The following is a 144,179-nucleotide window of genomic DNA, read 5'->3' as shown; positions in this document are numbered from 1 at the left end:
CACGCATTTTATAGCTCTTTGAAACACACTCCTGATCAATTTAACTCACAATGGCAAAGGTCACTTGTGAATACAGAGGATTAACTGAGTGTTGTTCAATGACATGGCTGAATTTAGCCAGGAAAAGAGAACCTGCTAAGGACCATGTTTGTCTTCAGTTTTCTTAAGTTTTGGATAAAAATAAAAAAAAAAGAATTCTTGTTACAGAACTTAAAGCTGAAGATAGGGACACTATTTATATTAGTTTGATATGAAAGGTAATTGTAAATATCTGCATGCATAGTTTCTTCTTGGCATCCTAGCCCTAACCCCAGCAAAACCACACTGCTGATTTCTTATTCAGAGCAATCCAATGACACATATATTTCCACATTGTTAATCTTCCCTTTGGTCGCTTGCTTATGTGAGAATTATCTGACTAGAAAGACACCAGCATTCCTCAGGATGTAACCCTTTTCTCGTCTATGGTTAATGGAATTCCTACTAAGGCCAGTTACAAAGGATACAGGAGTTATGTGTGGCTGAAAGGTTTTCTGGTTTGATCTTCACATAGAAAATTGTTTACAGACATCGGGGAGGCATGTTCAGACCAGTGCAGGTGATTTTAGGAAGCAAAGTTTCTTCTAGCTTCTTGTCAGGAAGTAGTTTCAGAATGTGGAGCCAGGAGCCCCTTAGAGTCGGAGATGTGGCCCATTATTTCTTTCTGACTTTTTAAGTAAGAGATGCTCCCCAGTTTCTTAAGAAAAAAAAGCCCTAGTTTATGAAATAATCAAGTGGCTTCCAAAAGATCTACGTCTTATAAGGAGAGAAGAACAATTCGCCACTATAAGTTTTCTAAATTCATCATTTAAGAAAACAGAAGGAGGGAACTGTGGTTGAAGGAATTGTGTACAGTGAGGATAGGAAGAACGGAGGGCCAAGAGGAGAAAAATAAACAGAATCGCCCAAACTGTGGTGTAGCTGTGGAAGAGGTCTGCCCTCTGAGTGTTCCATTTATCTCCCCAAACCTTCTTCAATCTGTACACTCACTAAAGGAGAACCACATTTCACGGACATTTACTCAGATTTATCTAGGATGTATATTTTACGTGTTCCCAGAATATATAAATAGATAAAGAAAACAGTAGACAAGTAACTGACTGGGACAGGAAGGGGAGGTGTGGAGAAATTCAGACTGGTGGCTACAGAAAGTGAGTGTATGGATTTCCACAGCGCTACTTCAACAACACATAAAACAAATAAAAAGCATCACTTCTGTTTGTCTAGATATTCTGCCACCACAGCTTACCTAGAAAGTGGGTCTTGAACTTTCTGATACCATAGGTACAATGGTTATTGAGCACTCCTTTTCTGCTGGCCGAGTGGTTTAGAGTTCTGGCAGTCATGGATCGAGGAGACAAAAATCCTTGACCTCTTGTATTTCTGTTCTGCTAAAAGACAGTCAGAGTATGCGGCAATGGCAACTTCCTTGATGAGGTAACTGTGGGTTGATAACTGGAGCTTACAGAATGCTAATGTAGTATCCAGGGAAACTTATCTGTGAGTGCTGTTTGTCACACACAAGTAGATGTCTATGACAGCTGAACAGGGAAATTATGGGAGGACGAGAGAAGACACGAATTCATTACAAACAGTGTAATTCAGGTATGAAATGTGAGTTTTGTGAGAAAGACCCTCAGAATCTTGCTAAGAAACTTGTGTGAATGCAGCCATGGCCGGATGGGGAGGTTGAAGGAAGGAGATGGTATGAATGGTTTGGTAGACACTGTGGAATGATCACTCTGGCAAGGGAATGGCTGAAGGCATCTTGGTGGGGGGGGGGGGGCGCGGGGGGCAGTTCTAGAGACGGATATCTCCTTTTTTTTTTTTTTGGCCAGTCCTGGGCCTTGGACTCAGGGCCTGAGCACTGTCCCTGGCTTCTTCCCGCTCAAGGCTAGCACTTTGTCACTTGAGCCACAGCGCCGCTTCTGGCTGTTTTCTGTATATGTGGTGCTGGGGAATCGAACCTAGAGCCTCGTGTATCCGAGGCAGGCACTCTTGCCACTAGGCTATATCCCCAGCCCCGGATATCTCCTTTTGACAATTTTACAATAAATGAAACAGGAAGGAAAAGACGCTTTGTTACTGAAAGTTCCAGGTATCTGCTCAATGAACAGTTACCACGTGATTCAAATTCAAGACTGCCAAGGGTGACAGTAATACATGTTGAATTTATTCCTCTCCTATGAGTTAAATATCCAGCAACTATCTCTTTTCCTCTACCTTCACTCATTTCCCCCTTCAGCTCTAAGTCCTCCAGCGGGGAAGAGGCAGTAGAGTATGGATTCTGCCGTTTACAGGATGTTTCCTATTGAAAAGTTTCGGGAAGGTACAGTTGTACTAGATTGTGACATGCTCAGTTGGGTTTCTTTCATTTTCTTTTTTTGGTCTGGGACTGAGGCTTGAACTTGACCTGACCTGATGTTTATCCTCACTGGCTAGTGCTCTTCCAACTGAGCCAGGCCTCCTGCCCCACTTTGCTGATTTTGTCCTCACTACTTCTGTCAAACAGTAGGGATGGGGGTGAAGCCAGGAATCATAATTGCGGATGAGTGAGTCTGTCTCTCCTACAGTTCTACGAATGCTGGGTTTATATTTGCCTCACATTGTATATCAAGTGCATAAGCTTCCATGTTCCTTGAGAAAATGGCAACTCCTCCATGAGGAAGTCCCTGGTCATGTACTCTGTTCTCAAATACATTTGCTGTAATACTGTGGAAGCCACTCTAGCCTTCTTTGATGTACAGTGAGTACGCTATATCTTTTTCCATCTTTTTGCTTTTATTAGATTTATGCTTCCAATTTTGAGGTGTATTCCTTACATAGACAATTAGAACCTAAGTCATGCTTTCTTATTTGATCTGATCATCATTGTCTTTAACTGAGGTACTTGTAATTATCTTCACGTCTACTGGTATTTTTGGATTGCTGAAATTAAAATCATTTTTTATGGTTTCCATTTCTTAATTTTTCTTCCTTCTGCATACTTTCTGTTTTCAGGCTAAATTTAACTGACCTTATAACATCTCAACTGCTTACTTATTTTGTCTGCTTCCCACGCATCCATGCATCCATCCATCCACCCACCCACCCACCTATCCATCCATCCATCCATTTGTCTATTAGTAATGTCTCCTGGAACAATTTTGTTGGCGTGACTTGTTTGTTCTGTCTGATGATCTTCTACAAATGGCAAGCAATTGTGGAAAAGTCTGGAAATGCATCCTCGGATATTCCTTTGTTTCCCTCTCACCTTTCCTCCCTCCCAGGGATGCCTGATGCCACAGCTCAGGCTACAACCGTGCTTGCCGCTTTGTTCGCTCGTGTTCTTGGCATCATGCCTGACACAGGGACCTGAAGTCGGGGCACCACGCCTCCAGCCCTGTTTCTCACTGGTTTCTTACAGAATGGTGTCTTGTATTCCATCCTGGCGCATACCACAGTTTAGTCTCTGGCTTTTCTTTGTCACTGTGATCACAGGTGTGAACCATTCCAACCAGCCTCCCTTCCAAGGAGACATACACAGTCTTGTGGGTTTTTCTGCCTGGGTTGTTCTGACACCATGGTTCTACCAATCTCAGCTTCTCCTATGACACTGCACCCAACCTTGGACTGAAAAGGGGCCTTGAACTTTGCTGCCCTTGAGCCTCGGCTGGCCCCCGCCTTCCGCGTAGGATTTCCTGTGTGAAGCACTGTCACCCAACTGTTCACTCTTCCTTTTGGACACTATCACCCTTTCATCTTCAAAAATGTTATTTGGTGCAATTAATAAGCTTTTAATTCTATCTAGTACATTAAGCAAAACTCAAATGCCTCCGGTCTTGTCTCTAATACTTTGACTTGGGCTTCCCATGTCTTTATGTGGTCCTTTAACTGCCTGGCACTGGAGAAAAGTCACCATCGTAATGCCTTTCTTTCTTTCTTTCTTTCTTTCTTTCTTTCTTTCTTTCTTTCTTTCTTTCTTTCTTTCTTTCTTTCTTTCATCTCTCACTTCTATTGTCTTTTGATGGGTGAGTTTGCCTTGCCTTGGCCCATGTTTTCCTACTTCTTTGAACGCACTGTAATTGCTACTAGCTTACAACCACTGCCCATTTTATCTGGTTTGGGTGCTGGGAATAGTTTGATTCGAGTAAATATTCTTGAACTGTGAGCTGGGATTCAGTGAAGTTATTCAATTCAGAAGAGGTATTTTTGAGCCTTTTTGTTGTTATCGTTGTTGTTATAGAGGAGGTTATAGTATTTTTTATTGAGAGCCTTTTTGTTATCATACTGCTTATATAATGCCCTTTCAAGGGCTCTACTCTTGTGTGGTAAAATTTTCTGTTCTTATAGATGAGAATTGCTGTATTTCAGCACAGTTAGACCTATTTCTTTGTGTACTTTGGACACTCTGGTGAAGTTTCTAAAAGATATTCCATAAAGACTTCTTCTGTTCTTGTTCCCTCTCTTCCCTCCCGCTTGACCTGTCCTTGGTAACCCTGACAATCTCTTCTGTCTGTGATACTCTGTCTGTGAACGCCTATCACTTTGGCTGCTCTGTGGCTTGAACTCTTCTATTCAGAGACATGATGAGGCTCCAGCCCCTTTGCTGTCCAGCAAATTCTCCCCACAGTGAATTGGACAATGGCGGTGCTGCTCTCATTGGTCAATCCTTCCAGGTTTGCTGTTCTGCACTGAGTGAGGTGTACCATCTGAAACTGTGGATTGAGACATGTGCCCCATCTTGTTTTAGGTAGTGGGGAACATATACTTTCATGCTTCTCTTTAGTCAGAAGCTGAATTTCCCACGTCAGTGTTGGCACTGGGATTTTATGACTTTTAAGAGCTATCTATGACTTGATCTTGCCTTACTCCCATCTTGTTTCTTTCTGCAATTTGCTGTAACCCTCTATTGGTATACTTTAATGTTCTCATTTGGTGCTATGTGAAAGCTTTAAGTCTGTGGCAACAAAGGAGAAATTCACAATTTTTACTTGAGGGATAGACGGCATCCTGGTAAGTGCAGACAATATGTTTTCTTTTTTTCATGTACAACTTTGAAAAGAAAAAAAATGTGTCCATAGAGCCTGAAATCTGATTTACATCTTACTCAGGAGATATTTCTTTCCAAATCTAGAGAATTAATGTTTTGCATGTTCATCATTTTCTAAACAACAGCTAACAATTTCTAAACTCCTGCCATTTGTCAAGTGTGGTTTATGATATTTACACATGTGGAGTATTGAGGTTATTTATTTCTTACTGCGAATTTACAAGTTGAGTAGTGAACTAGTCAAAGTTCTTCAGAGAAACAAGGCAATGTCATGTGTGTACACATTAACTCAGAAAGACCAAAGACCTCCATTATTATGGAGAATAGGTCCATGCAATGTTAGATGGGAGAGAAGGCAAGGTAGAAGTCTTTATCTAAGCCACAAGTCTTACCAACTCAGAGCTAGTGGTGCAAAGTGTTTATTCCAAAGAAATGCTGGCACATTTGAATCCCTAGAGTTCTCAATATTTCAAAAAGAAAACAAAAGTGCCGTTACCTTTGGAAGGCAGAGAGGTAGAAGATTCTAGACATTTTGTTTTACTGGAGGACAAGTAGGCTTTTCTTTTCTGATTTCCAACAGTTCAGATGAGGCCCACTTACATTGGAGAGGTCATTTCTTTTATTTATGCCCTTGATTTAACCATTAATCTCTTCTTAAAAAATAGCCTCACAAAAACGCTCAGGATAAATTTTGGTGAACTAGTTATCCAATGGTTAGCCTAGTTGGAGATACAAAGCTCCCTATAACAGAATTATACTATTTTTTAAAACATAACTTACAAAATTGAGCTCAAATAAGGTAAACTGAGTGACTGACAGATACACACAACAGTTTTTGATAACCAGGATTTGGTTTCAGTTGATCTATTCTCAGAGTATATACTAACACTGTCTCTGTTCTAGCGTAGCTCTAAAGATGCTTTTCTGGTAGGATGATGAAAGAGACTATAATGTTTGAAATTTCCTGGAGATTAATTTCGATGATACTATTTTAACAACTATCTATGCAGCGTTTTGTGGCTTTTCATAAAAGAAGCATTGATTTTCTTTTTAGGTGGCACAACTTTAGACAAAAATCAAGTTCTTAGCACATACCTGAACATGTAATTCAACATATTTGGTCTAGATTAATCCAGGTTATCGTTCTCATTCATTGACAGTATAGTATGGCAACAGATATTTTAGCAAAGGCTGCATGTTGTAGGGGGGCTTTATTCTTACTATATTGGATCAATAATAGTTTAATGAACATTTTATTCTAATCTGTATTATACTGAGAAAAATTTAGTTCCAATTTACATGATTAATAAAACAAAACCCATGGTTAAATTAGAGCAACAGTGTTCACTGGTAGAAAAATAGCATTTAGCAATGGTAGAGAACAGAGAAAGTAATGGGCAAAACTCCACTTTTCTTCAGTGAGATATACCTGGCAACAGAAGTGCAGATTAAATATAACATTGGGACATCTGGATTCTGTCTTTTGGCACACACAGTGTTGATCTCTTTCATTTTACCTGCAGATAAATGGTGAGAGACAATGTGTCTTCCTTAGGAAATTTAGCTTTTTCTCAGCATTTCTTTTTAATAGGCACTACCCCAGTTTGTCTGTTAAACTACCAATTTAAGAAAAAGTGGGCTTAATAGCTCATTTTATCTCTATTTTGTACAGGATTATTTTTGATACCTATTTTAGTCCAAATACTCTGTTGGTTACTTGCGTTCCACTAATCATTTAGTGATGATACCATTTTCATGTGTGCCAGCAAGGTACCAGATTCAGTATATATGAAATAGGTAACAGAAACAGATCTTCCTGTATCTTTCAGCTAATTCTTGTGCATAGTTGCATTGTCTAGAAAACATTTAGTTCACTTTACACACATTTTTATAAATTACTTTTACTAATACGATCTGGAAATTAGCAATAGTAATCAAATTCAATCTAGATGTTAAGAAATACAGATATTGTGTAGGACGTGACATTAATTACTGATTAATACATAAAATGTGACCAATGCTGTCTAAACACACTTACAGGTAAGTATGGGAACATAAAATTAATAGTTTGACTCTTTTGTAACACTTGGATTGTATTCCAAAATATAACGGTGTTAATCTACTCAATAAATAGCATTTTCTTTTTAGTAACACACCTAAAATCACCACTAATAAAGTGCTCTCTATTTAATATACTCTGGTGTTCTCTAGAAAATACTCTCCTGGCTTTTCCCCGGCCACATTACATATGGAACATTTCAGTACCACACAGTGGTACGCGAGTGTCATTTTCAGTGGGTCCCATGATAATCCATGACTCCTCACTCCTCATGCTCTGCTCCTCCATCATTCCTCCCCTCCCCATTCTGTGACCTTCGATCTCTCCTTCCCTCCTCCATCCCTCCATCCCTTCTGATTCTGTGACACTCCATTCCTCTGTCCCAGCCAAAGCTGTCCTTTTCGTACTATAAATTCATATCAATGGAACTTGGCAGCGAGGATACTTTTGATCTGGATTTTGTTTAGTTCTGCTCAATCCAGAAAAAGTATGTCTGAACTTCCTCCATCTTGTGGCATATATAAAACCACGGTCGCCACATTAAGAAGTCCAACCTATGATTTTTCTTTTTCCTCTCCCGGTCACTGTCCCTCTCTCTGTCATTATTGTTTTATTAGTTATTTCTTTCATTTCTTCATTTCTGAGACAGTTTCTCCCTTGTGTAGCCCAGGCTGGCCTTAAACTAGAAACCCTATTGCCTTAGCTTCTGAAAACTTGGGGTTACAGGTGAATACCCTTATGCCCAGTGTGGATTTTTCCACTTTCTGATTATACAAAAGTGTCCCTGTAGTTTCCTATTTTTCTCACTATTACTAATTTTTCTCTAAATTACATGATCAATTCAACTACAGATTATAAAGTTGGCTCTGTGTCAGGTGATTTTTTTTTTCCCCAGTTGCAGATTAACGTACCTGTGATAAGCATGATTTAAAGATGGCTAGGCTAGGCTATAGTATTCAAGAGACTACCTATATGAAATTTACTTTCTCTTTGAGATAAGTGTAACTTAAGATGGAATTATCTATTATATTCATCTGTTGATGTACATCTGGGTGTTTTTCACTGTTTGGTGGTTATAATACTGCTCTATACAGCGATTTGGAGGTTGTTTCTTGTTTTTGTCGGTCATAGGGCTTGAACTCAGAGCCTGGGCACTTGTACTTGAATTTTTCTGCTCAGGCTACCACTCTGAACCACAGGACTACTTCCGTTTTCTGGGTGGATATTGGAAATACAAGGCTCATGAACTTTCCTGCCCAGGCTCTCTTTGAACCACAATCCTCAGATGTCAGCCTCCTGAGTAGCTTAGGACTACAGGTGTGAGCCACCAGTGCATGGATGAAAAAGGCTTTTTGTAAATATTGCCTTCTCTTGGATGTATCTACAATGTATATGTAACTTCATTAAAGAGGCCCACCTTTCGCTTTGGAGGAAAAGCCACCTACAAGTTAAGAATATGAAATGCGTGGATACTTGTATGCTGAAATTTGCCACTTGGAGAAGTCAGACAAACCAACAAAGCTGAAAGTATGTGTGAACGTTCATGACTAGGAGAAGACTGTGACTGGGCCATGGCGGAGGGGCAGTGCAGGCAGAGCATAGGTTCCGGAGGACAGCCACGCTGTCTGTGAGGTGGGCTATGCATCATGCTAATAAATTCATCAGCGCTAGTGATCTGAGGAGCCTGAGGGGGATGCTAAAGGCCGGTTGTGTCAATGCAGCTGTTATAGTCTCATGAGGACAAAGGAAACAGGTGAAGCTCCACAGCTCCAACAGGCAGGTGACACAGATATTTTAAGGCTAAGGAAATTATTATGGGACCCCGTGCATCTTATTGACATTTCCATCTGGGGGACAGGATGTCCGGCTAAGGATACAAATACTATCCATCCCACATGCAAACGTATAAGTGAGTAATGCCGGATTTGTGAGGGAAGGGCGTGGCTGAGGGTTAAACTTCTTTTTGAGGTCACTAAAGGGGTAGAGCACACTCAGCTCTCTAGTGAAACGGCGCGTGTCAGTACGCACCATTAGCGGAAGAATGTGCTGACAAAGTGCAGTTACATTTTCCATGTTCATCATTATTTTGTCCTTTATACCATTAGAGTGGAAAAGGCATATACGTTGCAGGACCACATGGGCTCACAGAAAGTAACTAATGATCAGTTATTTTTGCTGCAGCACTCATTACCTGAAGTGGAACATGTTAACACAATGTCTTCTTTTACAAGTGGTCCAGCACTGCTGACGGATAATCTCCCCTGTGAACAGGAATCTGGGATAAAAGCACCATTTATCAAATTCATCACATCTTGCATTATCTTCTTTCTTCCATTCGACACTTTATTAGACAAATGCAAACATTCTTCATGGCTCTCCACAATAGCCCAGCATTGTTAAGTGAAGAAGCAAAAGTACTCAAACTACGTCGTGATCTGGTAGCATCAGCTATAGGACAGTCTCGGCAGAGGTTCTCGTCATCTGCATACTAATATCAGCAAAAGTGGAGCGAAAAGAGACAACACAGCCATTCAGATTATCTTCCCTTAATGCCATGAAGTGCTGGGTTAAGACTTATTACACGTAGAGATAAGTGTCCTCCCCTGATGCGCCCACAAAGTATATTCAATGCAAATAAACTCTTGAGAGAGAAATGTGGCCCAACACAATTTTCTTCACTCTTCTGCTTTCATGTTCTTTTCTCTTCCAGATTCTCCTTTCTTGAGCCTTTAAATACATCGCTGTATTTACGAGACAATTTTCCTATAGCTCATATTTTCCTCTTTCAATATTAACAGCTGATTGCTGCTCAATGAGTTACTACCTCCATTTATAATTGGTTACATGCATTTACATTTTTATGAAGATAACTCCTACATTTATACATAATATATACTTATTACTTACATATTTATAATATGTATTTATTTATATTATAACATGCTATATTTGTAATATATTATTTATATGGCTTACTTATTCATATATTTATATTATTTTAAATGTTTATTATTGTATTATATGTTATATATTATTATATATTTTTTGCTAGTCCTGGGCCTTGGACTCAGGGCCTGAACACTATCCCTGGCTTCCTTCTGCTCAAGGCTAGCACTCTGCCACTTGAGCCACAGCACCACTTCTGGCCATTTTCTATATCTATGGTCCTGGGGAAACAAACCCAAGGCTTCATGTATACAAGGCAAGCTCTCTTGCCACTAGGCCATATTCCCAGCTATTATATTTTATATATTGTGTTATACCTATTTATTTATATTGTAGTATCTATGTAGTATATTTATATTGTAGCATGTTATTTATATATTTATTATTTTAATATGTATATTTTAATATGTGATGTACAATGTATATAAACACATAATGTATATATATAATGTATATATATTTATATATCATATATAAATTCCAGGACTTGAACTCAGGGCCTAGGTGATATCCTTGAGCCTGTTTCCTGAGCCACTTTATGCTCAAGGCTAGTACTCTACTATTTGAGTCATAGCACCACTTCTGGAATTTGAATGATTAATTGGAGATAAAAGTCTCATGGCAACTTTTCTGCCAGGCTGGCTTCAAACTGCCATCCTCAGATCTCAGCCTCCTAAGTAGCTAGGCTTACAGGTGTGAGCCACCAGCTCCCGTCTTGCAGCTAACTCTTTTAAGCATTTTATTTCTTCCTGCTTACGATAATAACATGACCATATTTCTTACAAAAGAATACATTTATGGAGCACAAAGTGTAAGAGCGCATATAGTTGATACCTTTCCCATAGTTTTATATAATATTATAAATGATATCTTGTTATAATGACGTAGAGAAACATAACATTAATACTAAAGTTCAAAACAGTATATTTGTAAAGCTATGTGAGGACGTTTTCAAAATATTTTATTACATGTTTAAGTCAAACATATTTTTCTACTCAAAGGGTAATTCAAGAAATTATAAGTATCAGATGACTGAAGTTTTGAGAACATTAGAGAAAATTAGAAGCTAATCAGTAAAAGTGATAGTTAATATTAATGTAAAAGCACTGTGCACAACATAGCAATAAATAATCACATTCATAGTATGCCCAAATCCCCGAAGTATACGTGATAAGAATCCATCTACATATTTTCTTTCTAGACCTCTCATGGGGGCACATTAAACACCTAGCAAGGCAAGACTAATAACAATACTTTGGATTTATTAAAATTCTCATTGAAATTCACTGACTCTTCACAAAAGGATATATGCTAAAGAAAAGGTGGCATTTTTATGTTATTTGTAAAATAATGGAAAAATAAAACAGTTTCTAATTTTGGCACTGATGGCTAAGAAACTCTGGATATTTTAATTTCAGAGAGAAGAAAGAGTGTTATTATTAAAGATATGTGAAACTCTAGTTATGTAAGGTTATTGCTTTACCTTATATAACAATAATACTTTGGCCAACACTGAAAATATTATAATAATAGAAGGTTATAATATCATATTAATATAGGATAGCGATGTGTTGGACACTGAACACAACATAACCCAAGCATGCTGTCAGAAGGAAAAGAATTTTCAGTCTAAGTGAAAATAGCTGCCCTTCAGTTTCCAGTATGCTGTCCTGATGCTTTGAATGTTTCCTTCATTTCATACCTAAGAATCCAAAGCTGAGATAACTGGTCCACCCTGAGTAGTGCATCCAAGTACATGATGACACCGAAGAGGTTCATTCTCATTAGAGGAAACGGCTCCATAGACACTGATAAGAGACAAAAAAGGACCCAACAGTGCTTACTAACGGGATGTTCATTTGGTATTTACGTTTTTTTGTCAATCAAATTAAAACATACAAATGCTCTTTGCGGAGCAAGGAAGTCAAGAACTATATTTTCAAGTATATGACATATAACACATATACACCTATATTGTATCTATGTCATATATACATTATGTATATATATATGTGTACCTTATATACAATAGACACATAGTAGATATATTTTATGACTAAGGAAGGAACTTAAATAGAGACTTAAGGAAAACGAGATATACATAGAGAATCTCAGCAGATAGATGTATGCCACAGTTTTAACAATAACTTTTTGAGCAACCAGAGGCATCTCTTAGATAAGACGAATGGCATGTTGTTCCAAATACACCAGGAAGCTTCACTGAGTTGTTTCTAGCAAAGGCTTCTTGGTCCCCGGAGAGAGGCCCCCTCACGTCTGACTCTGACATCAATAACTGCAGTGACATGGCACTGTAATTCTCTCCCTGTGGCCAGAGGAGACGGCTGGTACGCATGGGACAGTGTGGAGAGACGCAAACAGTGCAGGACCTCTGGTCTCCGCCTCTCACTCACTTGCCCAGACCTGGCCTGGCAGCGGATGTGATGACCCAGCCGTATAAAATGAGAGCCTTGTTTATTTACTTATGCCCTCTCTTCATAGTATTGGAGTTAAAACTCAGGGCTGCATGCGTGGATTGAAACCCTTTTGCCACTGATATTTTTGGAATACTGTCTCATCTTACCCCTGGGCTTACGGTTGGGCCATCTTCCTCCTATTTTGTGCTTTCCCTCCACCCACCTGGATTACAGGTGAGTGCCACCAGGCCTGGCTTCCACTGAGATGGAGGCTGCAGGACTTCCCTGTCTCTGCTGGTCTGGAACTGCGATCTTCCTGACCTCAGCTTTCTATGTTGCTCTGGGATGACACATTGTACTTAGCTATTAGTTGAGTTGGGGCCTCTCAAGAGTTTTATAGAGTCTGGATTCAAAGTAACTCTTCTCCCAGTTTTAGCCTCCAGTACAGGTAGGTTACGAATCACCATGGTTGGCTATTATTATTACTATTAAAAAGAAATGACTGAACAGCTAGTCTCACATTGGCAATCCATGGTCTTTCCCAGGGCAGGGGTTCATCTACCTCCTGTTTCCCAACTTGCTTATTTGCTTCAGGTGCTCACATGGTTGCCATCAATCAGGACGCAACATTCATATTCGTGACAAAGGACAGAAGGCAGTACATCTTTTCTCATCAATGCTACCACCATTTCATTAAGGAGGAAAAAAATTATTCCTGCAAATTTCCTTTTGCTACCGCTTCTTTGGCAGTCTTACAGCCTTCTCCGCAGTGCTATTTATGGAAATGAGTACCTGAGGTAAAGACCCTTGAGGGAACCAGGAGACCTCTTCTGCCACATGAAAACGTGGAGCCTCAGTTTACCAGGTAAGTGAGGACCTCCTTCTTCTGGGAGCCTTGGGATTTGCTCACCAGAACAACGAAGCACAGCAAGGGCACTTTTCCTCATGAGAAACGATGGTGTCTTCTTTCCATGAGATTCCCCGCAGGGTTTCATTTGCTAGACGTGTGCGCGGAGAGCCCATGACAAAATGAGCCTTGCAATTGATGCTGGCGGTCCCAGTGGCCAGCATTTATTGTGGTCGGGTCCCACCGCATTCCGCCAGGTCTCAGACACTGGACTATTTCTCCTCTTTCATTAACCAAATGCTGCGATCCCTCATTTGCCTGGCATCTCACCCAGGTTCACCTGGAATCTTTCTCTCCAAGTTTCACAGAAACTCGTGTACATGTAGCTTTCTTTTTTTTTTTCTTTTTTAACCAAATCCAGGGCAAACGTCAGGGCAGAATATCCTCTGCCAATTTGCAGTGTCCAGTCTTATTCTGTGAGAGCCACACAGCGAACGTCTCCAGGAAAAGTTCCCACCCCCCTCCGCCCCCGTCTCCGGCATGTCCATCTATACTAGTCAGGTCAGGTAGACTGGGGTCATATGCGCTGGAGGTGTTTGTCCCCTTCCAGATGCATCGTTGCACATCAAGGGGGTTTCACTGCTAAGAGCAAATATGTTCTCCGAGCACAGCATTGCCAATGAATGCTCCAGTGCAGGTTAGTTTTTTTTGGGGGGGCGGACTGTATTGGCTATCCTGGCTGTCAGAATAGTTATATTTTCTTTTTAATGGAAAGAGGAGCGGTTCCCGGCTCACTGTGGCTTCCCTCCACCGTCCCTCCCTCCTGAGATGGAAGAGTTCACTGTCACTTCCACAGGCTGAGTTCCTGCAGCCTGGCCCGTGGGAGAGCTCCCCATGGTGACGTTCTGCGCGAGGGAGATCATGCCACGTGGGTCTTTTTTTTTTAAATTAGAAATAGAAAACATTGAGAAAAAGTCATTGCAGGTTTTCCTCTGAAATTCTTTTTTTTTTTTTTTTTTAAAACCCACTTGGTTTTGGTTGATGACTCTCCAATTCATTCCATTTTACTTTGAATAATGGGATTCAAAGATGCTCCTGGTTCTAAAATGAGCCACATCTGAGGCTGTCTGCCACGGGGAAGAAACATGAAAAGGCATCCGAAACTTTTGAAATGGAAAACAGAAAAAAAAAAAAAAAAGAAGGGGAAAAAATCTGGGCAGATCAAAATGCATTTCATGTTCTGAATTTTTCCAAAGACACAGGCCTCCTGAAACTGCTTTTCCTAAGTTCCGTTCAGGTTCCCACTGGTCAGGGTAAGGAATGAGATTCAAATCTGCCTGCGCCGCTTGCAGCGTTCACAAACCCACGTGCAAAGTGATACTGTTTCCCAAATCAAGACTGGCATTGCCAGCCGCTCGGCACTGTCATGCATGCCACGGGCTGGGCTTTGCCTCTCGCCCTGCAGTGGCCGCGAGCTGCCTCTGGTGGCTTGGCTTTCTGAACGCCTCCGAATGACCAAATGACCAGTAAGCCAAAAAGCAAACTGAAAGGAGATGCTGAGACCCTGACACTGTCTTATTGTGATGACTATTTTATGTGTCCGTTATTTTATGTGTCAACATGGCTGAGCCAAGGTACTCAGATGTATAACAAAACAATATGCTGGATGTTCTTTTTTTTTTTTTTTTGGCCAGTCCTGGGCCTTGGACTCAGGGCCTGAGCACTGTCCCTGGCTTCTTCCCGCTCAAGGCTAGCACTCTACCACTTGAGCCACAGCGCCGCTTCTGGCCGTTTTCTGTATATGTGGTGCTGGGGAATCGAACCTAGGGCCTCTTGTATCAGAGGCAGGCACTCTTGCCACTAGGCTATATCCCCAGCCCCTGGATGTTCTTTATACCATTTTTTTTTTAAATTGAGGTTAACTTTTTTTTTTTTTGACTGAGGTGAACATTTACATTGGTACGTTTAGAGTTTGGTAGATTCGTCTGGTATGGTGTGGGTAGGACTCATCCACTTGGGCAAAGGTCTGAGTAGAACAAACACCTAATCTGTCTTGATCAGGAGAGTTGTGTAGTAGACACTTTCATGCTCGAACTCCAATGTAGTTCTACTTTGATGGTGGCCTGAAGGTTCTTGGACCTGGCCTGGAGTTTCGATTTATCACTCTCCATCGTTGCATGTTAGCTAATTCCTTACAATCAACCTTCTTGGTTAAATACACCCTCAGATGATTTGATGTGTGTAAGTAAAACCCGTGACAATGTTGGGAGGCAGTTATCCCCCTCCTTCTCTTAAATCAGAACTCGGCCTCATTCACATCCTCAGAAACTGGAACTAAAACAAGGTAAGTTATGGTTCTATTGAGTGGCTATGCATCATAAATATGCAGATTACAGACCTAAGTTAAGAAAGCTTGCTTGTAGGTCAGGTAACAATATGAACCCAAAAAACGTCTAACCAAAAACGAATTAGTGCCTTAATTTTTGGTTGAAATAAAAGCAGGAATTTTTATGCTTTTCATTCTAATACTATTCATTGAGATGAGGCACAAAAATGTAATTACTGTCTTTATAGTACTGGAAACTATATGAATTGATTAATCATTGCTTTTTTGCTTTGGTACAGTCAATATCTTCCAGCTCACTGACATGACACGTTTTGGAAAACCATGGTGGGATTCGTGAGCAATCATAGGCATACAGACTTGAGAACAGTAGTGTTTTTCAAATTTTAGTAGCTTCTTCTGACTAAGATTTAAGCCAATATTTCTTTGGGGGTAAACATTAGATATACTTCAGAATTTACAGTCACGCAAGTACTCATGAGTTACCAGCCACCTCGGGGAAATCATGAATTGGAAGTATCCTATAATCTGTTCAAGAAAGTGAAACGTCTTCCTATTTGGGATCCGACTTCATTTCCACTGAAAGCGCGTTTGTGTTTTCCCTTGAATGAGCACACGCCACAGGGAGACCCTGAAGATACAGACATGGATGCCGGTGAGTGGGTAAGAACTTTAAACTTAGCATGGTTAAACGTGAAGTGTCTACCTTAGGGTGTTATTGACAGATATTCAGTAATCAATTACCCAAATGAGGAAATTTGTTTTGGATTTTTATTTGGGGATGTGGTTGGAGTGGATGCATGGAAAGGTAACAGCACTGTGAGAGATTGTAACTGGGTGCCCCCCCACTGAAGAGGAGCTGGCACCAACCAGTGAAGTCCTGACAAGACCCAGGGGCAGCTGGGCCTGTAAGCACAGGCCAGGGGCAAAAGGACAGAGCTTGGAGGCCATCAGCCTCTAACCAACACAGGCCCCAACCAGCGTCCCAGCTGGTCACATCCAGTCACATCCAGTCACATCCTCTCCATTTTCAGTTTCCGGTTGCACCATAAAGGTAAACATAAATTGATCCTGTTTGGAAACCCCCCAAAGAAAGCTGAGAGCAAGTGTGTGCTGTGTTCATCGTTCATTTATCCTTAATTACTTATCATTCCATCTATTCATGCTTTCATTGGTCATTTATCAAATTTACTTTTTACTGTGGTAAGAACGCATGCACATCTACCCTGCTCACGGAATTTTTAGTGTCCATTATTATATTATGTGGCATTGTAGTATTATATAAAATTAAAAAAATGTAATATTATATTTTGTATAATACTATATAACCACATAAGACATTATATAATAAAATACTACATTTTGTAATGTATACTATATGTTACATAATATATAATATACTATATATTACACAATACATTCTATGGTACAATACTATATTAATAATATTAAAATATGTAACAACATAATCATGTTATGTAACACGCATAATATTATAGACATAATAACTATGTTATGTAATATATAGCAATATTATGCACATTATATTTTTATATTATGATATTTTACAATATTGTTCTTTCCCCGCAACTAGTTATTTTAGTTCAAATTTTCCTGCAAATTTTTGTTCTAGGTCTATGGTTTTCAAATATTTTCCTTTAAGTCATAGACAATGCTTTTCTTTTAACAGTCTAACTTATAGATCTAAGGCTTTTTCATTTCAATGAAGTCCCATTTATATTTTAATCTCTTTTTGGATCTCATTCATTTCTAGCCATATCTAAAAAAAATACCTTGCCTAATTCAAATTTACAGTATTTTTCTTCTCTGCTTTTCTTTTAGAAATTGTACAGTTCTACTTTCATTTTATAATATAACTTGAGTTAATTTTTGCCTAAAGTATGGCATACATGTTGAAAGTTTTACTTATTTTAAGCTCTATACTTGAGAACAATTTCTTTTTCTAGGGAGTGTAGCTCAGTGGCAAAGCACTTGCCTAGCAAATACAATGTCCTGGGTTCGATCCCCAATACTAAAAAAAAAAAAAAAAAAAAGGACAATTTCTTTTTCTAGGTAGTAACTTGGGAAATCTGCCTGTTTCCCATTGAGTTGATTTAGCCAGCTTGCTAAATCTTTTATATTTATGAGAGTGTGTTTGGAGTCTTTTCTACATTTTTGAGTTGTGTCTTTCTTCTTCACAGGAGTGATCTTAATAACTTCAATTAAGTCTCCATATTGGGTGATGTGAGCCTCAGGTTAATTATTTTAATTAAAAAAAACCCTGTTATTGTAGAGGTGGTATACCGCTCTCTCCCAGTTTTTCCCTCCTGTCCCCACCACACAATATATAAGTTCATTTTCCACACCGTATCTGGTGAGTTCCACCGTTTTATTTGGTTGCCTGTGTTCCACCTTTTCTGTGCCCTCTTTCCTCTCCCAAATACACACAAACTAACCAACGAGGCAGAGGATACGGAAAAAAATAAAAAGAAAAACCAGCAACAACAGCAACTAAAAGCTCTCTCTTGTTTCCTTTTCTTGGAGTTCAAGGTTAATTCTTTTCTTGAAAATTGTTTTGGTTATTATGACACCCTGTCTGCCCATATACAATTTAGTAACAGCATTCAACAGCTACAAAAACTTTCCTGCTGGAAATCTGTGTGTGACCTAATCTATCACCTGAGTGAGGGTCATGCAGTTTCTGTTGAATCTTATAACTCATGAACACAGCCTGTCTGTCTAATTAGATAGCCTTCTTTGATTTATTGTGTCAGGATTTTTTTAAGTTTTCCAACTTACAGGTCCAGGTACCTGTTGTGTTGGAAAGTATCCAATTGTTCTACTAGAGTTGGAGTATTTATAAATTATACTAATTTTAAAAATCAGGATTGTAAGGAAACTGTCCCTTTCCCCTTTTTAGAACACTTACGAATGTACAGAATATCACTGGCTTCATAAAGGGGTTAGGAAACCTGGTGTATTCTGTGGCCTGGAAGTAGTAGTTTACAATGGCTGATACTATGAAATATTTACCAGGATAGTCTCAGAAAGACATGGATTCTAGCAATTTAGTTTGTAAAATAGTTTAAACAATGAGTTCAATCTCAACAACAGCCCTAACCCTATTCAAGTTATATATTGCATATTAGGACTGTATAGGGAGGTTTGTGGTTATCTAAACTATCCACACTTCATGCTTGAAATTAATTATATTTTCATTCAACTTTAAATGTTTCTTAAATCTATAATATAATCCTCTCCTTTGCTAATAATACTTACGTTTTAAGATCTAATTATATTGATGTTTTGAACTCAAGACTCCCATTTCTTATCCTTGCTGGACTTGCTTGCTTGCTGGTCTCCCTACCACTTGAACCATGCCTCCAGCTTGGCTTTTTGCTATTCCTTTTGGAGTTGGAGACCTGAGAACTCCTCTGCTTGGTCTGGACATGAATTGTGATACTGCAGAATTTTGCTAGGATTACAGCTTTGAGCTATGGGTGCCTTTCTGCTCTCTAGTTTTCTGAGAAGAGTTCACACTAAATTTTATTTATTCCTTAAAACATACTTTAAAATGAATTTTCTATTTATTTTACCAATTTTTTTTACTTTCAGTGGAATTTATTTCAGTGTTATTATTTATAGTTGCCTTCCATTTGGTTGGTATGATAGCTCCTCTTATTTTCTTCGGGTGGAAGTTTAAAATGCTGATTTGAAACTTGTCTCATCATCTATTAAAATGTTTCCCTTCATATATTTTTATGTAGCCTCACTTGTGGCCACATCATTTACAACTTTTTTTGTCATGCTAGAGATCAAACTCAGAGCCTCAAACCCATTGGGCAAGTACTCTTTCCAATGAAGTACTACTGTCGATAGAATGGAAGAAAATATGTAAATATGTCCAGCCTTTAAGCTTCCGAGAAATTCATTACCACCCGAGAACTGAGACCTCTAGCATATCATTTATTTTTGGTGTTTCCAATTTGATCTACACCCAGTCATCAAATTATTGCATCAGTACTGCTTTTCCTTCCTCTACCTGGATAGTAGAACCAAAACAAGATCTATGGATACAGAATGAACTTCACAGAATGCAGCATTCTTTTTTTTGGCTCTGTTGACCACATTTCCCACACAAGACACAAGAGTAGATGAAGAATACTGCCTCTTTCATGTCTGTGCAATCTCCCTGCCACACTGTCCAGACAGACATGCATAAACTCATTTGCCCACAAGCATTCCATAGCCAGATCTGAATGGCAGTGGCCACAGAGCTGGAATTAGCTTGAGACTGAACTTGCATCGGTATGTGATAATCCCAGAAAATTCCTCTCATGCTTTACAGGCATCAGAATGGTGAGTGGTTTAAGATGTATCAAACATTTGTACACGTTTTCAAGTTTAGTTCAAAGAATTAAGATCACTAGAGGTATTTCCCCAGATCAATCCTTTCTTTACGTCAGTTTACCAGGCTTTCCCAATTAAGAGTCTTACATTCACTGTGACAAATTTGTAGTGTCAGGATGTGTAATGCTTTTTTATTTCATCTGCTACGACAAACTCCAGGGCTGTACCCTTGGCTGTCCTTGACTGGCCCTTGCAAGAGATGAAAACACCGTGGTAGAATCATCCCTCTTGAGTTCTGCACTACATTTCAGTTCCTGTATTTAACTTTCAGCTTTCCATTTTCCTTTTGGAGAGCAGCAGCGAGTGAGGTTTACTAAGAGGAATCTAATCTATTACTTGGTGTCTATTCCCTTCTCTGTTAAAATTGTAATGAAAATAAGTGCACACCTTCTTACTGAATTGCTCTCATTGTCAGTAACATTGGCCTCTTGTGGCTTCTAGATTGTGCTGGCTGGACCTGTCTCCTTCCTTCCTCCGGTCATCTCTTGGCTGACCATGTGAAAGCAGCTACAACTTCAGTTGGGGTTTTTTAGAACTCAACATGGAGGGAGACTTTGGGGCACAACGTTTTATTAGGAAACAGTCTTTATGGGAAGAAGGAAAGGAACATACTGGAAAAAAAAAAGCAGGATGTGGAAGTTCCCCTGCCATCTCCCATCATTCCCATGATAGCTGGTCCACCATTGCCTCTCACACAGCAGGTTGGCTTTGGTTGGCAACTCTGTACCTAATCCCAGACAGAAAGACACCGAACGCTGTAGCACGGCTTACCCACGAACCACAGTCTCCACGGGTGCAAAGCAAGGCCTTTCTTTCCTCTCTGTGGTGTTCTGTGTTGTGTCTGTCCAGATTGGATAGCAGCAGTTTGTTTCTTTGGAAGAAATCAATATCCTTAGTTATCATGGTTTCCTTTTCGTGTCATTGATTCCTCAATAGTATTTTAATCTATGCTGTATTAATTTAATCTATAAAAAAGTATCATTCTAAGCCACAATTTGTGATTTGTGATGAGCTAACCCCCTTTCTTTTTGTGGTAACTTAAAATATCGTCACACAGGTTTGACATAATGCAACTGTAATAAATACCTCATTTCTTCTTCAAACCAATGTAAAGATCTGCATTACTAATTTTTGCAAAATATTCTCCCAATATGCATGCCTTCCTTTTCAGATGCTTCCCATATATTTAAGTGAAATTAAAGATAACAAATTAATCATGAATATAAATTATAGTTGTAATTATGAATATAATTATAAACAACTATGAAATATAAAAATTTAAAGCATCATTATTGCCTGCTAGTGCTATAGTAAGGCATTTATGTTTACTCTATGATTTATAAAATTTTTATTCTCTCACTCCAATATTTACTCTGGAGTTGTTTGCCTTTGAAGAAAAGTAGCCTTTTCTAAGTCCCTTTGATGTCATAGCATAGCAGTAAACTCCCAGTCTTTCTTCTCCTAGAAGCTCTACATTTCATGTGAGCTATGTAAAGACAATTTCCCTGGCTGAAGAGTCTAGGCTAGTAGTTGTTCATTTCCAAAATTATGATGGTAATCAAATATTGGGTGTTGGCCTTTGCTACCAAAAAGTGTGCTGTGAATCACATTTCAGGAGATATTTTCCTCTGCCTTTTCAAAAGCACTTTTCTATATCGATGGCATTCCATGATTTTGATGTAATTGTCATCAGATTCGGTTTATTCGGAGGCCACAGTGCCTTGCATACTTTTCCACGGCTCTGAATATTTCCCACACATTCTACTCCTCTGGAGACTGTAATGCTGAAGGTGTTTACAATGTGTACAGTGTAGAAATTTGACTTCCTTGTATATTACCACATCTGTCTTGACTGTTGGAAGATGCCATCCATGCTCTAGAAGGTTCTCTAGGACCACCTAGTCTGAGTTTTAATATTTCATTGGGCATTAAAACTTTACCATTTACTTTGTAGATCTGGGAAACCTTATAGATACGATAGGTCAGGAACACATCTCCCTTCAATCAGTTGCCTTGACTCAATAAACTCTATCAACTCCTCTTCCCTTCCCCCCCCTCAAAAAATTCACACTTAAAATCTTTGCCAGTCATTCCCAATCTCATCTCGCTAAACAGTACCTCTGAATCAATTGTTAAGCCCTGTAGTTTTACTCACAAATATTTCTAAGAATCTTCCACTTTCTTATATTAGAGATTGTGGAAATAACTGCACCTACCACACGGTTGGTCGCTATCCACTATACTTGTTTCCCACTCATGCTCCTACGACAGGCACACTCGCACGTGGGACAGTGAAATGTACAATTCATCCCATCTCTCAGACACTTCGAGGGAGAGTTCTTCAAGATTATTTCAGAAGGTTTTTTTTTTGTTGTTGTTGTTGTTTTTGCCAGTCCTGGGGCTTGAACTCAAGGCCTGAGCACTGTCCCTGGCTTCTTTGTGCTCAAGGCTAGCACTCTACCACTTGAGTCACAATGCCGCTTCCGGCTTCTTCTGTTCATGTGGAATTGAACCCGGGACTTCATGCGTGCTAGGCAAGCACTCTGCCGCTAAGCCACAGTCCCAGCCCTGTTTCAGAGTTTTAAGCCCTAACCCCGCATTAACTTATTTTAGATACTCATGGTCATTTCATGGGAGGCTTCTCTTGCTGCATGGTTTTGCATTTTCAATAAACCATCATTTCCTCAGGCTTCCTTTTTTTTTTTTTTTCTATCTTGTCTAGTGCAGCTCAGGTTCCTTCCTTTTGGATTAGCATTGCTTAGCCTTGGCCATACCTTGGGCTGTGGCTAGGATGTTCCTGGGGGACTGGGGGTAGGGGTGGGGGGGAGCGCATTTTGTGAATCACCAGGGATGTTTAACAGTATCTGTGGCCTCTGACCACTAGATGTCAGTAGCTCCTCCCCCTGCCACATCCCCAGTGTGGCCCAGGTCGTCTTTAGAGACAGCCAAGGACTTTCTGTGGAACCATATCCCCTTCCTGTGCCTCTAACCACAGTCTACACCTCAGCACCATTTAGATTTTCTTCATCAGCCATAGTGTTGCTTACACGTGTGCTTGACAATTAAGTCGATGGCTGTCATTTCCATCATGGTGTGTCCTGTGTTCTCATGCTTGTCTTGAGAGGGACTGAGCGGAGTCTCTCACATAAAGGAATAATCTTCTCACACAGTGAACAGAGGGGTTATAGGATCATTCCCTGAACATTAAATCCAAAGATTGACTCAAAATATTAGAAAGCAGATACGTGCAAAATAAAATGAAAGAATCCCAGCATACAAACTATATACAAAATTAAAATGAAAACTGGATCCATCAGATGAGATGTAGAGTTAAGGGCAAAAACTGAAATGAAAATATCTGTCCACAGCAGAAGACAGTCCTGCCTAAAGAGTCAATTTGACACAAACTGACGCTTTCCTTATGCATTTACAGGAATAACCACCTTCCTTATATTTATTAATAGCTTCTAAATTTAGATGATGAAACAATAAAGTATTACTTTGAGGTAATTATACACTGAGTGCTTATTATCTTTGTTGTATCCAGGTAAATACTATGGGACATATATGGAGAGAGAGAGTTGCTTTAGTATAGACAATTTTTGAGAACATAAAGAATACCGATAAAGCACACTGATATAGAATGGATAAACCAAAAAGTCAATTTTTTTTATTACCTATCATTATAAACATTTAAATAAGCTCGTCTATTTTCTCTCCTCATGCCATTTATGCACTCAACTTGATTGTTTTTAATAAAATAACAATGTCTTTAGAATGTTTTCAGGTATCAAAAACCAAGACAGAGACAAGGACTACTTTCTTTGTCCAAGATTACATAGACATAGCTCTTTCCCTTAGTGCTAAATTCTCCGTTGTTATTTTATGCGATGAAGGCATTCATGTTGAATCTATGTGGATAATTTCCTGTACGTGATGCAATCAATAGAAAATGGTTCAGAGTCTAGGATATTTGTATGAAAATTATTAGATTTTTCTGATTACATATAAAACATTATTAGCTGAATAGGTCTACTATATGGATTTTCTCTCACTCTTATTCTCTTAAATAGTTGAGTCAGAAAACCAAAAAAGATGATACAGTTTAAGATTCACGATTGGACCTTGATGAGTTCCATGGACACAAGTCGAAACTACCGATCTTAAATAAAGAGCCTGTTGGTACATTTGCCTCAGATACAATATGAACCATTTGCTGCAACAAAGGCTCTCTCTAGCCAGCTTCCAGTACATATACACAGTAGGTCCAGGTATTTTGACATGCTCTTTCTATTTTCTAAGTGTGTTGTGGCATATGCATCTATAGCAAGGATATTAGTTTAATGAATAAGCTCCATGGTTTTATGAGAAGAGTTTTATGTGGAAAACTGTGTTATGAGTTTGCTCCTGTCTAGTTACGTTTGTGATTTATTGCCACAATTACATGCCACAGCTCACCTTTCCATGGCTGTTTCCATTTCTTTCTCCTCCTCTTTGTGCTCAGGATGACAATGCGCCCCTGGAAGAAGCAGCGTCTGTAAAACATCCCCGCTCCCAGCGCTGGGGGGGCTTTCCGTTTCTGTAAAGATGCCTCGTCTACAAGCTGTTGGAATTTTCTGACTGAAATATTACTGTGAGGATTTTATGTGTTGTTCCGTACTTAGTTCTCAATTAAGATACCTTCGGAAAGCGTTTCTTTCAATCTACTTGGGTTATTAAAAATAAATTCGAAATTTATAGATATATAGCCTATAGTTGTTGGGGAAAAGAGCATTTTATGTAGAATTTATAGCGTGGAGCTATTAAGTTGTAAAAACAGAAAGACCCGGATATAAGGGGCTCTCAGTACCCATCTCTATATTATACTGTTCATTGTCTTACTCTGAAAAAGTAAGTTTAGAAAGCGATACCTGACAGACTTAAGGTATGTTCACTATTTTCCTTCTTGAAACTCTGGGTTTCTTGTTTATCAATGACTGGTGCTCTACCACTTGAACCATGTCTCCAGCTGGTTATTTTGGAGGGGGACTCTTTTGAACTTTTCTCTGCAGGCTAGCCTCAAGTTGCTGTTTTTTTTTTTTTTTTTTTTGCCTGCTGAGTAGCTAGAATTGCAGGACCCCTAGCATCTTATGATTTTCTTCATTATCTTTTTCTTTTTGGCCAGTCCTGGGCCTTGGACTCAGGGCCTGAGCACTGTCCCTGGCTTCTTCCCGCTCAAGGCTAGCACTCTGCCACTTGAGCCACAGCGCCGCTTCTGGCCATTTTCTGTATATGTGGTGCTGGGGAATCGAACCTAGGGCCTCGTGTATCCGAGGCAGGCACTCTTGCCACTAGGCTATATCCCCAGCCCTCTTCATTATCTTTTAACTTCACAATAAAATTTGTTGTTGGGTAATAGCAGTAGGTCTGTGTGAATGTGTCTGACAAAGTAGCCCTGTGTAGTAGTTCTGAATTACTTCTGAAATTGAATGGTTGAATATCATCCAAGAAGACTCCCCCAGAGAGAGAGAGAGAGAGAGAGAGAGTTTATAGATAGAATTTGATCATTGCAGTCATATTAGCTTTCTTCTTTTCCTTTTGCCTCTTTTCCTTCTCCTCTCTCCTTCTTCTTCCTTTTTCTTTCTCTTCTCATTCCTCTTTCTCTTCTCCTTCCTTCCTTCCTTCCTTCCTTCCTTCCTTCCTTCCTTCCTTCCTTCCTTCCTTCCTTCCTTCCTTTCTTCTTTCCCTCCCTCCCTCCTTCCCTCCCTCCCCTTCTTCCTTCCTTCCTTTTCATTTTTTGTGCCATAATTTTATGATGCCATTAGCTATTGTCATAAAAGTATATTTTTCACTACAGAAACCATTTTGGTAATTGGGAAATGTAAAGTTAGCATTCTATTTTACTCTCCCCATCATTTAGTTTATGTACTAATATGCCTGATTATTTCTAGATACCAGTCTATTCTTGATCACACATCTTTTATATTATTGAAGACTAGCCTATATTTAGCTATAGTTACTAGGCTTATGCTGTGCCATAATATGCTATTAAATGGTCGGTTAGCATTTGAGCTGCAACAAAACTTACCTAGCAATAGGAAATATGAAATTACTATTTTGAAAATGAGAATAATAATAACACTTTCCAGCTGTGTTAGCACTTTCCCTATAAACTATTGAGTTTCATTCTACTTTTTTAATATTCTTGAATTAAACATTGTCATGTGAAGAAACAGCCCTTAATCTTTAGCAATAACAGGTTTAGCCAAAACAAAAGGAATGCTTCAAATCATCTTATTAGTTGTGAACTGTTCTATTTAAGAAGGCAAACATTTTCTTATGTTCATAGGTCTTGTTAGGTGTGTGTGTGTGTGTGTGTGTGTGTGTGTGTGTGTACCTGTGCACACACTCATCCTTGGCTTGGGTTCAAGGTTGTGTGCTCACTGGGCTTGTTTGACCAGCTGGTGCTCTACCCTTTGGGCCAGGCCTTTCACCTTAATTTTTAAAATATTTTGTGTGTCACAAACTATTCGTGGGAAATTTTGAAAAAGTACAATCTTGTCCTTGATAGCCTATGATTATTTCTGCTGAGAAAATGATGCCAGTCAGGTTCATTTTCATCAAACTGACCACAGTCTGTCACTAACCAGCCTGACAATATGTAACTTTAAATTATAATGTACTGGAATCCCAAATGCATATAGAACTATGCACAAAATCTTCACAAATAGGTTAGCACTTAATGTGGGAATTATAAAATAGCCAGCAGTTCACTGAATAAGGAAGACTTCTAGAGACAACGGGAGAATGCAAGTCCTCTAGAGGTAATTCAGTTTTGGAAGTATTTTGGCTCTTCAGAAGAGCCCCAATGCAAAGGGACATATTTAGTAAAGAGGAAAATCTAGGCTACTTTATTAATATGCCATTTTTACAGGATATCTGGCTCCTATTCTCCAGCTGTAACTTTTAGATGTCATGATAGCTCTTAGCATACATAATTTTTAAAATAAATTTTCTGTTTGTTCTTGCCCAAAGGTATTGATGAAAAGTACTATTTATATCCAAAGGAAAGCCTGCATCATATGTAATATATTTTCCAGGAACAACTAAAGGTTTGGGAGAAAGTAGTTTAACCACTTAAAAATAGATTGGTTCCAATTTCCATCACTGAGTTAGAAGTGAAATTGATTCTGATGAGTTTATGCGAAAAGAAGGAAATATCTTACTTTCTATACAAGTTTATCTGGGAAAATGAGCTAAGGAAAGTGAGAACCAGTTGTATTTTCCCCTGATCATGGTTCAGTGTAATCCCAAAAGTACTTGTTTAACAGGAACATTTCAATTCTAGCACCAATAGAGTATCTAAATCTTTGTTAAAACCCCAACTCTCTTTTTCTGGGTCACCAAGGAGCTTGTATTTAGATGTAGCACATTATCAAGTTACAGTAAAAATTATTTGCAAGGAAAGCAAAAGAGAATATCTGAAAATACCTATTATAGGTAACTTAGAAAAGAAGTTATTGTAAACTATACATATTTTCAACACATTAATAGTGTGATACAGTTGAATGAATGCTAATAAACATATCTATACATAATATATTTGATGCAGATTTAGATGCTGAAGGAGAAAGCTCATTATCTACTGCAACTACCAGAATGATTTCCATATTTTATTTATTTTCTTGATGCCAATAAGAACATCAACAACAACCAAAACCTTAATGACTCTAGCATCCATAGCTTTGTTTGAACATATGCTACATTTTGAAGAGAGCAAAATTTACTTTTCCTAATTAATTGAAGAAAGGGTTGATTGCATCCATGCTAATGAAAAGGATGCTGGGACCAGAGCCCTGGAAAGCCATAGTAAACACTTGTACATATTGGTAAATTGCTTCTACAATATATGTCTAACGACAATTGATCTGGAACAGCAATAGCAAAGAGGGTGAATTACATAGGGCGCTCAGTGTGCCAGGCTTAGAGAGTTGTTAAAAATCTATACAAGTATATGGCCTGGCATTGGCCAAAGATGATAGACAGATCAATGGAACTGAGCAAGCCGCCCATCGACAACCACACAAGTTTCAGCTCCAGTTATTTGGCAATGGCACAAAGAAACTTCAATAGAAAAACAGTCTTTTGAATAAACTGCTTGGGAACAATTGGGTTTCCACACACAACAAACTACACATAGACACAGATGCCATATTATTCACAAAGCTAAAACAACACAGCGTGGGTCTGTAAAACAAAACTTCCAGAAGGAAATAGGAGAAAGTCTGAACTTGGCACAGGCGCTGTGGTAGGTGCCCCACAAATAACATTTAGCATGAAGGAGAAAAACGATCATTTGGAAGATATTAAAAGAAAAAAAAAAACTCTTTGAAAGGGCCTTGTAGGAGAATGAAAGCTTCCAGTTTCATTCAACACGAAATACAGTCTTAGCATATAATCCTGTAATCATGCTACTGTGTGTTTACCCAACACATTTGAAAAAGCAGGTCCCCATGGAAAGCTGTCTGTCATCTGTGATTATAGTAGCTTCACTTCTCACTGAGGAAACGGGAGGGATTAAGTGGTCCTTCAGTAAGTGGATGGAGCAACAAGTTTTGATGTAACCGTAAAATCTGCAGTTAGTCACCAACAAAGAGAAGTGAGCTGTCAAGCAATGTTGAAGACTTCTTGGAACACTTAAATGTTCCTGGTTAGGTGAAAGCAGACAGCCTAGGAAGGACACAACCCCATCTCATGGCCTCCTAGACAGGGCAACGTGGCTGAAAATTCCCAGTACACAAACAGAAAAGGAACCAGTGTGCCATGAACACATGGTGTGGAGAAAAGATCACGGATGAAATTTAAACACCATTAGACAAGGTGTCCTGTCACATACAGAATATTTATTAGTATCTAGCCTTGACCAAAATCTGTGCATGCATGGGCTGAAGATTTGATTTTGTTTTTCTACGTTGCTAGTAGCAAGTCTGCTCAACAAGATTGGATGGAAAGTTTGGGAGAATTAAAAATTGAAATGGGAATAATTAGAGGTGATGATTTTGTAAAGAGTGTATTGCAGGAAGTGACAACATTTAAAATAAAAATACCAGAGAGACGTTTTGATACCAAGGAGGAGAAATGACACTTTCAAGTGTTTGAAACTGTGAATGTGGTAGACATCAAAAGAAACAGCACAGCAGCACTGAATATTGGGGAGTTACTTCTCCATGGTGTCCTAGAGAGATAAATAGACTTAAAACTCTGCTCCTCAGATGTAGCTTAAAGCTTCAATAGGACTCGGCAAACTTTTTTTTTTTCTTTTTCTGCAAAGAAAAAAGCAGTTGTAGGTTCGTTGTGTCTTTTCCATTTTGTAGGGAGATCCTCACCGTCCGTTTCCCTGAAATCAGATGTCTGCTTACAGGAAGGGTTCATGCAAGAGGTAAGGAGGTGTGAGCTGTGTGCAAAAAGAGAAAGAGGTGTGTGCGGTGTGCTGTAGCTTCTCCAACCCAGTGGCTGAGCGCACGCCCCTGTCCTTCACCGAGCCTCATGCTTCCAAATTTTCTCAAGTGTGCTTGTTGTGTTGTTGGTTGACTTGTTGTTTGGCTTCATATGCTCATTAAATTTGGACTTTCTAGTCATAAAATGCTCTTGAATTTCTAACTACTTTCCCTATTTGTTAACATTTCATCTCAAACTAATCTATTGCTTGATTCTGTCAAGACTGCTTTACCATTGTGTGCTTTCTTTTGCTCACATTTAAATCTTCCGCTACTGAGCTGTTCTTCAGACTTGCTCTTCATCATTTCGCGGGTTATTACATCTAAGAAGATAGTGAGGTAAGGTGGGAATGAACTAAGCAAACCTGCAGTACTGTTTCTGATGCCGAACTTATAACAGCAACTCTAGCTCTTAAAAGAATTCCATGGATGGGTTTTTAAGTGTGCATGCATGTATATGCGTGTGTGTATGTGTGTGTGATTGTGTGTGAATTTCATTTTGTACAGGGGAATTCAACACTGTCGATCCCTCTCTGTGTCTATGTCTGTGTCTGTGTCTGTCTGTCTGTCTGTCTGTTTGTCTCTCTCTATTTCTCTCTCTCTCTTCCTCCTCCCTCTCTCTCTTTGCCAATTCTAGGGTTTGATTTCAGGGGCTAGGTGCTGTCCCTGAGCTGTTTTTGGTTAAGGCTAGTGCTCTACCATTCAGCTACAGCTCTACTTCTGGCTTCTTGGTACTTTTGAGGAGAGTCTCACGGACTTTTCCATCCCAGGCCGGCTTTCAACTGTGCTGCTCAGATCTCAGCCTCCTGAGTTCCTACGATTATAGGCCTGAGCCACTGGCACCCAGATAAGGTCACTCATTTTCAAAATATCCAGATCAATTACAATGCGAATATAAAAGCAATAGAATACAACTACATATTGAAAAGACATACTACCAGCTGCTGGGATGAAAGCTGGCTCCAGCCTTACTCAGCCATGAATGTCAATGTTTGCTGCAATGGCCCTGCTAAGTTGCCTTTAAAAGAGTCAGGAGTCAAGTCCAGCACGGAGAAGCCTTTGAGGGGATTTTCAAGGAAGCTGCCCCAGTTGCCTGGGTGTCATTGATTCCTCATTGTGGTCAGGGCTGTCACTGGTGCCACTGAGCTCAGAATGTGGTGGTGACGGCAAGGTGAGCCATCTCCATGCCCTTAGTTCTTAATGAGATTTGGAGACTTTTTTTCCTTTAGGAAATGATCTCCAGCATTTTCCTTCTCGGTAACCATTTTAAAGACCTTAAGGGTCTTTAGAAATCCATTTTAAGAATTCTGAAAGCTCCCACAGATTGGGAGAAGATCTGTACCAGCCATAAAACAGACAAAGGCCTCATCTCTAGAGTGCACGCAGAACTAAAAAAAATTAAATTCCTCCAAAGAATCCTCAAAGAACCAATGTCCCCCTCAAAAATGGACTATAAGACCTAAAAAAGAGACTTCTCTAAAGTGGAAATGAGAATGGCCAAGAGACATATGAACAAGTGTACTACGTCACTGGCCATAAAAGAAATGGAAATGAAAACAACACTGAGATTCCACCTCACCCCAGTAAGAGTGTCATATATCAAGAAAACTAACAATAACAAATGCTGGAGGGGATGTGGCCAAAAGGGAACCCTATTTCATTGTTGGTGGGAGTGTAAACTGGTTCAACCACTCTGGAAAGCAGTATGGAGATTCCTCAGAAGGCTAAACATAAGCTCCCCTACGACCCAGCAGCCCCACTTTTGGGCATCTACCCAAAAGATTACAAGTAAGACCACACTAAAGCCCAACTATGTTCATTGCAGTATAATTTGTCATTGCTAAAATATGGAACCAACCCAGATGCCCCTCAGTAGACAAGTGGATCAGGAAAATGTGATATATATATAATGGAATTCTATGCCTCTATCAGAATGATACTGCCTCGTTCGCAAGGAAATGGAAGGACTTGGAAAAAATCATATTAAGTGAAGTGAGCCAGACCCAAAAAAACATGGACTCTATGGTTTCTCTCATAGGGAATAATTAATACATGTGTAGAACAGTCTTAGCAGAAGATCACAATAACTCAATAGCTATGCCCATGTGAACACATAAGATGATGCTAAGCCAAATGAACTTCTCGTTATAGAAAAAAGTGGTATATCATTGTAATTGTTTTCAACATGACATGTGAAACAGTACCCTCTTTTCCCCCCTCTTGTATTCCTTTCCCATGGTTTTACCACTACTGTCACTGTAACCGATCGTAGTATCCTGGATATTGTATATATGTGCATAGGAACTAGGGAAGGGAAAGGGAATACTAAAATCAAGAGACAAAGGATAAAGAGATAAACCATTGCAACAGCAATACTTACAAAATCATGTGGTGTAAACCAATTCTGCCATGGGGCAGAGCGGAAAATGGGGGAGGTGGGGGAAAATGAGGGAGAAGGTAACAAGTTGGCTAAGAAATGTACTTGCCTTACATATGAAATGCAACCCTCTCTGTACTTCACTTTGACAATAAAGAAGAAAAAGAAAAAAGAATTCTGAAAGCTGTGTTTTCCCATTTTTTATTTTACTACTTGCTGCTTTTCTTCTTATTCCTATATATACACTGATACTATTTAGCTTAAATGTTACTTGTTTGGCGATTATTCAGTGAAAAACCTCAGGATATGTAAATTTTGAAAGAGACAGTAATTTAAACCATTGCCAAAAACCACTCGGTAAAATATAAAAATGCTATTGCTAACACATTCTTGAAGGGTTTATGCATACAACTGAGATGGAAGAGATCACAGATTTTCTCTTCGTGGGATTTTGAAATGGATTTTACAAAGAAAATCATTAAGAACATGCCATATGTTATGAGTGACTGAAAATTACCCAAGGTTCTGAGACCACACATGGCTAATACAAGGGAAAGAATACCAGGGATAAAATATTAAGATGTCTCTCTGTTTTTGGCCATCATCTCACTTTAGGTCTGTTTGAGCCTCTCTGACATCCTTGCCTCGTATAGTAAATGAATTTGCATGTTTCAAACTCACTTGAGTAATGTAGATTCCAGAACCAGAAATGAGTTAGAATCCCCTGAGTTTGCATTCCATTTACTGTTGCTAAAACCAAAAAAACACAAAGAAAGAAAAAGCATTGTGGGAAAAGCAAATTCCTATTATCTTTGTGGCTGAAGAATGAACTACATTTTTTTTGGAAAGAGTTTGAGCCCATATAAACAGCCCAGGCCATAGCCCTGCCTTTCTGTGAGGTCTAGACAAGAGGACACAGGGAACTGAAGGACAATTTAACACCTTCTCCAAACAGGAATGTAGGTAAGAAAAGATGGAGACTAGTACGCAAGGAAGAATTACTTTTATCAGAGGTAATCCACATCTTTAATCACCTTATAACTTATTTAAGATTTACAAATCCCTCCTCTTAGCTCTGGGTTTATTTTAAATTGAAATAGCAGTTGAACATTCTAAGCCAAAGAATAAGTCTTATATGACAACTGATTTTCAAGGCTTGCAGAATAAGAGAACACAAATATGTTTATTTTTCTGCTTTTAGGAATGGCCACCTTTTCTGGAAAGTCCAGGTATGTTCAAAGTATCAATGAAAGCACTTAAGAAAGACATAGGATAAACTCTAAATGATTAACTTTAGCATGGGTATTTTTTTAGGTTTTAGTACTGTCTAACCAATTTTGATACTTATTTGTGTGCGTGTGTGTGTGTGTGTGTGTGTGTGTGTGTGTGTGTGTGTTACTAGAGCTTGGATTCAGGTTACTGGGTTATTGTAAATTCAGGAAAGGTTCTTTACTCTTTGAGCCATGCCTCCAGTTCCATTCTTGCTTAGTTATTTGTGTTGCTTTACGGCCTGGCCCAACCTGGGTTTTGATTCTGCCCTCCTGGCTTTCCTGTGTCTCTGGGAAGGGCAGTTTTGAACAAGGGCATACAGCCCCTGGTTGTGATGGAGTCTCAAGGGCTTTCATGCTTGGGCTGGCCTGAAATCAAGATCCCCAAAGATGCAAGGCTGACAGGCTGAGCCAATATGTCTAGCTCATTTAATTGTTAAGATATTGCCCTTTCACATTGGGCTCCAGGGTTCATGCCCATAATTTTGAGTCCTTGAGAGGCTGAGAATGAAAGGCGTCAAGGTTTGAGTTCAGCCCAGGGAAGAGAAACTTGTGAAAACCCTCCTTCTACATGGACAGCAGGCATGGCGGCAGGTGTCTGCCGTTCCTCCCTCCTTGGGAGGCTGAGGTGGGAAAATCACTATCCCCAGCCATAGGCACCTGGGCAGAAATGTCTGTGAGAGGCTAAGGAGAGAAGTTGGATGTGGTGTTGTGCAACTGTCATCCTAGCAGTGAGAAGAAGCCTAGCATAGGTAGGTCATGTCTTAGACCCATGTCCCAGAGGGCAGTGACACCCTACCTTAAAATAACCACCAAGAAACAGAACTGGAAATAGGACTCAAGAGTAGAACACAAGCTTAGCTTGACGGCGGCTCTGAGTTCAAACCCAGGACTGCTGGTGGAAAAATAAGTTACCCATAGAAAACAGTGGTGGTTACCTTTCCCTTACAATGGTCTCTGAATATGAATCAAAGTGAAACCAGATAGAAAGTGCGTCTCCTTCACCCTTCTGACGTGATAGTGCTAGGTGACATTTGACATAATAATTTTCAAGTTGCGGTTCTTTCTTTTGACTTCATGATCATCTCTGTGTCCTTCAGCCTGGCTCTCCATTTGCAGCTCCTGCCGCCGCTGATACTGCACACGTCCCAAAGCCCAACTGCTGGGAAAAGCAGGAATTGTGCAGGAACAGCGCAATTCCCAGAGCAGAAATATTATCCCCAGCAGGCAGCGGTGGGAGAGAAAATGGGCACTTTGGAGATTCTTCTTCAACATCTGCAAGTGCTCCGAGTCCCCAGCCTGACCTCATGAAAGGAAGACTTTCTCCACCCACATGAGACCAAAGGCACCAAATGTCACATCTGGGAAATCGACGTGTCTCCAGCCTACTCCCGAGGCAGCAGGAGCCTCTCGACAGCAGCAAGGCTCCAGGTCCACACTGGACTCGATGGCAGTTTATGGGCGCTCACAGAAGCCCTGAACTAGAAGCAATCCCAGTGCCACCAGCCAGGGGATAGAACGAGCATGGCATATTCATGGAGCACGGCAGCACCCAGCCCGGCAGAGGGTTCACTGCTGGGGCACTGTGCACACAGTGGGCACGTGTCACTCTACTAGAATGTTCCATAGTCAAACAAGACAGCAAAGCTGTCAGTGATCTTGTATCTGTACTGTAATGCGTACACTGTGTATCGGTACTAGAAGGTATATGTGTACATATGTGCACATCTTTAGATACACATGCAATGTTGAATGAATGCATACCTGAAAGGTCAATAATTTGGTAGAATTATTTTTGGAAGTCTCATATTTGTTTCCTTAATCACATTGATATATAAGAATTTATTTTATAAAAAAAAAACCTAAGGAAAAGGCCTTAAAGAAAAAAAATATTAAGTGTAAAAACTACATTGAATGATGGTACTGAATTAAAAGACACATGATCTTGAAGATAAGGAAAAAAAAAAAAACCCAAACCACTCAGGAGCCAGGCGCCGTAATTCACACTTGTGATCCCAGCTGCTCTGGAGGCTGCGTTCTGAAGATCAGAGGACTCGAAGCCGGTTCAGGCAGGAAAGTTTATGAGAGTTTTATCTCCAGTTAACCCACAGAAAACTGGAAGTGGCACTGTGGCTCAAAGAGATAGAGAACTAACCTTGAGCAAAAATGCTCAGGCCTGGGTTCAGGCCCCATGACCAACAAAAACATAAATAAACAGTAAGAAAGATAGAAGGAAGGAAAGAAAGAAAGAAAGATAACAGGAAAGAAAAAAAGAAGAGAGAAGGAAGGAAGGGGTGAAAAGAAAGGAAGGGAAGAAAAGAAAGAAAGAAAGAAAGATACAGCATACTCAGTGTGTCAATAAAATGAAACCCCTATTTTCCAGGACTGGGCAAGATGGAATGGAGACTCCAGCCGACTTCCTGCATGGCTCTTGGGTGTGCTTGGGGCAAGGACATGGGAATGGTTTGGTTACATTCGTGATTTATCTTGATATCCAATCTTCAACAGCAAGCATGGATTTCCTTCTCAGCGATATAACCAGCCCTGCCAGCTCTAGGATACAATTACTTTCTGCTTACAGTAATATTCTGCTGGCTCCAGATATAAACTAAAATGAACATTCCATTAGTGTCGTTATTCCTAAAACCGTTCCATAACCACCGCACGCTTGGAAAATGCAGTTAGCTACTACCTCAGACATTTTGCTGGGTAAAATAAAATGATCTCCACAAATCTCTTGTAGGTATAAGAATTGTGAGTTCTATCACACTGTTAGTTCGGGTCCTTCAGGCTGTATACGTGGAGATGGAATTGGATTTGCACAAAATGTCTTGGGGTACAGAGCCAGGAGATGTAATGGGGAGACCTGGAGGAGGCCGGGAGATGGGTTGGGACCACTGTGCTGCTCTGACCCGACTGCATGAGGAGCTAGTGCAGACTTTGGTGGAGGTGGAATAAAGACTGAGCCAGGTCAGTGGGCTGACTTTTGATCACAGTTCACTGATGGAATGCTTTTCTCTTTAAGGAAGGCGTTGGGTGAGCACTCCTGACACGCTCACCTGTGGGTGTGAATCTCCATGTGAAGCAGGGCTGCGGTGTGAAGGGAGCTACAGCTCTGGAGCTGAGAGTGTGGCCGTCAAGCACACCTCCCGTGGTAGGAAACAGGACAGGCCCATTGCCGGTGATTCCACAAGTGCCTTAAGTCATCTGCGGAGAGCTTCCTTTCTGCACTCCAGTTCAATCTCAGTTGACTCCTTAAGAAAGCTGTAAGTAAAATATATCTGTGAGCCCTGGGAGAAGAACTACCATGTAGATATTGACCCACCCTGGCAGCTAAAAGCTGAGGAGCGTGGTTCTAAGCCAGCCTGGGCAGGAAAGTCAGTGAGACTCTCATGTCCAATAAACTCAGAAAAAGCCAAAGTGCTACTGTGGTTCAAATGGTAGAGTACTAGCCTTGGGTAAAAGAAGCTCAGGGACAGTACCCAGGCCGCGAGTTCAAGTCCTAGGACTCGGAAAAAAAAAAAAAAAGCAGATGCTAAGATTCTTACCAAAAACTACTGTGTAAGCTGACACATTTATGAACTAATGAGATTCAGCTAACCTGATGTCACCATCCTGTGCGTGGTAAGACTCTAAAGAATCTACAATATTCTAAGTTAAAAAATCTCATTAGCCTGGAGGAAATGAGAGGAAAGCATATGTAATAATTCAGATAGAAAAGTTTAAATTTTTGACTCACAGTCAGTAAACACTGAGTGGAGAGACAAGACAGTTCATGATACATATTTCAGATATTAAAACATGTGAGCAGGCAGGCATTTCCAGATTTCACTTCAACTGTAGTATTATTATCAAAATATTTCTTAATTTATAGGATTTGGATCAGTTGAATTCTCTTGCCATAATTTGCTACTATATCAGTAAATACAGTATGCTTCTTTGCCCCAAATAAACTATTTGAACGATTTGATCAAACAAGTTTAATGATAAGAATGTGTTTTATCAAGAAAATCATCATAATTGCAATATAATACATTTTATGTCAACTTTGGTAGGTCTTTTAAATGCATTACGTTGGCTTGCTGGTCATTTCACATTGTTTTAGTAGTTACCAGAAATGTTATTTGACTTTGACCAGGCACTAATTAACACTGAGTATATTTGGTGTCTATTTTTAGCTTATTGACTACTTTGGGGCAGTACTGGGATTTGAACTCAAGGGTGGCTGAAATGTCCTCTGCCATGTATGGTATTCCTGTGGCGTTCGCAGCTTGGACCCTAGGAGCACTCGCTCTCCGTCACGAGTGTTTTCCTGTCTGTCATCTTCCACGATGCCCTTTGAACGTAAGCTTCCCACCTGTCTTGCCCTTTGACCAAACTAGGCTTCAGTGTTGTCGGTTTAAGTCCATGACTCAAAATGAAAAAAGATTCAAAAATTTTCTGCAAGACACTCTGGGCTGCAAAATCGGACCTGGGATTGAAGAAAAGAAGAGACAGTAGCTAGGAGTGAGAAGCAAGTCGCCCAGTTCATTGGCATGCGGTCCCCGGCCTCCCACAGAGTCGCATTGCTTTTGCCTTGGGAGCAGAACATGAAAGAAAGGGAATAAAGGCTTGGTCCATTCACAGACCTTTCATCCAAACCGTGTCTCAGCCAAACGTTCCCCCGTGCGGATTCACGTCTTGTTGTGCGGTTCTGAAGGGCACCTTGGGTCACATTCTGAAGCCAAATCTCGCTTGACAGCTTTGACTCCAAGTTTGAGTAGAGGCTCAGGGAGGATTTCAATTGGAGATCAAGCTATAATGGCTGCCTGAATGGGTTCACGAGAGCCCTGATTTCCTCAGATGCTGCCCAGACTCTTGACCTCACGTCTCACTTTCCAGGAGGAATATGGGCACCGTGAACTCCACCTCGGTCTAGTCCCTGCCTTTCCATTCTCAGCTCGCTCCTCTTTCACAGAGACACCCCATCCTAACCTTCCTCAGGGTGACCCTCGTGCTCTCATCATCCTTTAGGTGACAGGTTCTTAGCTTCCCTCGACATTTACTTGTGAAGTTGGCTGCCTTCTGCTGACCCATGTCAATAATGAAGGAGGCACGAGCCATCTTGTCATTGATCTACACAACCTGTGGTTACAATGTCACATACATTTAAATGAAAGAACGAGCCAATGCTCCTCTCACGGAAGAGAAACTGAGGTATGTGAAGCTGTTAAATGTAACTATGGTATACACGTATCTTTCCATCACCATTTAACTCCAAAGTAAGTGGAAAACATTATTGGGGGGGTTTGTCAAATTTTTCACCTATATAAAAGGCAATCATATGAGGATGTAATGAGCCACAGAAGAATTTGAGGGATTTCAGGTACTGATAGAGAGCAGAAAAAGTAATTCCACATTTTGGATCCCTTTTCTAAAAGAATATGTATGTTCAGTTATGTATTTAATTGAAGCTACTGGTTAGTCAGACGAACTAAATAAAAAGATGTCTTTTTTTTTTAGTTTAGATAAATAAAATAGCAAATGTTAGGAGTGATTTTTAATGGAACCATGGTGAAGAGTTGGTTTCTGTCATTGACATTTTTTTCCCAGCGAAATACCAGAATATGAGCTTGCATAATTTGAAACAATTGTACTGAATTGTGTTCCCAGAAGAGCTTTTCTCATCCTAAATAGAAATTGAATTTCAACAAGAAAATAATCTTTGGACAAATCATATTTGGAAACATATTCAAAAGAATAAATTTGGTAATATTTTGCACTTAATACAGCTCACCTTCTCCTGAGTACTACTTTTTATACTTTTCCATATTTATTGCTGTATTTCCTCCCCTCAAATTGACATTGAACTCACTAGAGATAACAGTAGGCTGCAAAAATAAACCTTTATAGAGTGTGCGTCCTTTTGAAAACCCTAAACATTTAGAAAAATTCACAACTACCCTCTGATATTAATACAGTAAAGAAAAATGTATTAACTACGCTTGATTAAAGTTGAGAATATCTATTTAGTCATAGCTCTAGCCCGAATCATAAACTGACTACTGAAGGCTCTCTTGACCTCTTCCATTGGCTTTGTCACAAGTGGAAACACAATCCCCCAAGAACATGAAGGTTTAATACAGTTTATACTATAGGAAATAGTTTCATAATACCGGTGGATTATTAAGCTCTTTAAATGTTTCTCAACAGTATTCCAATTAGTCAATCCACTTGCTTTGGAGCTGCCGTGTTCACCACCGTGTGAAGAGTCCAGCCTCTCAGTACTGCAGCTGTAGTGCAGCATACTCTTTTTTACATTTTTCTATCTTCTAAATTGTATCACCCTCAGAAGCACGTGACTTTAGCCTCACACTGAGCTTTTATTATACATGTCCTGTTAAAAAACGATAAGATAGATACAAGAATTCCAGAAAGATTATTATTATTATTATTTTTCTTTGAGATGAAGCCCAGGACAGAGGAGGGACTTGGCTTTGCCATTCTCCTGAGGTGATTTCGGTGGTGTGCGAGTCCCAGGCCTGGCTTCCACATGCGATATGGAGTGACCACCCTAGTCTACTCTTCAAGGCTGTTTGGAAGCTGCTTTTCCGCAGCATAAGGATGCATACTTTTCTAAACCTATTCATCTGGACGCGCACAAGTCTAGCAATGCATGCCTGCCCGCCTGGAGCTGGCCTTTCCTTCCACAGCACCTGGAGAGCTAGAAGCTAGGGCTGCCTGTCACTGAACTTCCCTCCGGCCTTTGCCAGGGGTCCTCTTTGGTTCTGTGTGTGCGATCCATGTTCTAGCTTCATGTCACTCTGATCGACCCCTGTGTGGGTTGTCGGTTTTGTCTTTAATACAGGATGTTTGGTCCAACTGTTGGCTTCCATGAGGCCCACTGAGGATTTGCTAGTTGTTTGAGTGACCCTACCCGCTGGCCTGCCCGTAGATCCCATGGAGGACTCTGAGTTCCCCCTTAGACGTGCAGTCATCCCTAAACATCCACTCTTGTTCTTGAGCCTTTCTTCACCCCCCCCCCAAGCTTAGCATTTCTTATTCCACTGTGTGGAAGTCCAAGAAGAAAATGATAATCTTGTGGAAATACAATGATACAGCTGCTCTACGAATTCGTCATAAGATGTTCCAATTCAGTGCCTTGTGTTTTGCAGGCAGGTTCTCTAATACGTGAGCCACACACAAGTAATGTATTGTCTTTGTGTATGTAATCTCATTGCTATTACAAAGGTGATGTGTACAGGGGCTATCATTTTGTAAGTCAGGTAATGTGTGTGGTTTGGGTTTTTTTGGACAATGTCACCCCTTCCTTCACTTTTCCTCAGTTTCCCCATCCTGCCCCTGACCACAAGTTGCATAGTTCCTTTTCTACCTAGTGTCTACTGGGCACCGAGCCTGTATTTGTTGATTCTTCCTCCCTCTGTTTCTGCACCCTCTCTGCTCACCTCCCAAACAACAGAAAAAGAACAATCTAAACACACAAACAAAAAAGAACAAAAAGCAAAAACTATACCACCAAATTCATTTTAAACCCCCTCTAATTCCTTCATCCATAATACACATTTTCATTCTTTCTAAACTTATAATTAAGTAATATTGAGGGCAAGGCTCTTCTGCTGTCACACATTTTCTCACTGACTTCCTCATATTAGTCGGGAGATGTAGGCCTCAGAGAGAAAATACAAATATAGTAACCAAGACTGTTGAACTATCCAAGGTCAACATCCTTGAAACTCTAAAACCTCAGGAATCACAACCCCAAATGATGGAAAGCCTGAACGTTGAAATCCAGAAAGGTGAACTCCCCCAAAAGGCACTCCTAAGGACAAAAGTTAGGGTGCACAAAAGACAGGAAAGCAGCCTCTCGTGAAGAGATGGACTGCGACAAGAAGTGGGCTTCAGGTATACATGCAGAAGAACTGGCCTCCTTGCCTTCTTTCATGCCTTCTAGCCAATTAGAGCCCATGCCCCTGAAATGCACTACACGTACATTGTCCAGAAGAAGTAAAGGAGTTCGAGACGACTGTTTGGAAAATAATTTTGCATAGCACAGTGGGTTGACAAGGCTTTTGAAGTGGTTTGACTGTTGAATCACCAGTGTGATTTTTACCAGATGTGTGATTCATAAGAACATGGAACAAGAGAATGAGTAATTCTCACGTCAGCATGAGATAAAGCATAGAATATCCTCAGAGTGCAGCACTGTGCAGACATTGAATATGAGCATAATTTCTGTGGAGGGTAATGACTAGGGAGAAAAAAAAATACAGGTAGTTTTCATGATGCAAGGTTGCAAACTAGGTTATGGTGCTCAGAAAGCATTTATTGCTAATGTCTCTGTAGTTACCCATAATCTAATATTTTAACACCAAGGATTACTATTTCTTTTATTTTTATTGTTTTCTCCATTAAAAAAAGTAATTTTCATCATTTTAAATGGTTACAATTATGAATACGCATCACCTGCTCATAGCTGTCTTCCTCTGCTATTGGCGCGGTGTACCTGAGGGTTTATACTTGACAACGTTGGTATTTCTCTTTCTATTGTTTGTGGTGGCCTAAGAAAAGTTTGATTGTTTTTACAAGTGTTTCAAATAAATCCCTAATTAAAATATAAGTAATTATTTTTTAAGATTACTTTGGTATTTTTCCTGAATAAAGCCTTCAGGCTTTTTTGCTCTTTTGGAATTTTTAAGGACTTTTGTCTCTCAAGATGTCAACATCAGGGTTATTTCACTCAGGATTACATATTGGAGTCTTTAGATAAAAGCAACAGAAAGAAAAATTCTGAAATCCTAACCACCCAGGATGCACACATTGGAAGAAGAAGACATAAAAGAGACCCAAAAGGCATCCGAGGGTAATACAATGGAGAAATATCATTTATAATGAGTGTCACGGATTTTTCTAACATAGAAACAATTATGGTCAGCAAAGAGGAGGGGTGAGAGCACGTTTAATTGTGTCTCTTCCTTAAAAACAGACAGAGCTGCACACTCTGGGACATGGCTTCAGTTGTAGCATTTGTGAGGCTGAAGAAGGAGGATTCTGAGTCAAAGACAGGCGCAGTTATAAAGCAAGACTGTCTCGAATCTTCACCACCCAGTCAGTGACACCCCTCTTTCTAGTCTTTCACGGGGAGCCCCAACTCTACCACTGAGCTGCACCCCACATATTGTTTGGATACATTTTCTCTATATAGGACAGCTTATTACTTAAATGTGAACAGGGTTCATTATGTAATCATTGCCTTGGGGCATCATTTTATTCACATTTCCATTTTAACCTGACTTTACACATTCAGCTGAAAAATTAAAAATGTAAGTCAATTTTATGTGTCCATGTCTATTCACAAACATCTCTGGAGGAGAACTGGGTTTTGGGTTTCTCCGTATTTAAGCCTATAGGAGGGGCTCAAGCTAACTTCCCCTCTGACCCCGTTCCCTGAATTGCCTCCTTCTGGCTACCGTTTCCTACTGGGGCTCATGGTAGCTTCTGATGGTGTTAGGAAGAATGAGGACCCATTCTCAATACCCTCAACTCTTCAGGTTTTGCAATCTTCACAGATGAACCCCGTAAGACTTAAACTCATTTTCCATTTGCCACTTTAATACAGAAGCACTGGGAATTCCCTCCCACTGACAATTGAGACACCACTCAAATTCTGATTTAGGCAATCTTGACAGATGTGAAGAAAGAAACGAGGAGACAGGTAAGGGACTATGCTCACCACAGAAAATAATTTTAACATTACTATGGTTTTAGCATTGCTATGATTCTTCTATGATCTGAATCTTTTTCACACTAAAATCTTTTATGGTAACTAATAAAGAGAGATGATCCAAAGAATATTTTAATGTACTGATGCTGTATAATTATATTCACATTTCCACAGAGACATTACTTCCTTACAAGAAAGCAATCAATTTTATTTGCATTGACATTAACTTCACTACTTTGCTATAGAAAAGCTCAATTGCGGGAGTTAATTGGATAGTTTTATTGCTTAAACAATTTTAGCATTTAAAAAATGGTTCGACTAAAAATTCAAGGGGAATATTTTGATAACTTCTCTATCTAACCTACATCTTAATTATGATGTTAATAGTACTATTGTATCTTACAACTGGTTAGTAAGAACTTACGAGCTTTTATATTAGAGTCATTGTATCTAATCTAAGCTTGATTACCCCTGAGCATCTTAATGAACCCCTCTGTGTTGCATTGTTGGGGAGCAAACTCACAGCAGTGTATTTGTGAGTCATGTCCTCTCCTTCTGAGCTTCATCTTAGCATGGGAAGCTCAAAACTGGCCTGGAATTTTGGACTCTCCACCTTTCTTCCTGAGTGTTTGGATTACAAACTTCTGATACCATCACCAGCTCCATTTTTAAAAATGAAAATAGAGAGAAGGAGAGGAGCTTGGCCACATAGTATCAGTGATAAGCATTTAGGTGACGTCATGTAGGAGCTGGAAACCTGGGAACCTGAACTTGGAGTGGGATGCAAAGCCTGTGTTCTCTGAGGGCTCTACCGCATGAACCCGCCCACCCTTCCTGTCTCCATTCACCCGTCTGCTTTGGAGAGGGAATTCATCCTAGGAGATCAAAGGCAGCAGCCTCCTCTTATTGTTTCTTCTCCCAGTGGTAGGTTTTGCTTTGGGGCCTTGTTGGACTGCTATGAAGTGGTGTTTTTTTGTTTTTTGTTTTCTTATGAAATGGAGAATTTCATGTTGTCCTGCAAACTCAGCAGTTTTTCTCATGGATAATTCAGTAATCTACACAATGAGAGGGGATGGGAGAATGATTTCTCTTTCCTATCTTGGGTCTCTTCCTTTGCTATTCATCAGCAGGTAATTCCGGCTGGCCTTTCTTGAGGTTGCTTGAACTTCATTTCCAAGTGCATTTGTTTTTCTGAAAGCAAATAAGAAGCAATTCGCATTTTTTCAGTTTCTTGAGGGAATAATAAGGGACACACTCTGTAATTTCTCCTTTCTTCCGGGACAACATGTTTTCAGGAGGAGAAGAATATCTTCCACTGACATTCTTACAAATTATGATTGTTTTGTTTTATGTCAGTACTCACAAGAAACCCTGAAAATGAGAGCTTTACAGATTGAGAAAATAATAAATAGCGTCTCCAAGAGAAGGTCCCATGGGTGATGTTAGCTCACTTTAATGATGACATTTGACAGCGGGTTTTGTTTTGCATGAGGTTTCCCTGGCAACACTTTTATTAGAAAACTGGAAATGGCAGAAAAGCACTGAAATGTGTATTTTTTATTTAAAGAGCATGGGTGATTTTTCTTTCCTTTTCTTTTCAAATTTTGCTCCTTTTCGATGTGTCATAGTCTTTCACAGGATTAGTCATTGATCTGATACTAATTTGTGCAAACATGGCTGCATGCTGATGGAAAGAGGTAACTTACTTGGCTCTCCTGAACTTATTTAGCAGGTGTCATTCTTCCCTGCACGTTGAGGTATTATGTTAAGAACGGACTGTTGTATTCGTTCTCCTACTTGATTTCCATATGTGATAATATGGATCTGCATTGTGATCGATTGAATATGTGCAATAAATAATAATAGTGGCATTTTCTTTGAACACTGCTACACTGTGATGAATTAGTTTTCCTGCTAAAAAAGCAAAAGGTAAAAATGATTAATGATCCAGAGAAGCAAGTGTGGCATCATAACAGTTATCTCGATGTTTTAATGCTAGTATTCGGCCAATATTTAATGATACTGCGAAGCAAAGAGTAAGATAACATTCCTTCTATATTCTATTTAAATTTATTTTTGGTTTACCTTCTGTCTTCATGTGAAAAATATTAACTGATTTCTATGAAAAACTGGCTTCCTCCGGCAAGTGCTGTATTGTCCAGGATGTACATATTTTCTTGAGCCAAACAGTTGAGTTATCTACCTACTAGGGTTGAGTTACATCCATTCAACACTGGACCTTGTCAACTGAGTTTGTTATTGTTTTGTTTTTTTTAATTGAATAATTGGTAAGTTTATCAACTGCAAATGCAAGAAAAGATCATTTATTTATCTGGATATTAGCAGGAATATTTGGGGAAGCCCTGTTTCTCCGAATTCTTCATAAAGATAGCTCTCAAAGTACACACAAAGTTCTTGGAGAAAAATATTGTATGACTCTTACAGAGACGGTTTTTCTTGTTTTGTCATTTATTTTAGTTCTGAAAGATCTGTACCGGACTGCAGTTGACTTTACAAAGACATACGCATGCATCAGTGAAAGCATTTCAACAACCAAACGGATGGAAATTGCCAGAACCCCAAACTGTGTCTTCCTACCCTTGTATGTAGGCCCTTCACTGTCTCTCCACTTTACTCCAGAAAACAAGTCTCTGTTGCCATGGGTTCTTTTCTCCCTTAACATTTTATTCAAATGGAATCATGCAGCTCACTTCCATTCATTGCGCATCTTTCCTGGAGCATAATTATTCGGAGATTTATTTGCAATGTCACGTCTAACAAAATCGTGGCCATTCTTCATTCGGGAGGGCATCTAGTGATCAGTTGGTAGCTATGTCACAAACTGCTTACTCTGCACATTCTAGGATATTTACACTGCCTCCAGAAGTTGGCCTTGTGAGCAAACTTTACCTCATGTTTCTTCCATTGTATGTCACATGTGGAGGTACAGGGGTGTGTAATTATATATTTGGGTTTCTAATGGTCAACATGCTGCCCTATTTCACATTCATTCTTACCAGCAGTACAGGTGTTCCAGGTCCTCCCTATCCTTGCCGGTGCTCGGTCTAGTCGCCTTTTACTTTTAGCTACTTCAATGAAGACTTGCCAAGTCTCTCATTACGGGTTTAATGCTCACCTCTTTGGTTCTTAATGGGTTTGAGTTGTATTTTCGCCTGCATCTCTGTCATCCCTGCACCTCTGGTTCACGTCAGGGGACCCAGCCAGTGACCAGGCGTCACCCTGAGTGAACGAGAATGGGCCTCAGCCGGGCTCTGCTGGATCTACTGCGGAGGCATTCCTAGAAGAGGTTTCCACACCATCACCTGCAACCTGCAAAGTCCCCAGGTCCGGCTCAGAGCACAGCCGGTTCCTGCTGAGGCAGTATCCCAGTTCCAAAGAACATGTTGCGCCTTTCTATGAATTATAACCTAATTTATAAGATTCTAAACATCTGTACCTGTGCAGTGAAAGAGGTATCCTTGTCTTGGAAGACAGAAATCGAAGTAGATGTTCCACTTGAATCTCAGTTTCTTCTACCTTAATCGCATATAAATCTATCTGAATTAAAATTTTATATATTTGAAATAGTGTCACATATCAATAAATCAAAATGTGTTACACCTCTGATTCCCCCCCCCCACATACACACACATTTTATCATGCTTACCAACTCATCTTAATTGTATGGAACACGGAGTTTTCCTGTGAGACAGCCATGTGCCACACACACTTTCCTTGCTCATGAAGTCCCTTTCTCTTCCCGGTCCCAGCCAGCCCCCTTTGCACCCCTGTCTTGCCTTAGTTCAGCTACTATTGTTCATTGTTTTCTTTTTCGTTTTCGCCTGTGCCTGGACAAGCATTGGTTTAACATTGTGAGTCTCAGAATTTGCAGAAGAATTCTTCAGCGTTCTTAAGGAGAAACCGGCTCCCTAATTTTACATTCTCCTCCTAGAGACATTGGTAAGACGGTTCTAATGCGCTTACGTGCTACTAATTCATCCTGGAATCCTGCAAGAATTAATATCATATTTGGAGCTTAGGGTGCCAGAAGCAAAAGAATGCAAATTAAAAGCATTATTTCATCTTTCTCATGTATCAGCAGGAAAAGGCAAATACTTATTGCCATTTGGGGCCAATGAATATTTTGCTCTTGGGGGTGAAATTGATTCATACTTTTGAAAAAATATACCATTTCATGAGTAATTGTTATGAATTTAAATAATAAATTAAAAAATAGAATTGCAGTTGTAGAAACAGTGTATTCTAAATCATTTGAGTTTTCTGGCTAAAATTTTTGTTCAATGTTTTGCTTACGGTATGTTTTATATTATTTATAAATGTTTGGAGAAAAATTAACTAACTGCTCATATTGCTCATAATCTTCAATTGTTTATTTTCCAAAGAACTGACTTGACAAATTACAGGGCCAACAGGAAACCTGGGACAGTTACTTCATTTCTGGAAGGGAAAAATCTGTTATCTGATTGATTGTTCCTTGAAATGAAATTACTTCATTTATTTTGAAAGGCAGGTCACTATGAAAGACAACATACTCAATCTGTAGAATTTCTCTCTCGATCATGCAATTTTAGTTACTTAAGCAAAATAAAAATGAAAGACATTCCAATTTAAACAATTCACAATAAAATAGAATGTATGTGGCTAATAACAATATTTTGCATAACACCACAGTCTCCTGGAATTCTAGGTTGCTGCACAGCATAGATTTTCATGAAAATCAAATCAAATTAGCAGGAGTACTGGCAATCTATTTTGAGAAGTATATTTTTTATATTTTTCTCCCCAAATGTAAAGACTCCCCCCCCATCCCCCATCCCTGCCCTACACTGGCTTAGTCACAAGATTCCCAAGGCAAGTAGGCCACAAGTCTGCACAAAATTTGCCAGTGCCACATTGATTGTGTTCCCAGAGTCCTGCACAATACTCCAGAGAGAGAAGACCCAGCAAAGCAACTGTGAGTAGTGACCCATGGCGTTTCTACCCAACCGCAGTCAGTGCCCCTGTTGCCCGTCCAGTCCAGAGCAGGGCAGCCTCTGTTAAGCCTGCCTGGGGAAAGAACTCCTGAAGACACCCCGGTGGAAGGGATGTACCAAGGGTGCCCAGCCAGCCCCCGTGGTCGTTTGCACTCCCAAGCATGTCTATGAAGTCAGATGCGACTCCTGTTCCTGTCTACGGGCACTAAGAGGACATTCCTAATGCACTTCTGCACTAATCAATCAACAGCATCGATTCAAAGGGTAGTTACTTTTTACCTTTCTTTTGGAAAGAAATGAACTCTTCTGCAATGCTTAAAAACCTGTAACAGTAATTGAACGCAGAGTGTAAGATGCCTGATGATACTATTTTATCTATTGATACTTCTCAGTAGACAAGAGAACATGCCAGCCTTTGGTGAGCCAGCATAGTGGTGAAAACTAAGTCTCTGAGATCATTATTAATTGGAATATATGTAGTCTATACATTCCCCTTATGAGGTCTCTATCCAGATAAAAGTGTGTTTCCAATCAATAAGAGAAATGACTTGGGGTATTTTTTTTTCAAATTTCTTCACACAGTCGTAGCAAATAGAATCATTATTAATAGCATGGATGACCGACTGAACTCTGTTTCTAAGATTGTATATGCAAATTAATATTTTATGTTTTTTAGTTAAAGGAGAGACTTTCCCCATTCCCTCTTACACTCAGTTAATTAATTAAAGGAAGTACAAGATTGCACAACAACACTCCTCCAGTCTACCCACGATTAGCTGATTCTGAGAAGCAAACTGCAGTAAGCATGTCTATGAAGGTTCCGGAAATCCTTTGACCGCTCTTCGTTTTCCAGTCTGGATGTTAATCTCTGCAGGTGGCCACTGGCCCAGCTCTAAGCAGAAGAGTGTTGCTTGGCTTGTCCTGGTTTAGTGTGAGGCTGTGTCCAAGAGAAGGCCCAGAACCCTTGTGAGGAGACATGAGGAACTCAACTCCAAAACCAAAGCTATTGGAGACAACTTGGGGAAGGTTTTAATGAAAAACAAAGAAAGTCTAGATGCTCGGCAAGGCATTGATCTAAATTGATCACAAAATACAAAAACCACATAGCACACATTATGCATAATCTGTGTCTTACTCCTGCTCTAACAAGACATCGTATTTGTTCATATGCAAGTGTTTGTGTGTGTGTGTGTGTGTGTGTGTGTTCAGCACTTGTGAGTAAAGGCATTTTTTTCTTTAAACTTTGTATTTTGTTTGAGGATTGGGTTTTTTTTTCTCACTAACTTCCTGCTAACCCAGCTAATAGATGACTGTTACCATAAATATTTCTTCAAATATTAAAAATGTTTATCATAATGTTTCATGTAATATTAACGTTAGAAACAGCCTGTGGCTCACGCTAAGCCAACATGTGGACACTAGCGATTCATTTTTCCTTTGAAGACAAGGACAAGGTAAGTATTAAGAGACACTTTGATACCAAGAGTGAAGGAATCATTGCATGACTCGTAGATAGCAGAGCCCCAACTTTGTCCTGAGCTTAGACTGCACTTCTTGCTCAATTTCCACCTTTCCTCTCAAGAGAAGCACTTCATTCCAAGTGATTTCAAGCAAAGGTAATTGGGTCTTCACTCCGGGGAGGAGAGACACCTTGTGAAAGATGTGAAAAAATGAAATTAAGTCCAGAGTACAGCAAATCCAGGTGCTGCAGGCCTGTGCGTGCCGTGGTCTTTGAGAAATGGAAGTTGTGATGATGATACTATGGATGTTCTTCTGTTTTCACTCACATCATGATCCAGGAAGAGTAAGGCCAAGTATGTGAACTGAAAAGAAGGCCGAGTATGTGAACTGAAAAGAGCTTATAGCAATTTAACTAAGAGACTTGGCTGAAAGTAGTACGCCAGTTTGTTAGGTCTGTAAAAAAGAAATGAAAGTTTGTTAAACGTGTATATGATACGCAGGGAGATATGTACATTGTATGTTCTACACAGATTTAGTTTTCAAGATAAAAAATGATTTCCAAAAATGATTTCTTAACTGAAGGCTTCTTACTGACATGTGGGAATCTTCACATTTCCTGTGCTCAGGACAAAAATCACAATTATTATAAAATTACATTTTTCTTTGTTTTTCCACAATGACATCTATTTTCTTCTTTCCTTTGTTTAAAAAACCTTCTGAATGTTTTCTCCCCCTTTGACACATTTTTTTTCTCTCTAGGCTAAGGAGCTTAAAAAATGAGGGACTAATAAGGAGTAGAAAAAACTTTCAATAAATTATTCAAAAATGTGTAATAATTACGTGTGATAATGTTCCTTACCTCCCAATGGTCTTGGCTACTGCAGGTTCTGACAGGTCCTCTATATGCCAACTTGATATATTTGGGCCAAAGGGAGAAAATTGATTGTATCTGGTAAGTATGAATTTGGGAGCAGATTTTGTCCACTTTCTTGTGGGAGGAAAGGCTGCTCACGCTTGAAGCTTTTAGCATCTTCAGATCTGACAATCTTGTTCTCAGACGTACCTTTCACGTAACAGCTAGGACATTAAGTTATCTTTATTAAGAGTGCTAGATTTTCACAAAGTGTTCGTAAAACTCAAGTTCATTGCTAAGGAAGTGCCAAAAGAGATTTCCTACTCAGAGGTTCTGGGGTTTTAGTGCTCTGTTCCAATCCACTTCATTTCTGAGTGTGGCAAATTTAACATCTTCTCAAAGCTCCCAATTAAGAGAAGGATCAGAAAACCCTAAGGAAATAGAATAATTACGCAGAAACAAGTCACTTCCTTAGCAAATTTCAAAACTGGTCATATGTTCAATTTGGAGAGAATCTTTACCAAGAACATTATCTAGTGATAAATATGTCAGTAAAATCTACTTGGAGAAGTTACTGGAGAAAATGTTTAACTATTGATTTGGGGAGAACACCTACAAAAATCTACTCATTCATCCTAATTGTACTGCAGAAGTAGAAACAGTTCAGTCAGGAGCAGGTTCTAGTACTGTGCCGTGTGGAGAAAATGCACTCATTTTATGTGAAGCAATGGAAGAGCCTTGGAGTCTACTCTTCACTGTAGGCAGAAGTTAGTTTAATGGTGATCAAATTCTTGATATTTTTCTGAGCTCGTTTTATTCGCTCATTTTTATAACTTTATTACCTATAAGTAGCAGTACAAAGGCGTTTCCGTTTAGCAAGTCAGTTTATGAATACAAGGCATGTTGAATAGTGTCACCCTTTTAACATTTTCACCCATCCCTCCCCATCCACCCTTCTCTCGCTCTTCTCATGTAAGGTATATATTGGATTCTTGATTGCATTCTCCCCTTCTCCTTCTCTTACTTTGCTACCCCTTTCCCCTTGACCCCATCCTGCCCTTTGTGAGTACCTGTTTCCTAGATTTCACTTTGTTGAACTTTGATATTTCCTGTCTCATTCTTTCAGTTTTATTTTAGGATTATACTATTTGAATTTTCCCTTCAGTCTACCATATCTCCATGAATATAACATTATTAGGTATATCTTTCTAGATACATTTGCATACCACTCAATGTATTGACTTCTAATTTTATGAGCAATATCTAGCTTCCACATAGAAGGGAAATTATGCATTCTTTTGTCCCTTTCAGTCTGACTTATTTCACAAAATATAATTTTTTTCAAGTCTTTCAGTTTCTATATAAATGAAGCAATATCAAAATCTTGAAGACTGAAATGCCGTTTTTGTTTCTGTTCTGTCAATTTGTACATTACATCAAAGATGGCTATAATATGTGGAAGAAAAGAACTGAATGGTTTATCAGAAAAGAAAAATGCACTTTGATTTTCTTTTAGACTAAAATCAATCTCTGCATATGGCATTGAAATAGCTAAGGAAAGAACTTGGAGATTTAATCTTCATACCTGAAGATATTTATAGAAAGTAAGGTTGTCTTGATTTTGGACTAAATACAAATGTATTAGCTCTGTAAATTTGTATTTATTTAATTTTCTTGTCATTCTAAAGAAACACTTGATTTCCAGTATATATGTACTAGGACTTCTTATTTGCTGTAAAATAACATCTTATTCTACCTTGTCAACTGTACCTTCTACAATATGTATAAACCCATGTAACTTTTCTTAAGCATTTTTCATGTGCCAAATTTTTGGCTGTCTTAAATAATCTGACAGTTCCAATGTCTGTCATTCTGGACCCTCGACGTCTCCCGTCTTCCGACTTAATGTTCTTAGGGTTTTCTGAGCTCTATCATTTCCGAAAGAAAGCTAAAATTCTTGCATAGGAAGCAGAGACTGAAATAAACAACCTTTTCATTGAAAATCAACAGATACTCCGTTAGCTCCTTACGATGAGGATTTGTATGAGTATAGTCAGAAATTGTCTTAGTAAACTAATTCGTTATTGCTAAAGACTTTCTTAGTCTGTCCCAACCCCAGGCTCCTCCTTCCTCTCTGCCATCCTGCTCCAGTGGAGGGCATTCTGTGTTGTCTCCGGGCCGGGTCGTTGGAGTCAGGTTTGTGTGCATGGGTCTCAGTCACACGCTGTGCGCACACTGGTTTTCCGAAGTGTGCTCCTCCAAAAGTCTCTGTGTCCATGCCTGGCCTGCATCCAGGTTTTCCTCCACGCAGGAAGCGGAGATTGTTCCTGGCACAGGTGCCCGTTCTTCCCTGGGGAAGGCGGCTGTCTCCCTGCAGTCAGCTCCTTTCCGGAGCTCCTGGTGATTTTCAGGACATCTTTGGCTCTTGGATAACACAGCCTTCTCCAAAACCATATTCGCATGTGTCCACACTAGGTGACTAAGAATTCTTGTGAGACTGGGTCAGAGGCCCATCCTACTCAAACACCACGCATTCGTGGCCAACTACAGCTGCAGTGGCCACTCGGAATCAATGCACCTTCCGAAGCACACGGGACTAGGATTCCACAATGTACTCGCAAAGGAAACAATTCAACACCACCATATGTGCCTTCTGGAACTTTCCATGTAGGTGCCTGTCATGCCCAACAACGTGGCTGAGTAATTCATCTGAGACATTCTCCAAGGGACTCAAGAAAGAAAAATTGAATTTGTTGTTTGGTCAAAATTTTGTCTTCTCCTACGTGTGAATTTAATACTTTTACCCAGCTTTCACTCCTGGGTCCTAAGAGCATAGAAAGTGGTGCGTTCTCATCTTTATGAACTCAGTTTAAGTCCCCAAATGTTCACAGAAACCATATTCTAGACTTTGATGTCATTAAGTTTGTAATAAATCATTTATACACTGAGTTAATTTCATTTAGCCGCTTTTAAGGCTTAAGATGTAGGCTAGCTGAGGAAAGAAACTTCACGTGAAATGTCTTGGTTTTTCCCTAGATCAATTAGCTTTTAGCGGGAGCTCAATGAACATGCAATGTTAATAGACAAACAGAGCACGCCAGAGGAGCCAAGTGCAGCAACTGTTACAAAAATCATATTTGCTCTGTTTACTTGCTCTCATAACCAGGTTATAACATGCTGTAGATATTTTCAAACTACTAGAGTGTTTTCAAATTACTAGAGTGTTTCTACTTTTCCCTGATATGAATTATTTTTCTAAATAAAACCCCAACAAAACAGAAGGATAGGTTGACATTCAGAGAAATTTTAGTGTTTTCTTAACCAGGAAAACCACAAGAAGTTATTCTTCTTTCAAAGAAACTTATTAAAGCTTAGGGATATAAGTGCCCTATTTTGTAAAGGCAGGGCTCTATACTTTATAACAGGCCATTGGCTGCCGCATTATGTAAAAGGTGTGTGTGTGTGTGTGTGTGTGTGTGCGTGTGTGCGCGTGCCTGGTTTTAAGTGCTTGCATTGTTGTCACGTTATGAACGCTTCAGAAGGCCTTTGGCATGGCTCTTCCTATTTCCAGTGATTTATTCCTCTGCCAGGCATCACAATCTATGGTGCTGTCTGTGGGAGAGAGTTTCTCTTTACCCACCAACACAATGAAATCAGATCTCATGCTCACAAATGTCAGCCCTGGCAAATGTCTCTTTTCAAGCCCTGGAACATTATTGTGGAAGCTCCCCACAGAGCCATTTTCTAAATTGTCTGAGCAAGTAGAGTGGGAATGACTGAAAAGAAGAATAAATGTTTTTCTTACCCTTGTGGTTGGCAAGGAGAAAGCTTTGATCGTTAGAAGATAAGTCTAGGAGAGGAGAAAGGAAACCATCCTCATTTATAATTTGATTTTTCTAGACGTCCTTAGCAGCATTTGCTTTGCACATTTGCTCTCCTGGATTTTTCAAAGTCCTTTGTTTGACTGCTATCAGCACCCTTGGAATTCTCAGCCAAAGGGTGGCAAAGTGATCAATGCAAGGAGAATTTTTGCTGGAACCAGCATTACTTTTTTTTTTTTAAGATTAAATACATTTATTTCTGTAAGGTTTGCACATGGAAAGCTTGACATCTTTTGTAAGAGAGATAGAACTTCAGTGCTTTTGATCATTGATACTGAAGAAATCTTTTAATGCTGGTATCTCAGAGTTGGTAAAATGGCTGTAAATTATTTATAGGTGGATATGGATCCTTCTTTCTGGGAACTTGTGTGTGAGGTAGGACTGGTGCAGGGGTTGTGAAGCATAACACCAGGCTTGGTGTTGCCATTGTCAGTGTGTCTATTTTGAGTCAGTTGTGTTCTGTGAAGGGCTGTGCAGTAGTTTGCATGCAAGTGTTAACTGATTTGCAAAATTTGCTTTGAGTCCATCTTGTTTTATTTCATGTCTACTTCATGATAACTCCCCAAATCTATAGCCTCCTAGAATGCACCAGAACACTCCTCATTTGTCATCAAGTCTGCACTTCTCATTGTTGAAAGAAGAAAATGTAACCCAGTGTGCAAAATGACATTGGCAGGACAGGCTGACTTAAAGGCAGCAGAGCAAAAGTAAACGCATTTGAGCAGATCTCATCCCACTGAAATCCCCAGGACCACGGCTCAGATTCACCTTCTCAGCTTTGCCCGTTCTCACGTTGGCCCATTCCTTCTGAACAGTCCAAACAATCAGCGCTCATATTCTTCCTGTCAGACAAAAAGAATAACAAACATGGAATGAGTGTCAGTCTTCAATATCTGATCTGCATCTCAGGCATTCGTGTTCACTTTAGGAGTCTAAACCAGATTGGGATAGCCACCCACAGAGATTGTGTACACGTACATATTTTCACACCATTGCACATGTATGTGTTTGTAGTAGTTTAAGAATAAGGAATTCTAGAGAAGCTAGAAATAATGACAGTCTGGTAGTATTTAACACTCTGAGATTGGTTTCTCAAGATAGTTCTCCGTAGAAAATACCAAAATCTTCCTGGAAAAAATGGCTGTCTCTGTAAGCATGAGTTGGAAAAATGTGAAAGCAGTGTAGAACAGTGTCAGAGAATGTAAAGCAATTTGCATACGAGAATAATGACATATCCAAAGGACACAGGGAGCTTATCATGTCACAGTCCGGGGTAAGTTAAGCATCAAAATAAAAACAATAGCCATGGGATATAATTTTTATGTGAAAATGAAATCTCCATATCTATACTGATAGATTAGATGAATGAATAAACTAGAGACATGAAAACTCTACATAATTCTAGATTACCACCAAGAAGTGTAGAAGAAATGTCGTCAGAAATTTGCTATTTGATTAAAAAAAAACCCAGGAACTATATATTCAAATAAGAACTATCAACTTTACCTTAAACTGGTTGGCAAAAGTTCAATTACTATTAGTTCAATTTGTAATTCTAAGACATCTCCTCACAAAAGATTACTGTATTATAATAGAATTCAATATTAATGTTTCTACATTCTTTGCAAGGGAAGAGTTCTCACATACTCTTTAAACCATATGGCCAATCACAGCTTCTTGAAGGAGTTGATATTTTGTGTCTCCTCTGCAATGTGAGAACATGTCATCACACACCTAGAATCATGGCTTAAGTGTGCAAAGTGTGAACATTTACCACACAAACTAGATGGCATGATTTAACTATTTTTGACTAATAAATAAGATATATGTGACTTCCATGCATAAAATATCGCCATGATGAATTGGCACTAATTATTTAAAATTTAGACTTCTGCTGAACTAGGAATAACTTCTTTCCCCAGAAAATATACTCAGAGACATTATCATATCAGAAAGTATCTGTATCTTTGTAAAGTTGGTCAATGTCCTTCTTCTATAGCTTTTCTGCACATTTAAATCATTCCGAAATGAAAATCTTGGAAAGAGAAATACTATTGGAGATTTGAAGATGGTGAACACACATGAAACAGAAAGGCCACATCTCTCTGCATACATTTTTTGTGGAATTTTTCTTTAAAACAAATTATCCAGGATGCTTTACCTGAGTCAGCAATGTCCCAGCCCTGCAGAATGCAGTTAGCATCCGTAATTTTCCAATGATGTGAATTAAACATTCCTGTAATGAAAGGCTACATTTTAGTATTCATTTGTTAATAACATCTGCAGCATATTCAGTGTAGGACTTGATTTCATGGCATATCATGAATCGGTGACAAGGAAAGTACACAACATTTTAATATGTATGTTTACATAGACTGCTAAGCCTTCACCCAGCCATCATTTTGTACAATGAATAGACACTAATAAAATGTGATAGATGAAGACTTAAGCTTATTAATGTATTTAGGGGACTTACCAGATGCATTTTTGTGTTTTCATCTTTCATACAATAGCCAAACGAAGCCATCTCCACATACCACGTGCAGTCCTGGGAGTGGAGGATGTCTGCTCTCAGTTTCTTACAATTGAGGCATTCTTCTCCAGGGCAGCCCCTATCTTAACTCGCCACTTTCATATTTTCTTTTTAGAAAGATGGAGCCCGCTCAGCCCTGGCTACATCCTCCTCAGTTAGATGGCGAAATCTCCTGCATGCTTGCGGGCACTTTGCCTTTTTGTCACACGGGGAGCCTTTCTTGACGCCCCTTGGGTCTTTACCAGCTCTTAGGGAGCCGTGAGTTCTGTCTGTTCTCCAATCCGAAAGTTGTAATCGTATTTCCTATGCCAGCTTCTAATTCCAGGTATCATATTTTATTACACTTATTGCTTCATTACCTGCCATCTGGAATATCAGTGGCTTCAAACATTTGAACAAGCAAGAAACTTCCGTTCTATGAGACTCATACATAGTGGAGCAGTCTGCCAAGGACTCAGTGGGAAGCACTTTAGGGGCATTTTCACGCCAACTTCAGGCTGGATTACCAGACACGCAAAGGGCTTTGCTCACACGCCTACTGACTGGATGGAGATGGCAGATGATTGTGCTTGGATGGTCCGCTCTCACTTGCTAAATGTTCCACTAATTACTCCTCTAATCATCTTCTAATAAGGCAAGTCAGGGCTCTGGGAGTGCGTGCCACTGGCAGAGAAGAGAAGCTGCCAGCATTGGAGCCCCAGGTCCGCAGCGTTCGAGAGGAGCAGCCGTGACCCGGTCCCCAGGCTTGCACGGCTGCTCATGGCCCAAGGTAAAGGAAACAAGGAACCGACGATGCCACAGCCACCAGTGGGAAAGCAGAAAAGAATCCTCAGTGTGAGAGCAGACCTAAGATGAGTACGATGAGAGGCCATACTAAAGGCTCCAACTATCATGTCATCAGGAAACAGTAATGCGCGTGTGAACGCACACACACCACACACACACACACACACACACACACACACACAGATCCAGGATAATTTTTATTAAAAATTTCCACAAAAGTAATTCAAATACACATATGGATATACATTTCTCACTCCAAGATCTTACGTAATATTATGTGTGTATATGTATATGTGTGTAAGTATGCATATATACATATAAATATATATGCACACACATCTATATGTATTGATATATAAATACAAACATATATAGTATGAATTATGTAGTCTGTGTTAGGGTATGAATATACTTCTTTCGAAGTTCCAAAATATCATAAAGGATAGAATGATGATGTGGAGTTATTTAGAATTTAAAATCTTTAATTAAGAAACACAAAAATACCCAGCAACCCCACTTTTGGGTATTTATCCAAAAAACCACAAACAAAATCACAGTAAAGCCACCAGCACAACAATGTTCATTGCAGTGCACTTTGTCATAGTGAGAATCTGGAACCAACCCAGATGCCCCTCTGTAGACGAATGGATCAGGAAAATGTGGTACATATACACAATGGAATTTTATGCCTCTATCAGAAAGAATGACATTGCCCCATTTGTAAGGAAATGGAAGGACTTGGAAAACATTATACTAAGTGAAGTGAGCCAGACCCAAAGAAACATGGACTCTATGGTCTCCCTTATTGGGAATAATTAGCACAGGATTAGGCAAGCCACAGCAGAGGATCACAAGAGACCAATAGCTATACCCTTATGATCACATAAGATGATGCTAAGTGAAATGAACTCCATTTTATGGAAATGATTGTTATATCACTGTTGTAACTACTTTCAACATCCCATGTGCATCTGTAGTTTACACTGTTGATGATGTTCCTGTATCATCTTCTTGGATTGTATCTACACTATCTCTGTAATCTTATCTGAGTATATTGGAAACCGTGTATACTGGTATTAGAATTAGGAAATTGAGAAAGAATACCAAAATTGAGAGACAAAGGGTAAATTAAGAGAAACAACAACAAAAGCAATACTTGCAAAACTGTATGGTATAAGCGAACTGAACACCTCAGTGGGGGAAAGGGGGGGAGGGGGGGAAGGAGGTACAAGGTAACAAACAGTACAAGAAATGTATCCAATGCCTAACATATGAAACTGTAACCTCTCTGTACATCAGTTTTATAATAAAAAATTTAAAAAAAACACAAAAATAAATACTTAAGCTAGAGGGTCTAAGAAATATTTGCTACAAATATTATGGGACTTGAACCTAGAACATACATTACATACAAATCAATATAAAAGCAAAGTCAATAGATGGCAGAAAGTCTTGAAGAGGCATATCACCCATGCAGCAATCGTCACAGTGAAAGGACAAATTGTCATTTCCTATCAGAGAAATAGAGATGAAAATTATATCACTTGGAATGCAGAAAACACCGATTCTAAAAACAGAACAAATTTAAGTCATTAGGATATAAGAGAATATTAGACATCAAAGAAGATGAAATAGGAAATCAATAGATAAAACCAACAAAACAAAACATTCTCTGAAAATATAGACAACATTATCAAGCTTTTAGCTAGGCTGAAAAAGACAGAGGAGGAATGCAATATTTAGTAAGAGAAGTGACACAAATTGCTTCATCACGGGTCTGGAGATGAGGAGGGTAGTGAAGGAATATTCTCATCAACCTTATGTTCACAGAGTCACAAACCTCAATGACAGACTCATGCCTTGAAAGATGCAGGATTCTGAATCCTATCCAAAGAAAAAATAAAACAGGAGAAAATTAACAGATCCACGTTTATAAGAGAAATAACTAATAGTGATAACGCAGAGTCTCCCAAAGTACCAGAATCTGGAGGTTCATCTTTGGATTGTAAAATAAATAAATAAACAAATAAATAAACCAGCAACTCTCTTTGGTCTCATTCAGAAGCAGATGGAATGAGTACTTTCCAGCTCACTCTCTTAGGGCATTGTTAATACAACACCCAACCCAGACAAGCTCATTACAGGAAAAGAAAATGACAGATCACTTGATTTCATAAGCAAAAATGCAAAAATCCATCGATGCCATACTAGAACACAGAATCAAGCAATGTGTAACATTTTCTCTGACAGCCAAATGTAACTTCTACCACTTACTCAAGGCTTGTTACATATTCAGAAATCAATTAATGTAATCTCTTACATCAACAGGACAAAGCACGTGGTCATACCAATATGTGCAGGGAAACATCTCATGATAAAAAAAATTAAGCAAAGTGGGAATTGTGGAGAACTTTCTCAGTTATGAAAGAATTTGTACTGGAAACATTCAGTTAATGAATCTTGTTTCTCACCAGTGCTTTTCACTATTGCATTGGAATTCCTAACCACTGTAGTATGAAAAGGAGAAACTGAAACACACATATACTGTCTCTGTTCTCAACTGGAATAGAACACCCCTCTGGTAACAGGAGTCACTTGGTCTCATTGGACTGCAACTCCAAGTGTATGGGGACTAAACACAGGGAATTCTGTAGTCTTCAAATCACCTCCTTTTCCTGCCTGGAAATCTCTCCTGCCAAATGCCAACTTTACTACATTTTCTTTATCTCCTTCTTGTGTTTGCCTCATTGTATCCATTGCAGCAAGAAAGCCCTGACAATCCTCTTTCGATTTTATTTTCTTTTCCTCTCTGGCAAGCCTTGGCATCTTTCATACAACAAAATGGTGTGGTTGCTGATTCTGAAGTCCATCACTGAGCAGTTCCTTGAAAACAAGAGGATCACTCTTCTTTATTCTAAAAGGAACTGAGGACAATGTCAGTATACAACGGACGTAAAAGCATCTTCCTATTTTAATCACTAACAGATTGAGAGCCACTGTTTGGAGCAGTGCCTTCTCTGCTTCATTTGTTCTGACCCGACATTCATTCCTCCCTTGGTGTTGATTCTGATGGCTTCTGTCTGGGGCCTTCATGAGGGCGAACATGTCAAAATTTGCTGTCTCCTCCTCTCAGTGAATTCCTGCAAGTGACCCTGAGCAGCCAGCACTATGCCGGGTACCTCGACACGAAACGCCACCGACTTTCAGAATACTTGGGAAGTATATATAAGTCAATTTATTATAGCAATTATGGAGAAAATAAAAATCCCAAACATCTGAGTTAATAGAATCTTCAAGTCAGAGACATTAGCAGACGAGATTACAATTGTACTTATTTATCCCTTGGTAATTCTGTTTCAGGACCTACTAAAGAGGTAATCTTTGCTTTATATGATGCAATCGATTTTTTATTATTAAACAAAGCAACTTAGTTGATTTTCAATAAAAACAGGAAGTCAATTTTCCATTAAAATGTCTCAATATGGCATTAATCTGAAATATTATAATTTCTTTTCTTCCTCTACAGATAAATGGAAATTTTCGAACACACACACACACACGCACACGCACACACACACACACACACCCCAGATTTCTATTTTTGCTTGTTTGAGAGGCAGCACTGTTAGTTTTATATAAATCTTGCAGCTGAGTCAAACTGATTTAGGTGCAATTTACTTTAAAACCAATAGGCAGTATCTATATTACAATTTTGCTTTTCCCCTTCTTTCCTTTATATACATTTTTTCAGCAGTCCTATCCCTCTGAGTTTGTGCTCATCAATCATACTGGGGAAGCTAACTTAGAGGCTCTACACTTCAACATTAACTGGATTACAGAGCTGGAAAACTTACTCAAAGTTTAAAATGTGATAAACGTAATCAAATTGCCCTAGTCAAATTCTAACAGTGGTGAATAGATGACACTAATTACCTTTTCTTATTATGCTACAAATGTGGTTTACTCCATCTTTATTCATGAAGAAATATCACACAGCCCACTAAGGAGACTGCAGCAGGATGTAATATTGGCTTATTTGTTTCTTTAGTTTGGCTTTTTTCTTTTTCCAGCATCCAAGAGATGTAATTTTAAGCTGCAATATTTTTATATGCAAGTTTTTTTTTCTTGCCCACTTTGGAAGATAATTGTTATTCACTGTAAAGCTTCACATTTCACATAAACAAATGCTTTCAAAACTCCACTAATGTGATAGAAACTATTTTTTTTAAGTTGGAGTTTATTTTTGTTTTGGAAGAATTGAGATTGTTTCCAATCAGTTAACACAGAAAACAAATGGATCACATGCTAAGAAACTGTATGAAGATGAGAGAAATTTTACTTGTCTTCTCAACAACAACAACAACAACAACAACAAAATAAACATATAGACAAACAATAAACCCCAGTCTTTTTAGAATAAAATTATGAACAAACTGGACTCTTAAAACACATTCTTTATTTTGAACAGGGGATAATTTCCCAGTAATTAGCTCTAAAATTAGTTGATGGAAAAATAACAACTCAAAGTTGTTCAACTGCTTTTTTGTTTAAATCACCTGTATTTCTATTTCTAGGAGTCCAAAGAAGAAATTCACAGCTCTGTTAGTACAAAAAACTAATTCTCAACACCTACTGATGCACCTAGCAACATTACCTTCTAAATGATTCTATGTCCATGTTTGATAACCAGAATTTGCTTTCTTTCATGCTTGTGAGGAAAATATGACTTGAACATGCGTCGAGTCCTAAATAAGTCTCAACTTGACTATTAAAGCCATAAGTAGCAATGTACATCTAGAAATGATAATGTCTTCAATAATTAACAAGCTAAAGCCATTTACTGTCTTAAAAATTAACAAGCTAAAGTGACGTTTTAAAATGTTTGCCATAAAACAAATCTCTGGTGCAAAGATGATTTATGACTGAATCCTAAAAACGTGATAGAAGAAATGTGGGATAAATTTCTCTAAGAAGCTTTGCTTGTACTTTTTATGAAACATCAAGGATGTTAGCGGTAACAAAATTAATTTTCTAAAAGGCAATATATATATAAATGTATAATGTCTCTACAGTTAATTACTCCTATTTACTAGTACTGTTATGAAAATGTGAGGATTGTGTAAAGTAAGTTGTTTTACACATCCATTGCAGCGTGGTGCAATGCACTGCGGGTGCTGACGGCTCTGAATGCAGAGAGCCACTGCTGGACCGCTGCTCTTGGTGAGGCCAGGGAGGTCCTCCAGGAAGGCAGTCATTCTCAGGGAAGTGGAGATTCCTTGGGCGCGTGTGCAAGAGTGTGTTCTGGGTGTCAGGACGCCAAGGAAGAGCTGATCACCAGTTTCCACGATACCCTGGGTTGGATTGGGGTGTATCAAGGAAATAATGCATTATATATCACTACGGAGGGGAGAGTAAATAAATATAGCTAAAGACACAATTAGGAAAACATGTGTGCGAAGCCAGACGTATGTACCATGGAGACCATGGAGTTGGGTCTTGTGACATGAGTGAACGTGCAAAACACTTTAAACCATGGCATGGGGAGGTTTGAATGGAAGAGTCAAAATAGAGGAGGAGAATTAAAATGAATGGATGATTAGCATATTGATAGAACGCAATCTTGGGGACACTGGGGATTAGCTAGGGACAGAGATGGATGCGTCCGTTTCTAATGATCTCTGGGAATCTAAAACTGTTACAAGGAAAACCAAAAGGCCAGTCCAGTCTTCAATCTCCTGAGCTCAGGAGGCAGGGCGGGAGAGTCAGCTGACCTGTAAACAAGTCTGTGGCCACGGAGGTGAACTGAAGTGATTATCGCGAATTTAAAACCTTTTCATTTACTTAATTTCTCCAGCTTATTTGTTTACCACGAAAACCTTTACATGCAGAGTTAGTGTCATCGGAAGCAATGTTATCAAATGACTTGGAAACACCCATGAACTTAGAGACATTTACAAATCGAGGAAATCTAATAAGGTTACAAAAGTGTAAACCTATCATCCACTGTAAGCCTTCCACTTGACAAGGAATATTTTCCACCTTTCCTCTGCGGGTGGATTGATGGACACAGAGGCTTCACGGGAGCAAGGAAACAGCATCTGCCATAGCCCAGGTTCCTTGGCAGGCGCTCACCATACCCACTTGTGTTCCTCCAAACCTCCTCTCCTGCAGGGAACAGCGAAGATCCATCTGAGGAACTGAAGCGAGAGCCCCAGGAAAGCCAGACTCGGCTTGCCAGGAGGGGCAACAGCAAGAGGGGTGGGAAAGGTTGTAGATGGGAATGCTGGGGGCCTTTGGAGCCCTCCACGATGGAGTGAAGAGCTGGCTTTGTGCGGCCACACAGATGAACCACACCACGCGTGAGCATTGAAGGCAAGACCCAGATGTAGGGGAGGGATTGTCAGTTTCACACCACCTGTGGCTGCTTCCCGTGGGCTTGGTAGAAAAGAGGAAGTTCAAAAGTAATGCCCTCTCCTTTAAGCCGAGCATTCTCTGAACTCTGCATTAATTCGCAGCTGGAATAGCGACTTCCTGCCGCTGTCATCTCCCGCACGAGTTCCTTCGCCCCTGTGGGTCTCCAGGCTCATTGAAAGCGATGAACGCTGGCCACAAAGGTTTCTACCACGATCAGCTGGGATAACGGGTGTTAAATTCCTAGCACTGGACTGGAGACACGGTGAAATACCCAACCAGAATTTGAAGGACGATGGCAGCCAAATTACATTTGCCATGTCATATTCATAAATAAAGACATTACAAATAAAAGGTAAAGACAACCCACAGTGGGAGAAGTTATTTACCATCAGTATGGAAAAGCACAAGTAGATAGTTGTCTGCATTCCATGATGAAACCCACTTTGTTTAGATTTCAGCATTATATCCCTGTACATTGCGGCAAATCTTATTTCATTTGAAAATCATCTGTCTCCTGAATATGTGTGTATGCATATATATGTATATATGCATGTAAACATATTTTTCAAATTGAATAAATTAGATTCTTACAATACTGACAACATGCATGGTTTGCAGAGCATGTAGACTCTCTACTAATCAGAAATAAGTTTTCAAACACAACAGATGAATGACCAGAAAAATAAATACCTTTAACCTATTTTATAACTTTAAAAAAAAATCTGGGCTACAACACATTAAACCTTTCTATAATATCTTGATTTGTGATGCATGTGATTTGTGACGCATCTCAGAAACCTACGCTTTAGAATTAGTCCAATGAAGCTGACGGAACCTTGGGGCTCTGCACAAAAAGAAAAGAAGACTGACATTTCTCAGCTTCCACTCACTTCACATGGTCAAGATTAGAAGCAGAGGACGGCCGGAGGAAGGGCAGTGGGAAGAAAGACACTGAAGGGCTAGGACTCGGGAGCTAAAGGCGCCTGGTACTCCACCCTGGACACGGAGCCCCCGCTGGCTGAGATCCTGTAGCTGGGGCACTGGGCCCGGCCACAGAGAGAGAAATAACAACCTGCTGCCTTTGAGCAAGGAGGGACACAAACCGCCCACCGCACTTCTTGTAGCATCAGGACCGCGCCTTACAATTCCAGATGATGCTAACACAGCAGCCGGGCCCTCTGTGCAGAGAGGGAGGCGCTCTTCGAGTTTGCTTGCCTCCTGTGCTTCTCTCTGCAGACACACAGCCCAGGGAGGCTCACGAGGAAGAAGAGGCAATTAAACACATACACACACACTCACACACACTCACGTGCAGTGCAAACTCCTGCAAGAAATACGGACTCGTGTTACAGGTCGCTGAGTGAGTGCCCTGTTTCAGAGTCATCTCCCCTCCACGCCATCTGGACGCCACTTTGCTCCCTCCACCGTTCCTTTCTCCAGCACCCTTTCCCATTTGCCATCCACTCTCTTCTCCCACTGAACATCATTAGCTAAAACAACCAGGCTCTGTCCGTCCAGCAGACCTGTCCCTTCTTAGCTGGCGGCCTCCTGCCTGTTCCCTCAGGTGACAGTGGCCGTGGGCTCTCGCCATCCCTTGAGGCAATCTCTACAGCCACGCGAGCCACAGTGCGTGGCCACCGAGGCGAGCATCGCTTCCTGACTGAGGCCTGAACAGTATTCGTCCCATCCGTGCAAAGCGTCCCCATAGATGAGCAGCACACAGGAAAAAAAGCCTAAGGGAGGAAAAAATAGAGAACCGTCCCGGCCAAGTGTGGAAGAAGTTTTCACCGAGTAATGAAGACTCCACAACATTGAATTATCCGAATTTAATTTCATTCTGATAGAAATCAACCATATGTTGAGAGTCAGTGCTCCAATGACCACATTACTGGTGCAAAATCTACTTTGCTGCAGCTTTATCTACTTTTCCTTGAGAAAAACAAATGAAAACAAAGAGAACCCGTAGCATCTCCTGTCTACAGACAGTGATCTTAATTAAATTGACCTGGATACAAAGAAAATTACTTTTGAAAAAGATGGCTTTTATGGTTTTCTTGTAAATACAAAACAAATTTGTTTACACCATAAACACTTTCTTATCTTAAATCTCAATCACTGAAGATTACTCAAAACTCAAAGGTAAGGTATGGATTTTTCTTGAGCTCTACATTATTAAAATCTGTTATTCCTTCTCATGCCTAAATTAAGAAGAGAGATGTCATCGATTTTGCATCTGGATCAGAGCTGCTCGCAGGCGGCTCTTTTTTAATGACATCTGGCCTTGAGCAGGTAGGGAATAAAGGACCGGGAGGAAAGTAGACTTTAATTAACTACAAAGACTTCTCAGGGCCATTTTTAAACACTTGCACTTCACTGCAAGACAGAGAAAAGATAATTAATAAAAAAGAGTCTCTCTAGGAAAGAAATGAGTCAGAACAAACTCTTTGCTGGAATGTCTGGCGACAGCCTGGGACAGACTTGGCGGCTTCCATCTGCCATCAACCCAGAGTCAGCTCCCAGGACGCGACAGAAGCGCACCTTCCCTCCACTCAAGCGCGCCGGCGATTGTGGCCAGGGAAGTGCGAACCGCGCTGGGCATGCATGCATCGCTGCCTGGCAGACTTCTTTACACCTGCCTCTCTGTTCCATTTGCATTTTGTAATTGACATCAAAGGCATCTGTAGAAGCGGTGCCTCCCTCCGCCATTGCTTTAGAGGTGGAGGGATGCGTTCACAGGGAGATTGCACTTGTGAATTTAGCCACCTGCAATAAGCACTGAACTCCTTGCTTCCAGGAATCAAGCGTTTTATTGTGGGTTTTTTTTTTCCCAGGGGCACAACATTAAGGTTAACACCAAATATAATTTGCCTAAACTCGAAGAAGAATTCAAGAATGAATTTCTTTTTAAAGATATATTTTTCTAATAAGGAAGAGTTGATGGTTGTGGTTGATGGGCTAGAGGAAGAAGGCCCCCCCCCCCAGTTTCTCTGAGAATACATCCCATAAAATACACATAAATACCACACCACACACATACACACACACCACACACACAAACACACACACAAACACACAATGCCCCCAAAAGTGAATCACTGAGATGAATTTGATCCGAATTTGAGGTATTTGAAAATTACTCATGGTAAGCACTAGGGAATCCTGTAATAAAAACATACAAATCAGTTGTAACCAGGGGAAACATGACATTGAAAGCGTAGTATTTTGGCAAGAAGACACAAAGAATATGCTGGTTTCTTTCATAATTTTTTAAAGTCTTTAAATGGTTGTACAAAGAAGTCACCATTCAACAAAGCAGGTTATGAATGTAGTACCTCTCGACCAATGGTCACCCCCTGCAACATTCTTTCCCACCCCTCCTCGCCTTCCCCTCCCCTCACTTTTCTGTACATTGAATTCTTGATTGCCTTGCCCCACCTTCTCTTTAGTCTCTCTCCCTCTGATTCCACCACTTGCTTTTCCAGTACTTGCTTCCTAGTGTTTACTTTGATTTACTCTGGTTCTGCCTTTCAATGGCATTCATTACACTGCGTTTAAGTAGCACTGGAGGCATGAAGACACACATTAGGGCCGGTGTAGTCATTCACGCCTCTGTTACCAGGGATGAAAATATTGCCGGGATCATGACGCAAAGCCAGCCCGGGCAAATGTTTGCAAGCCTTCTACCTGAACCAATAAAAAGCTGATCGTGCCAGCTCATGTCTGTCACCCAGCGGGGTGGGAAGTACAATTAGTAGCACTGCCTTAAGAATGCTGAGAAAACGATGATCATTTATCTTTCACTATTGGCGTACTTTCAGGTGTTTGTTTTAGTCTCTATTTTTATTTACTTATTCATCTATCCAGTCATCTAGCATTTATTAGCTATATGTCATATATATGCTTATGTATCATATATCATTTATCTATCAATATTCTATCATCTATTATGTATCTATCTATTAGTAGTACTGGGTTTTAACTCAGGGTATCTCTTGCTAGACAGGCGCTGTACTTCTTGAGCCAGGTCCCTAATCAGTTTTGGTTTAGTTGTTTTGTAGATGAGGTTTTACTGTTTTTCCCAGAGCTGCCTTCAGACCCCTCCTAGTCCACCCTCCTGCAGAGCCGGGGCTACACACACCATCGAATCGCCCAGCACTTGGGTTGAGAGGCAAGTCTCATGAAATTTTTGGTAATTTTGCTCTGGAATCCAATCTCTTGTTTCTGTTGTAGCCGGGATTATACATAATCCCACTATACCTTGACGTGCTTCTGGATTCAAATCACTATATTTGATTGCTCTTATTTTAGCAATCATTTTTCCAACTACATTATTTTCCTTTTATTACAAAATAGTAACCAACTCCATGGAATTTTATTTTATTTTATTTTTCAAATTTTTATTATCAAACTGATGTACAGAAAGGTTACAGTTTCATATGTTAGGCATTGGATACATTACTTATACTGTTTGTTACCTCGTCCCTCATACACTCCATGGAATTTTAAAACATACTCAACTCCTATTTCCACAGGTTTAATTTGGTTTCATTTTGTGTAGTCTTTTTAGTATAGATGCTATTGAATGAAGAATACTCACAGACCACTATTTCTTAGTTCTACAAACATCTTTTCACGTCGAATAGAGTAATTTTCATGCTTCATATCTCTCTCTCCCATTCCCTTCTTCGTCAGTTTAGTGTTGAATTGTGTGTGGGATATATTATACCAGTTGACAGTTGACTGAAAGGGAAATAAGTACAGAATAAATATATCATTACATGAGCTGGATGATTTTGAGTTTCAGCTTTCGTGTATTCTTTCCCCCCTAAATGTCAAAGACAATTTCAGTTTTATATTAAAGTGACCAATGAAGTGTGTTCTGTGTTATTTTGCCTAAGAAATTTCATAAAACCTTCACAGGAACAGTTTGGAATAAGCATTGATATCTCAATTTCAAGGACTTTCATAGGCTAGCCCTGTTTAACAGTTGAGCAAGGTCATGAAGCAAGGAGCTGATTCTGAAGTCAGGAACGTCTGGTCATGTTCAACGATCATTCCTGCCCCTTGTGCCTGCCTACTCAAAAGGTGCTGGTCATTTGTCATTTCAGGTTATAAAAAAAGCTTGTGAAAAAATACATATTGTCACTTAACCAGTAAAACCGAATGGACACATTTTGAATTTATGAAAGAGAAATTTAAAGCAGGTCTCCAGATCATCACTATGTCTTGATTTCAATTTGTGAGTAACTGAATTTAAAAGACAAAAAAAAAAAAGGTAGTAGAATTTTTCTTTTTTTTTTTTTTTTTTTTTTTTTTTGGCCAGTCCTGGGCCTTGGACTCAGGGCCTAAGCACTGTCCCTGGCTTCTTCCCGCTCAAGGCTAGCACTCTGCCACTTGAGCCACAGCGCCGCTTCTGGCCTTTTTCTGTATATGTAGTGCTGGGGAATCGAACCTAGGGCCTCGGGTATTCCGAGGCAGGCACTCTTGCCACTAGGCTATATCCCCAGCCCAGAATTTTTCTTAAAACATGAAAAATGTATTATCTGTGTCATTTATTTTTTCATTGGAAGATTCACAATGTTGACCAAGGCAATATTGTTTCATGGGAGAATCAATGTCCTGTTCCCCTTTCTTTTCACAAATGTGAGCAATTTGATAGAAAACATAGTGTGATTTTTTTGTTGGTGGTGGTGATTTTTAGTGTTGGTTCTCAGACTTGAACTCAGGGCCTGGGCGCCGTCCCTCCAGATTTCTGCTCCAGACTAGTGCTCTACCATTTGAGCCACAGTTCCACTTCCTGCTTTGCGGTGGCTAATTGCAGGCAACATTTCCCCGAGTGTTCCTGTCTCAGCTGGCTTCCAATCACCACCTCCAGATGTCAGCCTTCTGAGTAGCAAGAACTAAAGGCATATGCCACCAGCATCTGGCTGCAATATATGTTTAATACTACTAAGCCAAGAAGTTAGTTTTTATGTTATGTAAGAATCAATTGAACTATATGAATTAAATTATATTTCCTGCATGCTTGTTCATATTTAATCTCCCACTGCTGTGTTCTTCGAGTTCTCAGCATTTCTTCTGTTTTGTTTTGCTATCTGCCTATATTTATGCAAAGACAAAGACAATATTCCTTCATATATCAATTAGATGACAGTATCTATACATATGCATTCATATATTCATACCCATGCAATGTATTTTCATCCTCTTCGTGTAGTGTTTCTGTTTCCCTTTCTCCGTTCTCCCTACCTCTCATCACTCCCTGATAGTGCAATGGTTTATATGCATGTCTTGTCATCATTGTCTTCCTCCTCCTCCTCCTCCTCATTTTGGGTCTAGATCGTATACATGATTATGAACTTTCAGTGTTTGGCCTTTTGAGCTTGGATCACTTCATTCAAATCATTATCTCCAGTGTCATCCAGTGTCCTGCCAATGACATGAGTTCTAATTTTTGTGCCTGAACAATATGCCATATTTTCTTTTACCATTCATTGATGGTGGAGTACCTTGGTTAATCTTGTGGTTTAGAGATTGTGAACAAAGCTACAATGACAATGATATGAATGTATCACCCTCAACTCCCATCCTCATGCATAGGCAGGAACTTTATGGCTGAGCTGAGAAGGTAGTTTTGGTTTCTATTTCCCTTGTGGCTAAGGAGGTTGAATAATTCTTCATGTCTTTGTGAGCATTGGTATTTTGTTCTGAGATTTGTGTCTTCAATGTATTTGTCACTTATTATTTTTCTTTGCTATTCAATTTTATGGTTTTTAAAAAATATTCTGGATATCAATCTTTTGTCTGTCGAATAGCTGTTAATGTTTTTCTCCCAGTCTACTGGTTGTCTCTAACTCTGTTAATGATTTAGTTTGATTTACAAAGCTGCTTGATTTGATACAGTTATATTTATCAAGTATTATTTCCTAGGCTACTGGCAACCTATTCAGAAAGTAAATACCAATTCCTGTATCTTCCAGAATTTCCCATGTGGATAAGTAGTAGTTTCAAAGTTTCAGTTCTTATATTAAAATCTTTGATTCATCAGGGGTTAATTTTTATACAGGGTAATAATTATGGTTTTGCTTCAGTACTCTGCATGTGGATAATCAATATTTCTTGCTCTATTGTCAAAAATCAGTTGATTATTGCTGTTTGGGTTTAATTCTAGTCTGTCTGCTCCATTCCACTGTCTTTACGTCTGTTTTAGTGCCAGTATCATGGTGATTTTGTTACTGTGGCTCTGTAGTATAAATAAAAGTCCAGTACTATGAAAATTCTAAAATTTCTTTTTGTGTAGGACTTACTCAGGGTATTTACTCTTTATACATTTTTAGATTTTTTTTTCTATTTCTGAAAATGTTGATATTGGTACTTTGATGGGGATTGTATTGAATCCACAGATTATTTTTGGTAACGTAGTCAATGTCATCATGTAGATTCTGCCCATCCACAAGCCTGAGAAGTCCCTCCATCTCCCTTTGTAGTCTTTATATTATTTCATAGTTTTATAGTTGTCATTATGGAGGTCTTTAACCACTTCGTTGAGTTTCTAGCTAGGTAGTTGTTGAGTCTATTGTGGTGAAAGTGTTTTCCTTACTTCTTTCTTAGCTATTCCTTGCCAGTGGACTTTTGAGTTTACATTTTATATCTTGCAACATGGTTAAATGTGTTTATCAGATAGTAGAGGTTTTATGCAACCTTGAGGGTCTTGTAAGTACTGTCTGCAATTAGAAGTAGTTCGTCACTGTTTTCTTCTATTTGCATCCCTTCTATGATCTTGCTTTAGTGCTTCGTCTAAGAATTCCAGCATTATGCTGAATACAAATGGGAAGATTATATCACATTTTCTTTATCCAGTCGTATGTTGATGGACATTTGGTTTTAGTTTATAGCATGGCTATTAAAAATACAGTATTTGAGGGGCTGGGGATATAGCCTAGTGGCAAGAGTGCCTGCCTCGGATACACGAGGCCCTGGGTTCGATTCCCCAGCACCACATATACAGAAAACGGCCAGAAGCGGCGCTGTGGCTCAAGTGGCAGAGTGCTAGCCTTGAGCGGGAAGAAGCCAGGGACGGTGCTCAGGCCCAGAGTCCAAGGCCCAGGACTGGCCAAAAAAAAAAAGAAAATACAGTATTTGAATAGGGGGATAAAATAGTCTCATCACTGGTGATCTTTGCAACCCTTATAATGTTGTCAAAACAAACAAATTGTAACAATAACATAAATACTCAGCCACGTATGCCAGAGTGATGGATTTATGACAAAATTGTTTAAATGAACAAATTTTTATAGCCCTATATAATTCCAAATTGAAATACTAATAATAAAACCTCACTGGAAAAAAATAAAGCAAAGGTTATAGGCAGGGATAAGCGTAGTATTCTTAAAATCATTTGATAAAAAACTCTTTAAGGCTAATCAGATGAGAAAAATATCTCATCAGAGGATATCAGATGTGTACTGATCACCTATAAGAAGAAATATTCAGTATCATAAACAAGAAAATTCAGCCTAAATCATAATCTTGAATAATAAGCACTGGTGCAAGTTAATAATCTGATGCAAGTTAACAATTTGATATATCTTTCACCCAACATTTTTGAAGGAAATAAGATATGTGCAAAACATCAAAATAAACATTTCCCTTATAAAGTATAATATTTCAGTAAATTGTTATGAACTTTAAATCAACAATAAGGTGAAATTTTGTTTCTTCCATAAATTAGATTCATTTAACTAATTAAAAATGATGAATGGTGATATTTGTGCATAATTTGAAGTAGAGATGTTTCTGAAAAGACATGCTTTGTGAAATATTTGCTTTCTAATGTTATTCATTTTAATATTCTGTCTTTGGAATATTTTGGACTTGGATTCAAAAGCATAAATACTTAGTTTCCACCGTTAACTTCATTTTTCTTCCTATAAGAAAGGCCAGCACAATTTGTCATCGCTAAAATATGGAGCCAACCCAGATGCCCCTGAGTAGATGAGTGGACCAGGAAAATGTGGTACATATACACAATGGAATTTTATGCCTCTATCAGAAAGAACAACACTGCCCCATTCCTAAGGAAATGGAAAGGCTTGGAAAAAATGATATTAAGTGAAGTGAGCCAGACCCAAAGAAACATGGACTCCATGGTTTCCCTCATAGGGAATAATTAGTACAGGTTTAGGTTAGTCAGAGCAGAGGATCACAAGAGCCCAGTAGCTATGCCTGTATGAACACATAAGATGATGCTAAGTGAAATGAACTGCACGTTATGGGAACAAGTGGTATATCATTGTTGTAATTATTTTCAACGTGCTATGTGAAATAGTACCTTTTTTCCCCTTTTTTGTTTTCTCTGGTATTCCCTTCCCATGGTTTTACCTCTGCTACATTGTATCTCATCTGAGTACCCTGGATACTGTATATAGAAGTGTATTAGAACTAGGGAAGAGAAAGGGAATATCAAAATCGAGAGACAAAGGATAAAAAGACAAACCATTCTGAAAGCAATATTTACAAAACTATTTTAGGTAAACAACTTTACAACTCATGGTGGGAGGAGAGGGAAAGGAGGAAGGGGAAGGAGGGAATGTGGGAGGAGGTAACAAGTTGAACAAGATATGTACTCACTGCCTTGAAGATGAAACTGTAACCCCTCTGTACTTCACTTTGACAATAAAGGGGGAGAAAGAGAAGGAAAAAAAGTGAATAATGATTTAAAAAATAGAAGAAGAAAATCCAGTAATACAAGCAGGGAAAATGAACCAGCCATAACATACCATAAATGGAGACATTACATTGCTGCTGCTCAGTTTGCATTTTCCAACCAAACATGTAGTGGAGGAAACCGGGTTGGCTAGGAACTGATTCGTTCAGATCATCTCCATTCTGTTTGGCTTTCTTCCTATGGTCCTGTGCTTTGTGTGGACTCTGTCTTTGATCTTCAGGAAGGGGACATCCTGGTGTGGCTGGATGGTCAGTACCACAGAGCTCCGGAGGAGAAAGAGAGAAGGAAGCAGCAGCAGAATTCCGGGCCACCGGCTTGCATTGCTGGTTTCCAAACATGGAAAGCTCAGTGCACACACAACCGTGCCTGCAAAGTTCCTGCTGACACAGACGCACTTGCAGTACTTCTGAAGCTCACACACGTGAAGTGCCAGAATGGAAGCCTGCCACACTCAAGGGACACACGAGGTCTTCTTTCCACCTCCACCTCGTTCCTTGTCTCCCGCTGGAGCTTAGGTCTCTCCTTGCCTAGCACCGTGCAGTGAGTGCATCCTCCTTTTGTCTGTCTTAGAGGCAGAGGTGTTAAAGACAGGCTGTGGGTGAAAGGCCTCATCCCTCGGTTTCCAGAGGGTTTGGACTCTGGTCTGGTAGAACTGAAATCATGATGGTCAGCGTCCAGGCGCTCCGGGGTTCTGGGTGTGGATGGAAAGGGGTGATGCAGCAGAGAGGAGAGCGCAAGATTGTGGGTAGTGGGGCTTCCCGTGTCAGTTACCTAAAACACTCATTTGGTTGAATGTTTGACAAAAAGAAAACTACGTTTCCCTTTAGGATATGTATTAGGGGAAATGGCACCATCAATGTGGCTGGGCCTCTGAGTAAAGAACGTGCAGGATTTCAAAATCCTGGATTCCCCTGATGCTGTGAGATAATGAATGTGCATTTAATTAAGTTCGTATGGGTGGTGTTACAGGTGAGTAATGCGCTTTACTCTTTCAGAGCTTTTCTAGGTCCAACTCAAGTATCTTCTCTACTAATAAAGTATTAAAGTTGTGCGTGGGGAATAGCTCAGCTGAGAAGTAATACACCTAAAAATTTTTATTGCTAACTTTTCTTCTCATTTATCCCCATCTGTGGCTTTCCAGTTCACAGGCAGTTCAGCTGGCAAAGAGAAAATGTGGAGACGGCTGACAAGGTGTCTTTTCTATTCCCCCAGCCAGAAATCCTTAAGCAAATCTATAAAAAGTTCTTGGCTGTATTTTTTTCCTGTTTATTTCCATAGGAGTGAATGAACTATTTTTAACAGTGAGATTTGTCTTTTGTGTAAGATAGGGTTCCAGTCTTTTGTCAACCCAATTGCTGTATATTTAGATTAATTTGCAATCATCCTTTTGGCTCAAGTGCCTATAGGCTGTCACAAACATTGGTCTCTAGGTCTTTCAAAGCCCATCATAGAAAACACAGGTCAATGTGAGGTGTTGTGAGAGCTTATGACCCTATGATCTTTCTCCTCCCTATTTCCAGTGCAAGACAAATGTCCAGAGTGCTTCCAAGGAAGAGGAACATAAGGAGGAGAGTAGATATGTTCAACTTCACAACACACATCTCCAGAACAGATATTTCTAGATTTCATGAAAATCATGAATGAAAAAAGCCTGAAATTAGATAACATCAGAAAAATCAACCAAATACAAAAGTGATCCCATTTGGAAGGGACTTAGCATACAGTGCTCATAATTTTCTGTTCCAGTTGTCAAGAGTTACAGCAGTGACAAAGGAGATTTTACACTTGATATTGTTCTGTAATGAGAGAGTTGACACTTTTGAATTTAGGTTTTCATGAAGTAGCACAAAATCCTAGATGGGAACTTTGAGAAAGAAAGCCACCAGGAAGGAGCAAGAAGAATGGGAATAAATCTGAGCTGATACCACATAAAAGAACACCTGTTAGAAATAATAATAAGTTAGGCTGGCAAAAAATTTCTTGAAGGTTTGTGTCATACAACCAACATTTAGGATTAAAAATAGAAATACATCAGCTTAATATTTCAAAATACTCTCTCGCCAAAATGAATAGGTCATCATTATAAAAGAAGGTGTTTCTGACAAAGTAGATGAATCCAACCTGGAAAAAAAAAAACCCAAAATTTAGATATCAGCAAGATAAAGAGGAATAAGCTAGTTTGCAGATGGTAAAATATGTAAACAAACATCTCAGAAAAGAATATATGTAGAGGACTGGGCTGTCCAGCGTCACTCTTCACCGCTGCTATTCTTTAGGAATGTGCAAATAAACACAGAATTGCGTAGTTTGTTAGTAACTAATCCTGTTCACACGAATACCCTAGCCATCCACTACTCAGAGTTTACTCAGAAAAATTATTGCATATGTCCTTTGTAAAATGTATATATGTAAACGTTCAAGAAAAACCTTGTTTGCACAATGGAATTTTACTCATTCATTAGAAAAAAATGATATTGTGCCATTTTTAAAGAAAGGGAAAGATCTGGGGGGAAAAGGAGCATGGTAAGTGAAATAGGTATGGCCCAGAGAGACAAAGGATGCCTGTTTTTGCTTACATGTGGAAGGTAGATAGATGTAGCTTACAGACTCACGAGTCAATATGTTGAGTGGTATACAAGTGTACGCAAATGTATTAACTGAAATACAGGAGATAAAGGGAGATAGCAAACGGTGTTATGCCTTAGAAAGGCAAAAGCAGCAAAAGACACACCAGGAAGCAGAGGGTCAAAAGGGGTAGGGTGAGTCAAGCGGAAAGGTATATAAGAATGTAAAGGAGAAGAGGTGGAGAAAGCAGTCAAGAGTATAGATAGAGATATAGGTACCCATAGATATAGACTTATAGTTGTAGATAGAAATCTATATAGATTTATATATTGACCTATCTATCTCTATATCTATGTATATCTATATATCTATCTAGATGAAGATGTAGAAGGGTGAGAATGTTGAAAAGGGTGACATTGATCAAGATACATTGTCTTCATAAACTGTAATGTTGAATGGCAAATCCCTTGTAAAAACTACTTAAAGATAATAATAATAAAGGACAAAAACAACCCAAATAAATGAGAAACTGAGGCCACAGTTGCTTCTCAGTGGAGTTTGCTGAGCATGAGCAGTGCCCTTGATTTGATCCCGGTAATGCAAAATAAAAATAATGCCCATCAGTAGGTGAGTAGGTAAACATATTATAGTTTTATGTATGCTGGAGTCATTCTTGACAATCAATACAACAGACTATTGACAAAGTTCCATCTAACACTAATTATGCATTCAGATACTTCCTTTGTATGATTTAAAAAATACATGTACACAATAAACAGAAGTGGAGTATGGATTGTAGAAATAGGAGGTAATCAAAAATGGTAAAATCAAAGAAAACAGGTAAAGGCTCTCCCTGAATCAACAAGGCTAATTTTTGTGATTGTTTTATGAGTGAACTCCTGTACCAGCACTGACTGCAACATTCCATACAAGGTGCATAATTATATTTTAATGGATTTTATGTAAAGACCAGTCAAATGTTTGAATTGTTGTTTATAATCCTTAAGAAGCTTTTCTTGACACAGCATAATGGTGGATGAATTTTACATAGCATTGAGGAGTTTCCATTCTGATAAAGTTTTAAAACAGGCAAAACTAACACAGTTAAATGAATGTCTCCCAGTAGCAAAATGACTAACTATGGTTCTGAAAGACATGAGGTTGTCTTTGCAGATTCTAGACAATTTTTTTTGTCAACAAAGTGCAATACTGGTATATAAATTAATAAAATATCTTAAGTTTTAGACAAGATGTGTGCTTTTCTTGAATGTAATGCATATCACTAAAAAGAACCAGCATTTTGATTTTCTATGAACAATTGAACCTATTCTTTACCAAGGACATAATTACTGTAATTCTATGTATTCAACTGTGATAATCCTAAACCTCTTCAGAAATCAAGTATTTTGCATATTTTTACCAAGTCTGGAAAATATTAAATGCTTGGATATAGAGAAATTAGTGCTTATAAGTATGTCTGGATGGAGATCACTTAGGAGAAACTGTATTTCTTTCTTTTTATTTAAATTATTTTTTATTATCCTTAAATAGTTGTTCAAAGGGATTTCATTTCAACAGGTCAGTTTGTGAATACAATACATCTTGATCAATGTCCCCCTTTCAATCTTCCTCCCCACCTCTCCCTACCCCTTTCTTTCCCTCACTTTACCTGGTTCGATCTTCATATATATGAAGTGAATATTCTGACTGCTTCAGTCAATTTTCTGCTTCCCCCCTCCCCCGCTCCTTAACCTCTCTACGTCCTTAACAACACCGGTTCCAGCATTCTATTATTCATTTTGTTAAAGTGCTTATTCCATGCCTTAGTCCATATGTTTGTATATGTCTGCACATATATGTATTATATGACCCCATGTATCTTTACATTTTATCAATACATTCCATGTATGAGTGGAAACATGTTTTTGTTTCTCTGAGCCTGCATTTATTGACTTGAAATAATTTTTCCATGGCCACCCATTTCTCTGCAGATGAAATAATATCATTCTTTCTGTTGAACCAGTAATATTCCATTGCATATGTATACCACATTTTCTTGACCTATTTGTCCATTGAGGGGCAACTGGGCTATGGCAAATAGTACATCAATAAAGATGGGTGTGCAGGTGTCTTTTCTGTCTCTGGATTTGCAATCTTTCAGACAAATGCTTAAGTACGGTATTGCTGGATCCTAGGGTAGTTCTATGTTTAGTTTCTGAATAATCTTCAAACTGCTAACCAAAAATGGGGAAAAGATGAAAGAACAAAATTGCATTTCTTAGTGTGATATTCTGTTAGTTGTAATTACTTGTGAGTTATTTGTAAACTAGGACTTATTTTATTCCCAAAGTGTCATATACACTACAGGATATGTCCTGCACACACCTAGCTGACTTGAATACTTCATGGTGCTGAGGGAAGTTGAGTGTGAAACTCACACAATCAGGCCATAAAGAGCACACTGGAAACCGTCCCCTAGGTAAATGTGATCTATTAACAACCTGCCCGGGCAGACAGCCAACACTTTCATCCCTGCGCAGCTTTGTTCCACACCACACTTTGTACATTTTTCCTTTTTATTTAAGGTCACGGAGTTCACCTTCATTGTTACTTTTATTTTTTAACATTTGACTTCGATTTTTTTTTCCCCTTACATTTTCTCTTTCTCCGTCTGCTGCCATTTGGCCAGCTTTCCTATTGAAAAGTTTGAATAGAGTTGCAGAGGAAAGGAGAGAAAATGGCTGGGACCTCATCACTTGTCAGCTAAATCCCAGGGGGCCTCCGCACGATTACCAACATATTGATTGGTTTCTTTACTCCTGGAGGATGGTGACAGGACGGCATTGCTTAAGCTCCCAAGCGAAAAGGGTTGGTCTTCCAGGTTGCAAGTACAGTTAGTCACATCCGTGATGATCACCTTATGATTTGAAATATCACCCAACAAATCCTACCTTGGAATATGGGGCAGCATACTTAGGAGAAATAGAGGAGACGCTCAAGTGCCCATCACTCACTCCCCTTCTGTCAATATATTTTATAACACTGGATTAATTAAAGGTGACTGAAAAAGAGAGCCAGCCGCGTTTTCTGTTCCACATGAATATCATTTTGGAACGGGTTTAATCTTAGAACACTAACAAAGGGTAAATTTAATTAATGATTTGCTTCGTTGTAATTGCACTTCTATAATATCATGTTTGTATTATTCACCATTTCAGAATTAGTCAGCATCTTATAGTTTAAAAGAACATTCAAATAAATGTATCTAACCTTTCATTAAATGAGTGCATAACCTTGCAGTGTAGGTAACTTGGAATATATATATATATACACACACACATATATGATATATGTATATATATATCACATTGTAATTTATTCTGGGATTCCAGGAAAACTTAGTTATTTTTCCAGGTCTGTGGAGCCCAAATTGCTAAACAACAAAACTGCGCATAATTAGTACATATAGTTGTGAGTTTGAATGCAGGCATGTACCGATTACCATCCCAGTCATCTACAAAAATTTCCCTATGCTCCTTTGAGTTTTAGGTAGTTGATATGCTTTTTATGTAAGAACACTTGACATGAAATATAACCTCTTAAGGTTTTACATGCACAGTACATTTTTCATTAAGAATGGATATAGTGATAGGGAGCGTGTGGAACTCACTCCTGTAGAGTGATGGAAAGTGCAGATCTGCTGTATGTCTCCCACAGTGACCTTGCTTTACCCTGGTCATCTCCATATTCTTCTCTACTCCTGTGCTGGGTTAGAAGTCTCAGTTAGTCATGAGGCATTTGTCCTTTGCAACTCATTTTTTTTCTTCCCTGCTCAGAAGTGTCCTCACCAATAGAACGATTATTAGTCAAAGAAAGCTAAATATACTTGCATTGAAGGTATGAAGGTAGAACATAGGTTTATGTTCTACATCCACTCATTTATTAAGGGATATTTAGGTGATTTTCATGTCTTAGTTTTTATAAATAGCGGCCCAAAGATTCTGGGAGCTTAGCTATGTCTTTAAATCTCGTATGATATGGTAATAATTTTACACTTTAGAAGCATACCCATACTATCGTCATGGAAGCTGTGTCAATGTATGTTCTCCTCATGGGTATATAAGGACTCAAATTTATCCTCATGCTTGATAATCTTGCTATCTTTAAAATAAGTTAGGAGTGCTCCAACTGTGTGAGGAAGAAAATCTTGAATAAAGTATTTCCATTCTGAATTTGAGCACCAATTAAATACATGGCTATATAAATTTATCCAGAAAGTTATCTTTCTCTCATTGTTTTAAGAACATAAATACTTTGCATATTTGTTTGACTTTAGGACTTTGATATTTATCTTTCATCCATATTGAAAGAGGTATATTTTTGTAAGTGTTGTGTGCTATGCTGTTCCATGTAGCAAAATCTGTCTTCAAAGTAGTGGTAAATTACTTTTAAATTGAATCCTGGAAGTTATCACTTCAAGTGTGTTGTTTAAGCAAATTTCTTGTTTAAATAAAAATTGTACTGATGAACCTGCTTGCATATTAATTAACACCAGCTGTATAAAATCTCTTCCAAAAATTGAAATAAAACAACAGGAGAAGGGGATATTTCGTCACTTTTCCCATGAGGTCAGCAGAGTCCTTATACCAAAGCCAAATAAGCATAAAATAATGAAATGAAAACCACACCCAAGTCCCTAATGAACAGAGAAGCAAGCTCTTCCACAAAGCGCTGTGGAAAGCAATCTGCCAGTGTGCAACACGATTGCATTCCTAACTAAATGCAGTTCAGGGCAGGATTGCGAGACTGGATCAACATACAGAAACGAACATGATAAACCACCTCAACGAGCCTTTCCACAAAAATGGCCACTGTGTATAAAGCAGGTGAACACTTGACAAGATCTATCATCTTCTCATGATTAAAGTATAAGGATGAAAGGGAACGGCTTCACCCAGACACAGAGCGCTTAAGAAGAATTCGCAGCTAACACTGTGCTCAGAGATGAAAGAAGGCCTCAATCCTCCACCTCGAGAACTGTCACAAGAATTTCCAATTTTTAACCACTTATACCTAACCTACCATTCAGATGTCTAGCAGAGAAATTGTAGACAATTTATAAAATTATTGGTAATTCTACAAAGAGGTAAATAGAAAAACATTACTTACTTGAATGCCACTAGAGATAATTAATAAAATGAGATTCATTACAGAATATCAGATAAATCCATCAGTCTACTTTGCTCTTCATAGAAGCAATAGTTCATCTGAAATAGGAGTCAACAAAGCATTTTCTTTTTTTTAATAAAGTATTTTTCTTTATAGCATCATGGAAGGAAATAAAACAGGATTAAATTTAACTAAGGAGGCAAAAGACTACTGCCTGGAAAATTGTAAAACTTGCCTAAAGAAAATTAGAAGAGATCTATGAAAACCAGACAGGTGCCTTTGTTCTTGGACTGCATAAATAGTCCTTAATAAACAATATTACATGAAATGCTTTACAGATACTATATAACCTGCTATCAGTCCTTTACTTTTTTATAATTCAAAAAAATCTTGGATTTTAATTCATAGGGAGTTTCAATGGGCACGGTAGGCTAGAAAATATTACTGAGAAGAGCAAAGTTGCAGGGATTGCACTACTTGACTTTGAATCTTTACTGCCCACTTAAGTAGATGAAAACATTGCAGTACTGATACAAAGATAGGCGTGTGGACTCAGAGAAGGGACATGAATCTAGAAATAAATCTACGCATGTGTGGCTGATTTTTTTTTTAAATTTCAAGTTTCTTCTTAAAATTATCTATAAGTAACGTATGAAATTGTAACCTCTCTGTAAATCAGTTTGATAATAAAAAATTGAAAAAAATTATCTATAAGTAGTTGCACAAATAATTGGTGTTTAACAAAGAAGTATACGAATACAATGCGTCTTGATCAATGTCAGTCCTTTCAATATTCTCATCCAACACTCCCCTAACCACCCATTCCCTGTGTAGGAGGTACATTAGATTCTTGACTGAATTCTCCCCGCTTTCTCCTCTTCATTTTTTTCTACCCCTTTTCCCTTGGCCCCACTCCACCCATTTTACTACCCACTTCCTGGTATTTTTTTTTTGTTGAACTTTGACTTTGCCTTTCTAAGGGATTATACTATTTGAGTTCTCAAGTGACTCTACCGTGTTTCAGTTAATACATTTGTTCATACTTGCATGCCATCCAACACATTTACTTATGAGTTTATAAGCTAAATCTAGCTTTTATATGTAAGGAAAAACATGTGTCTTTTGCATCTGTGAGCTGATTGATTTTTGACAAGTTTCAAAGACTTTTGTCAATGAAGAAAGAAAGCCTCTTCAAGAAAGGGCGCTGAGCAATGAAATCTCTGTAGGCAAAAGCATGATTTGAATCCCTAACTGTAGAGTATGCAAAAGTAACTCAAACTGTGTCAATGCCCTAAGGAAGTGTACACAAACATTACAAGTTTGAGATGAAAATATTGGGGGATATCTTCAGGGCTTTTGATGTTTAGCAGTGGTATTTTGAATATTAAACTAAAAACACAACAAAAGAAAAAAATAAGTAAATTGGCTTAGAAAAGAAAATTCTTGAGCATGAAAGGGTATTATGAAGTGAGTAAAGTCATTTGTTTGTTAAGAATGTAGTACCAGACTATTTCTTGGAAATAAGAGAATCTGCTTAGGATACATTTAATTATGTGTCAGAATTCAGAAACTGATGGTTGACAACTGTCTTTATATCCACAAATAGAATTAAATTTCAATGATTAATTGCATAATTAAATTATAGCTGGGATTTTTGCAATCCTTTTCATTTTTAGTTTCAATAAACATAATAATTATACGTAGTTATGGACATGGTATGCCAACATGATACATACATATTTCCAGATGTAAGCGCCTATGACCATAATATATTCTTTCAATGTACCTTAGAAAGCCAATACCACCTGTATTCAGGAAGTTGAGTTCAAGGGATATGTTTTGTCCTTTTAAAAGTGTTTATTTAGTTGAATTTTATGTCCATTTACAGTAGAATAATGTTCTTCCCAATGGAGTTGAGCAGAGGAGTGCTAATCTTTATTCATAAGGCCAATAAATTTGCTCAAAGAGCACATCTGCTAAAGGGTAAAATGACTATGAGCAAGATGAATGTTGACTTTGTTTAGCTTTCTCATGACAGCTATTTTAAAAGGTTTAGGTTATTTATTTTTGGCTCACTGATAAAGCTTATGGTTTGTCAGGTAAAATGCCAGACAAAAAGCTTTCAGAACTGATTTTATAACTGTATCCTCTAAAGTGTATGCATGTATAACACATATATGTGCACATACATACAGGTATTTATACATGTGCATACGTACATACAACTTTGATTTACAAGGAAAACATTTTAAATTTTTTGTAAGTCCATGTGGATGTAGTGATTTTTCTTTGAGGAAAGTAACTCAGGTATTCAAGCCAAATACAGTTTATATTGCTTTACTTTATTAGTAATATATCTGGTAATTTTATTGCCTTGTTTTTATGCTATTCTATTGTGAAATGCCTCATTCTGTCTATTCAGCAAGAAAAGTAGACTTCTGTTTTACTTCTAACAAGCCAATGGAGACCAGAAAAGTTAGAGTATTAAAATTAAAGCAACATATTTGTAAGTGGTTTATGGGAAGGTATTGGGGATTATTTGCCATTTTTAGTACCTAGTATAATTATTTGCATTTTATCATTTTGAACACACTATTTATGATTTTGTTGCTTAAGTTGTAACAAGGCATCATAATTTGTATGTGTCCCAGTGCTGGGGCTTGAACTCAGGGCCTAGGTAACGTCCCTCGGCTTTTATGCTCAAGGCTTGCAGTCTACCATCTGAGCCATTGCTCTACTACCTCATTATAAATTTTATGCACCTATATAAGCATCAATATCTAAACCCCTTTCAATATTTAAATTAGGTAGAGTAAAACCTGGTTTCCTTGCTTTTAGTTTTAGAAATGAAAAATGTGGTACAGAAACCATTACCATCTTATTTTACGTTTTTTAATATACTATGTTGAAGGAGACCATCATTTTCAAGAAGTAACTTGGCCACAGTAAAAAAAAAAAAAAACAAAGATGGAAGGGTTGGAGAGAGGTACAAAGGAAGAAAGGATGCAGCAAGATAGGAAGGAAAGAAGGAAAGGGGCAATTCACTCTCCTCTGTTCAAGGAAAGAGGGTTAGAGATGAGTAATTAAGTTTCCAATAGCTGCTTTCGATCATTCATTCTCTACATGTGACCATTTAAACATATTGTATCAAATGATTATTAAAAGATTATCAGTGCAGTGAAATATGTCAGGCTCACAAAGACACATACTTCCTCTTATTTACAGAAGCTAGGGGAAAACAGGGCCAAATCAAACAAACCACCAGCAAAATTATGAAATCAAAGCAACAAGATGTTGAGATAATTTAGCAAAATATGGCCATGGCAAAGAAAATACTCAGAAAATCCTCTGAAGAGAAATTAAGTCAGAAGAGGAAAAAGTTGTGGAAAGAAATGGTCAAGAGGAAGATGAGCTGAAAGGGTCAGAAAAGAATAGGTAACAGAGTGTATGGCCTGAAATTAATAACTTTACTGGGAACTGCCTCTTACTGTAAATAACTAGAAAAATGTTCAAACTATGGAAGTCAACTGCTTTAACATATGCAATGATATTACTGTAGAAGCATAATGCCTTGGGTAATTCTGGAATTCCTTGGGATTCGTTTCTTGGGTCCTATTCCAAAGACAGCGGTTCAAAGGGAGATGAAGCACTCTTCCTTTCCAGGTGGATGGGAACCCTGCTTTCCTCATGCAGAGCCCTATCCTGGCTGGAATTTGACAGTCCTGTATTCTGCACGGTTGGGCTGAATGCTAAGTCTTGCATGGGCAGAGTCCGCATTGGCCATCAGGGTGAATGAATAGTTACCTGTAGCATCATGGCAGGTGGACCACTGACTTTCAGTTTAGTCGAAGTGTTGCTCCCGTTTCAGCTATACAAGCATTTTTCCAGTTCTTCAGAATCCTAGCAGGGGTCATTTTCTGAAACATCACCTTGTTTCGGAAAATAGAGCAAAAATGAATCCCTCCCAATACAATTTATGAAACCTGATGATGCATGGCCAGACTGATAAGTTACCAATTAATTAACGTGATGAGAAATCCTTAACAAGTGTTATCACTCAAATGCAGCCATCCATGAAGATAGACGCACATACAGTGAGGGGGCAGCGGGGCTTAGCAAGAATACACGTTTGTTTTCGTGGCCAGAAATTAGACAGTCACCACACCGACTGAATAGTGAGACCACTAGATGCCAAAAAATGCCTTTGCGAAAATTCAATATTTGTTCATGAATAAAAACTCACAGAAAACTTGAAATTGCTTTCTTTCAACTAGAGCCTCATAATTTTTCCTCTAGACACAGAAAGAAATAAAAGATGTCCAACTTTATTATTTATCTGCAGCATTGAACTGTCGGAACAAGATAGCGCAAAGCAAGAAAGATGTAAATGGCCATAAGATGAGAATAAAGAAATGCAATTGTACGTAATAATTTAAAAAGCTTAATTCTCAAACATATGAAAACAGTACAGCTCAGTTTAATAAAAACATTTGGCCAAAATTATATCAATGTACTTTGTGTAAACTATTGTCATATGTAACAAATATATTTTCATGTATAATAAATTTAAAATAATGCTAATATAAACATGCCAAAACATCAAACCTGAAAAACTATTTTGGAATTAACGAAACAAAAATTATTCAATAATTAGGTACTAAAATACACAAAATAAAAATTGATTATGATAAACCAGTTTAGAGTATGATGATGATATTCCAGTGGTTACAATAGAATATGTTTGATTCAAATTATTATTTTTCTTGGCTTGAGTACTACATAACTTTCTCATTGACGCCACTGAATTTAGAATTTCTTTTTATGCTTTCTATCTCCCACTCTGTTATTCTTTCTCTTTTACCATTCACTGATATGAATAATTAGTCCTTGCATATTAATTTTTGCATATTTGATATAATCAAATTAAGTGCTTAGTTATAATATATACTTCGAAGCCAAGACTTACAGAAGATGATAATCTAAGAGGTAAAACTGTCCAGATTTGAAATGAAGAGTCTTCTCAAGCTGACAAGAGGAGAGAAACAGACATTAATCCTCAGTCCTCTTTCTTCAATGGCTCGACTCATGGCTAAACATGTTACACCTGACAGTATGACACCTAGAGCATAACACGTACCTCACAATATTTTACACAGAGAAAACCAAACAAATAAGCAATAAATACCACAGAACTGGAGTTTTCCTTGGAAACACCGCAGACCTAGGATTTTTGTATTTCAATAGTAGTTAGCTTTCAAATATATTGTTAACTATCATGATGACAGTATCTGGCTACTATTTTAACATTTAGATTAGCCGTTTGTCTAAGAATAAAAACATTCCATGTTCATGTATAAATTAGAAAGTTATGTGATTTCATGATCTCTAGAGTCATTGTTTTCAGATTTTAGTTCTGACTGTGTTAGTCACACTTGAGACACTGATATGCTAAAACTTTCTTTCCAGAATAAGATGTCAGTTTAGATTTTAAAATACTCTCCTAGGGTTGCGAGAAATGTAGGTAATGGTCAGTTGTTGCATAGCAAGTGCTAGAAGGCCCTGAGTTTGATACAAAATGCAAAAGTAAAAGTTCAGCTTCCATAATGGAATAACTTAAAATATAAAGTCACATTTTATGAGGGAATCATTAAATATATATATGTGAATTTAAAGAGTATAAAGATATAGGCACTTTTAAACCTGAAATCATCATGCAATCTGTTTTCCTTTCTATTGTTAATACTGATACACTCACTGTGGATTTGAGTAAGAATTGAACAGGAAACTCATTTTAAATAGGACCATCATGCACTTTATAATGAACTAAAATTCACATTGGATTAAAATACCTAGTCTTTTGCAATACAAAGCAACATTAACAGAATATAGAACATTGTCAAAAATCATCTATTCCCTTATTTTAAAACGACCTATATGTCCAATATATTCAGAATTGAAGTAGATCATGAAAATACTTTGTTTTTCTTCATACTAACATGCTCTCTTAGCTGTGTTTTTGTTTTGTTAATGTATAAACTGTGAGTATTTTCTGCGACTTTAATAGTCTTGCGGGGAATTGTTAGTGCTCTTCCGTGACTGAATAAGTTTGCATTTATGTACTCTATTCTGTTTATTTTTTTTATATGGATGGGAGTCTAATAAGTAATTGAAGGCAGAATAATGTGTTAGCCAGCAAGCTGCCCACCCTCCTTTTGGTGGAGGAGGCACTATGGAGACCTAATTAAAGTCGTTACACCCTAACTTAGGATGGACCGAGTCGACACGGAGCCTCTACGATGCAAAGCAGGTAAAGGCTGGCGTCGTGAGCAATTAATAAACACAACTTCCGCAGCGCACAGAGGGCCTGGACCTCATTACAGAGTTTGAGCCGCCTCAGCTGCCATGTCAGGAAGCCAGGAAAATCACCGCTTGGCGACCCCCTGACCTGCTGTTTTAATCAGAGGGAGCGGATCCTAGCAAAGAAAAGCAAAACAGAACACGGTGCTGTTATTAGAAACTCATTTCTGAAAACAGAAAACGATGTCCTCAGGTTGGCCGGTGGGACTGTCATGGGAAGGAGAAGCAGTTTAGGAGGGAGGAGCTGGATGAAATGGGACAGCAGACTGGATGGAGGTGTGCATAGACAGCGGTGATCTCGGGAGCATCGTGGGTGAGCTTCCTCTCGTGACCCAGGCGGGGAACCCAGCTGCACAGGCCACGGGTCACTTCACACAAACAGTGGGAGACAAAACTTAGAGTCCAACTCGGGCAGGACCGAACAATTCTGCTAATAGCTCTACATCATAGGAAACGAAATGTCCCGAAGGCATCTGTATTGGCGTGTTTGCTGCATCACTACCCAAAATATTCAAGATATGGACTCAACCTCCACGTCCTACCACTAATTGATGGTTAAAGAAAACGCAATAGACACAAGGTGATGTGTTTCAGCCCAAAGACATAAATACATAAATCCTGTCATTTGTGTGAACGCAGTTGGAACTAGAGGTCACTACATTAAACCCAACATGCCAGGGACCGAAAGGGAAGTACTGTAGGTACTTATACTACCCACTTTTACACCTGTAACATTTGTAACACCATAAAGCAATATGTTATGTGTATTAAGTACTCATAGATAGTTATATACGATTACTCCTATTAATGGTGTAAAACATTATAAAAAGTTGATTTCATTGAGGTTGGAATATACTGCTGGCTATTAATGATCTGTAGGAAATTACAAAGAAAGGAGCACTGAGGAAAGATTAAATGGCCTCTAAGTTGTAGTTAGGATGAACAATCTTGATGGGCTCTTGAAGGTCAGCGATAACAAGGAAACACTGCATGTATTTTAAAGGCAGATGAAAACAGTTAAAACGTTTCAACACGATTAATGTCTGAAGAGTTAAGTATGCTGAGCCCAACTGAAACATTTCAAAATGCTTCCACGTATTGATGAATGCATCATTACACAGAAGCAAACATGTGATCAGGTTACCCCCCCCAAGCCTTTGTTTTTAATGGACCAAGAAGGATAGAACCATTTTCAACACTACTGAGAATTCCACACTGCGAATGCAAATCTGTGCTGTAATTCCTGTGTAAAAAATGACACATGAGTGATTTGTTATAGGTCTTAGCCAGGCTTATTTCTGATAGCCACTCTCAAGCACTCTGTAAATAACGAGTTCAGTGATAATAGCATCATTGATTTGGACAAGAACTTTAAATCCATGCTTTGTCATACAATTGAATACAATGCAACTGGATCAGTGTCATTTTTTTTAACGTTCTCACCACTTAAGCCACTTCTTCTCTTACTTTTCTTAATTTTGTAGTACATACAATGACTTCTTGACTGTGTTCTTTCTTCCTTCCCCTCTACATCCATCTACCCCTCTCCCCTTTTAACTAATTCTAGAGATAGCCTATGACTGAGCAATCCCATACCTGGGCATGTATCCAAAAGATCAAAAGCAAGGCTACGGTAAAGCCACCAGAACAACCATCTTCATTACAGCACTATTCACCTTGGACAAGATGTAGAATTAGTCCAGACACCTCTCAGTGGAGAAATAAATCAAGAAAACATAGTATGTATACACAATGTAATTCTACTGATCCGTGAGAAAGAATGATATTGTACCATTTGTAAGGAAATGGGAAGAGGAGGAAAAATTTAAGTAAAGTATATCATACGCAGAAAGGCAAAGATTGCATGGTTTCTCTCATTTGTAATACCTAGAATGAGTCTACAAATGTATAAGAAAACACATTTGTTGGTATACAAGTGGTTGTAAATATATTAACTAAAACATGGTAGACTCTATGGAGAACTCAGATAGTATAATTATTTAGAGAGACAAATTCAAAACCTCCCCTGATTTGTTTTGAAGTGGTGAGGCATCATTATTTTTAAAATATGTTTTTAATATAGTTCTACAAGTGTTTTGTTTTCATTGTCTTTTAAATTTTATTTTATTGCAAGGATGATGTCAGAGGGGTTACAGTTACATAAATAAGGTAACGAGTGCATTTCTTGTTGGACAGTATTCCCTCCTCCTTCATTTTCTCACACTTTCCCTCCCCGCAACTATCCTCCCTCCACAAAGTTGTAAAATTCATTTCCAACATAGTGTCTTGTGAGTATTACTATTGCCTTGGTTCTCCCTTTGTCCTTTCTTTCACCATTTTGTTTTCCCCCCTCCCTTCCCCAAATCAGATAAATATATATACAAGTCACAGGGAACCAAAATCTAAAACAGTGACAGCGAGATAAACCAAAGGAGGAAATAAAATGAAAAAAAAAAGTTATAACTCCTTGTACTATTATAAAACACACACACATAGAGTTCACCTCAATCGTATTCTATGTATAAGAATTTACAGTCTGTCATATAAAAGCTAGAGTAGGACATCCCACAGATGTCCTATATTAAAATATAATGAAAAACTCCTTGGTAAATAATTACATTCTGTATATAATGCAAAAGAAGCTATAAAATTCTGGGAGGTAAATTATTTTAATTGGGCCATCCGTGAACTGTCATGTCATTGTACTCACTGCAAACCATTGCTGAATCCAAAGGGTGTGCAGCCTTTCCAATTAGCTTCCTTTGACTGGTGATAGGTATTCAGGTACTCTCGGTGTACTTTCACGGCTCCAGATCATTCCCATACTGAATAATACTCCACGGGGTGAAGGTACCACGGAATGTCCACTCAGAAGTTTTCATTTTCCTGGTTTCTTAGCAATGCGTGCACTTATAAATAAAGCTGGCATTCACATTTAGAGGCAAGTTGTCCATGGGCATGACCGTTCAACTCACTGTGTACCTCTCAGGGCAGGGAGGGTGGTGTCCTGTGACCCCCGAGACCCCACCCCTCACGGTGGAATGGCACCTTCACAGGGCTGATGAAAATGGCCCTGAGGAGTTTTGGAGAGTGGGTTCATTTTCTTATACAATAAACTGAACAACTGGAATATAATTTGCAGACTACACTAGTTTAGGTAGAAAGCCCACTTTTTAAACTTCATCTTCATCCTCCCACCCCAGTTATTTTTTTCATGCTTTTGACAGGTGGTCTTGAAATCATTTTCCTGGACTGCCTTTGAACCAAAGTCCTCGGCCTTCCCAGGGAACAGCAATGGAGGCTTGAGCCACTGGTATCTTCTCTTTATATACCTTTTGATGATAGTATTTCTAATTAGTTTCAATATTCTTATATGCAGGGAATTCTAACTTAAGCAATAGGTGAGGCGTCTCTCAGATACTGTTTCCTTTCTATTATGTAGCTTCTGATATTTCATAGACAAATAGATTTTCATATCAGATCAAATAAAAAATCATTATTATGAGTTAAGATTCTCTGCATACCCATTATTATTATTTCAAACTGTCAATTCAAGAACTTTCAAGTTCCCAAATGAAACATCTCCGAGAACAAAAGCGAGAAACATACGTACCTCACTCAAAGGGTCATTGCAGAGGGTTTGGGGAGACGCTACCCCAAACCTGCACACTGCCCCACAAGCTAATAGAACCAGTGCGCAGAATTACCAAAGACCCTTGGGCCCTTGCGCATATGACTGAGGTGCCTCTCTAGACCCTCAGCTTTTAGAGGCACTGTGTGGCCATGTAACACGGAACAGCCCCCAGACCTACACCAGGCCCCACCTGCCTGTGCCTCCTGGGTGCTGGGATTGCAAACCTACCCCGACTGGGAGGAAAACTGTGATTTCTAGAAGGACCCTCTCAGCGTTCCATCGCTAAGTCTAAAGCCGAGCAGAAGTGTTGGCTTAACTCCCTCATGATATTTTTAACTTTATCACCTGATTCAGCTTCCCATATATTTCTTTGTATTCTACTTCCTTTTTTTTGGTCTATAGGCATAGATATGAAATGAGTATCCAGCAGTACCAAGAAGATTGTTTTTGAGTACTGTGTTGCATGCATCTCCGTAGATTGTTTATCCTGCAATTATTGGGGAAAAGATGTCTGAATAAATGATTGAAACATTTTGAGCGTGTCTCTCTGATGTCTGCATGTCTACTTCTTAACAATCTTTTCAGTCTTTCTGGGAGAAGGTAAATATTCTCTTTGTTCTAGGAGCTGTCAATGTGAGGATAAATACTTGCACCGTAGGCTTTTGAGCATAAAAGAACGAAGTCTTAGCTGTGTGGGAAAGCAGTGACATTTCCTATTACTTCAAAAAGAAGCCACTGGGCACCTCCAACTTTAAGAGTGAGCTTGGGTTGTAGAACTGAAGGATTAAATGTATCAATTACCCTACGGCAAGGTAAAACTCTACATGAAGCCAAATACTAGGCAATTTATATTTGCAATCACAATCAGATATATAAGAAGTCTGCAGAGTCCGAGGAAGGTGTCATATTAAAACTGACCATAGAAATGATTCTTCAAAGTCTTTTAATCTTTGAAAGAGCAGTTTTCATGCCTTGGATCGCAGAGACTCTGCAGGTTTGGAACTTTCTAGTGGGTGGATAGATAGAGGAAACATTAAATAAATACAGTAAAGAACAACATGGAAGTCATATCCCTGTCCTACTTGGGGGAAAAAAAATAACTTTTTGACAAACAAGTTCTCGCAAAGGCTAATAAGTGGAGAAGGATTTTAGCTAGAATCTTTGGTGGTTGGAAATAAACACAGTTCAGTGTTTGTAAAAGTTGAATTCATTATCTTTTCCAAGGTTATTTATAAATTTTGGAATTATTTTGCTGGCTCTGTTAATTGTGTTGCAAAACGACAGAGGCTATTCACTGAGGGATAGCCAAGCCCAGGAGATATTTACATGTTCATTTGAGTACTCATTGAAGTGTGTGTATTGAGAGACACAGCATTCCATACCATAATCAACAAGAACAAAATTCACTACATCATTTCAGTTTTGAATAAGAACTGGTTAAAATTGTCAAAGGTTATCAAGTTGAGGGAAAAATCTCCAGACAAATTAAATGTAACCGACGGCCTCACAGCAGATAAGTACTTACAGCTTAGACTACGCTGAAGGTTGAAAGCAAGTCAGTGAGCTCCGCCCCTTGCTGCTCTGTGTGTGGGGAGGGGGAGGGGGCTGGCTTTTATCTCATGAAAATGGAAGTAAAGAAATTGGTTGATTGGCCACACCCAGCCATCATGTATACCTGGATGAAGTGTGACGAGGCATCTGCTTATTTGCATGAGGTCAGGGGAAGGTCGCCGGCTGTATAAAGAATGGACTGTCTGGCTGTCTGGGAGTGCATAGTGTTCTCCTCACTTTCCTTGTCATTTACAAGAAAGTTTCCCAAGTTCCCGTTTACTTGGAAAAGAGCTCTGAATACACAAACAACCACAGGCTGATGATGTGTTTATTTTGCTATGACATATGTTTTATTAAACACAGTGGGGTCTTTCAACTCTTTGAGGCACGGAAGGCTGCGCCTCTTAATGTATGCAAAGCGATATTGTACATTTGCAAGGGGACAGAGTTCACCCAGGCAGAGATTTTGCTGGCAGTAGAAATTATTCTAATATGGAAATGCTACATTCGACTTGACTTTTTTTAAATTAATAAGGACTACAGAATGTTCGTAATGTTGGATAAATTCATATCACAGGTATCTCCTGTTGTAGGCGCCTTATGAGCCATGCAACTATTCCTGCTTACCAAAGTCTACCAAAGAAGAGTACACGTTCCATGACAAGTGTGACACAGCTCATAAATGGAGGTATTCCTGAAGGGGGTATCGGCATCATTTCCTCTCGTGTATGGCGGGCAGGTGGCTGCATCCCTGGCGGCCAGCTGTGGCCCTCAGATTTCTTGGCACTGTCCAGCCACGCCGCCTGACAGGATGGTGCCCTGTGTTTAGCTTCAGGTTTCCCACACATGTCTGGACCGATGTGCTGAGGGAAGTATGACGGAGAGGGAACTTGGGATGGACTGTGTCCATCCTGTGATATCCAGAACACCCAATGGGGTGGAGACCTCGTCTCTGACCCTGTGGTGCAGTTAGAAAGGAGGCACCATGAACCACACAGGACTTTTGCTTCTTGTTCGTTAGCCAAATGAATACAATATCTATCGAGTAAAGCCAGAGATGTTAACATTTTACTGCCCATAATCGGTGGCACCTGGAAACTCACATGAAAATACAGATGAAGTCATGTGTAGTCTCTTGAAGGTTTAAGAACATTGAAATTTGAATATACCATCCCAGGCATGACAGTACTTACTTTTGCCTAAATAATGGATCACAGACAATTAACTGGATATATTATTTTTTATTATTCAATCACAGTCTGTGAAAATGCCATTTTAGTGTGAATATGTATTTTAGCCCTTTCCTATAATCCCAAAATAACCTGCCTCAGAAAATACACTAATGTACCAATTAATATTTCCTGTTTAAAAATATGGAGGTTCAGGCATGTTTTCATATAACATTTAGTTTAACCTCTACTTAGTGTTACACATGCGGAGGAGCCATTCTGTTTATTATTGACATATGACTTTCAGAGTTACACACCGTGCACTTTTCCTTTCCAAGAAACGCGCCATTAATTTCCATTCCGTGAAAGCTGGAATTGTTATCTTTCATTACCTTTTACTTTCCTCTTCTCTTAATGTCTTTTCCTTGAGTCTTAGATCAGCAAAGAATGTGTGAATGTTCATCTTACTTACACTATTTTCATTTAGTGGCTATTTATTTGCTTCCACGTTTATGCTTGCTTTAGAGGAGCTGTGCCTAAATGAATATCGTCACAGGTTTATAGCCATGCCTTTCTAGAGATATAACATGTACTTACACTTTTGGAGCACCTAGACCAAAAAGGAAAAAAAAAAAAACAACAAACAAACCATGATAAGTGGAAATATTTGATTCCTTTTGACAAGTAAAAAATTTTAACCTTAAAAATCCATTTCTTTCATTTCTTCTTTTTAAATAAAAAAAAATCCTTCACTTAAGGACTGGGTGCATGGCTCAAAGTGTAAAGCACCTGTCTATCAAGGGCAAGGTGGCCCAGGGCTCGGGGACGGGGCACAGGGCCTGGAGACCTGTGCCCTTGGAATCTGCCCAGGGAGGAGGCTGAGGATGGGAGAATCAGCGCGGAGGCCAGGACGTTTGTAAGGCTTCTCAGTCCATAAGGAACTCGGCACCCTGCCAACTGGATCAGAGGGGGTAGCCTGAAAGATGGGGACCCAGGCTATTCCAGGTCCCAAGTGAGACCCCACTGTCTCTGCTCCTTTGATCACAGCAAGATGTTGCAAGTGAAGCGTGGAAGGATCCGCACCGGCCTGAGACTCCAGCGGACCTGGCCACACGGGACCCTGGCTCGCGCGCGGCCCTCTGCCTGGCACGGCTGACAATGTCTTATTTTAAAAATTCCAGAAGCCTGTGCTGGTTTCTGCAGTCGCAACGGGAGAAGCTCGAGATGAACAGGAAAGAAAAATGAATCGGTCACACGGAGAGAATTTATAGGGGATGTGGTATTCCAAGGAAAAAGTTAGGAGACATTGAAGACATGGTAAAAACTAAATCATTGACAGAAAGCATCTAGAGAAGAAAGGAGGAGTAAAATTGGAGAGAGCACCCATACACCTTGAAATAACTCCAAGTGGCCTAATATGCATGCAAAGACAGTCCCCAAGGGCTTCTTGGGTACACAGTCAGAGACAGTCAACATTTTCCCGTGACTGTGATGCAGCTGCAGACACAAACTTATCTGAGATCTAGAAGCCCATGCTTAAGAACGAGGAAGCCAGCGACAGTACAGCACCACCTCACCAAATTGTTCAAGACCTGCGTTTACAATTAAGAACACAAACGTTTCCGCTCGTCAAAGGTGGTAAGAGTCATGAAGAATAACCAAGCCAGGCATGGCAGCCGAGTTATTACTGAGGGAGAAATGGGACGGTGGGAGATGAACAACATTCTACACCCGTAAATCAAATCTGTCAGCAGCCAAGATGGGAGAGGCTTCCTCACACCTACCCACACGCATGCGCACGTGCACATACACAGGTGTCTGCGTGTCCATGTACACACGTGCATGCGTTCAGGAAACTAGTTGCAGCAGGCATGCCTCGTGAGAACTGCTCAGGACTTTTTCTCGAGGAACACGGAGGGGTCATGACAGGCTCAGTCTTAAGGCATATTTCACAGTGTACACAGAAACGGTGATAACACGTGAAAGAATGTATGGGATTCACCAAAATAGATCTAAAAGAGGATGATGGGAAAATCTATGCAAACCAAAATCATTTCAAAACTCATATATCCTCAGTTACAGATGTCTTCATTTAAATACCTATGAACTAGTGAATGTATGAATCCCGAATTGACTTATACTGTCAACTGAGCTGTTTACATTTTGCCAGGCAGGTTTGGTATAAGTGTATGTTGTATAATTAATCATTCGAGATAATTAATATAGGCATCCATTTATGAACTTGGTTTTGTGGGAACAATATTGAAAACACTGCTTCAGTGATTTTGTAATAGCAGAATATCAGATTTCAAAACTTCCTGTTTATTGTTACAAAGGTAGTGGGTGTTGGAAAACTGATGTGTGGTTCGAGAAGAAAGTTAAAGACCAGCAATGGAAAAGGAGGGTAGACTAAGCCTGAATTAAAGTAATGAAGAAGTAAATAAGCATGACAATTGCAGCATATGAATTATGAGTTGCTACATAGGGAGCTATTGGGTAAGTTGGAAATTTTCTTCTTAATTTTTAAAAAATATCATTTCAAAATAAAAAGTATTGGGGGCTGGGGATATAGCCTAGTGGCAAGAGTGCCTGCCTCGGATACACGAGGCCCTAGGTTCGATTCCCCAGCACCACATATACAGAAAACGGCCAGAAGTGGTGCTGTGGCTCAAGTGACAGAGTGCTAGCCTTGAGCGGGAAGAAGCCAGGGACAGTGCTCAGGCCCTGAGTCCAAGGCCCAGGACTGGCCAAAAAAAAAAAATAAAAAGTATCTTAAAAAAAAGAAATCTAGTGTAGCTATTTAAAAGTATCATTTTCCCCTGCATTTTTGCATTTGAAACACATCAAATGTTAATTTAATATTATGGAATATTCATATAAAGTTTTAGAAATGACTGTTAGTAGCTATTAATACTAATATCAGATGCTAAATATTAATGACTTAAACTGGTAAATGACAAAATGTTAATGAGTAATTCCTGCCAATGAATCTGTAGAAAATATGTTTTTCTTTCATTAGTTATGTATTTAAAGATTGCACAATTGCTGTTTGTAAAAATTGTATCCACATTATATACAGATCTAAGGAGGAGAAGCACTTTGAACATACATTAGATTATTAACAATAAAGATATTCATTAGGATTAAACCTTGTGCTTTTTCAGTTCAAATTTTGATACAGCTTAAGGTACGAAGATATCCTATTATTAAATTCAAAAGTAAACAAAGCCCTCTTGGTGTTCAAATGGACTCCCACAGAAATGCTACCTTTTCTAAGAAAAGTTGGGGAAAGGTTTTAAGGGAGTAATAGTATTTGAGACAAATCTTGAAGCCCATAAAATTCTGGTGTGCAAAGAAATGAGCTAAAGAGCAGCCTAAGAAGCTGACAGATTCTTCAGAAGAGCCCCAGTGCCGAGGCTCCAGGTGCATTACAGGAACGAGAGGCCGCTAAGTAATGTTCCAGCAGAGAAATCGTCTCCATAATGCATTCGACAAAAATGGGGGACATTTTGTTGATGACCTTAATTGTCAGAAAAAAAAAAAGAAGAAGAAAGAAAATCGTGCTTCCTACAGGAGGCAATGGGAGAGATTAAAGTCTTTAGAACAAGCCAAAAGGAACCTGTCATTTGTGTAGCCGTTGTGTGTCAGCATCTTCCTGGGCATTTCCCTCAGAGACAGAGCCTGGAATGAAGGTTAGGTGAAGACGATTTATGAGGCGGCCAGGAGGGAAGTGGGGAGGCAGGAAAGCCAGAATCATGATGTCTTCCTCACTTGGCTACCTGCAGTACTAGCCTGCCTTCCCTTCTGACTGCCAGAACAAAGACACTTTTCCCTGGTGACAGCAGGAGGTGGGAGTCCTCACTGGGCTTCCCAGGTCCTCCGCCTGGTGGCTGGCCGTACCACGGATGCCGGCTGCACCCACGTGTGCACAGTTCCCGTCGGAGACCACGGGCTTTCCTGACACAAGAGACTGGGGTGCACTTGTGCTCAGAATGCCATGTTTCCTGCTTATGTCCAGAAGGGATCAGCCTCATAGCTGTGGGTGGAAACTGATTTGTGGTGCTTGTGTAGATACGATTCCATGTTATCTCAATTAAGTGTCATTTTAGAGCCAAAGAGAAAAGGTGACGATGTGCAGCTCCACAAGGAAGGAGCTGCTTGCTTCACCTTAGAGGTGGCCGATTCAACACCTGGATTTTGGCGGGAGACAATCCAGCCCATACCAATCCTTGGCTTGGAAATGAAGACAAGGCACATGAGCAACCAGAATGGAGAGTGGTCCTCTCTCTGCATTGCCCTCCGTGGACTCACAGAAGGAAACGCCTGGCTGAGCATCCTGTTTTCTTCCTGGAAGGGAGTCACCTACAATTTCCCACTTTGAATACTTTGATCTTATGATGGATTTGCAGGGATAGGTCCTCATTCCGAGTACAGAAGCAATGTGGTATTTGTTACACTGTCTTCTTCATATTACCTGCTCAGTACCTGTGGAACAACGATTGGCTCTTCCAGAGTGAAGCGGGCCAGGTTTACAAACCAGTCATTATTAATAAGGATGAAGAGTGGAATGCAAACCTTAGCTTCCAGTGTACTTAGTTGGAAGTTTCAAATGGCAGATTTTTAATTTAATCAATGCAGCTCTCTTGGACCAGTCAGTAGGTAGACTAGTCCAAATTAAATTATAATTTAATGATTCAATTAATTCTTCCTTATTTGGTCTCAATCGAATTAGTATTTATTTTAGGCTGGTGCTTTGCAAGCTCTATGTCCTCTATATTAATTATATTTATATATTATATATGCATAATATATTATATAATATATTAATAATTATGTTAATATACATTAATATATAAGATAATAATATATCTATATGAATATCGTCATGCTAAGGCTGAGTCAAATCTCAGTATCCTGTTTTGTTTTGTTTTAGTTTCTATATTTATTATTATTATTATTAAGTAGTTGTATATAGAGCAGCTACCATTCCTTAAGTTAGGTTATGGGTACAGTGCTTCTTGACGATGTGGCCCCTTCCTCCTCTTGCCTTGTCCTCTCTCTTGTTCTGGTACTGGAGCTTGATCCCAGGGCCTTGTGTTAGCTCAGCTTGTGTGGTAACAGCCGGCACTCTAGCACATGGGCCACGTATCTAGCCTAGCTTTTTGCTTGTTAACAGTCAATGTCATTGGGCAGACTTTTCTGGCCAGGCTGGTTTTAAACGGCAATCCTCTACAGAGCAGCCTCTAGAGCAGCTGGAATGACAGTCAGCTAGTTTTACAGCTGTATGCCATTGACATATTTTATCTGACTCCGACCAAGGCCATTGTAAAGGGTAGAGAAGTGAAGCACTAATGGCACAAGGTGGGATAGCATATCCGCCCCTGTCTCCGATCCTTCCACAGCCATGACTTCTGTAAGAGGATCAGAGGTCACCATTTGCTTAGTTTTACTGTGGATTTTTGATAATGGCCTAAGTAACGTCCAATGACAGTATCCTGGTGAGTGTTTACCTCTGGTGAAGTGCTACTTCCGATAAAATAAGTTTGCCGTGAAGGCTACAGGAAGCAATCAATAAGAAGTAAAGTCAGTGACGTGAATGCTGCATACTGCTGAGATGCTATTTTTAGCCCTTCTCTAGTCTGGTTTACAGTCTCACTGCTGACAGTCTTTCATAGGTCCACCATGTCGGAATTATAGGAGAATTCCTGTGCCTAGTGGGATAATTACTTTTGCATCACAAGTGTAAGTTCCATATTACAGTATTTATAATGAAATTACCTTTGATGGTATCTGCAGAATATGCCTCCTATTATACAACCCCTAATTGTGAGTTTTACTGCCATTTTCTCTGAATACATTGTGGTCTCATAGCAAAAGCACAATGCAAAGCAGGGCACAATATTGCACAATGTCTGGCTCTAGGAAGAAAAGTGATTCCAGGTTACCAACACACCAATTTATTTTGTGCAGTTTAAAACAGACACTGTGAAGAGCGGATGCGGGCTCAGAAGCCTGCAAGCAAGCACGCTTCCATTTCTCCTCCTCGTGGGGTGACAACTGGTAGAAGGCATTCATGCACTGAGACATCGACAGCTGCCAAGAATCCAGCGCTTCCAGCCCCGTGAGGCCTTCCACCTCCATGCGTGTTGCGAATCCATTTAATTAAAAGATAATATCTACATACAACCATGCATCCCTCCCACCGCAGGACCTGCGTCTAATTCCGGCCCTCTCTGACCCCCCACCGCTTCGCACCAGAGCCTTTATGGGAGCCCAGCATCTGGGGAAGTGATTACCAGCATACCCTGGATCCTTTGTGGCACGGTGCCCAATGGCAGCTCAAGAGACTTCCATGGACATCCGTGAGACTGGAGAGACAAGCCAGGGGCTGGATTTGAAATCCTCTCCTTCTCTGGATGGAGACACGATACAAGGCATGCAATCCTCTCATCTGTGATGGGCTCCACTTCTTTTTCCTTTAGGGGAGAAATTTCCTTTTGTGGAGAACACGTGAGAAAACTGCTCTGTGATCGCAGACTAGCGAAGTGTGAAGGGTCCCGCAGACTCTCGGACCCTGGGGATAGCTAGACTGTCACCGTCCCCGAGCGCTGTGACCCCCCGCGCCCATCCCCACCAATTTCAGATTCACACTGAGAATCGCAGCAACTTTCTGTGGACTGATTTTAACTTACACACGGTGTAACTTTTCATTATCCAATTCATGGGGTGGTAAGGGCCCCTTCTTAGCATTTTATTACACAAGAGTAATATTAACCCACCCCCGAATTTTAATTTCCTTGCACATCTTAGTCGATGCGGGGAAGTTCACAGTCAGTCCCAGGAGATTGCAGGTTACCTTGACATCACCATGTGATCTTTAAAAGGTTTCTCTGCCCTTCATTTTACTAAAACCACCCCCAAAATAAATTGTGCTAAAAAGCGGAGTCAGCATCTGGTAATACTTCCTAACGAAAGAGGGTATAGAGTGATATTAATTTAAGGGATGAGGTGAACGTTTCAGATTTGTTGAAAGATGACAGGTCCTGTGTGTGTGTGTGTGTGTGTGTGTGTGTGTGTGTGTGTGTGTGTGCGTGTTTGCATTTATATCAAATGTATATTTATATTAGATATTTATGTTAGAAATATATAGAAATATAGAAAATACACATTTTCTTCCTTCTTCATCACCAAATACTGTATGTAAATATTAAATGTACAGGAAAAAATAAAGGGCAGAGATACAAAAAGATAGAGCCTAATTGTATATCAATGCCTTTTACTGTGTGTGTGTGTGCATGAATACACACACACACACACACACATCAGCATGGGGTGAGAATGCCAAGTCACAGACTTTAGCTTGTTTTACTTCCTCCTAGCTGGCTCTCTACTACTTAGCCCTGCCACCAGGCCGGCATTTTGCTCATGAATTGGAGATAGAATCTTGCAGACTTTTCTGCCTGGGCTGCTGTTACACTATAGTCCTCTAATCTCAGCCCCTGCATAGCCAGGATTACATGTGCGAGCCACTTGTGTCCACCCTATTTCACTTTTTGCACTCTCAACTGTTGTACAACCTTTTAGTAGCTAAGATGCTCTGAGGTTTTGATATCATGCACATGAAGCCATCTCCAAGTTTGGCTTAATACTTGCTATACTTTCAGAAAAAAAAATCCATCCATAGAATCCATAGAATAACAAGCCTGGAACTCAGTAGGGACTCCACAAGATCACAAACCAACCTGAACATAAGTAAGATTTTCAGTAGCACAAGAAGAACCGAAGGCAGCTAGGAGAGCTATTCCCAGTGGGCTTGTTTCAGGAAGCTTCTGCACAGGTGCATTAATTATTTTACAGGCCAAGGAAATGTACTGGCCACTAACTCTTCCAGGAATGTTGTACAAGTTTGAAGGAATCGTTATTTTTTTGTATGGGAATGAGTGTAATATGTGTGTAATAAATGTGATAACCTATCACAAATCCCACTTCTAAACATGGATATGAGATAATTTGTTGAAATATCGAAGGATTCATATATTTGTTCTCTGCTATGTAATAAGAATAGAATCATACCTTGAGGAATTCTGTTGTTTGTGTTTATATTAGAAACCAAACAGCCCCAAATCTGTTTGCAAGACATTTAATATCTCCGTGAGTTTAACAATTTTTGATAGCAAAGGGAGTACATAGCTTTCCTATGGTTTATATACTCATTTCCTAAGGCTGCCATAACAAATAACAACAAATGTGTGTGGATTTACATAATGGGAGCTCATGGTCCTGCGGTTCTGGGAATTGGAGTCAGAGGTGACGTGGCCATGGAGGCCCAGGAGACGACTTGTCCTAGTGTTATGTAGCTTCTGGTGCTTGCAGGTTTTCTTGGTTTGTAGAAGTCAAGTTACTTGAATTTACTATTAGTGTTTAGTGTATTCACTGAAAATGACCAATGAAAGAGAATGCCTAAAGTAGTAAATGGGTAGAAAGCATCAAAATAGAGGATAAGCACACCGATTCAAAAATAGAATGATACCACACATGAGTCATAGGAAACAATTAATCAAGTTACATGTGTCACCTAAAATCCCAGAAAGAAACAAGAAAGGAAGGAGGGAGGAAGGATGGAGGGAGGGGGAGGAAAAGAGAGAGAGAAGGCACAAACCAAAAAGGTAAAAAATAAAAACATGGGCATCCAAATAGATTCTAGAAAATGAAAGTCATTACGAAGTAAATTATGTGCAAGATATAACACAACTTAAGTGATGGAAATCAAAAAACCATATTTAAAAACCAACAGAAATTCAGCTAGTAAATTAACTGGATTTTTAAAAAAACACAATAAATTGGACTTTCTTGAAATTATGATAAATTTTCTCAACAGTCTACTCTAGTGATAATATAAGATTTTTCCATAGAAATATGTTGATACGGGGTTTGACAAAAGGTTTATTTGAAACATTACAAAGCTAAAACAGCCCCAAATTTTAGTCAATTGATGAATGTACCAAGAAAATATAATATAGAAATAGATTGGAGTTTCACTCAGGTAAATGTGGGAATAAGCTACCAGTATGTTCTATGGATGAATCTTAAAGCCAATACAATAACAGATACTAAGAAGAGACTGCATGTAATGTAATGTGTTTTTCAAATGGCATCTTTAGAAAAGATGCATTAACACACAGAGATTGCAAGTATCCTGATATTAGAGATGGAAACAACGATATCTATAAACTGGAAAGAAAGGTTGGGGGGTGACAGGAACTTTTAAAACTTGTTTTGTGATAGAAACATAGAATTCCATTGTGTACATATACCATAGTTTCTTGATCCATTCATCTACTAAGGGGCATACATAGACTCTATGGTCTCCTTCATGGGTAAAAATTAATAAATGTCCAGGATGGTCCTACTGGATGATCACAATAGTTCTATAGCTATGTACATATGGTCACATAAAATGATGCTAAGTGACATAAACTCCATGTTATGGAAACAAATGTTTTATCATTATTGCTCTTATTTTTAATGCACTATGTGAAATTATTTCTTTCTTCTTCTGTTTATCTTCCCTGTGGTCTAGCTCCTGTTGTCACTGTGTTTGATTTTGGTACCTTGGGTATTGTATATATGTTTACCTGAACCAGGAAAGGGAAGTGGAATATCAAAATGGTGAGACAAAGGGTAAAAGGAGAACCAATGCAATGGCAGCACTTACAAGATAATATGTTGTAAACGAATTGTACAATTCACCTCAGGGGTTGTGGGGGGGAGGGAATTGGGGAGGAAGGAAGGTGGGAGAAAAATGAGAGAGGAGATAACAAGTTTGATAGGAAATGTACTCACTGCCTTACATATGTAATTGTAACCCCTGTGTATATCACCTTGACAAAAAATTAACAAACAAAAACTTGTTTGTGGTTGTCCAACTCTACCAGCACCCTTCAGTGTCTCTTTGTGTTTGGCTTCCTGGCCGGGGGCAGATGGACAGGACTCCTCCTCTAGTTCTCACTATGAAGGGCTGGGCTGCCAAGGATCCAAACATGCCCAAGGGTCCAAAGTTGGGTATCTCTGACACTAGGAGGCAAAGAAAGTTCTCCTCATTTTCAGTTGGTTAGCTCAGACAACTTGTCCCCTTCATGGAAAATTGACTAACACAATTTGTAATGACATAAATATATATATATATATATATATAAATAAATATATATATATGTAATGACATAAATATATCTTCAGAAGATACTGTGTGAGAGTTTAGAAAATATGGTACTCTCTGAAAGCTTAAAAACAGTTTAGTTTATTTCATTTTTAGTGGGCTGATGTTATTCAACACACTGGTTTACTTTCTTTTTAATTTACATTAATCTTAATATACAGTATATATTTGAAAGCATATTCTCAGTTCTCAGTTTTCTAAGGAAGTGATAGAAAAATCCAGGGATCAGCTTGGCCGCCCATAACCTATCCATCCACAGGCTCAGCCTCAGGCTGAAGGTCACTGCACAGAGTGAATGAATGTGAATCGTAAGCAGTCTTTATTTTCTACCTATATGTTAGAGCTGTTATGTTACCAAAATTAATCAGAAAAACCTGGATTCCAGGAAATATTTGCATTTTGTTAGAGCGTGCATTATGTTTCAAGGTAGCTTATGTCAAACAATGATTTTGTTTGTAGCAAAGGAGAAAAGAAAAAGATAAAATGAGAATTTTCATGGTCCCTTAAAAGTGAAATTGCAAGAGGATCGTTTCAATCTGAAGATAAGAGGGCTGCTGCCAGGTACCCCTGAAAGAAACACAGAGGGGAGACCCCGGAGTGTGATGTCCAATCCCTTGATTTTATGCCTTTTCCCTGGTCTGCACTTTACGAGGCCCTCTTCTGTAGTGCAGCCCTTTTTGTTTCATTGCTCAGAGCCATAGGAAGTAGGGGAAACATCCAAGTAAAAATTTTATATTAACTGTTTCCTGATAGATTATGAATTTTTGCAAGGATACAAGGACTTTCGATTCCCTAAGGTCAAATTCCAGTTTTGCCCAGCCCAGCTTCATCTTTTATGACCCCCTTTTGAGGACTGATTCGGGAGAGCCCTCAAGGAGCCCGTACTGCAGTAAAGTTCAGCCAGGTGTTTGCCTCGGATTTCCAGGTGAGTCCATTACTAGTCACCTTTGGATGACCTACATCCTAGATGGCTCCTAGGACCAGTGCTCAGTCTCCTCCAAACAGCCTGTTGTAAAAAGAAGGCTCAAAGTATCTGTCGCCATGTAAGAGAAACTGCTTTCCCTTTTATATTAATAGCCACGCACCATATCTATGGTGCTTGCCATTACCAATGCTGCATTTCACTTTAAACAGTTGTTGTTACTTCCAAATATTGTCAATTCTCTGATGCCTGTGAATTCTAAAGTATAATGAAATGGGTCTTATTTTCACATTTTAGCCTTCAACTTTACTGATTCCTCTGTTTCAATGCCTAAATTATCAGAGGAATCATGGGTTTAGATTGGTATTAATGAGCACTCTGGATGTGTATTGTGAGGAATTGAATATTTTCCTCCTCACTTCATGGTTATGTCACCTGTGATGGCTGCCAAGTTTTCTTTATATTTTAATTTGCGTGTTCATTTCTATTAGTAATTATTACAAGATGATACTTACACCATTGGGCCTCCAAACTTGGTTTTGCCATCGAATCACTATTTTATCGATTCCTCTAAGTCCTGTCCTGCCCCAGAAGGACTTGCTGCTTCCTGGAGGCTCTCTTCACCTTCCTGCTTCCAGCCCCCTAGCCAACGCCAGCCTTAAGACACAGTAGCTACCCGAGGAAGTAGAACTCAGCTCCTTCCCACCCAAGCCAGCCTTCAACTCCAGGTCTTACTCACACAATGCCTTTATGATAATTTTGGTCTTCTAATTTTATTTGATTGTTATCATTAAGTAGTTGTATAAAGGGGTTACAAGTCCACATCTGAGAGGATGAGTACGATGCTTCTTGATCAATGTTACCTTTTCCTCCATCGTCCCCCTCCCATCCCTACCCTCTTGTTATGCAGTTCATTTTTAATATAATGCACATTGAATACGATGAAGGCATTTAATCTCCCTTCTTCCTTCCATTAAATTTGGTCTTTTGCTTTTGATACATGGGAAAGAGAAAAGACTATGTCGAGTTTGGCAGTTGGGCTCAGATTTTCAGCTGGAAGGCAAAAGCAAACACATACGAGGTTGATGTCGGAGGCATCGTGGTGTTTACTACGTGTGCATGAGGGAATTAGAAAGAAAGACACTGGGGGCATCATGGAAGTAAGGACTGGTACTTCTTCAAAGCAGAACTGTCATACACTAGATCCTTGCTTTCCTCTCAACATTTCCTGGCTTCAGACCCAAGAAAGAAAGCCAACCCACTCCTGAGCTCAAGGGTACCTATGATGTTGTGATAGAAGAATTCTGTACTACTGTTAGTCTCCACATTATCTATTTTCTCATAAAAGGGTAAGACACTGTGGGTCAATGTCTGTTATTTGAGGAGATCCCTAACATCTCTGGGCTGAGCTTAATGCTCAGAAGTTCTTAGTACGTAAATGAAATGTAGTCATTAGGGAAATGTTAGTATAAAATATTATGGTTACTTAAGAAACTAAATGCTTCAAAAGATAATAAAAATGAGGTTGTGTTCAGTACTGACATCATTAAGATAGGAAGTTGAAAGAATGTGTGGGCCTGAGCCCATATGTGAGAGATAGGAGTAAGAGCACAGGAGAGAGTAAAATAAGTGGGAGATACTTCATACACACAAGATTTAGAGCTCAGGTTTTCCCTCCTTCCTTTCAAAAATGCAATCACCAGCCTCTGTTCTACCTGTTCAGAGATGGGGTGCTGTCGCTCTCAGATCAATGCTGGTTCTTTCTCCGCAGCAATTTAAATAATCATAGTGGACACATCCAAGAAAGAGAAGTTACAGTTTCATTTCAATACACAACATAAACAAATACATTAAAATTTGTTCCTCTAATAAAATGTTTTCATTGTTCAGTGCTCCACTCAAATGTGCTTATTGAAAATGTTGAACACAATGACCTTCAAGATATATTTCTAAATAAATGTCAATTGGCAAACAATAACATATTTTAAGACTTCTCCTTGCTAAGAACTTGGCTATTTAGAGAGAGAGCAAGAGGAGAGAAAAAGAGACGATCTGAACTAAGTGAATCAACAGACATGTTTCTATTTCAGGGCTGTATTGCTTGTGGAATCCATGGGTACTTGCATTCATTTGCAGATGACTTGACTAATAGTCTTCCTACAGAACTAGTCTGAGCCAGGCACAGTGGCACATTCCTGTAATCGCAGTTTTACATAATTCCATTATCAGCGGAGGCAAAAAAAAACTTGTGACAATCCCGTTTCTATCAATCAAAGCTGGCTGTGGTGGTACATCCCTGGCACCCAGCTCTATAAGAAGCATCAGTAGGAAGATCGCATTGAGCTGAGCCGGGGAATAAATGCAAGACCTCACTCAAAAAACAATGACGACAAAACAATACAGTCAGGGTCATAGATCAAATGGTAGAGTATCTGCCTGGCAGTGCCAAGCCCTGAGTTCGAACTATAGTATCAACACCCTCCCCCCCCGCTAAAAAAGAAGTTATACTCTGAATAAGTGTCTAAAAATTTAGATATCCATAATTGTTGATAAAGCACAAAAACATTATTTTGTAATTACCCATTGAGAACTGAGGGGATTTGCAGTATCTATAATTGGAGAGAATGTATACATCAGGCCACAATTCTATGCAATAGGATGTACCCCAAAACTCAAAAAAACACCCTAACATTTCCACAGCAACTCCAGGGAGGAAAGGCAGAATGGAGTGTGCCAGGATCTGTCCTCCTTACTAGACTTCTGCTGGACAGAATTTTCCCAGATGCCATTCTGCTATGCAGGTGTCTAATGAAGACTTGCTTGTGTGCAGGGCAAAGGTTTGGTCTGCACATTTCGCTAGCGATTGCCCATCCCTCGATGGATGGTGGTTTGTCATGTCATCAGCAAACCCTGGCTGGCTCAACTGAAATCCTCTGTGGGACTTCAAGGATCAGACCCCTGGCACCTTTCTTTATTTCTATTCTTCTCAGCCTCGGAGACCCAACAGTAAGGACTGAAAAGTGCACAAAGGAATTTAAGAGAAAGAGTAAACCATGGGCCCAGAGGATGCAAGGGGAGATTTTAGGTTTACAAGTTGAGAAGACTAGCATCTTATATTCATACCAGGTCTTTGATTATTTCCAAGGGAAAAATCACCTTGGCTTTATGCCCACATAAAATATCAACTTCTTTTTTTTTTTATTTCAGCAAATGGTGTACTATCAGGGATTTTATGTAACCAAACAAAATGTAAAACATTTCTACATTCCATCTTGATTCTGCTCCTTATGACTAATCTCATAGAAAATGAGAGAATATTCATAAGCACCTGCATGAAAATATAGAATATCATAATTATGCTAAAACTATGAATACTCAATGTATAAAAAGTATCACATTCTGTAATTATACCAAAGGTATTGAAATAAGTGTAAATGTAATTGGGTAAAAATGCATTTTACTTTTTTTCCTTAGTATAACATGCAAGTCTTCAAGGCAAAAAAAACAAAAAAAAAAACCACCAAACCCTGAATATGATAAACATATGTTTTCATTTCTTGAAAAAAATAGAATGATTATTTAAAGGAACCTACTATTTATATAGCTGCTGTGTGTAAGTCAGCTTCTAGATACTGTAACAAATGACAGAGATCATCAAGTTACAAAGTGGAAAGGTTTACTTTGATTTGTGGAAGGGAATATTTGGTGGGACAAAGCTGCTCGGCTTGTGGTAACTGAGCAGTAGGAAAGAACAATGATACTCACTTAACAATAGGTTGGATATCAACCTTACACATTGCGGGGAGGGGTGGAGGGAGGGGAAAGCCGGGGAACATTCATGGAGTCACACATCCCCAAGGCCAACACCTCCCAGGGACATTGAGCCAAAAGCCTTAACCATGGGCCATTAGAGGACATCCACGCAAACTGAATCCTCGGTGCAGAGTAATTAAAGGCTGCTGAAATTTACAGCAGATTGTATTTCCTATCTTCCTCTTTTACCTTTTCATTTTGACTTAACTCACGCAGGGTAACGCAGAGTCTCTGGCCACATAGTTTCAGTAAAGACAGCACATCTATGACCAGACATTCTTTCTAGAGAAATTACCTTCGGCAGAGCGTACCCTCTGAGGTGCTGGGAGCAGAATTCACCCCCCAGTTCTGCACCCATAAGCTTGTTAGATCTCAAGAAGTACTTGAGCAGCGGGGGGACCACAAGATTCAAACACGCGTGGCTACTTAATGGCAGTGTTTCCCAACAATTGCTTAAATCATGAGCTGTGGTACTTTGTGAATTACATTCGGTGGGGGCTTCTTACTCCTTTCCAGTCTCTAAATGTACAAAATAATGACAACTACTCCTGAAGTGACATTGCGTTATCATGATTTTTACCTTATTTGTAGCAGTGTAATATGGACTGGATAGAGCACCAAAGACAAACCAAAACTGTATTAAGGCATTGGGAATTTGTCTTATTTTACATCTAATTTGGACCATAGAACGAAGACAAAGTGAACAAGGATTCATGGGCACAGCACTGATGACAGCAAATTCCTGGAGCCACGACAGATACCTGAAGTTCACTCAAACTATGGGGTAAGTTTGCACTATGATCCAACAAGCACTCTTCTCAATAAATACTCAAGGGAAAGCCAGCAGTGGCTCAGGACATAGCTGACTTTCTCCTCTTTATGGAGGCATTGTTACCATAATTACGGCATGGAGTCAGTATATTTATCAATGAATTGACTTAAACTATATTCCTATAGATAATAGGAATCCCCTAGAACCATATGAAACATTTCATTTTGAGGGAATTACTGAATTTAAACAATAATTAGCATGATATATAAAACTGAGCAAATATTTCCTTTAGATAATATGCTAACTATATTATAGAAAGGAGCTCATTATAGAAGATAATCGTGTCTTAGTCACTGTAAAAGGCAAACAAAGAGAAATTTTACAGCATTACTTTTCAGTCTCATACGGTTTTTAGAAAATGTGATATCTTAGAAAATCCAGGATGGTAGATTTAATGTATTTGTTTGTAGAAAACAAGTAATGGTTTTTGTTTTACATGTGGTATTATACTTAAGGGAAATTTCATCAACTTGCATCTTAAAGGAATTACCTGAGTTGTGAAAATTAGCTGAATGTTTGCTCTGAACAATGGTGTTTTGGCAGGAGACATTGCCTAAAGAAAATAAAAATACAAATTCAAATTGTAAAGTAGGTTGACACACTAATTTCTACTGTAAATACAATGCATTTTTAATTTAATGCCCAGTATTTCCTGTTCAGTTTACATCATTGAAATGCCTAATTGTCTCACTAAACATTTTACCCTGTGAGGAAGATGATACATTAATTGCCAGTTGACTTTTTTTTTAATATCCATCAAATGCCTCTTTAAGTTTGACAAAGTATTTGCATAGACGGGTTCCTAAGCCATGTTATTATTGCTTCTATTCACATGGCAAAGTAAGAGAGAACAGTGAGCAAGAGAGTTAGTGTCTTTATTCTGATTATAAACATTTGTGTAAGGTTTTAAGCATATTTACATTTACCAAAGGCCATTCTTTGATCAAAAAAAACATTAATCTCTCTTTTTCTCTTGTGCTTGATTATAGTATTTCTGCAGGAGTATTCAATAAAGCTTATTTGCATGACAGCAAAATAATTATTCAGGGTATTTAAAAAATTCTGATGATTCCTTTTTTACATTTGAGCAGAGACTAAGTAATGTAATGAAATTGCATACCATTTCCTCCTAACAGGCTTTTACATAGTGAGACAGTGCTTGGAAAACTATGGTGTAAAAGCAGCTCGTAAATATGGCCTTATTCCTAATGCTGCCTCGCCTCCCTCCCAGCCTCTTAGGCACTGCGGGTATCATTCTTGTTGTGACGTAACTTCTATGCGGTTTGGTAAATTTCGTCTCCTGGAAGACAACGAATGCAGCGAGTGTTGAGGTTCATCTTTTCTGCAGAATGACAGTTGACAAGGAAATAACTGTGATTCCATTGAAAAGCATAGGATCCTGAACAGCTTGAGCAGCTATCATTATGTTTTCCTTGCCTCCAAAATGCAACTATATTCTAATGTAGATTTTAAAAACTAAAATATAATGTGAAATACATACATACACAGGGAAAGTGAGACAGACAGAATGAGAGAGAGAGGCAGAGAGAGAGAGAGAGAGAGAGAGAGAAAGACACACACACCAAGAAACAGAGAGGAGAACGAACTGCCAGCTTTGCCACAAGGCTTCCCTGGGCGATTTTAAATTGCCTAACACCTCATCATCAACGAGCCCTGTTCCCAACAGAAAGCAGACACAGGGCACACTCCTGAAGCTGTAATAAATAACAGGTTCAAAATCCTGATATCAAAATTTGTGTCATGCTTGAAAACAGCAAGGAATAGGAAAGTAGCACACACAGGTCTCCCCACTCCCCCTTTTTCTTTCAGGATGTTACGAATTGGATTTGCCTTGTAGTGTGCCCAAAATTACATTTTGTGCAAATGAGACACATTCTAATTTTCCATTTAGCTTAGCCCAGTGAGCTCTAGAAGCAGAGTCTGATCTTAGCAATGTCATTGCCCCTCAAAATGCTGTAATAAAATATAAAGCTTCATTTCTGACATACGTGGGATTGAGTTTGTCACCAAATTTATAATCACTTCAAACTTGTGTGCTGATATACTCTTTCTTCTCCTATCCTGAAGGTGTTTGTCTTAAAAATAACTTGAAAATAAATTCCTGAGCTCATTCGCTATGCCGATGACACCACCAGGATACAGGAAATGAAAGGATTCTTTGGTCCTGTTATGAGATGCTAATTCCCTGGTAGTTCAGAGCTGCTCATCAACAGAAGCTAGACATCCATTGCTGGGTGAGTATCAAAGTTATATGCCCACTACTGCTACCTATAAAGGAATTATTGTTCCTTTCCTTCTCACTTTTAAGGAGATGTTACACAATAGTTCAAATGTTCACTTTGCTAGGCTGTATAAGTTCTGGAACTCCAGTGGTCTCCCTCTAGTTTGACCTGACATTTAGGGAAAGGATGGATGGTGAAGGCCCCACAGGGAGTTTTAATCCCTGGATACGGTGGAGGCACTAAAGGTGTTTAATCACAGACTTCTGATGGTCCCAGAGCATATCAATGGCAGATGTGAGGATCTGAGATTATTTTATCTTCTCTTCTGGACAATGTTCTTCAGTTTGATAGCCCAATTCACCTTTCTTTTATTTCATGGATCACAGCCTCTTAGGACAAGTCTAATGCTTTGCAGTTTTAAGTTTCACATTTACAGCTGTATTTCATTTTATGTAACATTTGTGTCCAGATGGTACCATCTCTCAGTATCCTATTCCCTCTGACTGATGCCAGATAGAGCCAAGGAGACCATCTCTCCCACAGAAACGGAGTCAAAGGTATACGTATGCACAACAGCTTCTCCATTCTTTCATGGATATACCTGGAAGCTAAAACCATGGCTGGGTTCTTGTGAACAGTATTTTAGTAAATGTGCCTATCCGGAGATCTCTGTTCTTGACTGATATTGATTCCTAAGAATGTCCCCTCAGAAGTGGTCAGATAAGACCGTATGGAAGTTGGTTGTACTTTCAGTTGTCGGAGGAGCCCCCATACTGGTTTCCACAGTGGCTTCATATTAAATACCTTTCCACCAGCAAGGCTTAAAACTCCCCTTGGCATCACCCCCACACTGCCAACTTGACAGGGTGTGGGCTGTTTGTTTCCTGGCTGATAGCCATTCTGATCAGGGAATAGAAGCACGCTGATAGGTTTCTTTGGTTTCTGGCATTCAGAGCAAGAGACTTTTATGTTGGGTGTGGGGCTCTCATTAAATCTGTAATGAAACACAGTCACATCAGAGCAGGGAGTTCAATCACAACTCCATGAGCAGAACAGCTGGCATGCTTGCCTGTGTCACTTTCCACTGTCAGAGCCATAGTGACAGGGGCCGGATCTGTCCCTCTGCATCTTAGGGGCCAGGGTTTGATCAGATTCCAGGTGCTTTCCTCCTCCACAGAGGAGGACACCCAGACAGTTAATTGAGGTGAAGTGACATCCAGCCATTTGAGTTCTACAAATGTGGCATCACACGTTATGTAGGGCAGAGAAGAAATTGAGCTGACACAGGTGCTGGACCTGAATGCCAAGGAGACTAAATTAAGCAAAGTAGAGAGTCGGTACTTTTGAGATATGAATATAGCAAACAAAAATATAATAGTCACAACCCAAAGCTGGAATTCATTCTGTAAGAGTTACTGAGATAATTTTAGAACAGTATTAGAGTAACCATGCACCAAAAGTACATTGGCAAAGAAAATTACTGTAATTAAATATGTAAAAAAGGGGAGAAAAAGTTAACTACAAACATTCTCTTAAACTTACCGTCTACAAAATATATTCAGTAACTCAAGAACATATAAGATTTCTAGAACTTCAAAGTATTTTATAACATGTTTGAAATGTTTATACTTTCAGGCAGTCTTATTCGGTTCATATAACTGTATTTTATATTTTATATTCTTAATGATATGTACTTGTTTTTATCTAGAATAATTCAACTGTGTAATTTTATCTGTTGTTGTAACTTCTTCCCAATTATTAAGAAGAGAACAGAGCTTTCTCTAATTTGGGAAAAAAAACTTGTTTTGCCCATTTAGAGAAAGGAGTAGGCACATGAATTCCCTAAAACAGGAGTATCTAGAAGATGGGCATATGTGTGGCAAGGAACAACTCAAGACTGGGGAACAAAGTTCATTTTAAAGGCAAAGAAAAGAACCCTAAGAGATTCTGGCCCATGCAGCCAAAACTTGCAGACTGCAGGAGAAAGTATAAGCATCGCCAGTTCCATTGTTTATCACTACTCCCATAGAATAATCTGCTTGAAAATGTTCCCATAGAACAGTATCAGTAATGTGTGCACTGTATGTTTGGCTCTGGTGTGGCCTTTTAAAACCCAGCTGGAACACTGTTTATCAAGGACTGTGTCAACAGATCAGCCAGGATATTGGACCCCATGACCACAACTGTACTTGCTTGAGAAACCCAGGAAGAAATTTCTTTGGGAAATCAAATGAGCAAACCCTCCTGAAATCAGCGGGTCAAGGCCTAACAAAACACTTTGGTTTCCATCAGAGTCGAATGAGCGCAGAGCATTAGAGTGCAGCTCTCTACCAGCATTTCTTAGAGCAATTTGTCAGTACGCTGACAAGAGAAAAGGCAAAAAAGAAAAGTATAAAAATAAAACTCTTCCAACTTTTATACAGCATTGAGAACACACAAAGGAATTCTGCATTGTTGCTGGTACTCAGAGTGTATAGTGGCAGGAAGTGAAGAGCCCTTGTATCCAACTGAGAATTTTCTCAAAATGTGGTCGAAATTGAAAGGAGCATTCAAATCCAGTTTCTTTGGCATGACGATGAAGCTGAGGCCATTCCAGATGAATGGAAATAAAGTACCCAATGAAACGTCTAAAAAATCAAAATACTTAGTCTATCATATCATTTCCTTTATATTACCACACGGAAATAAATTCACCGGTGTGCATCAGAAAAGTTTCTTTTTGGAGAAAGTGAAGACACCCCTTTGATTTGCCTGAAATGAAATGTCTAGTGACATCCTTTAGAAGGCCCACCACCTCTGACCATCCATGTAGGAATTCAAGGGGTGGTTAGTAAGATTTGGGGGGCCACCTGCCTGGCATGTCATTGTCTGTCAAACCTACTGAACGAGGGCCAGGAGATTTTGTAAAGAATTAGATGGAGGATGCATGTGGCTAGATCTACACGAAATCACGGCTGCTTCTCAGGCATTGTGGCAAACCTTGACAACAGAAAGCACCATCCCCTTAGGCAGGGACTTTCGGTAACTTTGCCAGGTTTCCCACATAGTGAATATGAACATAGGCTCATGGCTACGTCAACTGAAGTATTTTAGGATCCAGAGGAAATTTGTTGTATCTTGCATTTAAGGAACCAAATCTGCAAAAATCCCTTTTGTAATCCCTGGGGACTAATTTTGCTGTCCCAGGTACGCTGTCATCTCTCATGTTCCGTCTGAGATGCCTCTTCCGACGTAGGTGGAAAAATGACAGAGTATGGTGAACACAGTTGACGATCATGGTGAAAGATTATGCTAAGCGTAGCTGCATCGAAACTGTGTGATTTTGATAGTTGTACACCTGATAAAAGTTCAAGGCAATCCTTTTGTTTTGTTTAGGAATAAAATTCTTGTCATTATCTAAAGATTAACAGAGGAGATTGAGAAATGTTGCAGAAGCACAGCAATCGAGGCAGTTTATATTTTACGTTCTGGGTTCAATACAGATATAAATATACAGCTCCTAAATTTACATCGTTATGGATTTCTATAGCTTGTTGAGGCTGATTTTGGATAAAACTTTATTTTCTAAAGTATTCTTATGCTAACCTTCGTGGTGGTTGTGTACTCTAACCGGTTTGTTACTAAGGTATTGTTCTACGCCTTGAAGAACATTTGGGGGCTTTCCATAAATTTGAATTATTCCCTGTTTTGACTGTCTAATTGGAGTTGTGTTGCAGATGCTGTTTCTGTTTGTTATTAAACTCAGCCATTAATTATAAATGATGGTAAAACATTCAGGCATTCTGATAGCTAATTTGGCTAAATATTACCTGTCTTATAAATCTAAGTAATAGGTGTCATGTGGACACAAATGGGTTCTACAGCAGATGGTTTCAGTAAAGCATACATACATGAGCTATAGGAGAAGGTTAGGAGAGAAAATGAACATTGTACCAAAAAGCTTACCTTTCTCATTAGCAGTTGTGAATGGATTTTCATATTTTAAGACTTGGTTGTGAAACTGGCTACCAATCTCATGATTGTAAATGAATACTAATCAATTTTTCAAAATGTACCCCAATCAGATTTATAAATGTCAGATTACCAGAAGACAATAGCCAACTGAAAAGCATACACTTTTTTTTTCTAAATGGAATATAGAGTGAACAGCACGTCAAGGAAGATCGTTTGCCAATTATACTGTTTCAGATTTAGATTGATTTGGGAGAGGTTTCTGGGAAAAAAAAAAAAGGTCAGTTATGCGCCTGGCTCTCAAGGGTGATAACTTGGGAACCACTCTGGATCTGGGCCAGCATGGTAGAGAGGAAGCTACTGATGAACCCATCTACTCCATCTTTCCTCCCAGCACGCCATGCTCCATTGCTGGTGGTCCCAGAAATGAAGAGCTCTATTTGCAAAGTAAGATTCCGGATATCCTCCCTGCTTTCTGGTGATGTTGGCTAAATGACATCATTTAATTTTTCCTCCTTGGAGTCTCATTTGGGAACCATCAGTGCTCACTCATTTTCCTATGGAATCTAGATTTAGGGGGAAAAAAGTCAAAGTACAATGATATCGGGGCTCTGACTGAGGATAAGCGATACCATGCACAAGCACAAATGTGGGGCATGACGAAGGAATACACAGGAAGAAAGGACACATGAGAAGTAATTCATCGATATTCCTATGCCATTGTTAACACTGTTAACCTTGCTAACACTGTTTCGTGTGGTCCAGACATTTGCTTACACTTTTTTTCCAGTTCAGAAAGGCATTCTGTAAGTGGGTGTTCATTTAATTGCTACAATGTAGTTCTATTTTTCTTTTTTAAATTTAATTTTTATTGTTAAGATGATGTACAGAGGGGTTACAGTCACATACATAAAATAAGGTAGTGAGTACATTTCTTGTCAAACTTGTTACCTCCTCCCTCATTTTTCTTCCACTTTCCTTCCCCCCAAGCCCCCAAAGTTGAACAATTTCCAAAATATTGTCTTGTACATTTCACTGTTGTATTGCTTCATCCTTTGTCTCACCATTTTGATGTTCCCCTTCCTTTCCCTAACTCAGATAAATATCTTCTATTCTTCCATCAGAAATAATGACACTGCCCCATTCATAAGGAAATGGAAAGACTTGGGGAAAAAAATCATATTAAGTAACGTGAGCCAGACCCAAATAAACATAGAATCCATGGTTTCCTTCATTGTTAATAATTAATATATGTCTAGGATAGTCCTAGAAGAGGATCACAATAGCTCAATGACTATGTACATATGATCACATAAGATGATGCCAAGTGAAATGCACTACAAGTTATGGAAACAGGAGGTTTTACCTTGGTGTCGTTATTTTTAATGTAGTTTGTGAAATTATTTCTTTTTTCTTTTGTTTTCCTTTCCTATAGTTTATCCCTTGTGGTCATTGTATTTGATTTTGGTAACATGGGTATTGTGTATAAATTCTTTTTTGTTGCCTTTGTGTGACATTGCTTTTATGAGACAATACAATCAATTATAATATCATCATTTTCCTCTAATAGTAACTTTTAATAAAACATCTCTCACCAGAAAAATACATGGTTCAGGTGATAGGTGTGTTATCTAAATTGACTTATAGCCACATATACCCAGTGTATACCTACGTCACAACTTTTCCTGTTAATATTTGCAATTGTATCATGAATATTCAAAGTAAAATGCCAATTTCTGTTTTGCTGAAGTGAACGGGAAAAGAGACAGCCTGAGTGTGAAATCCAGGTTGACTTAGCACTCTTACCCTCCTTCCCCAGCTTATCAAGTGCTAGTATTTCAAGTGTATAACACCATACTTGACTAAAATATTCTTGATTTCACTAAGGTTTATTATGTCTATATGTCAGGATAGCTTTAAAGTTTATCTAAAAAATGAGATCAAATTTAAGACATAAACTCTTTTGTGCCAAAACTTACTTGAGATTTTTCTGTTCCATGGCAAATATTTCAGTATTTTCTTTTGTGGTTGTTGTCTTTCACTCTTAATATGGCTGCTGAGGCCCAGTCAAAATAATTTTCTGGTTTTATATTCTTGCTTCCAACAGTGTTCAGGTACTGAGGGTCATTTTCTGGTCAAAGGAAAAGTTACTTTAGTTGCAGTCTTCAGAAGCCCCAACTATCTTTGAAAGCTCTTCTTGTAGAGTGTAAATGGCCTCATAGCCTGTAATTTACTAGTGATTCCACTGTAGAAAAGAGAAAAAGTACTTCAAATAGTGTGTGGGCTGAGGTGTAGTTGGTGGGAAATATTTCAGACATTAAGCTGCCTTTGTTCTTTCTACACAAGAGCCTCACTTCTTAAAGCAATAAGTTCTTTCTACATGTCTTCCAGATATTTCTGTTGTTAATAAAGCTATTATCTTTTTGTAAAATAAATGAATTAATTACTTCAGGGCCAAATGTTTGCTTTGTTTTACTGTTTAAATACAATGAAATTTGGTTATATAGAAAAATCAAAGTGCAAGGAACAAATCTACTTTTATTGAACTACCTCTCCAAAAAGGAAAGAAAAGCAACTCGAATTCTAACAGAGAGTATGGCTTCCACTGTGAATGCAGAAAAAAGTATGAAGTTTCAGGACTCTTCTATAATTCATTTATGACTGGCAAACTTGTCTGCACATACCATTCTTGTTCATGTTCTATAAACTAATCTCAGACATTTAATTTTTCCTTGACTATTTATTTCAGAACTCCTCTGCTCTATTACTGAACAGATAAAAAATGCACTAATATTTTCAGATTATTCAATAGGAAAATGTCATGTGAGCAGAAACCTTATGATTGCAAGGAGCTAGTTTTGTTACTGTTTAGATGAAGAACATTGATAGTATTTAGAATATTCCATTGGTTGGCATGGTGGCTCATGAGTGAATTCTAGTCACTCAAGAAGAAGAGGTAGAGGAAGCATGTTATGGCTAGCCCAGACAATGATTCTGGTATAGAGAAACAAGAAATTTTCTGCATAGATCAGGAACTGGGTGTTATAGCTGAAGCAGAGACCCGGAAGCAGTATTCATGGAACTGGAAGAAACATTGCTGGAGCACAGTACAAGGAAGTAGCAGCCATGAAACAGGAAGTGGATTGTGTCCTAGAGTAATGGAACTGGAAGTAGAATAGTATCTATGTTATTTTCATGAACAGGACTGGAGTATGCTCGCTTGTGATAACCTACATCTTAAAGAGAAATCAAAATCTGTAGTAATGGTTATAGTAAATCTCCCAAATTGCCCTACTGATGGAGTTAAGTTTTATACATTTTACTGAAATTCCTGCTTAGAATAGGCATATATATATATATATATGGCATTTACGTTATTTTCTATAAAAATACTAATAGAAGTCCATGTTTTTTTCAGTTTGTTTAGTTATCTTTAGAAAACAGTCTTCATTTATTTTATTTTGTTATGTATCTCTTAATATGGCATTAAAGGAATTTCTTACAGAGAGTTATAAGTTAATATTACTTCCTGTTTTTATAATTATCTTGTGTCATATAATTGTTTTGTGGTTATTTTCTATGTGCCAGAAATGTTTTCTCAAAGTTGTGCTCAACAAAACAACTCGACTTTTTAGTATCATTTATGAGAGAAGTATTCAGATGCATATTTTTAAAAGACAAAGCAAAACATCTTTGGCATGTATTTTCTCAAATCTTTGTCAGGTTAGGTTCCCTCTGCCATGCTTGGTTCCTGTGTAAAAGTCCTGTTGGAACAGCAGGAGGCTGGCTCCTTGCTGCTGATGTAACCACCCCCTGTGGGAGTGGAATGGTTTCCTCACTGATTTGTGACCAGCTTCGAATTGTGCATTGAACAGAATAGTTAGCTCTGTTCATGGGTCTTGTTCTGTGCCATATGTTTGTAGTTGGTTAAAGCTATTGTCTGCTACTGGCACTTTGAAATATCCCATAAACTAGCTTTAAGTTTAGGCTCACTTAGCTTCTTCTTTAACATGAAAATCAAGTGGTTTTCAGATTTACGGTAAAGCCTGTTGTCTCCGTTGGTCCTATTCTGTTTCCACCGTTATTACCAGCAGTTTCCCAACATCGAGCTTCATCCCTGGGCTGAGCCCATCATAGGATAAATTATCCATGAATGACTGCATTCACGCTACTCACATTCTCAGCGCGTCCACAGCCAGTCACTGTCTGTTGCCTCTGCCTTCATGTATAGCGCAGAATTTCGGTGGCATTTTATTTTGCAATTCTACTCATGTAGATGGCTCATTTTTTTCTCAGACATCTATTGGACATTTTTACTTGTAGTTTTCATAGTTATATTTTTTTCAGTTCTCACGATACTTCATGCTATATTCTGTACATTCCTTTTAATTATTGATTGTCAAAGTGATGTACAGAGGGCTTCCAGTTTGATACATTAAGGCAGTGAGTACATTTCTTACCCAACTTGTTACCTCCTCCCTCATTTTTTTCTCATCTTCCGTTCTACCCAATCCCCTCCCCACACCCTCAGTTTTATAGTTGGTTTACAGCATATTGTCTTGTAACTATTGCATTGGTTTGCTTTTTACCTTTTGGCTCTCCATTTTGATGTTCCCCTTCCCTTCCCTGGTTCCGGTAAACATCTATGCAGTATCTATGATACCAAAATCAGTTATAGTGGTCAATGATAGTTATATATGCTTTGTGCTGTGAATTAGTGATAATAAATAGAAAGACTGTAGAGAATTCACAGCATGAAACATTTACATATATAAATATTATGCACGGCTGCATTATTAAAATAGACTTCTAGCTCTGTTAGTATGATCTACTATATTTCCAGTTGATTATCAGAAATCCCCACTTATATGTTATTCAAAAAAGCTGAGTCTGACGTATTTAATGGTGAATTGGTCATATGTTATTCTCTTCAAGCCTTCTTCTCAATGTTTATTGATAGTAACTTAGTTCCAGTTAGACAATATTTAACATTGCTTAATCACAGCATTTATTGCAATCATCTTATCTTGTTAATTGTTTCAGAAAAACCATTTGTCTCTAATTTTCACCAAGGGTTGAGAGATAAGAGAAAATGAGAGAGTCACTCTCTCAAGACATTCCCTTATATAATATGTGGACCATACTTGTTGAATTGAATTATTTTTATAACATGGAAAAGAAAATGAAAAGGGACACAAGAACTTAGTGAAGGTTTTTTTTTAATTAATGTATAGCCTGCACAAGTGTGAAATACCATGGTGAAAGTCCTGGTATTATTAACGTGTATTTTTACATAAATGAAGGAAAGTAAAACTGATGTTGGTTGGAGGATAGATTCCAGTGGGAGGGACTAGTTGATCAGAGCAGGTGAATGAAAGTTAATATGTGCTTTCTATGTACATTTGAAAATAGAACAAAAATAAATCTGGTGAACATGTTCTAGGAGGAAGAGGAAGGAGAGTGATGGAGAAGGTGAACTAGCATGCAAATATCGTGTATATATGTGAGCATGTTACAATGAAACCCCATTGGATGACTGAAGGATGCTGACAAGAAGTTTTTTTTTTTTTGGCCAGTCCTGGGGCTTGGTCTCAGGGTCTGAGCACTGTCCCTGGCTTCTTCTTGCTCAAGGCTAGCACTCTGCCACTTGAGCCACAGCGCCACTTCTGGCCATTTTCTGTATATGTGGTGCTGGGGAATCGAACCCAGGGCCTCATGTATACGAGGCAAGCACTCTTGCCACTAGGCCATATCCCCAGCCCGACAAGAAGTTTTAATAATGAACTTAACAAATGCTCGGGAGGAGCTGTTACTCTCCCTTGTTTCTGTGGTCTTCTATATCTATATGGAGGAGGACACAAATCAACATTCTTTTGTTTGTGCTGTTAATAACTTTTACTGTATTGACTTTGTACATAGATTTTAGTGTTGCACAGAGTTCTGCTCATTTTGCTCTAGGAGTCCATATTAAGGATACTGCAAGGAAATATAAGTATATACAATTGCAAATTATATATATGCACATTTCCTTCACACCACACTTATGCAAGTATGGTTTATCTTAAACAGAGCCTTAGATCAAATGTTCCCTTCTATCCTCAGCCCCATGTCTAATGTGACTTCCTGCTCTTACATACTTTTTGATTTGAGAAGTTTATTTCGACTGTTTTATATATGCATCAATTTCTATTTTCTCCTTGCTTTAGCATGCATTCAACTTCTTTTGTTTTTAAAATGTATCAATTATATTTGAGGTCTGATCTTTGGGACTTTATTTATGCCATCTATAATTCAGTGCCTTACTATGAAGCATATTAAAAGTATTTATCATAATCTTAATGAGATGAAATTTAAATTGTAGTTGTGTTTTTATTAAGAAATTGTTCTTTTAGAAAGACAACAAAATATTTTTGTGGATGATATAAAGCTCATGCCAAAGTGCCTTTTCTTATTTCTTTATATTTGTCCTCCTCAGGGAAGAAAAACTGGTAATTACTTTGTAACACAGAACTTTGAAACAGGAAAATAAAAGAGAGAGAGTTCTCAGATGAAGGTAACTTAGCAGGACTTAATGTACATAAATACAAGATACACTTATTAAAAATAAATATAGATTTTATCAATTGATCAGTCATAGATAGCAGGAAATGGAGTTCTTTACTTTCTCCTTGCATTTCCTGCATGACTGGAGTGTAAAATCTAAACCAAATCATAAATACCTTCCTATAAGCTAATATCACACACACAGAGAGGCGCACACACACACACACACACACACACACTCACACAATACCATTAATGTTTATTTAATACATGAAATCTGAACACACCATTTTGCAAGGGGATGATGATTGGAAGAATATTGGAAAACTATGCCTGGATACTGTGTCTCTGTTGGTTTGTGTTCGTACTTTGTTAATCCCTGGTACTTGCAGGTCTGTTATTCAGGTGGAATTGTCTTGATATGCCAATCCTTTGTGAAAATGCCCTACTTCTCCCGTCGTAAAAGAAAGAGCACAATTAGCACACAGCTGTTTTGCCAAAATCCTTCTCTAGTCTTACCTTCCTTATAAACTCTATAGAAGCCAAAGATAGAATCTCATCTGCCAGGAAAACAGGTACATGTGCACAAGCTTGTCTAGCATGCTAAAGTCTTGTTTCGTGCCAGCCCTGATGAAAAACATTACATAAATTTCATGTTTCTGTATTGTAACTAATATTGCAAATTAAACATAAATTAATCCGTATTTTTCCATGTGGTATGTTATATTGCATTTATTTTTGTGCTGATAGCAAGTGTTTATGATGTATATGAGACTTATATTTGTACAATGAAAGAATATATTAGAACTGTGCCCTGAAATAAATTTAATGACTTAAGTTAGAAACATTTGACTATTTGTCTGATCCATATATCTTTTAAATACTTATTCAGTTTCAATTTAGTGTGAAATTAACACTCAGGCCTTAAATTATACCCAACTATCTAGGTTTACAAACTTCTAAAAACATTGTATTTGCTCATATGTGGCCAGAAGACAATCTGCCTGAAAGAACTTGCTGATTTTTGTGAGTCCTTATTATTTTTAATTCTTCAGAAACAATGAACTTAGGCCACAGATTTATATATCTTTACATAATTCATCCTATTTTAGATGTTTTATAGAGTAGCATATGTCTTATCTTTCAAAACTTTCTAGGACAAGCAAATATTGTCGGAAATGACAGTCATTTTTACTTCATAATAAAATATAGAAAATTTGATATATATTTTATATTGCATATTTTCAAGCTAAATGAGTTTAATTATATCTTATGATGAAAAATTCAAAGTGAACTCAATTAAATATCTATTTCAAACTCATGCTGATTTAATATGAGTCTACATTTTCTTTAGTTATTAGTTTGCGTGTACCTCAATTTGTCTTTCAGTCACAATTATAATCTATTCCCTCAGTTAAAAATGATTAATTTTTATTCCTTTCAATATTCTCAAACTACCCTAGTGAAAAACTTTGACTTAAAACATAATGTTTTTTAAAAACTTCTGTCTCATAATCTTGTGTTGGAAACTATTACTTATATACTCTTAAATCTCACACCAAGATTAATAACTTCTCATTTAGTTATAAATCAAGAACTGACAGTCCCTTTCTAGATTTAGATTTTAAATGATCAAAATCTTATGCGTACATCAGGAGATCTTCTTAGCCTTGGAGTTGTAAGGTTCCTCTTAAAGTTCTCGACTTGGGCTGGGAAATTAAATTTTCTCTTTTTTTTCTATCCTAAGTGAAAGAAAACAACAAAATTATGGGAAGCTTTTGCCCATTAGCTTACTTAGTTATGGGGTCTCCAAATCACTGTTAGATGAAACATAATATGATGATGTAAGCACGATTTCAACTTTGAATATCAGCCTCTGCTCTCTGATACTGTGACCTACGGCAAGATGTCCTAATTAACTTTTGGTTGGCCCCAGTTTTCTCATTTGCACATGGTCAGATTGGCTTATCTTGGACCATTATGCTGCAGAATAAATGGGAGCAACAAATATGTTCTACTGAACCTCAAGTATTACTATTATTTTTTATTTAATTTCCAAGTGATGTCTTCCACTGCTTAGAGGTACAGCATCATTGACACTGAAGAGAAACTTTGCAATTTCTAGCCTGGAATATGGAAGGCTGAGAAATCCTTCTGGTCTTACGTAGGAAGAATGATGCCCAGAATTCCTCTCTTTCCTCCCTCACAGCAGCCAGATTGCAGTGCCATCAGTTTGCAACCTGAGGAATGATGAACCACCTCTCAGGGGACTTGAACTCAACACTGAGTAATCTGTGGAAGGAGTAAGAAAGAGCTGAGGCCAGGGAAAAGTGTAAGAAGAAATTAGCTACAGCTTTGCATGAAGCATTTTTCAATGCTTGGTTTGGGTTAACATCCAAGCATTGAGTCCTAGAGATATGGGCCCAAGTAAAATTCACATTAGTTTTAGACTCTTCTCCCTTGGCCTTCAGTAAGTGTTGATAAGCAAGATAAAAGAATAAGTTGAAAACAATTATAAACATGTGCTAAACTAAGCAAATGGTTTTACTTTATTCATAACAAGTCAGATTTAAGGACAATTTATATAAATGGGGGTATTGACAGGCATTCCATGAGAAGGAAGAGGTTAATTTTCTAGAAAGAAAAACCAAAACAAGCATTTGATTTATATGTGAACAGTTGTGGACCCTCAATAAACATGAAACAAAAACACACAAATGACAAAAGAGAAATAGTTACAATGGGTAACTACAGCCTTCTGCCTTCAGAAAGCCATAGATCAAGCTGACAGAAATCAGTTAACACTCCGAACCAACTTTAGTGACATTTTGGAATCATGGAAGAGGAACATAATTCTTGCTGTCTTCACCCTTGTTCGAGTTTAGGTAAAAGCACTGTGATTCACCTACTTTACCTGAAAATACCAACAAGAAAAAGCAAAACTCTGAGAAATTAGAGTTTATCATAATGCACTTACAATAAGTCAGCAAGCCTTGTCCAGTATGCTTCTCAAAATAATATTATATTTGTTTACACAAAGTGGATTTCTTTTGCATTTTCATACTTTTTCCCCATATATGTTGATGAAATTCACCTTCTAACTTATGCCTCCATCCCCCCTTCTCAAACAATATCAACGGGTGTCATTGTGCTATTTTCATACATATATACACACATCAAAACATTAACCATACTGACCCTCACTTACCCTCTCCATTCACCCACCCCTCTCCCACTTTTTAAAAGCATCTTGAATCAGACAACAGCCGTGGTCTTCTAATGCTGCTAGCCTGCTGTCTCTTCCATGTATACAAGCAGCGATCTCCTGCCTGCTACTGTTTTATTGTATAGACTCCACACGAGCTGGCTTCCCTGTTCTCATCTCCATCCCAAGCCATCCAAACCCTTCCGAACTTGGACTTGTCCTAAATCTTCCTGCAAGGTTTCCCTCAGGTTTTCTTGAGCAAGCCTATTTTGTTTTGTTTTCATTATTTGTTAGCGCATTCACTTCTAGTGAATGATTTGACCACTGCCTCTATGAATTTTCACCTATCTCTTTGGCCTCATCCCCTGATCCAGACAGTCTTAATCATAGGTCCTCACTTTTTATACACTTGAGGACTTACTTGTACTGTTTTATATTCTTCACACGTTAAGTTTCAGTTTCCTTCATTGCAGTGTAAGAAATGACAGAGTGGACATACAATTCTACCCAACATCATGCTGGCTTTATTTGACAATGTTCAAACACCTTCAGCTGTACAAAGAAAGAGATCTACAAAATTATAGAAATAGTTGACACCTATAGGAAAGTAGGTATTTTACAATGTGTTACCTTTGGACAAAGTGTCTTAAGAAAACAGAGATACAAAAAAATTTAAAAATATAGTGAGACCACTTTTATTCGTATAAGCCTCAAATTTAATTGCATTTTTGCATGAGCTTTCATCCTGACAAAATAAATGTTTCCTTATTTAAAGTTAGGTTTAGGAAACTTATTACTTTCATTTTATTACCATTACTGTCAATTGAGTTCAAGTGACATATTTGCATTTGCAGTAATTTCTTTTAACCAAGGTTTTAATTTTCATTCTGGAGTTTTTAAAACTTATTTCAATGTTTTAACAACTATGTAGAATTTGTATTTTAGTTTCAAAAGCCTCCTTTGGGGATGGCATGCATCTAGCAGTGTATCTGGTATGTAGCATATAAACTATTACATGCTTAAAATCAAGTAGATCACAGAATGCAAATGTTGCCTTAAAAATGGTATTCAACAAAGGGAATACCAAATTCGAGAAACACAGGGTAAAAAAAGAGAAATAACTACAAAAGCAATACTTGCAAAACTGTTTGGTGTAAGTGAACTGAACAACTGGGCGGGGGGGAGGGAAAGGGGGGGAGGGAGGGGGGCATAAGGGACAAGGCAACAAACAGTACAAGAAATGTATCCAATGCCCAACGTATGATACTGTAAACTCTCTGTACGTCAGTTTGAAAATAAAAATTTGAGAAAAAAAAATAAAAAAAAATAAATTAAGTAAAAAAAAAAAAAATGGTATTCAAGCAGCCTTTTCCTGGGACTTATTTTGCTGGGTTTTTATTTCATCTTTCTAAGGAATTATACTGTTCACACTCTCCATAGAGTCTATTATATTTCAGTTAACACACCCAGCGTGTTTACTTACAGATTTACAGGTATATTATAGCTCCCACAAATGAGAGAAACCAGGCAACCTGTGTATTTCTGGGTCTGCCTTACTTCACTTAATGTAATTTTCTCCAAGTCTTTCCATTTCCTTAAGAATGGTAAAATATCATCCTTTCTGATATATGACTAGAATTCCTTTCTATGACACACAAACATAAGTCACACATATGCATATATGATATATTATCTATATGATATATTACTTATACCCACACAAACTTATATACATATGTACATATATATGTATGTGTGTGTGTTGAGCATTTTCTTAATCCATTAATCCATTGAGGGGAATTTAGGCTGATTTCATATGTTGGCTATTGTAAATAATGCTGCAAAAAACATGGTTGTGCTGGTGGCTTTAGTATAGCCTTGTTAGTTTCAAGTTGGGAACAAGTGAGATGGGTAGAAGAATGAATGGGGAAGGACAGTAAATCTAAAGAAAGAATTCATTATATACCACAGAATGGAGGAAAATAAAGGAAAGGGTGGATTGAAGGGAGGTGAAGACATTGAAGGGGCTACACAGGTCGAGATGCATTGTAAACACAAATTGCTTTGTTTAATGGCAAGAAATTCAATTCTTAACCTAAAACTTAAGAAAGTGCAGAAAGGGGTGGGATGGGAAGGGTAGGTAGGGTGGGTGAGAATGTAAAAAGTGGTAACATTGATCAAGAGGCACTGTATTCATAAACTACTTAGAGATCATAGAATACATTATAAGAAATTGGCTTCAAGGACAAGTTCTGAAGAATCTGAGCTCATACCATGGCAGAAATAGGTACTCCAGCAGTTTCCATGGCTCCAACGTGTGGATGTGAAAAATATGGCTATTGCATTTATTTTTTTAGCATTGGGACTTTCCAAGATCACTTCTTTTCTCTTTTAAAAAATCAGATGGACTCAAATAGTCTCACTAAAATATTCTCCAAACTCCAGGGCTTGGTTGTCATTGCCCGAAGCAGAGAACAATTTAGATGTCGAAAATTGCAGTACGGTTATTTGAAAGATTCTGTCAGATTTTATTTTCACTCTTGCAAAAGAAATAACAAGGACATTATTTCTGACAAAGAACACCTTATACATTCTTTGACCTGATAGGATCCCAATGAAACATAGCATGCAATCAAAGAGGAGTGCAAACACTCCAAACATACAGTTGCTAACAATTTGCACACATGCCTCTAGCTATGCCATGATCTAATTTTTAATCCAGCCAAGAAATGAAAATCTTATTTGTTCTCCTGGTGCTGTTTCTGAGGTGATTCTGTGGAGTTCGTGACACATCTGACCAATACTTTTATAATAAAATATTGTTTAAAAATTTATTTTTCTACTGTATAATATGTTAAAGTGATTTACTTGTAAGGTAGGTTTCAACACTGGTAAAACTAGTTTTCTAGAGCTGTAAAACAAATTTAGTTGTTTGAAACACCATGTATTGGTCTTTATAGAGGTTCTGTGGGTCAGAAGTTGGGCAAAGCTCAGCTAGGTCCTGTGCCCCTTGGATGACTGCCAACATCTGGGAACCATCTGATCTTCTACTGCAACTGGAGCCCACTTCCAGGATGGTTGGTTGGTTGGAAAAAATCAGGTTTTGCTCTCATGAAACGGAACTCTTCTTTCTCTTGCTGGTCATTAGCTATTGGGGTGGAGGACTCCATGCCATCCACATTTTGTGCCACATGGTTCTCTCACTATGTTAACTATGGTTGAAATGGATTATTAGTTTTGCCAAATAGTAGTCAAATAGGTGATAGCCTTTATGAATAATTTTCCATCTAATTGGGGGAATGTGCATTATATTGTTAAAGAGTATGATTCACTGGAGAGGCATATTTAGTACTATAACCAGGTTATTTGTGTGCTGATACTAGGAGAATTATCTTATTTTTCTAAGTCATTTGTGTACAGAAATGAGGGGGAAATAGGAATAAGTGGGTTTCTAGATAATTTTTTCTTTGAATTGTTCTAATTTTACTCCCATTTTTACATTTAAAGAATCCATCGATCTTAGAGTTATTGTTCATGATGTATTGTGTCTATATATTATATTTATCCATCCAAATTATCCATCAAAATTGTTATTCCTCAAGTAAATATCACTATCACATATAAACAGTTACTCATGTTTTTATTTCTGTGTAGTTATTCTATATAAAAAATAAGCCCACTTAAATTACTCAGGGTATAATCAGGATGGGGGTATGTGCTCTAAACATATTCAGAGAAGTATACACTGTAATTTGAGGTCGTGTGAAATATGCAAATGTAAGATATAGCAGAGATTAGAGAGGGAGAGGATATCACAGTTCAAGGTAGGGAGAAAAATTCTCCTTGACCAGATACCATGGGAGTGAAGATCTGAATAATCAAGTGAGACTTCAAGATCAATCAAACACATGTATTGAATTTACTAAACACAAAGGGCTAACCTTCTCAGGCAGGAGACATTCTGGTGTAGTTCAGGAAGCGTTGATTTGGTTTTTGTGGAAAAAAATAATAAACAACAATGAGTTCAGTGTGAAAGCCATAGGCCAGGTAATGTAGGACTTTACTGATAAAGGCCAGAACTTTAAATATTCTCTTTGGGAAGTATGGTGTGTGTTTGTGTGTGTGTGTGTGTGTGTGTGTGTGTGTGTGTGTGTGTGTGTGATTAAAATCTTACTTGTGCTTCTACCAGACAAACTAATCTTCGTGAGCAAGACTGGAAATACGTATTCCACACAAGAGCTAGTTAAGACACTGAGGGAAATACGCATTGCTGGTGAAGGCAGAGCCATCTACTCACAGAGTAAAGAAGTGAAAGTCAGCCTATTTGCATCGAGATCTGGTAGGAAGTGTTGTAATGTTTTCCTAGTAATGGTAAATGCGCCAAGTCTGACATAACATGTTATTTACTTGTAGGCAAAGGACATGTTTAGTTTTAAAGACCTATATCCTCATATCCTAACTCCATTTTATGGCTAAACAAGAATGATTCACAGTTATATAAATGAAGCTTTCCAGATATTGATGAGTCTAAAATGTAAAAAAAAATCTTATTTTATCTGTGGATCTTAGTATTGCCTTCAAAACTATAGAAAGATCTCCCTTCCACATCATTTTTCAAAATAAAAACCTAAAATAGATTCTTTATTTGGAAACGTTCCTTATGTCAAGTCATAAGGAATTGGTTAAAATAGAGAAGTAACTTTAGCACGAAAGATTGTCTTTTTGTCAGTTGATTCGGTTGAGGGAACCAATGTACTTTTTAAAGCAAAGGTGTTACCCTGGGTCCTAAGACTGGGCCGTGACACAGCACTGCTTCCTGTCCTTGACCAGGAGATTCCAAATGAGAATTTAAATTATTTACCTGTCATTTCATGGACAAGCAGTTCAACATTTATGTTACCTGATTTATCATTTAAAATGCTTTAATCTACTGTTGTAAGTGATTTGGACCCATATTCATTACATAAGCGTGACAAAGTTATTTTTAAGTTCCTATTTTTCATTTGAGAGAATGATCTATTCTGATCAATTAAGTGAAGATATTGTTACATTCATATAAATTATATTTTGTATTCATATATAGATATAGATAGTTTATATACACTCCAATCTGAATTATTGTATTCTGTTATGTGTATCATTGGAATAATTCACTCCAATTAGATTTCTGGACTTTAAAATATTAATGCAAATAAAACGTAAACTCTTCAGAAATGTGCACTTTGACTTAGAAGTGGGTTCAACTTTACACCTGAGGATTATTTTAGGAGTTGATTATTGAAGCCTTTTTGATACTTAAGTTAGAGTGCTTGCAGAAAAGTTGTCATCAGAAGACAGGCCACAGGAAGTGCCACAAGAAGAGCACTCTATGTAAACTGAAGATGCAAACTAATTATGACTGCTCTTGCTGTTTCCCTGACTGGAGTTCTGGGGAACCAGAGGTCTCTGGCTTCTGATGTTACTGTAAAGGCATCTTCCAGCTCTCAATGTGAAGTGGCCTTTGTAAGAAACAGTTTTTCTGGGCTTCAAATAAAAATTCTGCATGAATGACAAATGGCAAAGAAGTCAGGTGTAGGGTAACAACAGTCTATGTGGAAATGGAGCTTGGAGGATTATGGGAAGATAAAGTGAAAACTGGGCAGCAGGGAGCGTTTCCGACCAATTACAACAGAGCCAGGAGAGAAGTAAACATGAAAGAGGATTTGCATAACCTCATGTTACTTAAATGCATAATATTTTTAAAGTCTCTGACAAGTGATTGTGTTAGATCCAAGGAGACAAAAAGAAAAACAAACCGAAACTAAGAAGAAAATGCCAAACTGATAAAATAACCTTTGACATGTGGCTGTGTAGGAAAACCATCAAGCAAATTTTAGATCAACTCAAAAAGGAATTAAAAGAGAGGAATTCAAGATAAAATTGGTCCCTCGGTTCTTCTGTGTATTGGGTGGACAAAATTATGAATTATACTTTGAAATTGTTGGAAGAATTGTATGAAATCGTGGATGTCTGAATGAATGTGTGTGTGGATGCCTTTGTGTGTGTGTGTGTGTGTGTGTGTGTGTGTTTAAGACTGCATATATTTGAGTGTGATTGCTTTTATTTAATGTAGTATTAGGGTTTAAAATTAAGGCTTTGTGCTCATTAGCAAGAGCTCTACCACTAAGACCACACACCATTCTTGGGTGGGTTTCTAAAATCTTCACATTTCCACATAAATCTACCACCAAGAAATACCCTGAATCCAGTTATTTTGGGGGACAGAAAGTTTTACCCAGGGATGAAGAAAAAAGGAACAAGGAAATCAGCAAAGAGAAGATCTGGGAGAGATGAAACTAAAGTCCAGGGAGCTATGGCTAGGAAAAGGAAAGGGAGCAAATGAGAGGAAAGAAAGAGGGAGTGGAGGAGGAGAACCAGAAGGCTATGGCTAGGAGGGAGTTGCCGGAATGAACAATCAGGAGTCAGGAGGACAAAGGAGGTTGCTTGGTAGACAATTTGTTTATAGGTCCCTCTGTGGAAGAGCTTGGAGAAAGAAGCGGGAAGGATGTTTTCATTGTGGTGTGAAGAATCTCATCACCTGGATCTCATTGCTCTTAAGCTTTACACACAGAGCCACGCCACTAAGCCCTGAGCTGCTGGTGAAAGCACAAAATGACTTCTGCGTAGCTTTGTCTGTTTTACTATGAAGGGGAGATGGAGGAACTGGCATGGCAGATGAGATCATCTAAGAGTTTGTTTTAAAATGTGTGAGTTCATGCCCCTCTCCAGACTTCCCGAATGAACATTTGCATCTTAACAAGATCTCCAGTTGATTTGTATGTTCGTGGAGCTTGAGAAACATTACAGGATACATTATAGATCCCTGGGGGATTATGAACACCACTCTCCAGTCAAGTAATGAAGAGCCAGGCACTGGGGTGTTGTAAAAAAACACCTGTTACCTAACTCAAGTGACATTCTAGGACACATGGTAATTCTTGAGAATTCCCTGAGAAATGCAGGGCCCATTTTTCTGAATATACTCATGGGGTTGCAGTATTGGAAAAATAAATGGCTGGTTTTTGAAAGCAGTAGAGAGAATTTACAATCAACAGTCTTGACTGATATTTTGTGTGTGTATATATTAATATGGAATAATATATATTTATGTAGATTAATGTGGATTTTATCAGCAACCATTTTCAGTAAGAATGACTGTTTTCCAAGAGAATATGTCCCCAAGCCTTCAAAGGCTGTTGGAGCATTAGCTTAGGACTAAGCACTGAAGGTATGGACCAAGCAATAATAATATCTCAGTATTGTGATTGCATTTACACACTAGGAAGTAAGACTCATGAACAAATTACATGGTGTTTATATTGTTAGATAAAATTAAATGCAATATACATTTCCCTAAGCACTCTGTATAAAACAGTTAAAATAGACAGCTCTGGGATTTGTGGTAGAAATTAGAATAATTAAGTGATCATTCTCTTTCATTCTCCAATATGGGCATTTGTGTTAGTTCCATGTAGTAGCAGTTTCATTTATTTTGTTTTTTTATGCATGTATTTATTTTTGACATATATTTTTATTATCTTTAAGTTGTTGTACAATGGTGTTACCATTCAACAAAGCGATTTAATTCATTTGTGCATTTTCTTTCTGAGCTGGTACTGACGTTTGAATTCAGGGCATTCTTCCTTACCTTTTTGCTCAAGGCTGGCATTCTACCACATGAACTTCACCTCTACTTCAGGCATTTTGGGTGCTTCATTGGAGGTAAGAGTCTCACATGCTCCCTTGCTTGGGTAGGCTTTGAATAGCAGTCCTTTGATCTCAGCTTCTGGAGTAGGTAGGAATGTGGGTATGAACCACTGGGGTTTGGCTAACTTGTACACTATTAAATAAGACAGTTACACAAGTATGGGAGTATTATAACAATGATATTTTCCATTTTGTGTTAAAAAACACTTTCAATCATTAAAACTAAATAAAACATTGTTTTTGAAAGCATTCACGCCTCTATGACTGCAATAAATTGCAAACAGGTCATATTTTAGATAATCATTCTGACTCAAATGATTAATTATCACTAAGCATTAAAAGGAAAGAGAGTTGCCATGCTGCTGGAAATGAGAAATTCTGTTCTCAAAGAACAATTCTCACCTGTTGGCTGCAGGCTGAACACCTTTGCCTTATGTCATAAAGGAAAACTAGACAAGGCAAATTATCAGATGGCAAGGGAATTGTGCACTGCTGTTTATTTTCCTGATTCTTTTCACTTAAGAGAGTAATAGCATTTAATAATCACACTTTAGGATAATTCTTCTTTATACAACAGCTGATTTCTATTGAACACCAATTTGTCTCTCTTTTTATGAACATCATGTAGAGAAGCTACTTCATAGTCATATCTAGATTAATCAGATTCAATGATAGTAAGAAAATAATAAAATTGCTTCATAAGGCATACAATCTGAACTTTTCCACTTTAGCCAAAGACATGTATCTAAATTACATAATAATAATATTGGTTAATATTAACCAATAACCTGGAATACAGGTACAATTGGACATTTAGAAAATGCAAGTAGAAATGAAGGTCATAGATAGTAATCTATAGATAGGAATAGAAATGAATAGAATTTAAGAGGCTCCAGACCATGTTATATGTACAATATGTATAACTATTGTTATTTTTTTAAAGAGTCAGAATCATATCTAGAAGTTGTGGTAAGTATGATTTTCTGTTTGGGGAGAGGGGTAGGATTTGTCTGAATTAATTTAGACTTTAGTAAGTAGAATCGTGTTTCCCTACCTCAGATGTTATAACTTTCAAAGAATGATCTTAAGCCAAAGACTTGAAGGTGAGTCTGAGAGACTCACAGTGTCACATGATTTGACTTTTGGATCAAGTTTCAGGTCCTCTGCTCTCTCATAATGCTCTTGCTGGACCCCGATTCCCAGCTTGAATTTCCTCTCTTGACTCCCTGGTAGGGACATGTCCATGCTGTGTCTGAAATGTAACTCAAAAATGAATGCCACTTGCAAAACTGTTTGGTGTAAGTGAACTGAACACCTCAGGGGGGGAAAGGGTAATGGGGAGGGGGGAGGGGGGTATGAGGGACAAGGTAACAAGCAGTACAAGAAATGTATCCAATGCCTAAGGTATGAAACTGTAACCTCTCTGTACATCAGTTTTATAATAAAAACTTAAAAAAAAATGAATGCCGGACTTGGCTCGGAGTGAGGCTTTTCTTCCCCGAGCTGCCAGGTGGTGGTGAACTTTCTGTGTTTGTTGTTGCTGCTCTTGTTGAAATCAAAACCTTAAACACATACCTCGCACCATTTGTATGGATATTCTTCATCTAAATGAATGACAGCATTCGTCATGGTTCTCTGTTAGGTATATTTACATAATTTGAAATGTTAGAAATTCATGAGTTCTCACTGACCTTCCAGGGTGCACACCGCAGGAAATACGAGTTCAGCAGAAGCTGATGGTTTGCGGTAGCCTTCCTACATGGTAGCCACCTCTGTGTCTCTTTCAGTTGAGTCCAGTGGACTCGAGCTTTGCCTCCCTGAAGATGCACTGTTACACTTGTTTCCCGGGGATGCATTATTACACTTGTTCACAGTGCTCAATGAGCTCCATTACCGCAATGTCAAAGCGGAGGTTTGGGCTTCTGCTGCGTAGGGTCAGAGATAAAAGTCGAAAGTCACGAATTGCTGGCAGGGAAAGATGATCTCGATCATGGGACCTGTTCGGTTGGAGCTCAAGCAAATGAAGTCATGTGAGGAGGTTGCTCTGTTTTATGCTTAAACGTTGCATCGTGGTTCAATTCAAAGGGAAATTATATATTCTGAGGTTTCCTTGGAGGCTGGAAAATGTATGACGGGACCTTAAGCTCAAAGCATGAGGTTTGGATCTGGTTTCCAGGTCATAATGACAGAGCTACTGAGTATCGACAGCTCAGATGCGGAGGCACATTGGAAAAGCCCAGCAGAGACCCACTAACGGCGAAGGAAGTGGCATTTGGAAGATTTCGTTAAGATCAGACACTATTAAAAGCCAGAAATAGTTTTTAAAATACCCACAGTTGACTCTTTCATGAAAATTCCATTTTTAAATCAACAGTAATTTGACAAAAAAAAAAACAAAACCCTTCAGAAGTGTAGCACGTCTTTTGTGTCCTAAGGAGATCCAGGAGCCGGCATGGAATGGCCTGCCCCATGACAAATAATGCTTCAAGTTTGCTGTGCTTGGTGGTTGCTGGTGAGACAATTAGCAGTGGGTTATTTTAAGTAGGTTAGGATGTATGGCTGGATTTGTCTAGTGGGTGAGGAGTTAGACATGGTGAAATATCAAGAAACGGTCAGTCATCTACCAAAAGCTGACCTGTTTCAGCTGATTCCTGCAGGAGCTGCCATGCATTTTTTTTATCATATAGTTGTGTGTGCACATACATATATGTATAGATTACCTGATATTTTTCACTTAAATATTGAATTTCTAGTTCCTATGCACTTATGTGTTACTATATTCACAATAAATTTCAACAAAAGTACGGAATTCTGTACATCAAGATGCATAAACATCTTTCCAAAGGCAAAGCAAGACTTTCTTTTATTCGCTGTCTTTATAAGCTATTTCCTATAAAATCTGTATGAGGTTCCATTCTGTGGGCATACATAATGCATATAATCAATTTCTTATTTGAATTTTTTCTGACTTTTACTATATGAATTAGTTTGCCCACAAATGCATTCTTAAGCTACATATTAAACTATCCATTTCTCCATATTTTTCCAACGTCATACATTACGGTGCTAAGGAAGTATGGCTTTAAATTTTTAATGGAAATCTTTCCAAAACTTCTCAAATGCTAACTACTGATAACTATGTTTTAAAACTGTGCAAAGCTTCTTTGATTACAAATCTATTTCAGAATAATTGATTAAGGGAACACAATACAAGAAATTTCTTTTAAAATAAAAAATAATTTTTACTTCCTTAAAATATTCATGCCTGGTTCAAAGGACCGTACTTTTTATGCAATAAGAGATAAAGTTACAAAAGGTCAGACTATGAGCCAGATATAACTCATTTGTTGCTAAGTAAATATCCAGAAAAAAGTGCAATCTTGGTGACACGATTTCCTAATGAAGATGTTGATATGAAAGTTCATCTAAGTGATTGCTTCTTTTTTTTCCCCATGTTCTTCTCTACAAGGGTCTTAGCAGTGTGTTCACTCTGTCATATCTCCTTGATGGTGTTTCTCCCAGAGTTCTGCATACCCATCTGTGTTTGCCCTGGGGCAGTGGACTGTAGCTGAAGGAGTGGCTAAACAAGATGGACAATTACTGGCTTTAGGACCCCAGTGTTTCTATTAACTTGCAACATACTCACACACCAACCCCTAACTCCAGGTTTTACATGAACCATCTTCTTCCTTTTAAAGCCTGCTCGCCACTGCTTCTTGCCAGCAAACAAAACTGAGTCCTTGAGTTTGATCTTTTTTAAGCATGTGTATTATTTTCTCAGATAGATGAGAACCGACATCCAAATTTAAAAAAAAAGAATTAAGGAAGGAAAATGACAACCTAATGACCTAAATGACTCATTGTCTGGATCATTAACTTTTGATTAAGATGGAGTTTATTATAAACTCGTAAATGTCAAAAAAGTTTTACTAATTCTTTATTTTCCCTCAAAAGGAATTGTGAATTGACTTGTATTCCACGTGTTTCATGCTTGTGAATTTGTCTAGATTGAAACCCTGAGATTGGGATGACAAAACACATCTTGCTTCTCACAGTTTTTGTTTGTTTGTTTAACGTACATTTGCACCGAAATGGAAGCACTAACACTTGAAAAGTCTCGCCCCTGTTGTGGATTGGGTCATGCATTCCTATAGAGCTAAGGACACATCTGGAGGAACAGGAAAGCATTCCCTCTACCTCTACACTCCCTTGTCCCCTTGGTTCTGCTCCTGTGCACAGCAGACAGGAACCTATCATCACCCACCATTTTCTGCCAGGCATCCTGACTAGTTAACTTCTGTCAAGGAGCCCCCGTGGATGTGATTTGACAATTGATTGCTTACGAATTCAACATTCTTTCTCGTTTCTGGAGTGTGCCGTATCCTTCCAGAAAATCCCAGAACACATCAGGCACCCAAAGCTTATGCCTGTAATGCTAAATGTTCAGGAGACTGAGGTTTTAGGACTGAAGTTGTTTTCTGCCTAGGCAGAAAAGGTCACATGATTCCATCTCCAAAATAACCAGTAAAATTAGGCTGGAGGTATAGCTCAAGTGGTAGAGCATCATCAGCTAAGTGAGCAAACTAAGCAAGTGGGAAGCCATGAGTTCAAGTCCCAATACTTAAGAAAAGACCTAGCACACTCTTTATCTTATAACTAAGATAAAAAATTATAAAAGGGGGCAACACTGTTGAAAAAGAAGAAATTACAAGTATTTGTTACCACTTTGTACATAACCTTTATAATAACAATTACATTTTTTCAAGAAAAAAAAATGAAACAATGAACTTGGATTAGTGTGATAGTAATAGTCCAAAAGCAACAAAGGAAAACGTGGTAATAAGCAAAAAGCATGGTTAATCACTGTCTAGACTTTTATGTGATTTTGTCCCTGTTATTCTTTAAAATATGTTCCTCTTTCCTACAGTAGGATGGAATATAAAACTATGGTGGTCCCACCCACATGCTGAATGTGGAAAAGGAGTAAGATCAGGTCAAATGTGTTAAGAAAGGGGCCATGGTGGGCATGGTGGTACCGACCTGCAGTGCATGTGAAGAGAAATGTGACAGTGCCAGTCAGAGGGGAAAAAAAAAATATATATATATATATACACACAATACCCAAACATTTGATTCAAATAAATAAAAACCAAAGAGTTTTATTTTCATGTTTCATTTTCCTCTAGTAAAGCCAAGAAAATATGAATTATAACTTGAATATACATATTAGATAATTATAAAAATATTTCTTTTCAGAATTCTATCTACTTACATATCTATCTAATCTATATATCTATTATCTATACCTATCATCTATCTATCTATCATCTACCATTTCTCTATTGATCTGTTATCTAGTCATTATGATAGCACTGGCTGGGTACACCTTAAGGAAAGTTAACTAGTTTCTATTTGTACTCCACTAAAACATATTAACTCAATTAAACATCATTCAACAGTAGCCAGGACTTATGTCAATGAGAATTCAAATGATCTCTTATGAAGAAATTCCAGTGTTTAACCAAGAGCATCTGATTAAGAGGAGAAGTGGAGTGGACTTCAGTAGAACTATTTTAAACTGCTCTTGTTAAGTCTCTCCAAAGAAGAATATGTGTGTTGGGGGGCGGGTTAGGGGGAGAGGGTGCTCAGGTCAAACCCAGGGCCTTACACCTGCTGAACAGGTGTTCTGCTGCTGAGTTACATCCCAAAGATCTGTTCTTTGTTTGTTTCCTGTCTCTTTGGATGAAAGGAAACATAGAAAGTGGGTGCGTGTATTTCTTTCTTTCTTTCTTTCTTTCTTTTTTTTTTTATCAGTTTTGACATAACAGGCAGGTATTTAAGAATGTAAGATGACAGGTGAAAATTGGAGATGTGCAGATATTGCCATCATTTTCCACTTCCCTATGACAGTGTCCCTGGCTTTTGACAGGCAGACTTGCTGTGACAAGGTGGCCTTTTGGAAGGGGTTAGCATTGGGCATACAAACATTCACCCTCCCCAGGACTCATGCTTTGAGCGTGCAGAGGTGCTGAGCCCTCAAAGCTGCTTCACAACAGGCTGCCGCAGCTGTGTTTCTGTGGGGCACAGTCAATGAGTATAGCTTTGTGTGGCAGCATGAAACCTCATTGATGAGCTCATGGGTGGATGGGGGGCTAGGTTGCAGTTATGAGAGCCACGCCCAAGCCAAGCCAATCAGAAAGCTGCCCTGCTAGCTGAAAGTGTGTGTGCTGAGCATCACAGACTCGGTGAGAATCAACATGCACTCTCACGCAAGGCCTCTGAGAGCCCCCTCCATGGAGCTTTGCTCCCCAGGTACTCAAGACAGAGTAAGCGTTTATGAAACAGGAAAGCTGTCTCTGTCGAAATAATACACCAACCCTTTTATGATCCACTTGATGTCACACTTAAGTATTCACTCACAGAGGGCAATACTTCATCCGGATGGCAAGATTGCTGGACTCTTTATCTATCTTCCTATTGATTTCTTCCTGCGTGATCCCCAAAGAAATGAGGCAGTGGTGTTGGTATGCATTGGATAATGAGAGGAAACGGGGGGTACCTTTGTGTATGCAGAGAAATAATGGCATTGTGCCTTTCCACCAGAAAAACCCGTTTCAGAAATCACTTCATATCTGTATAGAGCTCCCGGGTCACTGGAATTTATTACACAGAGCAGTCAAATTCCTAACCTAGAGGACTGCAGTTAATATGGGAAAATATGAAGGCAGAACGAAGTGTGACCCACATGACCTCACAAGCCCCCAATCTTATTGACTATCAGTGTCTGCCTTTTCCATGTTTCCAGAATTCCCCTGGGCTTCCGGTCTTCTCAGCTGGCATCTTATATAAGTGGAAACCTGCCCGCAGTGCTTGCTGTGGTCTGAAGCCCAGCCACGCTTTTGGCTTTCTCCTTCTCAAAATATTTCCTTCTGGGTTACTTATAATTTTGTCGTGTCATGTTCACTTGTTTATATTTTCCTGGTGCTTTTGGTGACACTTTTCATTTCTTTGTATCCAACTTCAGGAGGTTGTCTGAAGGCTGACAAACTAAATGCGAAGAAAATATGTTCAGGGGTATTTTATTATTATTCTTACCAGGGACAGCCGGATGGTTAACCCAGATATTTATCTTTGAGGAATCTGGAATGCTGACCTATGGAGGGGAAGTTTCTAGGGAATATTGTAAGAATGCTGTCCCCCAAACCACCAGAGTCTCAGTGACAGACCTGAAACTAAAGAATGGCCTCAGCAAAGCGAAACTTACCTCTGCAGAAATCTGGCAGGCAAGCGCTCAGAGCAGCTTGGCCACTGGCCAGCTGGCCCTGCCTTCAGTTAAGACAAACAGAACTCAGGTTCACAACCAACTGGTCTTTGGCTGGATAGGAAAGGCTAAGATGAATTTCCCATAAGGTAACCATTGAAGGCTTCAAAATACGATTCAGCGTACACAAGCAATCTCAAAACATATCCACAGCCTCTGCTTTTTCTGCAATAAACTGTAGTGAGTCTGTTCAGGTGTGTATTCATTCCATCTAGGAAAACTCAGTCAAGAAAAAGGCTTGCAAAGCAATAATCCTTCCTATTTCCAAAGCAGTTCCTCTTTTCCTTTCTGTACCTGCTGATAGTGTCTCAGCAGAATAATCAACAAGAGCCAAGCCACCAGTCCAAAGCACGAACTTTTAAGTAATCCACTCTGATGGAGAAGATGGGTTTTCTCACGTGTAGGATATAACAAGTATATTTTAATGGCTTCTTAGTGAAGAAAATAGAATGGCTAATTTTTTAAATGAGTGCTTCAAAATGTAATGAAAACAGAGCATTCCAGAGAAAACATGTTCTTTTAGAGAATTATTAACTGCGGAATGTACAAACCGGTTGTGTAGAAGCCCAGTAAAATATCTCCTGACCTGATACATCACAATATTTTGGGATATGGGCTCCTTAAGCTATAAGGTGCTAAGAAGTTTTTCTAAACTTGATCTTAATTGTTTAAAATAAATCCAGCAAGAATAAGGGTCAAATTCACTGTATGTTGAACAGTGAAATTAGATGTGCTCAGAAACATAATCACATGAAAAAAGATTTACTTACATGTTCAAACCGTTTGCCTAGGGAAAGTGACTCCCTTGCGATATATGTTATATCAAGAAATTTCTATTATTTTATGCTTTCACTTCATGGTAGAGGAGACAGGATCTCATCATATACTTAAAATCTGTTCCATCAAAGGTATGCTTCATCATACTGGGAACTTGTGAGCAGAATTTTGCAATATTTGAGCATGCTCAAATTAAAAAAACAGTTTGCAAAATTGAGCAAGCTTTACTTTCTGAGCACTTAGCTACTCACATATGAACTGAAAATGAGATATGTATGTGCATGTATACGTATGTGTGTATGTAGAATTTAATCTTAATGAGTATCCTGTTATAAGAAGAATGGAATTAATTACTGCTGAATGTGTGGTGTGAGGGAAATAACGGATTGTCCCACTTAAGCAAAGAAAACTCACCTGCAAGGACAGCTATAGCATTCTCCAAGTGTAAGAATCTCCATGAGGAAAGATCATTTGGCTCCTAACTCTCTTGATTCCTGTACTGAATAATCAGTTACATTTGGGAAGGGATGTGTTTCAGAGCACAGTATTGTTTATGTAGGAGTTCTTGATCTGTGCTCAAAGCACAGGTTCTGGGAGCCCATACAGAAGAATCACAATGATGACATTAGACCATGTATCAAAGAATCCTTATATTATCACAAGAATGTCCTTACAGAGAAAGATAAATGTTATTATTGGGTGTGTATTCAACCGGATTTTAACCTGCTAGAGTTCTGGAGACACTTTTTGTAGATGGTGTATTATTTTCATGAATTAATTAGTATTCTTAATGCGAACAACGAAAGGCACATAATGTCAAGAAATGCAGTTTATAAAATGGTAACTATATGACAAATGAGTCATTTGATGTTTTCTCATTAAATTAAATATATCCATGACAAAAGTCAACTTTGCAATATTGGCTGAATAATTTAATCTTGTCATCCTATGGAGTAGATTTCAAAATAATAAATTGCTCAAGGTGAGTAAGTTATTGAATACTTTAGGCTCTAGACAGTTGCAGGTTTTAAACAGACTCCTTTTTTTCTCATTCTTCAAAGATGACAGATATTCAAGCATTTATAACAAACCTACCATTAGGTATACTCAACTTTTCTTCCCTGACAGAAAAAAAAATATTACCTTTTGAGAGACTTAATTTGTGAGGACCAAGATAATTCATTCTAAAAGGTCTCTTCATACTTATATATGAAAAAGTATTATTATTTGTATGCTATTTATAAAATCCTGTTAACTTGCCTAATTATCATGACTAGTGATAAACTCAGGATAGATTGCGGCAGGGATTAAAAACTAGTGAGTACAGTTAAATGACTAGGAAAACAAAGGATAACATTTAAAATATGCTTTTATTTTTTATTTTTTTAGTGAAGCAAGTGATTCACGTAAAACTACCATTGATTTGTAGGTCAATATGGAACTATGCCTTCAAATAGATCAAAAATAATTTAAGTAGGGAGTAGGGATGGAAATAAAATATCCATGTTAGGAAATGAATGAAAATAAATGCACATGTCTATAATTTTTAGTTCTAACATATACCTACATGCTCCTGAATGTATCACAAACATGTAAAAACCAAACTGAAAATAAGTGGACAAAGTGTGGTAGTCTGAATAGCTGTATGCTCTAACTAGCTCTTCATGTAGAATGTTGACTTCCTACGAAGATGCATAAGAGGGAAAAAGGAAACTAATAAATGAACCATCCATTGAGATATTCTCAGCAGACAAAGCAAATTGACTATAATAGATTTGTATAGGCTCACATTTATTTGGAATGCCTTAGAGACTATTTCTAGCACACTGAGATGGTAATAATGAGGCAAATTAAGATGAAGAAGACATACCATAGATCCCAAGAAACTCATTTCTTCCTCCCTCCTTCCTGTCTTCCTTTCCTCCCTCCTCTTTCCTTGTGTTTTTGCTTAATTACTATATGAAATATCATACAGTAAGCACCTATTAATTGGAGTCTTTATGAGTGGTTGTTTATCAAATCATATACACTTCAGGTAATGTATATTCAAATGGAGGCAGGAATATAGTCATTAAATCAATGGTCAGCAGAGATATATCTTGTTATGATAATTGCAATAGGGGCACACATAATATGATGTAAAAATGGTGAAAGGTGGGGAATAGGAATAACTTTTTTTTTTTTTTTTTTTTTTTTTTTGCCAGTCCTGGGCCTTGGACTCAGGGCCTGAGCACTGCCCCTGGCTTCCTTTTGCTCAAGGCTAGCACTCTGCCACTTGAGCCACAGCGCCACTTCTGGCCATTTTCTGTATATGTGGTGCTGGGGAATCGAACCCAGGGCTTCATGTATATGAGGCAAGCACTCTAGCCACTAGGCCATATACCCAGCCCCAAATAGGAATATCTTTGACATAACATTTCCAAGAAAAGCATTTCCTAGAGAAAAACAGCATTCCAGTTAAAATAGGATGCAAATGCAAATGAGCATTCATTATGGTGATCTGGTAGGAAGTAGAACAGGTAAGTCAATGATAGATGTGAAACAAGTATTCACTATCTCACAGTGAATCGTGAATTTTGATGG

This window comes from Perognathus longimembris, chromosome 15 (genome assembly GCF_023159225.1).
Source record: "Perognathus longimembris pacificus isolate PPM17 chromosome 15, ASM2315922v1, whole genome shotgun sequence".
Taxonomy (NCBI): domain Eukaryota; kingdom Metazoa; phylum Chordata; class Mammalia; order Rodentia; family Heteromyidae; genus Perognathus; species Perognathus longimembris.
Note: the sequence above shows the minus strand (reverse complement) of the source record.